Below are 144,179 nucleotides of genomic sequence, written 5' to 3'. Positions count from 1 at the left end.
TCTAGTGATGTGTTAGTCCGTTAGGCTCAGTCCAATTGAAAGGAATTATTTTTTTCCTCTATTTGTGGGGGTTGGGGGGCGATGGTGGAACACATCGCTATCTCCTCAAGCTGCAGGCTGAGCAGATCTTTGAGAAGTGCTGGTAAGAGCTCTCATGCTCTTTTTGTCTGTTCCTGTTTATCTTTTTGTCTTGTCAGTCTGTTTCTCATTCTTTCAATTTTAAAATTATTACAATAGGCAGGATGCTTGTATGCAAGCTCATAATTTTCTGCCTTTTCATTTGTGATTGCAAGCACTGTGCAAATAAATACATAAATACTGCCATTTTTATGCTATCTCTCAATGGAGAACAAAAAAAAGTGATAGAAGACTCTAAATGCCACTATCTGATGTACTGTGAAGAGAGGTATAGAAAGGGAGAAAAGAGCAAAGGAGGATAGAAGACTATTTTGGTATCTTTTGGCTGATCCTTGCAGTCTACGTAACAGCTTTTTAATGCAAGTCAATACCTTAGGTTCACTGTCTCTAAGTAGAAACTTAATATTCTATGATTTGTCCAGTTTATGTATGGCAGACGCAATATTAATTTAGTTCTGAAAGAACAAAAGTCTTCATCATTAATATGCTTCTATTCAGCTGAGGATATGGAAAATTGAAACTGTATCTGATCCATTGCACTGAAAGTTGCCAGATGTATTTTCATGTCTAGATTACAGTTCAAGCTCAAGTACAAATTTTCTATGTGCACAATACTGCAACAGGCAGTTTGATTTAGTGGTTAGAGGAATACAATAGACAATAGGAGAGATTTTATACTTTGTAAGGCTTAGGGAATATCCAGTTCCTAGATGCAGCTAAAAGGAAAAGATGTGAGGTCCTTTACATCAGGAGTCCAGCCTTACTCTGCCATTCCAGGTTTTCCTGGGGTTGCTCAGGTGGGTGATTTTGCTCCTGTATCTGCTGCAGCAGAAGCACAGTGCAATTATTTGTATATGGTAAAAGGGGCAATTTCAACCTCGTTCTGTAAATTACTGATCTTCTGACCTTTTGAGTGCCATCCAATGGAGTGGCATTCAAAACAAACCAGACTTTGTCATTTGTGCTAGGACCCTTGCTTGCTAGGGTGTATGTCAATGTCCCTGGAACAGCCTGAAGATGGATCACCAACTGTAGGTGCTTTCCAATTTTATTCTAATTCCCCCTCTCGCCCAAGGATGAGCTTTAGGTCCTAATGTCAGTGATCCAGAGCAAAGTATATTTTGCCTGCAGCTGCCCTCCTGTTGCATTCTGGCACCAGGACAAATTCCAATAGATGTGCCTATATGAGTGCACACAAGTGCACTGCACTTGACCAACACCAAAAATGCAAAGCCTACCTTCATAACTCTTAAAAAAGAAATTTATTAATTTATTTAGTTATCTATCTATTTATTTATTTGTTCATGGGATGTGGGTGTTGCCGGCTGACTACCATAAAATTGCTTGTGTTTTTTTCAAGTTGTTCACTAAGTGCAATCACATCAACCATTGTATTTGTTGGACATGACGTGATAATAAATGGCAGACTTCTCAAGACGAGCAACAAAAATTCTTGCCTCTTATCTGTGATGGTCCATTATAATTCCTGGTCCTTAGTGTTCCAGGGGAATAAAAATTGGCAAGGTTTCCTGTTCCAATGTTTATCCAGTGAGTTTGCAGGAAACATATCATGCATGCACAGAATTGACTTACCTTGCCAACTCACAGAGATCAAAAAGCCTGTGAGCACTCGACATCCATGCTCAAATATGAAGAACAATCAGTTAGGTAAATATACTAACAGTTTCTATTGCCTATGCAATCAAATGCAATATGAGTTAGTTAGGAGAGCAGGAGGGAAGAAAATTGGCAAAACTGAAGTTCTTTCTACATTCAAAGTTTTCTGGATTCAAAGCCAAAAAGGCCCTTCGAAAAGTTTGACGGGAAAAATGAATTAAACTTTAATGAAATGGGAAGCATTGCAATAGGTCACAATAGCCTAGCTCTGAATGCCAAGCTTTTCTTTTGAGACAAGTAGAACAAGTTAATCCTGAATGAATGTGGCTAATTTTAGTTGTCCCCAAAGGGCAGGAAAAGTTAATATCAATTTCATCGTCTTGATCTTGTGAAGGTACAATTGCAAGAATATTTGCATTTACCCCATCATGATGCCTGAAACACAGTAAAAGCACCATTTTACAGTTTAAGCATGAGTTTTTTCCTTAATTCCTTGTTTGAATGTGTTGTAATTTTTTCAAACTTCTGTGATGTTTTCATTACATAATAAGTTTACTTCCTATTAATAGGTTCTTCATCCCAAGTGCAGACAGTTCAAAACAAGGAAACTAGTGGGTAAGGACAAAGAATGAGTATTGGTAAGTGAGATTACATGATGTTTTTATGTTGCTTTAAATTTCAATGTTGTAAAAGCCTTGCATATGTGCTAGATATTGACACCAGCATATACTAATGCACTGACCTTACAATATCTTCGTGTGGTTTATCATAATATAAAAAAGTTTTAGTGCTGAATTTTCCCCCCGTTGGGGGGAAGTCGAAGGGTGGGTGCGTACAGGTGCACTTCTGATCAACACCCCCGACAATGTCACATGAGTTGGGACATGTCCATAATTTTTACAAAACCTTTATTAAAATTTTTTAAAGCCTACATGAAACCTCATCCCGCCCATGGATGAGGTTACATGTTTTTTTCTAGTTCCCGCCGGGGCTCCTGGCCTGTCTTCCAACCTTAAGGTTGGACGGGCAGGTGCTTTAATTACTTAATTGACCCTGTCAATGGCCTCAATTGGCCATTGACAGGTCGGCGAGCGTACAGCTGATTTTGCTGTGTTCGCGCCTTCCTGAAAATTTAAATGGGACGTGGTGACGTCGGGAGTTCCCCCTGATGTCACCGCACGTCATTTTACACTTCGGCGAGTGGGCCCCGCCCCCGCTCACCGACACGTAAAATCCTGCCCTTAGAATGTGAATACAGTCAGACAACGAGGAAACAGGTTGACCACTGTTCTTTCACAATCAAACTATGCTCAGATTGATGGGGTATCTTTGAGGGCTTTCAGGGACCTTGGTAAAATATAAAGTTGGTACTTAAAACAAGTTCCTAATTGGAATGAGTCTATCATAAATCTACTCATAACTCAGCTTGATTGGAGAGGCATTGAATGTGATAAATTTAAGTGAAACTAAGCCAAATATTTAACAACTCTAATGATGAGTCAGCTTGAATGAGTTAGCAGATCATCGAGGCAGCTGAAGAACAAATGGAAGGCTTTTCAAGTTCAGGAAAATACATTGTCATCTCCCAGCTCTTACAAAACCCATAGATATTGCTGTCAGTGATGTGTTTGCACCACCACCTGCAACCCATATGTACCATTGTAGCTAGAGGACCTGTTAAAAGTGACCCCAGCTCAGATATTAACCTCTGACAGACTCATTGAGCAGCATTCTCTTGGATGCAGGCAGATGATTAATCCAAAAGTAGGTGAAAACTGGTGATTTGTCAACATATGATGAAGTTACTGTATTTACAAAGGTGCCTACAATTTTTCCTCCAGTCCTTCCCCATGTCTTGTGCTAGATTGAATTGACCTACTCCTCAGCCTCTGCTAATCTGTAACAGGATGAAGAAGTTGACCTCTCCACTGAATCATACTCCATCCTGCCCTGAGAAGAAATGCTATTCCTTTGTTTGCAACAAAACCAAATGACCTGGTAGAGAGAAAAACACAGACTGTCTGTGGATTAATTGTAATAATCCTGTGCCCTATCATTCTGTGACACTCTACCTGGGGTCACAATGCTGAATTAAAGCTGAAATTAATTTCTCATTGTGATTATGTATTCCAGTCATTAGCAGTAATCAATTTGATTGTGACCTTATTCTGTCTTTTAATGTTTTGGCACCAATACAGCTTTGCTTTTGTGGTAATGAATGAAGAATTTAAACCAATTAAATGGATAGGTTAAGATGGATTACACAAGAGGCAGGAGTAGACCATATGGCCTATCAAACCTGTTCCACCATTTCATTATTCCAATCCCTGGCTGTCCTTCCATCTTCTACCCTCCATAAACTTGAACTCATGCAAGACTCTGTTGCCTGTATCCTAATCACATCCTATTCGTCCATCATCCCTGTGCTTGCAAACCTACTTTGCTTCTCAGTCTAGCAATGCTTCAAATTTAAAATCCTCATCCTTGTGTTCAAATTTGTCCATGGCTTCACCCCTGCTTATCTCTGTAATATCCTCCAGCACTGCATCCTCTGAAAATTCTGTGTTTCTTCAATTTTGACCTATTGTGCACCCCAATGTCCTTCGCCTCACCAATTATGGCTGTGTCTTCAGTTGCCTAAGCCCTAAACTCTGATATTACCTCCATTAGTCCGTCAGCTATCTGTTCTCTTTCCCCCCTTAAGCCTCCTTTAAGATGCTCCTTAAAATCTACTTGTTAGGCCAAACTGTTGGTCACCTGTCCTAATATATTTTTATTTTTTCATGAGATGGGAACATCATTCACAAGGCCAGCATTTATTGCCCATCCCTCATTTCCCTTGAGAAGGTGCTGGTGACCACCTTTTTGAACTGCTACAGTCTATCTGGTGTAGGTACACCCACAGTGCTGTTAGGAAGGGAGTTCCAGGATTTTGACCCAGCAACAGTGATGGAATGATATATTTCTAAGTCAGGATGGTGTTGGCTTGGAGGGGAACTTGCAGGTGGTGGTTTTCCCATGTATCTGCTGCCCTTTCCCTTCTAGGTGTTGGAAGTCACCGGTTTGAAAGGTGCTGTTGAAGGAGCCTTGGTAAATTGCTGTGTCCTGTAGATGGCACAGACTTCTGCCACTGCGCATCGCTGGTGAAGGAAGTGAATACCTAAGGTGGTGGATGGGATACAAATCAATAAAAACATTGAAACATAGAAACTAGGAGCAGGAGTAGGCCATTTGGCCCTTCGAGCCTGCTCCGCCATTCATTATGATCATGGCTGATCATCCAACTCAATAGCCTGCTCCCGCTTTCTCCCCATATCCTTTGATCCCTTTCGCCCAAAGAGCTATATCTAACTCCTTCTTGAAAACATACAATGTTTTGGTCTCAACTACTTTCTGTGGTAGCTAATTCCACAGGCTCACCACTCTCTGGGTGAACACATTTCTCCTCCTTTCAGTCCTAAATAGTCTACCCCTTATCCTCAGACTGTAACCCCTGGTTCTGGACTCCCCCACCATTGGGAACATCCTTCCTGCATCTATCCTGTCTAGTCCTGTTAGAATTTTATAGGTCTCTATGAGACCCCCCATCATTCTTTTAAACTCCAGCGAATATAATCCTAATCAACTCAATCTCTCCTCAGATGTCAGTCCCGCCATCCCAGGAATCAGTCGGGTAAACCTTTGCTGCAATTCCTCTATAGCAAGTACATCCTTCCTCAGATAAGGAGACCAAAACTGCACACAATATTCCAGGTGTGGTCTCACCAAGGCCCTGTACAATTGCAGCAAGACATCCCTGCTCCTGTACTCGAATCCTCTGGCTATGAAGGCCAACATACCATTTGCCTTCTTTACCGCCTGCTGCACCTGCATGCTTACCTTCAGCGACTGGTGTACAAGGACATCCAGGTCTCGTTGCATATTCCCCTCTCTCAATTTATAGCCATTCAGATAATAATCTGCTTTCCTGTCTTTGCTACCAAAATGGATAACCTCACATTTATCCACATTATCCTGCATCTACCATGCATTTTCCCACTCACTCAGCTTGTCCAAATCACAGTGAAGCATCTCTGCATCCTCCTCACAGCTAACCCTCCCACCCAGCTTTGTGTCATCTGCAAATTTGGAGATATTACATTTAATTCCCTCATCTAAATCATTAATATATATTGTGAATAACTGGGGTCCCAGCACCGATCCCTGCGGTACCCCACTAGTCACTGCCTGCCATTTGGAAAAAGACCCGTTTATTCCTACTCTTTGTTTTCTGTCTGCCAACTAGTTTTCTATCCATCTCAATACACTACCCCCAATCCCATGCACTTTAATTTTACACGCTAATCTTTTATGTGGGACTTTGTCGAAAGCCTTCTGAAAGTCCAAATAAACCACATCCACTGGCTCCCCCTCATCAACTCTACTCGTTACATCCTCGAAAAATTCCAGTAGATTTGTCAAACATGATTTCCCTTTCATAAATCCATCCTGACTCTGTCCGATTCTGTGACTGTTTTCCACGTGCTCAGCTATTAAACCTTTTATAATGGACTCTAGAATTTTCCCCACTACTGACATCAGGCTGACTGGTCTATAATTCCCTGTTTTCTCTCTGCCTCCCTTTTTAAATAGTGGGGTTACATTAGCTACCCTCCAATCTGCAAGCTGCTTTGTCCTGGATGGTGTCTAGCTGCTCAGGTGCTGGTAGAGCTGCACTCCTCCAGGCAAGTGGAGAGAATTCCATCACATTCTTAACTTGTGCCTTGTGGATAAATTCTGGGGAATCAGGAGGTGAGTTACTCTCCACAGAATCCCAAGCCTCTAACCTACTCTTGTAATAACAGGACTTACATAGCTGGTCCAGTTCAGTTTCTGGTCAATGGTAACCCCCAGGATGTTGATGGTGGGAATTAAATGATGATAATCTGTTGAATATCAAGGGGAACCTGTTAGACTTTCTCTTGTTGGTTATGGCCATTACCTGCTACTTGTGTGGCCTGAATATTCCATACCACTTATCCACCTAAACCTGAATGTTTTTCAGGCCTTGCATACAGACATGGACCGCTTGATTATCTGAGGAGTTGCAAATGGAACTGAATATTGTGCTACCATCAGCTAACATCACCACTTCTGACCTTATGTTGGAGAGAAGGTCATTGATGAAACAGGTGTAGACGTTTGGGCCTTGGATATTACCCTGACGAACCCCTGCAACAATCATGGTGTTGAGCTGTTTGGCCTCTTATTACCACGACCATCTTCCTTTATGCTAGGCATGACTCTCACCCTTGAAGAGTTTTCCCCTTGATTCCCATTGTTTTCAATTTTGCTAGAGTTCCTTGCTGCCATGTTCAGTCAAACTGCTCCCTTGGGACAGGGTTTTCCCGTCGGTGAGCGGGAGGCGGGGCCCGCTCGCCGATGTGTAAAATGATGCTTGATGACGTCAGGCAGAACTCCTGACATCACCGCGCCCCATTTAAATTTTCAGGTGGGGGGGACGCAGCAAAATCAGCTGCATGCATTCGTGCACATGCACGAAAGAGCGCACACTCGGTTTAGGGATTCCACTCCCCCGCCTGCATAGGGAGCGCATAGCGCTTCCGTGCGGACATCACGCTGGGTGGGCCTTAATTGGCTCACCCATGTTAAATGGCAGCGCACCCCTGATTGGGGGCGCCGATCGGAGGTGTGCCTCTTGTGCGCCCACACTTCAACATCCCCCCTAACGGGGGGAAAGTCCTGCCCTTGATGTCAAGGGCAGTCACTCTCACCTCACCCCTGGAATTCAGCTCTTTTGTCCTTTTTTGAACCAAGAATGCAAAAAGGTGAAAAATGCAAGAGGTCCTAATGAATCCCAAACTGAGCATCAGTGGGCAGGTTATTGCTCATTAAGTGCCACATGATAGCACTTTTGACAACACCTTCCATCAATTTGCTGGTGAATGTGAATAGACTAATGGGGCGGTAATTCGCTGAACAGTATTTTTCCTGCTTTTAGTGGGCAGCACATACCTGGACAAGTTTCCACATTGTCTGCTAGAATCTAGTCTTGCACTGAAATACATTGACTAGGCGTGCAGCTAGTTCTGGAGCATGAATCTTTAGCACTACAGTCAGCATGTTGCCAGGACCTATAGCCTTTGCAGTGTCCAACGTACTCAGCCATTTCTTGATACCTTGCTGTCTTGCAGACTAACATTGGTGATGCTGGGGACCTCTGGAGGAGGCCTAGGTGGATCATCCACTCAGCCCTTTTGACTGAAGATGGTTGAAAATGCTTCCATCTTTTCATTTGCATGAGCCATATCATCAGTGAGGATAGGAATGCTCATAAAGCTTTCTCCTGCTGTTATTTGTTTAACTGTCCACGACCATTCATGACTGGATGTACCAGCACTGCAGAGACGTGATCTCATCCATTGGTTGTAGCATTGCTAAGCTCTGCCTATAATGTGCTGCTTTCACAGTTTATTGTGTTGTCACTTCACCAGGTTGGCACTTCATTTTTAAGTATGCCTGGTGCTGCTCCTGGCATGCTCTCCTACACTCCTCATTGAACCAGTGTTGAGTCATGAGGTTACAGATTCTGGGGGAATACAATTCTGCTACTGTTAAACCCTAAAGCGTCTCATGGATGTCCAGTTTGGAGCTAATAGATTTATAGTAAATCTATCCCATTTAGCATTGTAGCAGTCCATACAGCACAATGGAGGTTGTCCTCAGTGAGAAGTTGGGACTTTGTCTCCAATAGGACTGTGTGCTGACAAGACAATACCGATGCTGATCAGCTAGTACAATCCTACCAATGCTGTTATGGACTGATGCATCTGCAACAGGTAAATGGGCGTATACAAAGTTAAGCAGGTTTTTTTCTCATGTTGTTTCTCTCATCACAGGCCCAATCTGGTAGATATGTTCTTCAGGACTTGGCCAGATCAGTCAGTAGTGGTGTTACGAAGCTACTCTTGGTGATGGACATTGATGGTCCCCACCCAGCGTACATTCTGTGCCCTTGCTAGCCTTAGTGCTTCTTCCAATCAGTGTTCAACATGGAGGATTCCTGATTCATCTGTTGAGGAAGTGCAGTAGTTGGTCATCAGTAGTTTTCCTTGCGCATATTCAACCTGATGCCATGAGACTTCATGGAGTCTGGCGTCAATGTTGAGGACTCCCTGGGCCACTCCCTCCTGACCAGTGTGTTGCTGTCTCTGGTGGGACAGGACTTACTTTAGGACGGTGGTGGAGGAGTCTGGGACATTGGCTGTAATGTTTGTGAGTATACCCATGTCAGGCTGTTGTTTGACTAGTCTATGGGGTAGCTCTGCCAACATTTCCATGTGTCTCCAGATGTTAGTGAGAACTTTGCAGTGTCAATCGGGCAGGGTATGTCTTTGTCATATCCATTGCCTAGATCGAAGGCTAGGTACTTTTATTTTGTCTGGTTATTTTTCTTATTTGACCTTCTAGTGGTCTGATACAATCAAATGGCTTGCTAGGCCATTTCAGAGGGTAAATAAGATTACAAAATCAATTCAAAAATCACATTGCTGTGGGCCTGTAGTCACATGAAGACCAAATCAGGTAAGGATGGTGGATTTCTTACCCTAAAGAACATTAGTAAGCCAGATAGGTTTTTACAACAATCTAGTTGTCATCATTATTTTGACTGGCTTTTTTTAAATTCCAGATTTATTTAATTGAATTTGAATTCCCCCAACTGCCATAATGGGATTCAAACTCATGTCTCCAGAGCACTTCTCTGGGCCTCTAGTCCAGTCACATTATACCTATGTTACCATACCCTTTGTGATTCACAACATAAACAGTTAACCTTCCTGATGTATTTCCATTGAGCTTAAGTACTGTGTGTGATTTTCACAATTAATGTAATTATCAGAGTACATTAACTTGCAGGTAAATGAGTTAAGATATTCTAAACTTACAATGAAATCAGTGAGGAGGTAGAAAAATACAATTATATTAACAATCCATGTATTCTTCTATTATGCACTTTTTTAAAATGATTAAGCACTATGATTCTGGTGTATTGTAGGGCCTGGAACATGTATGAATGACAGTTTTTTAAAGATGCATGCAAGTTGGATATACCAGATATTGTACTTTATGTGAAGAGACCATCGTGTAGTGGAACGAGTTACAGTTTTAGACTTAAGATGCTGCTGAAGTAATCTATTCAGAAATATTTTGAGTCCCTATGGCTTAGTGAGTAAAGAGAATAAATCACAAAGGACAGGAAGTCTTAGGTTCTATTTCTTATCTGTTGGATTCATATCAGGCGCTATAATTGGTCTCAGTGGTTCTGGACTCTTGAATCAGGGTTTCTATTCCTGATTATTATCTTTTTACCAATTTTGTGAAGCTACGAATGTCTGGTGTAAACAGAAGCAGACTTAGCAGGGAGGCTCTCAAATAGCCTGCCAAAACTTTATTTAGGCTAAGACATATCCATTCCAGTGCAGCTGTGCCCCAGCAGGAATACATATCTTTAGGTAACAGGTGGGAAAATTAAATATAGCACTTTAGAATGGAGGATCATTGCCTTCAATTCTCAATAAATTATGATCAGAATTGACAAAAGAACAAGAATTTAATGATATTGAACATACTGACCAAACCACAAATTCTAGTAATGTATAGAAAAATTGTATCAAACACAAAAATGTGATTGTAGAATGAGATACATAAAGGCATTCAATAAAATGCCACATAAAAGGTTACAGCGGAAGATAAGAGCTCATGGTGTTGAAGGTGATATATCAGCATGGATAGAGGACAGGATAACTAACAAGAAATTGAAATTCAGGATAAATGGGTCATTTTCAGCTTGGCTAATTGTAACTAGTGGACTGCCTCTTGGATCAGTGCTGAGGCCTCAACTATTTACAATCTACATTAATGACTTGGATTAAGGGATGAATGCAATATGAAGGGAAGGATCAAAGTATTGTAGCCAAATTTGCTGATGAGACAAATATAGCTATGAAAGCAATAAGAACAGAAAAAGCTGGAAAATTCTCAGCAGATCGGACAGGAAAGAAACAGAGTTAACATTTCAGGTCTATGACCTTTCTACTTCCATCCTGTTCTGTGCTTTTCCCCCTTTTTTTGTTTTGCTAGGTTGGTCTTTGCCTTGTTCCTTTCTTTATCCTTCATATTTGGCATTCAGATAGTTTTTATGTGGCAAGTCACACCTCATTTGGACACAACCTTTTTCCTTGATGATATCCATTACCACTCTCTTTGGCTATTGCATCATGAATTTTTTTGTTATTTAACCTCCCCTGGTCTCCACACTATCACAGACCTTCTTCTTTGTTCTTCCAGTCCCCTACCCCCTTCCACTGTCTTAAAAATTCTTACATTTCTATCTTTCTTCAGTTCTGATGAAATATTAACTGTTTCTCTCCACAGATGCTGCCTGACCTGCTGAGATTTTCCTGCTTTTTTGTTCTTATTTCAGATTTCCAGCACCCATAGTGTTTTGCTTTTATAGGTAGGAAAGCAAGTTATAAGGAGGATACAAGGAGTCTGCAAAGGGATGAAGATAGGTTCAGTGAGTGGGTAAACATTTGGCAGATGAAGTATAATCTGGGAAAATGTGAGCTTGTCCACTGTGGCAGGAAGAATAGAAAAACAGAATATGATTTAAATGGAGAGAGACTGCAGAATGCTGCAGTAGAGAGGGATCTGGGTGTCCTTGCACATAGATCACAAAAAGTCACCATGCAGATACAAGAAGCAATTAGGATGCAAAATGGAATGCTGACCTTTATTGTAAGGGGGGATTGAGTGTATAAGTAGGGAAGCCTTTCTGCAATTGTACAGCACATTGGTGATATTGCACCTGGACTACCCTGTACAGTTTTTGTCTCCCTATTTAAGAAGGGGCACACTTGCATTGGAGACAATTCAAAGAAGGTTGACTAGGCTGATTCCTGGGAGGAAGGGATTGCCTTATGAGGAAAGGTTGAGCTGGGTGGGCCTATAGTCATTGGAGTTTAGAAAAATGAAAGGTGATCTTATTGAAAAATATAAGATTCTAAGGGGGCTTGACAGGGTAGAGGCTGAGAGGATGTTTCCTCTCGTGGCAGAATCTAGAACTAGGGGGCATGGTTTAAAAACAAGGGGTATCCCTTTTTAAAAATTCTTTTATGGGATGTGGTCATTGCTGGTTAGGCAAGCACTTTTTATTTCCCATCCCTAATTGCTCTTGAGAAGATGGTGGTGAATTGGCTTCTGGAGCCACTGCAGTCCATGTAGTGTCAGTGTACCCACAGTGCTGCTTAGGAGGAAGTTCCAGGATTCCAAGACTGAGATGAGGAGAAATTTCTTCTCTCAGAGGGTCATTAATCTCTGGAATTCTCTTCCACAGAGAGCAACAGAGGTTGAGTCATTGAATATATTCAAAGCTGAGTTAAACAGATTTTTGATTGACAAGGAAGCTAAGGGTTTTGGGGGACAGAAAGGAAAATGGAGTTAAGGTCATAATCAGATCAGCTATGATCTCATTGAATGGTGGAACATGTTCACTGGGCAAAATCCCTACTCCTGTTCCTATTTCTTAGGATCTTACTTCTTATTCACTAGGTTAAAACCACTGCTGTGAACCCCTTTGGCATATTTTAATAATCACGCCATGAGCTACAATCAGTAGTACATGAGGTACAACATTTAGAGGAATATTTTCTTTCCATACACATAGATCAGAGATGTTCAAGTTCAGTTCTGATCTTCAGCCAAGCAATACAGAAAACTATACTAGAATACGAATATATGGACATTGGATGATACAGATTTGGAGCAGGGTAGGTTACGCAGCCCTTCGAGCCTGCTCTACCATTCAATAAGATCATGGCTGATCTGATTGTAACCTCAACCTCATATTCCTGCCTAATACTGATAACGTTTCACTCCCTTGTTAACCAGGAATCTATCTAGCTCTACCTTAAAAATATTCAAAGGCTCTGCTTCTACCGCCTTTTGAGGAAGAAAGATCCAAAGACTCACGACCCTCTAAGAGAAAAAAATTATCCTCATCTCTGCCTTAAATGAGTGATCCCTTATTGTTAACCAGTGACCCCTAGTCCTAGAAACTCCCACAAGAGGAAACATCCTCCCCACATCCACCCTGTCAAGACCCTTCAGGATCTTAAAGGTTTCAATCAAGTCACCTCTTATTCTTCTAAACTGCAGTGGATACAAGCCTAACCTATCCAACTTTTCCTTATAAGACAACCCGCCCATTCCTAGTATTAGTTTAGTAAACCTTCTCTGAATTGCTTCAAACAAATTTACATCTTTGCTTAAATAAGGAGATCATTACTGTACACAATACTCCAGATTTGGTCTCACCAGTGCCCTGTATAACTGAAGCATAAGCTCCCACTTTTGTAACCAATTCCCCTCATAATAAACATTAACATTCTGTTAGCTTTCCTGATTACTTGCAGTACCTGCATACTAGCCTTTTGTGATTCATGCATGAGGATACCCAGATGTCTCTGAATCTCAGAGCTCTGCAATCTCTCACCATCATGATACTAAGTTTCTGTTTTATTCTTCCTGCCAAAATGGACCATTTCACATTTTCCCATATTAATACTCCATTTATCTGATCTTTTCCTACTCACTTAACCTATCTATGTCCCGTTGTTGCCTACTTATGTCCTCTTTACGACTTACTTTCCTACCTATCTTTGTGTCATTGTTTGGAAATAGAGACAGTTTAAGTAAGTTATATTGGTATTTGTAAATGATAAGAATGAGTTTTAGCTTTAAAGTTTAAGTTTGATTTGTATTTCTGTATTATGTCTTAAGAAAGGTCAAATTGAGTTATATTTTCACTTTAAAAGGTGCTTGCATTTCTAATGAGAGTTTTACAACTGTAACTAAGTTAAACAAACAAGAATAGAAAAAAACAGTGCTGTTGCCTAGCAACAGGGGTCCAGAGAGGCGGGTCCCTCCCACAGGCACACACACACAAGAGAAATAGCAGTTTGTTTTTGGAAGCTACTAAGTTCAGTTGGTTTTGAAAGTAGCTGCCAGAAAGAGACTGGAGCAAAGCAGACAGGGAGCCAGTCCCAAGCCTAAAAGACCCCAAAATCCAGGGGAATGGAACAGGGGTAAGTCCCAAGCAGGCCTTCTAGTAAAAAGGACAGGAACCTGGAAAAGGTCCTGTTAATGAAGTTAAGAGTGAGGGGCAGAGGGATAAGCTCCAAGCTTCAGATTTAAAGAGACAAAAGCTTCAGAAAGCAGATTTGAAGTGAGAACAGCTTGCAAGATACAAGAAGGTCCTAAGAGACAATTGAAGGTCTGTAATTCTTTGCCAAAGGTATGTGAAGCAGTGGTACTATTGTCAGCTGAGTTGGTGAGAGAGACTGCGTGGAAGACAGCTTGAATGCATGTGGTGACCCAGGGAAGAGGATCATCAAAAGGAGAGTTCAAAACCCTGGAGGTGAACCCTTGTTGAAGGCGTCTGAGAGAAAGCGTCAGGCTGGGAGAAAATTCCAAGGCGAGGTCTTGGAGAGTGGATATTGGAAATCCTCATTTGAAAGATAGAATGCAGTGAGACCGGTTGGCTCACAGTGTGACAAGCATCTGGGGGGGGGAGCTGAGGAGAGATCCATAGCATCTGGTTGAGGTGGCATCTGGGTTCAGAGTGTGGTGTGTCTGACCACAGGATGCCTATTTGTACATGGACTGTGTACTTACTGTGGACATTAGAGCATAAGATAGCTTTTGTAATTTAAATTGTCCTTACAAATCTGTATATATCTGTAAAGGTATAGTTGTGGGTGAAGGAGTATTGTAATATAGTTCACCTTTTCCTGTTTAATAAATGTTTTATCTTTTGTTAAAAGTTCATGAGCTGACTCCAGTGACTTTGTTCATTAGCCCCTCTCCAAGTATCTAAACGAACAAATAACAGCTAGGACCTATCAAGCTAGGTTCCACTCTGGGACCAGGCTTGTCCAGGTGTAACCTTAGCTGGGGATCATAACATCATCAGCAAACTTTTTAACCATACCTTCGGTCCCTTCTTTCTAGTCACTTATATAAATTGTAAAAAGTTGAGGCCCCAGAACTGATCCCTTTGGCACACCACTTGTTATACCCTGCCAATCAGAAAAAGACCCATTTTTGCCAACTTTTTGTTTCCTGTTAGCGAGCCAATCTTCTATCCATGGCAATATGTTACCCCCTACACCATGAGCTTTTGCTTTAATTTTCTGCAATAACATTTGATGTGGCACCTTATCAAATGCCTTCTGGAAATCTAAGTACAGTACATCCGCCAGTTCCCCTTTATCCACAGCATATGTACTCCTTCAAAAATCTCCAGTAAATTGGTTAAAAATGATTTCCCTTTCAAAAAACCATGTTGACTCTGCCTGATTGCATTGAATTTTTCTAAGTGCCCTGCTATAACATCTTTAATAACAGCTTCTAACATTTTCTCAATGACAGATGTTAGGCTAACTGGCCTGTAGTTTACTGCTTTCTGTCTCTTTCCCTTTTTGATGAATGGATGGTTGCCACATTTGCTGTTGGCACAAAGATAGGTAGGAAAGTAAGTTGTGAAGAGGACATAATGAGGTTACAAAAAGATACAGATAGATTAAGTAAGTGGGCAAAGATCTGATAAATGGAGTATAATGTAGAAAGATGTGAAATTGCCCATTTTGGCAGGAAGAATAGAGAAGCATATTATTAAATAGTGAGAGATTGCTGAGCTCAGGGTGGGATCTGGGTGTCTTACTGCATGAATCACAAAAGGCTAGTATGCAGGTACAGCAAGTAATTAGGAAAGCTAATAGAATGTTATCATTTCTTTTGAGGCGAACTGAATACAGAAGTAAGGAGGTGATGGAAGGTAGGTCATTGATGAAACTGCTGAAGATGGTTAGGCCGTGGACATTACACTGAGAACATCACTGTAGGAGTTCCTCAGGTTATTGTCCCTCCACCACCGACACACAGTAGCAGCAGTGTGTGCCATCTACAAGACACACTGCAGGAATTCACCAAGGTCCCTTGACAGCACCTTCCAAACCCACAACCATTACCATCTAGAAGGACAAAGGCAGCAGAATATGGGAACACCACCACCTGGAAGTTCCCCTCCAACTCACTCACCATCCTGACTTGGAAATTTATCACCGTTCCTTCACTGTTGTTGGGTCAAAATCCTGGAACTCCCTTCCTAACAGCACTGTGGGTGTACCTATACCACATGGACTGCAGCGGTTCAAGAAAGCAGCTCACCACCACCTTCTCAAGGGCAACTATGGATGGCAATAAAAGCTGGACCAGCCAGCGAAGTCCACACCCCGTGAACGGATAAAAAAAAAGGTTATGCTTCAGTTATATAGAGCACTAGTGAGACCACATCTGGAGTTTAGAAGAGAAAGAGGTGACTTGATTGAAACATATAGGACAGAATTATCCCCCCATTGGGGGGGAAGTTGAAGAGCGGGGGCGTGGACGTGCACCTCTGATCGGCACCCCCAATTGGGGGCGCACCGCCATTTTACGTGGGTGGGCCAATTAAGGCCCGCCCAGCGTGACGTCTGCACGGAAGTGCTATGTACTCCCTATGCGGGCGGAGGGGGGAATCCCTAAACCGAGAGTGTGCTCTTTTGTGCATGCGCATGAAAGAACACACTCATCTCCCTGAGGCTAAGTGCTGCCTCAGGGAGATCGGCGCCAAAGTTAAAAATGTTAAAAACAGAAAAAAAAATTCCCTGACATGTCCCCTCATGTGACGCTGAAACATGAGTTGGGACATGTTCATCACTTTTAAATTCAGTTTAATTACATTTTTTAAAACCTACATGAAACCTCATCCCGCCCATGGATGAGGTTTCATGCTTTTTCTAATACCTGCCAGGGCTCTTGGCCTGCCCGTCAGCCTTAAGGTTGAACGGGCAGGTCCATTAATTACTTCAATGAATCTATCAATGGCCTCAATTGACTATTGACAGGTCAGCGGGTGCACAGCTGATTCTGCTGAGCCCCCGCCTACCTGAAAATTTAAATGGGGCACGGTGACGTCGGGAGTTCCGCCTGAAGTCATCAGGCATCATTTTACGCGTCGGTGAGCGGGCCCTGCCCCCCTGCTCACTGTCCTGGCCATAAGATACTGAGCTGTCTTGACAGGGTGGATGTGGAGAGGATGTTTCCTCTTGGGGGACAATCTAGAACGAGGGGTCACTGTTTAAAAATAAGGGGTTGCCCATTTGAAATGGAGATGAGGAGAATTTTTTTCTCTCTGAGGATCGTGAGTCTTTGGAGCTTGCTTCCTGAAAAGACGGTAGAAGCAGACACTTTGGGGATAATTTTCTGCTCGTCGGGCAGGCTGGTCAGGAACGGGCGCGGGCAGGCACAGAGCTGATCACCACCCGCGATCGGCTGCATGCTGCCATTTTACGTGGGCGGGCCAATTAAGGCCCGCCCAGCATGGTGTATGCCCGGTAGCGCTCAGCGCTCCCTGTGTGGTCGGGAAAGTCGAGGCCCGCGCTCTTCCAAAACAGCGCAGAAATCTCCCAGAGGCAAGGAGCTGCCTCAGGGAGATAAATTTCATAATAAAACATTGAAAAAAATAAAAAATAAAATTATTCCAACATGTCCCCTCATGTGACAGTGCCACATGAGCTGGGACATATTTATGAATTTTCATGGAAATTTTTACTGAATTAATAAAACCTTCATGAAACCTCATCCTGCCCGTGGATGAGGTTTCATGAAAAATGCAAAGGTAGCTTGGGCTCTTTGCCTGTCCGCCAACCTTAAGGTTGGACAGGCAGCTCTGACAATTACTTTAATTTGATAACGAGGGTAAGAGCCCATGGGATCCAAATTGGATCCAGAATTGGCTGAGTGGCAGGAAGCACAGGGTGATGGTCGAAGGGTTTTTGTGACTGGATTCCTGTGTCCAGTGGGGTTCCACAGGGATCGGTGTTGAGTCCCTTGCTGTTTGTGGTATATATGAACGATTTAGACTTGAATGTTGGAGGGTTGATCAGTAAGTTCGCGGATGACATGAAAATTGGTAGGATGGTAAATAGTGAGGAGGATAGCCTTAGATTACAGGAGGATATAGACAGGCTGGTCAGGCGGGCTGATCAGTGGCAAATGGAATTTAATCCGGATAAGTGTGAGGTGATGCACTGGGGCAGGACAAACAAGGCACGAGAGTACACGATGAATGGTAGGACCCTGGGAAGTACTGAGGATCAGGGGGACCTTGGTGTGCATGTCCACCGGTCCCTTAAGGTAGCGGGACAGGTAGATAAGGTGGTTAAGAAGGCATATGGGATACTTGCCTTTATTAGCTGAGCCATAGAATATAAGAGCAGGGAGGTTATGCTGGAACTGTATAAAACGCTGGTTAGGCCACAGCTAGAATATTGCGCGCAGTTCTGGAATCCGTATTATACGAAGGATGTGATTGCACTCGAGAGAGTGCAGAGGAGATTTACCAGGATGTTGCCTGGGCTGGAGAGTTTTAGTTATGAGGATAGATTGGATAGACTGGGGTTATTTTCCTTGAAACAGAGGAGACTGAAGGGGAACATGATTGAGGTGTATAAACTTATGAGGGGCATAGATAGGGTAGAAAGGAAGGAACTTTTCCCCTTGGTGGAGGGATTAATAACCGGGGGCATAGATTTAAGATAAGGGGCAGGAGGTTCAGAGGGGATGTGAAGAAGAATATTTTCATCCAAATGGTGGTGGGAATCTGGAACTCACTGCCTGAAAGGGTGGTAGAGGCAGAAACCCTCATAACATTTAAGAACTATTTGGATATGCACTTGCGATGCCATGGCATACAAGGCTATGGGCCTAGTGCTGGAAAATGGGATTAGAATAGTTAGGTACTTGTTTGACCGGCGCACACTCGCTGGGCCGAAGGGCCTTTTTCTGTGCTGTAAACCTCTATGACTCTATTAATGGCCTTAACTGGCCTTTGACAGTTTGGCGAGTGCACAGCTGACTCCGGAGCGTGCCACCAAACTAAAGATTGGAATGATGCGCAGTGACATCGGGACGCACGCCTGATGTCACCGCGCGTCATTTTATGCGTCAGCATGCAGGGCCCGCCCCTACATGCTGAACAGAAGATTCTGCCCTTTGAATATTTTTAAGGCAGAGATGGATAGATTCTTGGTAAGCAAGGGGGTGATAGGTTATCGGCTGTAGGTGAGGTGCAGATTCGAGGTTACTATCAAATCAGCCATGCTATTATTAAATGGCGGAGCAGGCTCGAGGGGCAGAATGGTCTACTCCTTGTTCGCATGTTCGTATGTTTGTAATGGTTTTTAGATCGTACTTAATTATTTCCATTTGCGCTATAAGCTTATCTGTTTTGTTTCGAATGCTATGTGTGTTTAGATACAGAGGGCGGAATTATCCATGCCCACTGGAATTGGGCATATTTGGTGGCGTGAGCGGACAATATGGTGAGAAGGCCAAAATAATGGCTTCATAATGTCGTGAAACCAGTTTGTGATCATTCGCTCAGCCCATCAATGGCGGGCCGCCTTTTCTGCCATCGGACGTCGGGAACCTCATTGTTATACATCTTCGTATCATTAGCAGACTAGCCCGCCGGAATCATCCCCCCCATTGGATTGTCCGGCCCCTCCGCCAACCTGTTTCACAACAGCATATAAAAGGCGTGCACTTGGCAGGGTGCAATTTGAGCAGAACTTGGAGGTGAGTGCAGAGTAACGTTATGAAGCACACGCAAGGGATGCCTATTGGAATTCAAGGTTGAAGCACATTGAAGGGGGGGCAAAGGCTGTCCTGCATTTGAGGTGGCTTACGGCAGGGGAGGGTCAAAGGCTACCCCACACAAGCAAGTGCGGATGGGGGGGTGGTGGGCGAGGGAAGAGGCCATGCATTAGTGATATGCTGTATAAAGTGACCATTTCTCCGCAGCTGAGATAGTTCAGGCATGTCCACATTGATATGATTGGAGTTGGGCCTCTAGCTTATCTGCTCACTCAAGCAATGCAGATGCATGAAAGTGCCACCAAGTGCTCCAGAACTTTTCACCCCTCAGCACAGACTACAAACCAATGAGCATTTTAGTAGACTGCAGAACATTTGGACAACTGGGCACATTGTACAATCTCCTTGCTAAAGCTGGCTATGAAGCAGTCACTGGCGGAGGCACTCACAGCCCCTTGCAATGTCATCATCCATAGACTGGTCTTCCCCATGGTTCAAAATAACAGAGCAGCCTTGCAGTGCGGGTTAGGAGAATGCCTGCACCTGAGCTGAAAGCACAGCATGCAGTCCAATGGGCAAAGCTGCCGCTAATCAGTCGGGTGGAGTGGTGCGGAGGTGGGTGGGTTTTTGGGCAGGCATGCAGCGCACTAATCTCTGGCCATCCAAGTGGAGGCCAACACTCTCCAGGATGCATTAAGGGGCCTTCAGACTTAGCCAACAGAGGTTCTTAGTACACCCATGCTAATCCACGAATCTCCCTCTTTCATCCTGCATGAGGAGTACATCAGGATCATGGAGTCTGGTGAACTAGCTGTATGCCTTGTGGCATACTGACAGCAAAGATGACAGAGATTAGAGCAACTGAGGCGCCTGGCTGCACAGAGGGAGGAGCAGCACGGTCTGGAAGAAGGGATGGCTGTGGATCCCACACACGCTGCTGAACAGCCACAGCAAGCCTAGCTAGACCTAAGCTTTCAGACGCCGCCTTTCATCCCTGCATAGGACCAAGAACTAGTGTTGCCGAAGACTGCACATGTCTAGGGAATTGGTTGATCACATCTGCGACCTGATGCAGGATTTGGCGTCACATGTACGTGGAGGGCATCCACTGCCAGTGGCCATGAAAGTGACCGCAGTGCTCAATTTCTACGCCAGCGGCTTCTTTCAGGGCTCCACAGGTGACCTCTCTGGGATATCACAATCGTCCCTCACAAATGCGTCCATGAGGTCACGGATGCCACCTTCACGAGGGCACATAACTTTGTGCATTTCGCCTGGGACCAGCTGAGCTAGGATGCAAGAGTGATTGGATTTGCCCGGATCTTGGGTTTCCCACAGGTGCAGGGTGACACCAATTTCACTCACATGGCGTTCAGATCCCTGTTACAGGATGCGGTCAACTACATCAACCGCAAGGGATTCCATTCACTGAATGTGCAGCTGGAGAGTGACCACCACAAACACATCCTGCAGGTCTGTGCACCGTTTCCAGGGAGTATGCATGACTCCTACATTCAAATTCAGTCACAGATCCCTGACGTCTTCCAGGGTCTAAGAAGCTGCAGGGATGGCTCTTCAGGGACAAGGGCTACCCACAGAGGCCGTGGCTGATGACACCCGTGCGGCGGCCTCAGACTGCAGCAGAGCAAAGGTATAGTGAGGTTCATGCTGCAACTCAAAATTTGGTGGAGCAGACCAACTGGATGCTGAAGATGAGGTTCCGGTGCCTGGAAGGGTCTGGTGGAGCCTTGCAATACAGTCCACAGAGGGTGTCACGCATCGCCATCGCCTGCTGTGCCTTTTACAATCTAGCATTGCAACAGGGAGACGAGCTGGCTGAGGAGGTACAGGAACTGGAGGTCTCCTTCGATGAGGAGGACGTCGAAAGTGATGAGGGTAAGGAGGTCTTCTGAAGTGACGATGATGGCGATCAGACCCTTGCACTGGCTAGAAGAGGCAGGCGCGCTCGGGAGGCCCTCATAGCTGATACATTTGTGGAGGATGATGACGACATGCAATGAGGACTCGCTGCATCTATCAACATTTGACTCGTCTGGCTTATGGCAGCGCACATAACCTCAGTGATAATGCTCCTGTCATGGAGACACAGTGGAGGCCCTAATAGTCCCTTGATTGCAGGAGGATGATGAAACTCCATAGATCTTCACAAAGCCTCTGAGAGTGTCTTGCCCCTGTCTGGTCAATGGCAGCTCATTTGCACTGTGTGATCAGGGACATACTATAGAGATGCAGCCATGAAACTTTAAATGCATCTGATCCTTTGTCCATCTTCAGCAACTGAACCCTTCAGGAGCACAGCGTCACTGGTCACAGATGCTGAGGAGATGGGGGCCAGTCCCACCTTAAAGGTGCTGAGAGTACACGGCGAGAATGAGAGAACTCTGTGGCACCTGCCCCCGACATTCTGGCAGCAATACCAAGCACCATCGAGGTGCAGACGTCAGTAATGTGTCCGGGGAGTGTGAGGCTGGAACATCACTTTGATCTGAAGGCTGCACAAAGCATAGAGAAGAAAGTTTCACATCTGAGTGACACAAACAATGCTCATCAGAACAAGGAGCCATAGGCAGGGAGTTTATTGACAATAGTGAACATTATGTTCAAGTGATTAACACCCATGCCCAGGCTGTGCAACTATATCTTCTTAACTGCCCTAACCCTGCCACTATATCTTGATGCTCCCTGGACATTCATAGCAGAGGTGGAGGCAGCCTGCTGACTGCGACGCCCTGTCTGTGATGACCTTGGCGGAGGCCTTTTGGAGGACTGAGACCTGGAGGGCCAGAGCGGGGGTAGAGGACATCACAGCGAGCCTCTATTGCGTCCACAAGGTGCTCGAGGGACACGTCTTTGAACCTGGGGGCTGCAGCCTTTTTGCCTTTCAGGGCCATGTCTTCTTTGTAGCAGTTGTGGGCTAGAAGCACTGAGAGATGTGTGTGCGGCTGACTTTAAATATGGCGACTGGTGTGCTGAAGCAGCGAAGTGTTGGTGTGGCGGGCGAATGACAATCTGCCTGCCATGGAAACGGTGTGTTTCCCAGGGATGCATAATTAATGTTGTGGGTTTGGGGCAATGTGGTGTGAAAAGGTGCCATTGTGGCTGGCAGGTAAAACATCATTTTACCCGCCCACTACCGTACTTAGTGCAAATGTTTGATGATTCTGCCCAGAGCCTTTAGTTTTATTCTTTGATTATTTTTGTAGCATCTCGCCTTATCTGTTGATTTACTCTTAGATTTGTACTCTCTGCCCCTTCCTGCCACAGTCTGTTTATCATTTCCCATATTAGTACCTTTCTCTCTTGCCTTGTCTCTACCCTTTGGTTTATCACACCTTCCCAAATCCCTTGCCTTCACTGTTTAATTTAAAACTGCCTCTCACTCCTTAGTTATGCAGCTCACTAAAACACAAGCCCCAGCATGTTTCAGGTGTTGATCATCACAATAGTACAGATCCGACTTTCCCCAGCACTGGTGCCAGCGCCCGATGAACTGGAACCCACTTCTCCCACACCAGTCTTTGAGCCGTGCATTCATATCTCAAATCTTATTTGCCCTATGCCAATTTGCATGTGGCTCAGGCAATAATCCAGAAATTGCTGAAAGAAGAGACATGCCTAAACTTGGCATCTTGCACTCATCAGGACACTTCACAAGATTACCAATATAAGGGGAAACAACAATTTATACTGTATGTGAAGAGAGTGCTGATTAGTTGGCGAGTGGACTCTGAGTAGTAGAGGTGTTGCCATGGAGAATGTACCAGTGACTGACAGTTAACTGGCAAGCATTGTTTGAAATTTAAGCCAGGCACCTTGACACTCATTGGTCAAGGCATTGCCCTGAAGAATGAGTAGTTGAATGGCTATCACTTATTCTGTTTAGCTGAAACAGGCACAATGTGTGTACAAGTTCTTTCTGTCTGCAAAGAACAGGGCCCTGTGTATTAACATATGTACCTTCCTGTACACGCAAATGCGCCACACTGCGAGTCCAACTGACAATCTTAAATTGGTTGTCGGCACATTGAAGGCTATTTAGCAATTGTTGTCCAATCGCGGAATCACATTTAATATTAGACACTGTGTTTTGAGTTTTGCAAGCATGGGCTGGTTGAGTACGGTCTGTACCCTACCCATTGCGAACAGTAGTTGGGTCATGCCAATGGGATATGACAATCCAAATAATGACTATCTTTGAGATTCTGCTTCTTAATTTGGTGCTTAGCTCCTCATGCTGAATATGCAGAATATCCTTCCTCATCCTGCCTATGTTGCTGGTATCTACTTGAACCATGACCACTGGACCCTCCCCTTCCCACTGTAAGTTCCTCTCCATCCCTGAGCAAATGTCCCAAGCCCTAGCACTGGGCAGGCAACATAGCCGCCTGGACTCACACTCTTTGTTACAGAGAACAGTGTCAATCCTCATTAATATACTGACCCTATTAACACTACATTCCCTTGTGCTCCCCTCACTTGAATGATTTCCTGTACCACGGTGCCATGGTCACTTAGTTCAACCACCCTGCAGCTCCCACTCTCATTCAAACAAGTTGAAAGAACCTCAAACCTGTTGGACAATGGCAGAGGCTGAGGCTCCTGCTCTCCTGCCCTCTGAGTCCCCTTACCTGCCTCACTCGCAGTCACACTCTCCTGTCCCTGACCACTGACTAAATCAGAAGATCCTATCCTAAGGGGTGTGACCGCCTCCTGGTACAAAGCACCCAGGTAACTCGCTATGTCCCACATGTGTCGCAATGTCTAAACTCAGCCTCCAGCTCAATAACTCTGAATCGAAGCTGCTCAAGCCGCAGACACTTATTGCAGACATGTTTGCCTCGGACCACAATGGCATCCAGCAGCTCCCACATGCTGCAACCATGACACATCGCCTGTCCTGCCATACCTATGTGCTTTAATTAATGACTTAATTATTTTATTCAGTTATTTATTTTCTTTTATATATTTATTAATCTTAGCGCAAATTCCTGTACTATTTTAAATCTTAGGGATAGAATAGGCCTTGACCACTTACCGGGTACTCGCCAATCTCCAAACAGCTTGCTTCTTCCCCTGTAGCAGAGCAAGAACCAGTTTCTACACGATGAAAAAGTTAGAAAAAGCAAAGGAGCACCTCCCTCCCCTCCTCATTGAACTCCCTCAGCTCACCTTTGTGGGCACTTTCTGCTAGGCAGGTGTGCCGAGCCAGGAAATTTCCTAAACCCTGCTACCCACCTCAAAGAAAAAAACACAGCCCTTTGTGTTTCTACATGAATTCAATCAGGTTGATCATTTGAGCTAATATTGCCTGGTGCAAATCCCTGATGTGTATTCTTTCTCAACTTCATCATTCATAGCCGAGTCTTCCTTTTGTCCAACTCTTAATAGGCACACAGAATAGAAAATATAGTAAACTGGTTCCTTTGCAATCAGCACTTCACAATTGTGTGTTCCTATTTATTGGGATGTGCTGCTCCAGCTTTAAATAAATTGATACATTGATAAACTGAAGATTCAGGCAGCCATGTCTGTAAAGCTGGAGCCTATTCAGTCATTAACAGAAAAGCAAAAAACTGTGGATGCTGGAAATCTGAAACAAAAACAAAAAATGCTGGAAAAACTGAGCAGGCTTAACGTTTCGAGTCCGTATGGCTCTTCTTAAGAGCTTAAGAGTTGTACACACCACAAACTGCACATTAAAGTGGGAAGGATATAGAGGAACAAATGCGCAAGGAAATTACAGAGAGGTGTAAACATCATAGAGTAGTTATAATGGGGGACTTTAATTACCCACATATAGGCTGGGATAGTGGTGTGTAAGGGGCAGTGAGGGGCAAGTGTTTCTAGATGGTGTCCAGGAGAGTTTCCTACAGCAGTATGTGTCCAGTCCAACAAGTAAGGAGGCACTGCTAGACCTGGTTCTTGAGAATGAGGTGGGCCAAGTAGATCAAATGACAGTGGGGGGAAATTTAGGGGACAGTGATCATTGTATCATAAGGTTTAGGGTGACGGTGGAAAATGACATTGATCAATCCAGACTAAGAATAATCAACTGACAGAGAGCAGACTTCAATTGGGCAAGGACGGAGCTGGGATGGATAGACTGGAACCAAAGGTTGGTGGGAAAAACAGTAGTTGAACAATGGGCTACCTTCAAAGAGGAGATGGTTTGGCCACAGTCAAGTTATGTTCCCTCAAAAGGGAAGGGTAGGACAAACAAATACAGAGCTCTCTGGATGACAAAGGAGATAGAAATTAAGTTAAAGGATAAAAAGTGTGCTCATAACAGGTGTTGGGCAGCAAATCAATTGACAACCAAGCTGAACACAGAAGGTTGAGAAGGGATGTGTAAAAGCAAAGAGGGATTATGAAAAAAGACTGGCAGCTAACATAAAAGGAAATCCCAAAATATTCTGTAAGCACATCAATCGTAAAAGGGTGGTAAAAAGAGCAGTAGGGCTGATTAGGGACCAAAAACGGAATTTACACATAGAGGCAAGAGGCATGGCTGAGGTGTCAAATGAATACTTTGCATCTGTCTTTACCTATGACGCAGATGCTGCCCAGGCCGTGGTGACAGGGGAGGAAACTCAGTCACTAGAATGGTTTAAAGTTGATAAGGAGGTGGTATTGGATAAGCTGTCGGTACTTAAAGTTGATAAGCCAACAGGACCACATGAGATGCATCCAAGAATATTGAAGGAAGTGAGAGTGAAAATTGCAGTGGCACTGGCAATAATCTTTCAATATTCCATGGACACGGGGGAGATGCCAGACATTACTCCCTTGTTCAAAAAAGGTTGCAAAGATCTGCCCTGCAATTACAGACCAGTAGTTTAGCTTCAGTGGTGGGGAAACTTCTAGAAACAATCATTTGGGATAGAATTAATAATCACATGGAAAAATATGGATTGATTTGGAAGAGTCAGCATGGATTTATTAAAGGAAAGTCGTGCCTATCTAACTTGCTGGAGTTTTTTGAAGAGGTAACAGAGATGGTTGTTGAGGGCAAGGCCATTGATGTGGCGTATATGGACTTCCAAAAGGCATTTGATACAGTGACATGCAACAGACTTGTGAGGAAAGTCATAGGTTATGGAATAAAAGGGACAGTAGCAACGTGGATACAAAATTAGCTGAGTGGTAGGAGCAAAGAAATAGTTAATGGGTATTTTTTAGGTTGGAAGAAGTTTTGTAGCAGAGTTCCCCAGGGGTTGGTATTGAGACTCTTGTTCTTCCTGAAATGATCTAGGTCTTGGTGTGCAGGGGACAAAAACTTCGGAGAATTGTGAACTGTGAGGAGGACAATGTAGAACTTCAGTAGGATATTGACACATTGGTGGAGCGGGCAGATAGGTGGCAGATGAAGTTCAATGCAGAGAAATGTAAGGTGATACACTTTGGTAAAGAACATGAAGAGACAGTATAAATTAAAGGATACTATTCTAAAGGTTGTGCAGGAGCAGAGAGACCTGTGTATATATGTACATAAGTCATTAAATGTGGCAGGACAAGTAGAGAGAGCTGTTGCTAAAACATACAATATTCTAGGCTTCATTAATAGGGGCCTAGAGCACAAGAGCAGGGAGGTTATGATGAACTTATATAAGACACTGGTTAGACCTCAGCTGTAGTATTGTGTACAATTCTGGGCGCCACACTATAGGAAGGATGTGGATGCATTGGAGAGAGTGCAGAAGAGGTTTACAAGAATGGTTCCAGAGATGAGACACTACAGTTATGAGGAAAGATTGGAGAGGTTGCAACTGTTTTCTTTGGAGACAAGAAAGCTGAGAGGAAACTTGATAGAAGTTTTCAAAATCGTGAGGGGTCTGGACAGAGTAGATATGAATAAACTTCCCAGTCGTAAATGGATCGCGAACTAGAGGGCACTGTTTTAAAGCGTTTTGCAAAAGAAGCAAATGTGAGGTGAGAAAAAAACTTTTTCACACAGTGAGTAGTCAGGGTTTGGAATGCAGTGCCTGGAAGTGTGGTGGAGGCTGATTCAATTGACGCATTCAAGAGGGCATTGGATGATTCTCTGAATAGAAACAATGTGCAAGGTTATGGGGAAAAAAGGGACTTGGGAGTCCTAGTCCAGGATTCTCTTAAGGTTAACTTGCAGGTTGAGTCGGTAGTTAGGAAGGCAAATGCAATGTTGGCATTTATTTCGAGAGGACTAGAGTATAAAAGCAGGGATGTGCTGCTGAGGCTTTATAAGGCTCTGGTCAGACCACATTTAGAATATTATAAGCAATTTTGGGCCCTGTATCTCAGGAAGGATGTGCTGGCACTGGAGAGGGTCCAGAGGAGGTTCACAAGATTGATCCCAGGAATGAAAGGAACGTTTGAAGACTCTGGGTCTATACTCGATGGAGTTTAGAAGGATGAGGGGGGATCTGATTGAAACTTACAGAATACTGTGAGGCCTGGATAGAGTGGACGTGGGGAAGATGTTTCGATTAGTAGGAGAGACTAGGACCCGAGGGCACAGCCTCAGAGTAAAGGGAAGACCTTTTAGAACAGAGATGAGGAGAAACTTCTTTAGCTAGAGAATGGTGAATCTATGGAATTCATTGCCACAGAAGGCTGTGGAGGCCAGGTCATTGAGTGTATTTAAGACCGAGATAGGTAGGTTCTTGATTGGTAAGGGGATCAAAGGTTACGGGGAGAAGGCGGGAGAATGGGGTTGAGAAACTTATCAGCCATGATTGAATGGCGGAGCAGACTTGATAGGCCGAATGGCCTAATTTCTGCTCCTATGTCTTATGGTCTTATGGTCTTATGGAAGAGGCAGGAAATTGGCACAAAGTTAAAGTGCTCAGGGAGCCGGTGCAGACATGATGGGCCGAATGGCCTCCTTCGACACTGTAACAATTCTGTGATTCTGTGAAATGGTAGGCACAACCAAGACAGGGCCCCTACATTTCCTCAGCAACCTTTCGAGATGTCAATGAGTCACAAAAAATCTTTAAAACTCTGTCTTTCTCCTGAGGGATTTCAACTCATCCCTTTTGAAGATCTGGCCTCTGATTTTCCTCAAAGACCGCTCAAACTCAGACTGCCCCAGTGACTGCTCGCCTCTTCCCCTGAGACTGCATCCTACTGCATTCATAAGGCTGCCCCCCAGCAGCTAGTTACCGGCACAATTCCAGCTCTCTAGCTACTCTGAGCAAAAGCCCACTGCTCACAGGGCTTCTCTTTGCCCCAACTCCCAGTTTCACGGAGTCAATGGCTGCTGTTCACTTCAGTTTCACTGGGCTGATAACTGCCCTGAGCTTCTCTTAACCCCAATCTCCCCTGCAAAAGGAAGCTAACAATTTTCTGCTGCCTTTTCCAGCTCTGGACTCATCTGAACAACCAATGCTCACCAAGGGCTGTTATTCACTCTACCCCTTAAACTGATCTGTGTGACCTGTTAATATCTACCAACTGGGTTCCACCCCTTCCCTGAGGAAAGATCAAATGTATCAACCCTTGGTACATGCTATACTTTAAATAGTTCAATCTCCAGTCAACCAAAGGCCACCCCTACAAGTGCTAAGATACAAAAACACACAGACAAAAATCCATAAATGTAGATTCCTTCACAAATGCAAGTGAAGAATATCTATCTCCCCATATTTTCTAATGGTGACAAATGTGGAACTGCACTACCAGTTAGTTTTGTTCTCCTCCTTTTTCAGAAAGAAGCACAAGTGATGATTTTGTTCAGCTACTTGTCTGAGGACATCAGAATGTTAAAGATGAAACTGAAGAGTCCTCACTAGTTACACAAGGGTAGAAAATACAATAAATAAATTGGCTCTTAAGCAGAAAATAAATTAAATTATTGAATGTTCTCATGAATTGGCTGTGTTGTTGCAGAGAGATACAGTTTCCTTCCTTTGAGAGAATACCAGCCACCATAATTAAAGAAGGATGACAGGCAATAAATATACAAATGCTATAAATATACAAATAAAGGCTGGTTTGAAGAGGCGGATGGGCACTTTGCGATTACAAAGACAGTTCATAGGTTTCCTGGCCAATGTTTATTCCTCAAACAGATTATCTGATCAATATCATATTGTTGTTTGTAGGAGCTCGCTTTATGCAAATTAGTTCTGTGTTTCCTACATTGCACCAATGATGAACACTTCAAAAGTACTCCTTTGACCGTAAAGTGCTTTGGAATGTCCTGAGATTGTGAAAAATGCTTTATAAATGTAAGGCTTTTCTTGCAATTTTTAAAAAGATTCACATTTATGTAAAAAGGAAGGTGCCACTTGCAATGCAATTTCACAAAACACCACAAATTAGGTTCTTTTTAGAAATGATGCGCACCTTATTGTTCCTGATTCATAAGGCACAGATTATGAGGACTTTAAACTTCAATGCACAAATGACAAATGACTGACAAATTGCAATTTGAGAGAAAATAGCTGTCTATTCTGGAACATTTTTAAGAGAACTTCAAAGTAATAAGGCTTAAAAATGGTCCATGCTGTTTTTTCGGCAAGGCGTTATGGTTCACAACATGCCTGTGCTCATTGCTGTGGAGGTATACAGCATGGAAATTTGATGCTGCCTCCTCATTGACTTCATTTTAGCGTTGGTCCCAGTGGGGCCCACCGTGCTGGCTGCCAGAGCACTCAGTTGAGGGTTGATAGCATGTGGTGCAGCAAGCCTGCTTTTCTTAAAGGCAGTCTTTCCCTCTTAAAGGGAAGCTGTGCAGAATCACAAGCTGGTGTTGTTGAATTCTATTACTTCAGTTCTGAAGAAGGAAAATGAACATCAGCACAGAGAGAGAGATCCCCGATTCATGAATGCACTACTGGAGGTCTTAGACACAGAGGTGGAAAGCAGGAGAGATGCCACAGTTCCATAATAGGGCAGGGGGTCCTCAAGAGCCACCCTCAGATGGGATTGGGAGCAGATGGCCAGGGAGGTCAATTCCCAGAGCCTGGCCCTGAGGACCTGGCAGCAGTGCCACAAAATACCTGACATTCATGGCCTAACATTCAGTGACGGTGGTGTAGTGGTAATGTCACTGGACTAGTAATCCAGAGACCCAGGTTAATGCTCTGGAGTTCAAATAAAATCTGGAATTGAAAGCTGGTCTCAGCAATGGTGACTCTGAAACCATCGTTGATTGTTGTAAAATCCCATCTGGTTCACTAACACCTTTCAGGGGAGGACATGAGATAGGACATGTTCATAATTTACAGATTAACTTTATTAAAATTTTTAACACCCTGCATGAAACCTCATCCCGCCGCTGGATGAGGTTTCATGTTTCCTCTATTTGCCGCCGGAGCTCCTGGCCTGCCCACCAACGTTAAGGTTGGACGGGCAGGTCCTTTAATTGTTTAAATGATCCTGTCAGTGGCCTCAATTGGCCATTGACAGGTCGGCGGGCCCGCAGCTGATTTTGCTGCTGGCCCGTCTTCCTGAAAATTTAAATGGGGCGGGATGACGTCGGGGGTTCTGCCCGATGTCCTCCCACGTCATTTTTCGCGCCGGCGAGCGGGCCCCATGCCCTGCTCGTCGACGGCAAAATTCTGCCCATTAATTCAACATTGCATATTAACCAGAACAACATTTAACTAAATTCCTAGGTTTTTTTTTCCTTTGATGTAATGGATTACTCACAGGTTAACAACAGAGAACACATTTTGTTATGCTGTGCATGTTCCAGAATTCAAGCCATCATCATAGTTCAAGGTGCTTCAGAGACTGCCATTTTAATTTGGTCTGGTAATTCAACTACCTCATGTTGTTTCGACAAGCCGATCTTTTACAATAGCACCAAATCTCTAAATGAGATTTATTTTTTAATACTCAGCCTGAGATGGCAATGGAACAAAATGTTTTAAAGTTCATTAAATATATTCCTTTGGTGTTCTAAAGAATAATAATGACAAGTTTCTTTCTTGAAACTTACATCTATCAATGTTATAAAAATCATTGAATGTAATTCTCTGGTATTTTAAAGGAATAATAATAAGGATATTTCTTTAAATTTTCATCTATCAATGTGTAAAGGTTTATAGGTAATGGGATGATTTGAAGAGGTTGCATTGTTTCACAAAGGAAAACAGTGCAATGTGAAAATGACTGTGCAACTTTAAGAGCTGAAATAGAAGGAACAATTACATTTTTGTAGCTTATTATTTGGAAATTGTGCCACAATACAATATACATGATGTTTAAAATTATGTAAACATACTTTGACCTCATGTAGACAAATGTAAACAATGACTTCAAGTGGTATTGCTGGAGTCCCTCACAACTTGTACAACAAAGAGTCCAACACAGGGGAAAATGAAATGGCTGTCAAAGGGGATCTGGGTGATGCCTAGTCCAATTTTGGCAATATGTTTGTTTGCCTGATTCAAGACAAAATCAGAGGCAAGACCATTATACTTGTCCCTGGCAAGATTTCTGACTCCTTCATAGAATACACTAAGCTTAGCACTAGTGGCATCCATCAAGTTATTCGCAACCTGCAGCCTCCTTCTAAGTTGTAAAGTACCACAAGTATGAACACTGTCAACATCCTCATGTATTCATGGAAAGTATGATGTATGGTGATGTTTTGTGCTTCAGAGGAATCCAGGACATAGGTCCAGTATTACCAGTATGACATAAATGATGCAAGCATCACAACAACTGTCCAAGAAGTTGAATTTACCAGTGGAGGTGAATAATACTAATGTTTAATCCATGACATGCAATTAATTCTGGGGTGTTGTTGTTAGACCAGAGCTAACAATCTAAAAATATTGTCCCACCACAATTCTCAGTTTTATTCCAGTAAATTTTCAATTTTAGTGCTACATTTGCAATTACAGTGTTGCAAGTTTGGTACTAATAATTAAGTATAAAAGAGATATATATTCACTTTAAAAGGAAATAAAGATAAAGTGCCTGAAGTAACAAAACCAAAGCAAAACAGAACCTTTTGTAATTAGAATAATCTGACAGCAGAGGAGAAATGGGTCAAACAGTTCCATTGACTTAATTTACATTACTCTCATATAGAAAATAATAGGATAAGACATAGGTGATTGTGAGAACACAACTGCAGGAAATTGGCCTAATAAATGCAAGCATTTAATTAAAATCATAATTAGAAGAAAGCTAGTTTATTGTGGAAGACAACTAAGTGGAAAAAAATAATTCAATAAAGTGCAGACTCTGTGAGTAATCTATGGGATTGTCATTCTTGGATGTTTATCCTGGTTGCATGTGAGATCTAGTCCTCAATGCAATAGGACTGCACGGTGGTTGAGAAGCTAGAATGGATCTTATTTGTCCTCAGTTATGCCTCACTGTTGCGCTTTTGTGTATAATGACTTCATAGGACCTGGGTTCCAACAAGTCCTTGTCACCTCGGCTGGTTGCCATGTACCTTCTATGGAATCCTGGGTGTGATCTTGTTGCCCCAACTGTAAACTTGGCAATTCTGTACCTGCATCTTTATCATGCATATTGGTCATCTTCTCTTGCAGTTCTCTAGTTTCTAAGTGAGTAGAATGGGTAAGAGTAGGTAAATTAGTACGCATTGGTCTGCTCAATATGAGCTCTGCCAGTGATAGAAGGGTTGCACTCTAAGGTGTCGCTCTCAAATGTAACATTGCAATGTGTAGATCAGGCTTGGTCTGTCTACATTTGAGAATTAGGGATTTCAACGTGTGAATCATTCATTCAGCTAGGCTGTTAGATCTAGGGTAATGAGGAGAAGCAGTGTTATCAAAATTCCATTTCTCACACATATCCTGAAATGGCTTACTAATAAATTGCAGACCATTATCCATAACAGTCTCTCTGGAAACACCAAATAAACTGAAAATAGCACTTAGATGTGTGCGACGGTTGTGCATGACATATTGTGCAATTGTCGAAGAATGGGGTACTTGGTAAAGATGATGATGATGATGATGATGATGATGATGATGATGAAGTCAGTACCATGGACATGAACAAGGTTAGATGTGATTTTGGACCAAGGATGGGTAAGAACTTCATGCAGAATCAATGGTGCTTTTTGCTAACATATCATATGCTCTTGACATGCCTCACACTTCTTGACAACAGCATCAATATCCTTGTTCATACCCATCCAATAAACTGTCTCCCTTGAAATAAGCTTTTAATCATTTTCAGTAAAATAAATATGTTTTTCAGAGTTTCATCAACACTTATTTTTGAGTATTGTTCAAGCATTCAGACTGGCAATCTTTGAAATCTGCACCACCCTGCTTCTACTTACCCACCAGCAATCTTCATCAGTCATGACTCATATCTCACATTCAAAGCTTCACTTCATCCTTACACACTTAACACTGCTGGAAACCTCACACCCACATTTCACACCTTGCACAAACTGCCAGCTATTTATCCACGACAGTCACATCACCCAAAAACATTGCACCGCACTGAATGCCACATTTTACTTTCTTGCAGGACAAGGTGGTGTATAACTGAAGGCTGCAGAACCTAACTAGCAGGGCCACACATGATTGCATATCCTCAACTTCATAGAAGATCTAGTGCGTGCCATAATTGGAGAGGCCATTACTGAGGCTGTGCCCAATGCTGGAGCTGAAACCATTAAATATCTCAGACTTAATCACACTTTTCACATCCTATTCCTCCTTATTCTGCAATCCTTTCTGATATACAAGCTGCATATGGTCTAAAAATGGACCAATCTATCTTTGTCCTTCTGTCTGTCACAAACCTTTTTACTGTTTACGGCATTTCTGAGTTTTGTGTCATTTGTAAACTTTGAAATTATGCCCCTATTACCTAAGTCCAGGTCATCAATATATATTAAAACAAAGTTCCTAATACTAACCCTGGGGACACATGTGCATATATCCTTCCAGGATGAAAAAAAAACATCCACTGGTACGCTTCCTTTCTGTTCCTCAGCTGATTTCACTCCATACTGCCAAGACTCTGTACAGCTGCAGTAAGACATCTATTTCACCAAACTGAGGTCTATGGGTAAACAACCATCATTTACCTGATAAACATGGCCAAGCCAGCGCTGACATCATTGGTTTAGCAATGAGTGTATGCTGATGGAATCAGAATGCTCCAGGATCTCTCAGCTGGTGACCTTGACCTGCCAAGAGATGCCGAAAATACATCTGAGACTTTTTTATTCTTCTGTGAAATGTGCATGTCGCTTGTAGGGATTTTGGAATATGGGGATTTTAACCACTTCTTGACCCATGAGGTACGGACACTGAATGCTTCAATTAGCAGCATGAATTTATGAAGCTCATTTAGCATCCACAAAACTGGTAATTAACAACGTCAGTAGTTGTAACAGTGAATTCCCATCCCTGCTGTCCAAAGTTGCTGGGGCATGTCTTCTGGGTTATAAGACGGTGGTCTCATCTTCTCTTGAGGTTTGCCAATGATGTCTCAAAGTGTCCTTCTTTCACCTGCCAAGAGACCCTTCTCATGCCATATAAGGCTGTAATTGTCTCTGGTCAGCGCGGTTGGGCCAAGGATTCCTCATTAGTTGCCAATAGTCATGGCCTGAGCCAACGCGTAAGCTCCCACAGATGTTTCCCCTTTTTCCCTTTTTAGCAGACAATCCAAAGCTCATGTTTGCTGGCATTAACCATTTTCTGCAATTTCACATTTTTGCAATTTCTATTAATACATATATTTTTAAATTTGTTCATGGAATGTGGGCTTCACTGGGCCAGCATTTATTGCCCATCCCTAATTGCCCGTGAGAAGGTGGTGGTGAGCTGCCTTCTTGAACCGCTGCAGTCCATGTAGTGTAGGCACACCCATAATTCTGTTAGGAAGGGAGATCCAGGATCTTCACCCAGCAACAGTGAAGGAACGGCAATATATTTCCAAGTCAGGATAGTGAGTGACTTGGAGGGGAACTTCCAGGTGGTGGTGTTCTCATCTATCTGCTGCCCTTGTTTTTCTAGGTCGTAGAGGTCACACATTTGGAAAATGCTGTTGAAGGTGGCTTGTGATTTGCTGCTGTGCATCTTGTATATGGTGCAAATGGCTGCCGCTGAATGTTTAAGAATTAAAAAAAATATATTCATAAGATGTGGATGTCGCTGGCAAGGCCAGCATTTATTGCCCATTCCTAATTGCCGGTGTTCAGAGGGCACTTAAGAGTCAACCACTTTGCTGTGGGTCTGGACTCACATGTAGGCCAGACCAAGGAAGGACAGCAGATTTCCTTCCCTAAAGGACATTAGTGAACCAGATGGGTTTCTACGACAATCGGCAATATTTTTGTGGTCAGACTTTTAATTCCAGATTTTTCTTAATTAAATCCTAATTTCACCATCCATTGTGGTGGGGTTCAAACCCCCAGAGCATGATGCTGGGTCTCTGGGATACTAGTCTAGTGACAATATCACTATGCCACCACCTCCCCTCTGCGGCTATCTGCTTGCACTGTCTTCTGAGTATGGCTGGAGATGTCTTGTGTATACAGGACAGCTCTTTTCCTTTCCACCTCCTCCAAGGCTTTTTGAATCATGTCTGAAAACCTTGAGCCCACTGTCTCCCATGATGTGCCATTATTCAATATTTCCCAGGTCAGATTCACTTCCTGCACTAATGCAGGCAACTGCATATTCTCCACCAAGCCTATACAGACAATACGCCTTCCCTTTAAGAGGTAAAAGTTACCTTTAAGTCATGCTTGCCATTTATGGTATTGCTCGAGCCGCCTCTCCAACATCCTGCTGATCAATAACATGATTAGTGGTAATGGATCACTGAAATCATTGAAATAAGCAGATAGTCTGGTGTTGGTGTGGTGTATGCGTGTGATGCAATCAATGGGTGTTGAATTAATCCCCATTGCAAACCCAATGCCCATTTTCAGGGTTATCCAATTTAGTCCCCTCTTATGTTTTCCACTGGTTCTTTATTCTTATGCTGCTTATTTGTTTCTTTGTATGCATAAACCTTCAGATGTACATTAATACTGAGACGCCTTCCTCATACTTGAGTAGAATAGATAATATCTTGCTGCCTTTATCAACTTGGCTAAAAGGTCAAGAAGCACATTAGGTAAAATTGAAGACAAATTGTGCTAAATTATTGCTAATTGGCCTCTGGCAAAGCCAACTGTTGCACATTTAACCTTCCATAATTAGAAGACAAGGAAGAGTGGATCAGTTAAAAGTCTAAAGTTGAGCTTTCAGCTCATCGCTGAAGTATTGTAATTAATACCATACTGTAGCTAAATGTATTTTACAGTGCTGGAGCATAGTTTTGCTTTGAATTTTCATGTAAAAGTTGCTAAACTGTATTCCTGTGGTAGATTAAAAGGTTGGGCTAAGTGTGCTGTTGTTAACGACCCTTCACATTACCTTTTGCATGCTGCTGGAACCTAGATTGCAATGGTTGCACATAGCAAACAATAAATCATCTAGAAAATTAATTTGCTAGATGTCAGAGAATTCTCTTGTAATGCTGAACAAATGTCAGGTTAAGTTTGCAGTGAGGTGTGAGCTCATAAGCAGCCACTTTCATTAAAATTCAGTGATATATTTTAATGTTTGATAGGTCGATTAGAAACTTTTAAATGAAAGGAAGTAGCTGTGCTATCAATGCTGAAATACTGATATTTCTAATGTTTATTTCCTCCCTTCACAGCTTAAAAAAGGTCTTATTGTATCACATCTGCACTGATTTCATATCAAAGCAGTCCAAAGGGGTGTTGAATCTTTACTTCTATCCTCAATAACACTGTGACCTGTAAGGATAGGATTGTTCTGGTAAAAATAGCTCAGATATAATATTTTTACACTATCTACTCACACTTTATAATACTTATTTAAGGGTCATGGGAGTTCTTGTGGTGCAGTAGTGGTGTCTCTCTGGGTCAGAAGCTTTGGGTTCAAGTCCCACTTCAGGGCTTGATGGACATAGAAGGTGTGTTCATAGTGTGGCCAAACAGCTTGTTTATCAGTCTAGAAACCCTTCCACTATGACTTTTGGCAGGCAGTAAGAGCAGGATAGTTTCCTGGTCAGCCATACTGCAGAAGGCAACAGCAAACCACTGCAGTACTTTGCCAAGCATAATCATGAACCAATCCAGTGAAAGTCCATGGTTGTCAATGCCCTCTTAGGGCTTGACATTTGAAGCAGGAGGAATATTTAAGGGTCAAATAATATTTGAAATTATTGAATTAATTTGGTTTTGTGATTCTTTCTGTTTAGTGAACAGCATATTTGAAAGGAAACTGTGGGAACTGATTTCTCCTCTTATGAACATACAAAATTGGCAGGCATGAATAGAGCAGCTGGCACACCAAAATGGTTGAAGCATCCTGGCTAAATCTTTTCTCCTTATCCATCACTGCCCACCCCCCTCTTTGTAATCCCCTGGGAGAGGCAAAAAGAAAGAGGGCCAATAAGGGAAAAGTACTCAGAAAAATGCCTCTTCAACACCCTCAGGCAATCAAAATCAATGCAGGAGATGACATGGGACAATTTTTATCTACAAACACATTTCAATATCATGTGATGTCTGTCTCAGTCAGGAACTGGTCCAACTCCCTCTTGAAGGCATACAGAGAGTGGAGCATCCATCAGACATAATTTAAATTCATCATTTTATTCTTCCCAATCTGTTAATTTACATTATCTATCAATAAAGATGCTATACAGCACTTTAATTATATTGTAGGCCTCTTTCAGGTGATCTCTAACTCTTTGCTGCTCTAAAGTAGATTGACCTTAAACCTGTCTGAGTAGCTGAGATTATTTTGTTGTGATATGGCAGGTGGTAATTGCCAGGCTGACCAAATTACAAAGGGAAACTTGGCCAAGCTGTCACAGCGATTTGCAATTTGTATTTTTATTACAAGAAGGTATGTGCATTGAAGTCGGAAGTAAAGATTCCAAGACCAGGTTTTAAAGGTTAAATTAAAACATTTATTAACACAAGAGAAGAAAACTTAAACACACAAGATTGCAGTTACACAGTTAAATTTAGTCTTACAATATTTCCTAAACAATTCTACTTAACTTGTCTCCCAAATAAGCACACTTTCCAAGGTAACAGTCCAAAAAGATTCATAATCTATAAAACATCCAGTCATATTACCGAGAGACACCCATTGTTGCTATAAGAGAGGTATTTCTCAGTTTTTCTCTTCTTCTCAATCGACAATTACAAAACCTTGCTTTCTGGAGCAAGCAAACACTTCTCTGGAGTGGCTAGAGGCTGTTTTTTCACAAGTCTGTTTTCATACAGTCCACTTTTCAAGATCTCACATGGACACTCACCATAAAGCTTTTAATCTGTCCTTAAATATATTTTCTCAATTTTGATCTTTACAACCATTGTTTTAAACTTTCTTTGGAGGTTATCTTTCCCAGAATATAGAAATCTTTCATTTTGGTCATTATGGATAGCACTTTTTGGAAAAGTAAACATAATAATTTTGCTGTATTTATTTATGATTTTGCCAGTTGTAAAACTTTGGTCATGTCTCTTTAAAATTCAAACCTCTTAACTTATCTACAAATGCTTGTCCATTTCCATTTCAAAATGCCTACTTTCACACCTTATCCCTTTGATGATTTAAACCTTTTAGTCTGACTGTCTTCAGTTTATTTAAATAAGTCACACACACACACACAGGCCCCACATGCTGAACATTGTGCAATCATCAGTGAACATCCCCACATCTGACTTTTTAAAAATTGTTCATGGGATGTGGGCCTTGCTGGCTAGGCCAGCATTATTAACCATCCCTAATTTCCCTTAATAAGGTGGTGGTGAGTTGCCTTCTTGAACCGCTGTGGTCCATTTATGCTAGGAGCACCCACAGTGCTATTAGGAAGGAGTTGCAGGATTTTGACCCAGTGACATTGAAGGTACAGTTATATAGTTCCAAGACATGAAAGTGTGTGATTTGGAGGGAACTTGCAGGTGGTGTCAAACTTTTTGAGTGTTGTTGGAGCTACACTCATCCAGGCAAATGAAGGGGAGGTCATTCCCAAAGTGAATGAAGATGGTTGGGCCCAGGACAGTACCCCGAGGAATTCCTGCAGTGATGTCCCAGGACTAAGGTGATTGACCTCCAACAACCACAACCATCTTCCTTTGTGGTAAATATGTAGATTTTTCACCCTTATTCCCATTGGCTACAGTTTTGCTAGGGTTCCTTGATGCCATACTCGGTCAAATGGCGCATTACTGTCAAGGGTGGTCACTCTCACCTCACCTCTTGAGTTCAGGTCTTTTGTTCATGTTTGGACCAAGCCCGTAATCAAGTCAGGAGCTGAGTGGCCCTGGCAGAACTGAGCATCAGTGAGCATGCTGTTGTTGATTAAGTGCCACTTGATATCACTGTCAATGGCATCTCCCATTCCTTCGCTGATGATCAAGAGCAGATTGATGGGCTGGTAATTGACTGGGTTGGATTTGCGCTGCTTTTTGTGGACAGGACATAGCTGGGAAATTTTCTACTTTGCTCGGTTCCTGCCAGTGTTGTAGCTCTATTGGAGCAGCTTGGTTCTGGGTGCAGCTAATTCTGAAGCACAAGTCATATTGTCAAATCAGATGTTGGCAAACAACCCCAGCTTCCTAGAAAAGGACCTGCTCCTTGAAGGACCTGGTTGGGTATGAAAGTGATCACCACTCTCAACAATTTTGCCCCCATATTGTCCCAGGGCACTACCGGGGCATATCCAGGATTTCCCAGTCGGCTCCACGTGAATTTGTAAGGCAGGCCACTGTTGATCTTCTGCAAAAAACATTAATTACGTCATTTTTGCTTTGTCAGAATGAGAAGGTGCTCAGGTTAGCATTTATAGCTAGCTTCCCACAGGTCCAGGGTGTCATCAGTTGCGCACATGTGGCAATCCATGCACACCCAGATCACCAGAAGTATTTGTAAATCACAAGCAATTACATTTGATTAGTGTGCACAACGATAAGAAAAGTTTCACATAGGTGTGTGCTAGATTCCCAGTCAGCAGCCACAATGCTTTCAGCTTGTGGCAGTCCAAGCTCCCCAACCTCCTTAGGCCTGCAAGCAGATTTAATGGGTGGCAGCCATATGACAAAGAATGTCTTTTAAAACTTTGCTAATGACATCTGTGAGGAACCCATTAATGAAGCTCAAGAATAGTACAACAACAGCAGTTGGATAAATCCAATGGAAAGATGGAGGAGGATTATCAGGGGGAGGTATAAAATTGCATTAGAATGAGGGTGAGCAGCAGCAGAGGATGGATAGATGGGGATGTGAGGAAGTGTATATGAAGAGATTGATGGGTGTGCTTGCAAGGTAAGTGGGTGTCAGGAATTATGAGATGGGATATGCTTGACATGGTATAGTAGGAGAGGGAGTGATGTGATTAATTGGATGTAGGTGAACATGAAATGAGTAGCTTTAAATCAGAGTGCAGTTCTTCACTGCCCTGAGTCCATGAGGAAAGTTCTTCCTCTTTGTTCAAGCCGCCAATTCCTCTAAATTCAATTTCTGAATTGACCCTTTAAATACTCCAGCTGAAACCAGGGGTCAGCATAGTGACCACTAACATGCAATCATTGCCCAATTCAGCAGTAATATTATAATTATCTGGCTGTGTTAAAATGCCACAGACAGACTTGCTGAAACTTTGTCTGGGTTTCCACTGGATGAGCACAGCCTCACCTTCAAGCCCTCCATCCCCCACAACTTCCCCTCCACTTCAAACATGCCTCAGAGATATTATCAGGGCCAATTTCTCAGTGCCCAGCAGCCAGTGACTACAGTGTAATTTAAAAGCCCAGCATTTAAAAGTCTTTTTACCCACCAAATTGTGTCTCTGAAAAAATATTTTAAAAACTCATAAATGCCAGCTTCAATGTAGGTTAGGAATCAAGACAAAATTATTCATCCATTGAAGTCTGAAAAGACTGGAGATTGTGAACACAAATGGTGAGCTGTTTAAAGAAAATTAATCAAATGCAGAGCAGAATCAAAAAAGCAAACACAAGCCTTGAATTAAGAACGTGTTTCTTATCAGATCTCCCAGAAATTACTCAATGTGCTTTGTGTTAGCACAATCGATCAATACAAGAAAAGAATGGATGGTTTTGGATAATAAGTGGAAGGGGTAATTTATATGAGGAAAGAAAATATTTGGAGAGGAACAAAGTGTCAGGGAGATCCAAATTAGTGGAAAGTAATAGGTTCAAGCCATCAACTGCAAAAGAGAATGTAGAAAGCCATAAATATGACTTTGGGAAGTCACATGAGACTAGTTTGTTCACAAATGCATAGTACTGTTCTGAGTTGCTACCATATTCTGTGATGGGGTCCTTCTGTCTTGGACTCCAGACATGGGACTTGGTTCTTAAACAGACTGTAGACATACTCTGGTATCTGCTTAACACTTGTTTATTCGTACTGCTTCTGAACAGGTTGGAAGGTAGGCACCTGGCTCTTAGGCATGATTCCAACCTCTCTCTTGAGAGTCTAACACATGACTGACTAATGTCAGTGGCACATCACCACCTGCATCATACATTGGCATATCCCATCTGTTAAACCTTTATACTACACATCCCCCAATGTGTGCTATCCTACTTTTTAACAACAACATGAAACTATGTCTTTAATTATTTAGATTGCATTTATGTAACTCCCTTTTTACAACTACTGATTCTAGTCAACTCCAACTCCCACTCCCTAAGTCACAGTCCTGGGGGATTCAATCGCTCTCAGTATTCTGGCCCTTAGGGAAGATGTCTTGGAGATATGAGAACATTCTTCTACATCTGCTAGGACATCATCATCTGCAGAATGGGACAACACTTCAGTATCATTGCTATCAGCATCTCTGGGAAGCTGAGTGTAGGTTTCTGAATGACTGAACTGCAAGGACAATGAAGACTTTTCAACGAAAGACTGGTTCAAAAGAGAAGAGTGAAGAAAGTTGAACTTTGGACCCTCCAGGACTAAAAAAGAAGAGCTCAGGACACTCTGAGGAACTTGTTGTTCCCTCAAAGAGCTCTGGGAAGAATCTTCAGAAGTGGAATGATCTTCAAACCTTGGGAAGACTATCACAGCTGCATCCTCCCCTGCTGTATTAAAGACTGAAAAGGCAAAGGAGATCTGAGATTTCACTGAACTTAGACAACAAAGGAAAAAATGACCAATTTGTCAGGAAAAGAAGAAGAGGTGATTTCCCAATGATATTTCAGGAGAACCATTTACTTTCTGTAGACAGTGGTAAGAGAGCACACTTCTCTCTGTACAAGGCTGCTCCACTATGGGCAATGGGAAGAATTGCTGAGAATATGGAGGCAAGACAGCCACAACTTCTGTAATGAGATGAATTTCTTGTAGACAATCAACTCTGGGACATGATAACGCTACAGGATTCTACAGCTTCAGAAATACTAAAGATTCTGCAACAGCTTCTGTGCTGATCTCTGGCTCTGAAGAGAAGACTTTCAGCTGGGACTGAAGTATGGGTGCCAATTGACTTTTACCCTGGGAAGGTACCAGCTCTTTAGCAGTATGATCCTCTATGTACTCTAACCTGGATTCAGAAAAAGCATTCTCTGTGGAAAACTCATCATGAACAACAGGAGGTAAAGTAGGCAATACATCAGTAGATTCAGTGGAACTAAGATCTGAATGCTACTTGGCCTCTGAAAGCACAGCTGATTCTTCAAAAAAGACATCAGAGACTACATAAGGTGCATCCATCAATGGGGAAGATGAATCATTCTCTAGGACCTCAATCTCCAAGAGGTCACTCAGTACTGCAAGGGACTCTTCCTTACCACTCTCTAGGAAGAGCCAATTCAGCTCCAGCAGATCTTCATGGGGATGGTTACCATCTGCAGCAGTGCCTTCTGTATCTGTCACCTTTGGCCTTCATGAAGAACTGAGAGATTCATAACTTCTGTGTCTGCCCTGGGCCTAGTGGATGGTGTCTCTGTGAAAGGAAGGAACTTACTGTTGAGTGTACAAACATCTCAGCTTCTGAAGGCTTAATTTCCACTGCTTCTAGATAAAAGGTTAAAGATTGTTGAAAGGGCAGCGAGTTGTTCAAACGATATGTGGTAAAGTGGAGTACCATGTACCTTTAAGAGAATGCAAGTGGACTAACCATGTGACAGTACTAACCAATCACTGTACAGCATGGGCTACTGGTTAACTGGAAGCCTAGAGTTGGAGGTGGTCGTGGGAGCATGCAAGAATTAGTGCCCTGCCTCCTGTTGTAATAAGCAGTTACAGTTTATTTTTATGTTGGTCTCTCTCCATTATTGAAAGTGAGCATCAACTATCAAGTGTGTATGAAGGCGTGCAATTCGAGTTTGCTTGACTAGTGAACTCATAGTCTCAAGACATAAAACTGGAGCAGAGGATGAACATAGCAAAATTGCAAGAGAATCCACAAGACGGGTGAGCAACATTAGAAAGAGAATCTGTACTAAAGTTGTCGAATAGGCAATAATCAGAGCAGAAAGCAGTGCTGCAGTTTTAAATTTGAAAAAAAAACTCTGCAGAATCGCCATTGCGATCCCAAAAACTGAAAAGAGTGCGAAACTCAGCATGGAAAAGCTGACAGCTGCAGAGACGAAGTTAAAAAAAAGGTGACTGCTCTTAAAGTCACAATACATTTAAAGAGGTACATGCAAGAAATATAGCTATGGACAGAAAATTATAAGAGACCCCGGAGAGAGGGCAACTCTGCAGAAGTCAAAACACAAATTGGTCGATGGCAGTCAAGAAAGTCACAATTAGCCAAACACCTGAATTCATCATTAACCGGGAAGCCATCGGAAACGCAGTCCCCTTGCAGTCATTCACGATGCCGCAGTTCAGACGTGTCGATCCATTCGACCCCACTTCAGATGACTGGTCTCAGTATGTCGAATACCTAGCATTCTTTTTTTACCGCTAACAACGTCGCATGGGAGGAAAAGAAGAGGGTGATTCTTTTGTCCATATGTGGGAGCAAAACATACGGGCTGATCCACAGCCTCACATCACCTAACATCCCTGACTCGGAGACTTTCGACGAGTTAATAAAAATTGTACTAAACCACCTGAGATCAAAGCCCTTAGTTACTATGCAGCGCTTCAAGTTCAATTCAAAGAATAGGTTTCCAGGGGAGACAATAGCTGTCTATGTTGCCATTTTAAAGGCATTAGCTGAACATTACAAATTCGGAACATCCATTAGGGGTATGCTGAGAGACCGACTGATATACGGGATTGGAGATGATACTATTTTAAAGGCTTTTGCTAGCCAAGGCTAATCTAGACTTCAATAAGGCATTAGAATTAGTCACAGCCCTGGAGAGTGCTGTTAGAAATTCGGAAGCTATAAGAGATGCACAAAATGGCGCTGTCCATCTGGTAGGGTAGGACAGACCGGCAACAAAAGGCGCAAAAACATCAGACCCCACAGAAAGGCGGGAAACACCCTCCATGTACAGATCAGGAAAAAGCAGCAGGACCACAGTGAAAACTCACAAAATGAATGAGAGAAATGCATCCAGGCACTTAGCGGGCAATCGACAATTCAAACAAGTCGAATGCTTTTTCTGCCACCGCTATGGTCACATAAAGCGGCACTGCAGAGATAGACTGAGACAGCATTTTAAAGACAAAGGCAAAAATTGTGAAATATTGCCTCATGGTAGAACCAGAAGAAATAGAATCAGACATCCATTCATCATGGAACCTGAAATTGGGTAGAACCGAGCCAATCCAAGTAGTCATTATACTCAATGGCCAACCCATTAAGATGGAAGTTGATACTGGAGCGTCGATGTCCGTCATTGGAGAACATGCATTCAGATATTTGAATAAAGGAACCCATCCTTTAAGACTGGAAGTTTCGGACACTAAGCTGAGAACACACACGGGTGAAGAAATAAGACTGAAAGGGCTATGCCAGCTCTCGGTAACGTATGGAAATCAATCTGAAAGGTTGCCCTTGATAGTGGTGGATGGAGAGGGTCCCAGCTTAATAGGCTACAACTGGCTCGAAAAGATTATATTGAAATAGGCCAAAATTTTTCAAATTACAATGAAAGGCTTACAGGAATTGTTGCAAAAGTATGCTTCCATTTTCAACAACAAGTTAGGAAGGACTCGAGGACTACTGGCCAGAATCCGTGTGGACCCAAATGCAACCCCCAGCTTTATAAGAGCCAGACCAGTCCCTTATGCTTTTTGGGACAAGGCTGAAACCAAACTGGACAGACTGGAAAAATCCGGCATCCTACAACCAGTGTAATTTTCCGAGTGGGAGGCACCCATTGTATTTGTGCTGAAACCGGTCCAAAGTGTGGGTTTATGCGGTGACTGCCAACAAAGTGGCAAAACTTGATAAGACACCTGACACCCAAGATTGAGGAATTGTATTTGAAGTTGGCAGGGGACACCACATATTTGAAATTAGACATGAACCATGCCTACCTGCAGGAAGAGTTGGAAAAGGACTCTAGGGAATTTGTTACCAAGGATTGTATCAATACACATGTCTACCCTTTGGGTCTCCTCGGCATGTGCTATTTTCCAAAGAATAATGGAAAGCTTTCTCCAAGTATTGCCCATGTTATTGTTTACTTGGATGACGTATTGGTCACGGTACTGACCAACGATGAACACTTAACAAATCAAACGCTTCGCACAAGCAGGGTTACGTTTAAAATGAGAGAAGTGCCTGTTCCAAGCTAAGGAGGTAGTCTACTTGGGCCACAAGGTTGATGCGCAGAGCCTGCATCCTGCAGAAGAAAAGGTCCAGGCCATTTGTAAGACACCTGCCCCGAGAATTACCACAGATCTTAAGGCCTTCTTAGGCATGGTAAACTACTATGGCCGAATCCTTCCAAAACTCTTGACTGTGTTGGCCCCATTGTACAGCCTGCTTAAGAAGAACCAGAAATGGCGTTGGCAAGCCCCGCACCAGGACGCCTTCCTGAAAGTAAAGTGATTGTTAAGATCATTGGCCTTGTTGGCCCACTTTGACCCCAAAATGGAATAGGGGCTGTCCTTTCAAATTGGATGGTGGGTGGCTCCGAACGACCCATTGGTCATACATCTCACACACAGTGTCTCGGAGCGACGATATTCCCAAATTGAAAAAGAGTGCTTACCTATTATGTTTGGCATCTGGAGGTTTAATTAATATCTCCACAGTCACCATTTCCATATTATAACCAACCACAAGCCCCTACTGGGATTATTTGGAAAAGGTAAAGCGATACCCCTATTGCATCAGCTAGCACCCAGAGATGGGCACTAATATTAGCTGCCTATGAATACACTTTTGTTCACCATTTAGTTCACCAAACTGCACATGCCGACGCACTAAGCAAACTTCCCCTGCCAGCTAATAACGGAGAGGCTCCGATTCCCCAGGAACTGGTCTAAGTGCTAAATTTTCTGGATTCCTCCCTTGTTCAGACCAGACAAATCCGAGAGGGAACAAGTCAGGACCCACTATTATTTAATATCCGGGAGGCCTTGAAAGGTTGGTCGGGTGAATCTAAATCCGAGGAGATGAAGCCCTATCCTGATTGCAAATATGAATTCTCCTGCCAGGACAGCATATTAGGAGCAAGGGTTATCGTCCCCCCGGGGGGGGGCGAAGGCTGTTATTAGCCGAGCTACATAGCGCTCACCCGGGCATTAGCAGAATGAAAATGCTCACACGCAGCTATTTGTGGTGGTCAGGCATGGACTTGGATATTGAAACCCTGGTCAAAAGCTGTCCTCAATGCCAGCAGGTGCAAAAGCTCCCCCCCGAGCTCCATTGCATCCATGGAAATAGCCGGGGCAGCCATGGGTGCGCCTCCTTGGTGATTACGTGGGACCCTTCTTGCGCACAATGTTCCTTTTACTGATTGACTCCCATTCCAAATGGATGGATGTCTATGCCCACATTGGCTGCCACTATAGACTGTTTGTGGCAGAGTTTTACAGTACCTAGGTTGCCGGAGGTCCCTGTGTCCAACAACGGGACCGCTTTTACCAGCAGAGAGTTCCACAGGTTCACAGCCCTTAACGGCATTACCCATACCAAAACCTCATCCTCCCACCCAACATCGAACGGTATGGCTGAGTGGGCAGTTCAAACCTTTAAATCCAGGATTTAAAAAATGGAAGGGGATTCCATCGGCACGAGATTGCCCCGGATCTCATTCGCGTCCTGGACCAGGCCACACACAATGACCAGCATTGCCCCTGCTGAACTACTAATGAAGAGACGTCTCTGGCCTAATTTAGAAGGGAGGGTGGAGAAAAGTCAAAAGGCGCAAAAGACCAGGCATGATCGTCATGGTCGCAAAAGAACTTTCACGGTGGGAGATGCGGTGCTTGCGAAGAACTTTGGAGATGGGCCCAATTGGCTGTTAGGCGAAGTGTATGCAGTAACTGGACCCCTCTCCGATAATGTGTCAGTAAATGGCTGAATAATTAGATGACAAATAGATCATCTCTGAAAAAGAACGCCAGTTCCACAAGAAGTGCAGTCTTCATCTATGCTTGAGTCTGTGCAGCATGTAGAAGACAGTTCACACGATTTGGAAGTATCAGTGGGACCTGAAGGAGGCGGGCCTGCCAATTTCCACTGAGGAACCTAGTGGACAACTGCCCCCTGAAAGGGAGGTCTCAGAAAAACCAGCCGAGGTTGTCGAACTGCGACACTCAACACGTCCTAAAAAGCCTCCTGAGTGGCTTGATTTGTAAATAGTTATTAGTGTAAATAGTTCATATGTTAAGTCTGTCAACTGTATTTTTTAAGTAATGGGGGAGGGATGTGGTAAAGTGGAGTACCATGTACCTTTAAGAGAATGCAAGGGGACCAACCATGTGCCAGCACTGACCAATCACTGTACAGCGCGGGTTACTGGTTAACTGTAAGTCTAGAGCTGGAGGTAGTTGTGGGAGCATGCAAAGATCTAGTGCTCTGCTTCCTGTTCCAATAAACAATCACAGTTGTTTTTATGTCAGTCTTTCTCCATTATTGATAGTGAACATCAACTAACAAGTGTATGTGAAGGCGTGCAAGTCGAGTTTACTTGACTAGTGAACTCATAGACTTAAGACATAAAAATAAACATCATCTAGTTTTTCCAGTGTTCCTAGAAGTGTGCCAACATCACCATTCAGTAAGGATGTACGTTGACTATGAAGAACATAGGGAGAATCAATGATCTATCATTCCTTCAAGCTAAGAGAAGCAATAATCCTGCCTTTGATTGGAAGGTTTATTTCGCCTAGACCTTGTAACTTGATGTCTGATAGATAAAGGGTTATCTGCTGAAGCCAGTCGAGGTCATATGTTATCAACCGCTCCAGTACCAATTTTAAAAGAAATATCGAAGCCTTGAACTCATACCATAACTGACCAGGCATCTGGATTAAGACTATCTACTTCCCCTAGGGACGCTGCGGGGGCATCATTTTCTGGACTTTCCATTTCTTGGGAGTAACGTGTTTCATAAGTATTCACTGGTCTGCAATTCCAGTTAGAATTGCTGGATTTGCAAACACCCTGGAAATGTCCAGTTTTGCCACACTGAAAGCATTCCACACTCTCTGTTGGGCAGGCCTTACATCTCTGCTTGTTTTTCACACCACCACGATTTTGTGCACATTTGCGCAGTTTGAAGGGCTTTCTTGTGGGTGGGGTCACTGCCCATGGGCCTACCCTGTCAACAAAGTCATGTGAATCCTCAGAGTTGCCATGAATTATAGCCCAATTAAATGCATTAATCTCAACCTGCCTCACATACTGCACTGCTTGATCCAATGTAACATCATCTTTGGTCTGCAGAAAGTCAGAAGGTTTCTCATCCTGACACACACAACTATGTGATCACAGATTAGCTCATTCTTCAGCACCCGTATCTGCAAGAGCTAGCTAGGTGATGTAGGTTGGTTAGGAATAATTCAGTTGATTACCAAGGTTGTTGCGATTGCTGGTTAAAACATGCTCATTCAATTACTAAATTTTGCTTTGGGCTAAGCTAGGTGTCAAAGGCTTTAATAATGGAATCAAAATCTGCAGTGGACTCCTACATATGCTGCCTTAAGTGAACATCACCTGCTATTGGACCTGTTGCATAAAGAAAGGAACTAACTTGGAGCTTTAGGTCATTTTCTTGAAGACCTGATGCTGCTTGGCACTGGAAAAAATGGTGTTTCCATAATTCACACTGCTGACCTCTTGATGGGCCCTTGAGGCAGTCAAATGGACAGGCTAGGAAAGGGACTGCTCACCAGGTACTGTCATTGTTCCCACTCTGCAGTGTGCCTTCTTCGATCACCAGAATTTCTAGAGCTGCTTTTAAAGGTTTCATCATGCTGTGCTTCCTTTGATAACACCCATGCCTTTTACATCGATGTCTCCACCACTGCCACCGTGTTCTGAGCTGCCACCATATTCTATGATTGGGTCCTTCTGTCTTGGACTCTAGGCATGGGCCTTGGTTCTCAGACAAACTGTAGACATACTCTGGTATCTGCTTAACATTTGTTTGTTAGTACTACTTCTAAACAGGTTACGGAGTAGCTCTTAAGCATGTTCCAACCTCTCTTGAGACTCTAACATCTGACTGACTAGTGTCAATGGTACATCATCATCTACATCATACATGTGCATATACCATCTATTAACCCTTTTTAGAACAGGTACCGAACCTTGTTACACAGTTTGTCCAAAAATAAATTTTTTACCGTCATGCTCAAGAGCCGTGTTCACGGGCGGAATTTTCCATCCCCATTGGCGTCAGGCATGTTCAGCAGCGTGAGCGGACAATATGGCGAGGAGGCCAAAACTTGGTTTCATGATGTCTTGAAACCAGTTTGCAATCATCCTATCTTCCCATCAATGGTGGACTGTGTTCCCCATCGTCAGACATTGGGAACCTCATCGGAATACATCTGCATATCATTATAAGCCCAACCTGCCGGAATCATTCCCCCCCGCCCCCCCGCTGCTGGATCGTCCGAGCACGTTGGCATGATTGCATGCCGATGTGTTTCACAGTAAGGCATGTGCTTGGCGGGCTGAACTTCAAGAGGAAGTCGGAGGTGAGTGCACAGTAACTTTGCGAGGGTTGCCTGTTGGGCTTCAAGGTTGAGGCAAGTCGGTGGCGTGGCGGCAATGGCTGCACTGCAGTTGATGGTGGTGCACAAGCACGTGTGGGACGGGGGGGAGAGAAGCGGCCACACATCAGGGAAACCTTGTAAAAGGTGACCATTCCTCCGCAGCTGAGACACTTCAGACGCAGCCACATTAATATGCTTCAAGTCGGGCCTCTGACTTATCTGCCCACTCAGCAATGCAGACGCATCAAAGTGCTACCAAGTGCTTCAAAGCTTTTCACCCCTTGGGCACAGACTGCAAACTAATGATGGAGTCCTGCAATATAGTCCACGGAGGGTGTCACACATCGTCATCGTCTGCTGTGCCCTTTACAATCTGGTGCTCTAACGAGGAGAGGAGCTGGCTGAGGAGGAGATGGAGAAGCTGCACGTCTCCACCAATGAAGAGGACGACGATGGGGATGTGGGTGAAGAGGCCCTCAAAGACGACGATGATGGTGATGAGGCCATTGCACTGGCCAGACAAGGCAGGCTCGTTCTGGTGGCCCTCATAGCTGCTAAATTTGTGGAGGATGACGACAAGCAGTGAGGAGATACCATAGAACCTCACATTGCATCTGTGAATGTTTGAGTCTAATCTGGCAGACGGCAGAGCACATACCTTCTGTGATAAGGTTCCTGTCATGGTGACGCAGCAGGGGCCCTAATAGTCGCTCGATTCCAGGAGGATGATGATGACATGTCGTGAGGACACTCCTGTCTGGCGGAGGGCAGCTCGCTTGCACTTTGTCAAATCATGGAGATGCAACCGTGAAACTTTAAATGCAGATGATCTTTTGTCAGCACCTGACCCCTTCAGGAGCACACTGTCAGCGGGCAGCAATGCTGATGAGATGGGGGCCAGCACCACCTTAAAGGTGCTGAGAGCGCACAGAGAGAATGAGAGAACTCTGTGCCACCTGCCCGTGACATTCCGACTGCAATGACCAGCACTATTGAGGTGCAGGCATCAGTAATGTGTCCAGGGAGTGTGAGGCCGGACCATCACTTTGGTCTGAAGGCTGCACAAAGCTCAGCGAAGAGCCCTGGACTGAGACACCTGCCTTTATCTTGTGCAGGAACCAAGGTTTCGCATGTGAGTGACACAAATGCTGCTCATCATAACAAGTAGCCATAGGCAAGGAGATATTCTTGGGAGTTTATTTACAATATTGAACATTATGTACAAGTGATTAACACACAGGCCCAGGCTGTGCAATTACATCTTCTTAACCTTCCTAACCCTGCCGCTATGTCTTGGTGCTCCCCAGAATCCACAGCGGAAGTGGAGGCAGCCTGCTGACTGTAACGCACTGTCTGTGATGACCTTGATGGGTGTCCACTGGAGGGCTGAGACCTGGAGGGTCCAGCCTGCTTTCAGGGTCCTTCTGTATCGCAGCGGCACCCTCCTCGGCCTGTGGAGCTGGAGCTGCTGAGGTCACAGGAAGAGGTAATTCAGGTGGGCAGAACACTCCTGGAGTCACCTGGGTGGATGACCCTGGGGTGTCGAGCTGCTGGTCCTCCTTCCTATGGGTTCCCGAGGACCCCAGGCTGACTTTTTGAGGAGAAGGGGAAGCTGGAGTGAGATTGAGCTGTCTAACACTTGTCTCGTATACACACTGTTGGAGGCCAGCTATGGCGTCAGCTGTGGAGTTCAGCCCGCGCAGCAGTGCAGGGCTGATATCCTGGACCAAGGTCTCCAAGGCGGCTGCCAACCTACCAGTGTTGACCTCAGTGCATTGACATGCCAGCACTATCACCTCAGCCTGAAGGCAGACAGACTCCTCCATTGTGCCTTGCAATCTGAGGAGTGCAGCGGACATCCCTTCCTGACGTTCCTGGACTTGCCTTTGCAGCTCCAGCAACTGAGGTATGACCGAGTCCAGAGGCTCCTCATCTGACTCGGACTCAGCAGATTTCTGGTCTCCAGCAGTCCTTCAAGTACTGGAGACCTGGGAAGTCCCTGCTGCCGCCACCTGCTGTGGATCAGACAGCGTGATGTGCTCACCAGGTTGTGATCCCAAGGCTACTTTAGAACTATGTCCCACCGAGGTATGTGTCTCCGAGGTATGGTGGAGAGTATGGGTGGGCGCTGTGATGGGACTTCGGTGAAGCTGCCTTCAGATTCCTCTTCAGAGATTTCTTCAGGGTTTGATTGGAGAGGGCAAATATGGAGTGTTGGCTGTCTCCCAGAAATGCCTGCGAAAGCAAGAAGAGATAATTAGTGCATGGCAGAGGACTGCCGAACAGGGGAGATGACTCACAGCATGGTTGTCTGATGGACGTTGCCCTGCTGGATCCTCACTTGGTAGAGCACCACCAACCTCACCATCAGCACAGGAAAGGCCCAGATCCTTGCCGGCAAGCTTGATGGCTGTGTTTTCAAAGCCCACGAGGACCTTGATTTCAGGCATTTCTCCACCAATCTGAGACCTCTCCCTCTTGTTGTGTGCCAGCTTGTCCTACATGAAGACAGATGGGGAGAGTGTAAGTGGGATGCCTGTCAGGCCAGATGATAAGTGTGCCTGGTATATGTGGGTGGTGAGTGCTCCCATGGACGGGATGAGGATAATGAAGGTGTGTGTGAGAAAGTGAATGGTGATGTCCCTTGAACTGGCAATGGCTGAGGTCCCTGTGGATGTGTGATGGGCTTGTGAGTGTATGAGTTGAAAGTGATGAGAAGAGTGACTCACCCTGGTGGAACAGAGGAGGTCATTCATCTTCTTGCAGCGCTGGGACGCTGCCCTCTTTTGCAGGGCATTGACACTGACCACTGCTGCCACCGCCTCCCAAGCTGGATTGCTGATGTTGCCGGCCCTCCTGTGGCCAGAGCAGGAGTTGAAGACATTATGGCAGGCCTTCATGGCATCCAAAAAGCACTCGAGGGATACATTACTCAAGCAGGGGGCAGCAGTCTTCTTGCCTTTCAGGGCCATGTCTTCTGTGCAGCAGTTGTGGGCCTGAAGCACTGAGAGGTGTGCACGCGGCTGCATTTTAAATATGGTACCCGGTGTGAGGAAGCGGTGAGGTGACAGCGTGGCCGGCGAATTAGAGCCCACCCACTATCAAAATGGCCTGTTTCCCAGGAATGCATAATAAAAGAGGCGGGTTTGGGATAATACAGCATGAAAAGCCGTAATTGCAGCTGGCGGGTAAACTGTGCTTTTTCCTGTCCACTTCCGCGCTTAGTGCAAATCTGGGATGATTTTACCCCTTCTTTATTTATTCTTTTACGGGGCGTGGGTGTCACTGGCAAGGCCAGAATTTTTATTGCCCATACCTAATTGCCCTTGGGAAGGTGGTGGTGAGCTGCTTTCTTGAACTGCTGCAGTCCATTTAGTGTGGGAACACCCACAGTGCTATTAGGAAGGGATTTTGACCCAGTTCTAAAACCATTGCAACCCAAGCAGTAAGACCACCTATGCATGCATCAGAAACATGTTCATGATTATAGGAGAGCATAATAATAGGTTGAAATTTTAATGTAAGAATATTGGCATGGATCTTGCCACATGGACAGCGTTAGCTAATTATTAAGCTCACACTTCCTCACAGATTTTCTGTGGACTTGCTCGCAGTTATTCTTGAGTCAGAGTAGTGCAGTGTCCTCTACAGGGGATCATGCACTTGTATGAACAGGACAAACAACATTGTGTCGCCCAAGCCAATCAGGTTGAAGAACTGTTAATGAGACACACAGACCCTGAACCAGGAAGTGTCAGTTAGAATAATTAATTCAATTTCAAATCAGATAGTTAAATGGAGAGAAAGAAAGATGGGATGAAGAGGGAGATAAGGGAGACAGAAAGACAAATATTAAAAAATACATTTTTTATTATTTTAAAATTTTTAACAACAATTAAAATCTGAAAGAATGACACCACACTTATAAAAGTAAATTTTCAGTGTCAGAGAAAATGTTTGGCAGTAATTAATACTTATCATATAGTTTACTTACATCGGAATGGGCCAGCCCTAATCTTTCTAGTGAGTTTAGTGGGTATATGTAATGTAAACTCCACAGCTTCATGCAGTTCCATGCATTTCAATGTTGCATCTCCCGACGCGATACCGATATAGCAAAGCTTCTGGAGGAGGACGACGGATAAGACAGCAGCTTTCTAACTTCTGTGTTTAACTATGCATGTGCAGTTGCTGGAAGTTGTTGTTTAATTTACTCATTGATAACAATGAGCATTGATAGCCACATCATTATTGGATTACAAATTCTGGGCCATGAATTGACTCTTTTCTATTATTATTTTTGACTGATTGGAGAATTTCCAATAGTGTAGGTGTTCATTTTATTAAATGTTAGTAGCCTTATCCAGCCTTAGGAGACAATGTTGTGAGCTGCTCCACCATATGTTGGATAGGTGATGCATGTTTTTTTGTTGACTATTGATCTTCCTGTTACAATTTTAGTAATATTGGTATAACAGAGGGTGGTAATGAATCTGTTGGTGGAGAAATGTTTATGTGGAATGTAAAGAATGAATAACTTCCCCAAAGATATCCACATTAGCAATTATTCACTTGCCAGTCATTTTTCAGTTCAACAAATCTAGAGTCTGAAAGAAGATGAGGAATAGCGGGCTGGATTTTATGAGGGGTGTTGGATCCCTAATGTCGAAGTGAAAAGCGGGCCCCAAGCTCACAATGCTGACAGTGGGACCCGGTTGGCAATTTTACCCCAGGCGGCCCCTGAATTGGCCGCCTTTGGGCACACCATCCAATTAAGGGTGGCGGGCATGCTTTTCAAGCTGTTAGACCAATGACAAAGCTGGCAGTGTTAAAGGCTTGCCAGTGCCACATTGAGAGGTGGTTGCTGCTGAGGTGTTCAGGAGACCTCTGGCCTATGGCAGGTAGCTGAAGAAAGCATTTAAAAAGTTTATGAAGCCTGAAATGCCCTGACTTTGGCACCGCATTAGGGTGCCAATCTGATGCGTCTCCCTGCGATTCTACCGACCCCCTCCCCATCTCTTCCATCCTGTCATCAAGGGCTGGGAATATCATGGCCGCATTTCAGTATGATGTTCAATCATATTTATCATTACAGGATTCATCATTCACACTGGCCATAGGCCATAAGACATAGGAGCAGAAATTAGGCCATTCGGCCCATCGAGTCTGCTCCGCCATTCAATCATGGCTGATAAGTTTCTCAACCCCATTCTCCCGCCTTCTCCCCATAACCTTTGATCCCCTTACCAATCAAGAACCTATCTATCTCGGTCTTAAATACACTCAATGACCTGGCCTCCACAGCCTTCTGTGGCAATGAATTCCATAGATTCACCACTCTCTGTTCTAAAAGCTCTTCCCTTTACTCTGAGGCTGTGCCCTTGGGTCCTAATCTCTCCTACTAATGGAAACATCTTCCCCACGTCCACTCTATCCAGGCCTTTCAGTATTCTGTAAGTTTCCGTCAGATCCCCCCTCATCCTTCTAAACTCCAACGAGTATAGACCCAGAGTCCTCAAACGTTCCTCATATGTTCAGCCTTTCATTCCTGGGATCATTCTCATGAACCTCCTCTGGACCCTCTCCAGGGCCAGCACATCCTTCCTGAGATATGGGGCCCAAAATTACTCATAATATTCTAAATGTGGTCTGACCAGAGCCTTATAAAGCCTCAGCAGCACATCCCTGCTTTTATATTCCCGTCCTCTCAAAATAAATGTCAACATTGCATTTGCCTTCTTAACCACTGACTCAACCTGCAAGTTAACCTTAAGAGAATCCAGGGCTAGGACTCCCAAGTCCCTTTGCACTCCAGATTTCTGAATTCTCTCCCCATTTAGAAAATAGTCTATGCCTCTATTCTTCCTATCAAAGTGCATGACCTCACACTTCCCCACGTTGTATTCCATCTGCCACTTCTTTGCCCATTCTCCTAACCTGTCCAAATCCTTCTGCAGCCTCCCTGCCTCCACAATACTACCTGTCCCTCCACCTATCTTTGTATCATATGCAAACTTAGCCAGGATGCCCTCAGTTCCTTCATCTAGATCATTAATGTATAAAGTGAAAAGTTGTGGTCCCAACGCTGACCCCTGCGAAACTCCACTAGTTACCGGCCACCATCCTGAGAAGGACCCCCTTATCCCCACTCTCTGCCTCCTGCCAGACAGCCAATCTTCTATCCATGCTAGTACCTTGCCTCTAACACCATGGGCTCTTATCTTACTGAGCAGCCTTCTGGAAGTCCAAGTAGATAACATCCATTGGCTCTCCTTTGTCTAACTTACTCGTTACCTCCTCAAAGAATTCCAACAGATTTGTCAGGCATGACCTCCCCTTGATGAAACCATGCTGACTTTGCCCGATTTTACCATGCACTTCCAAGTATTCTGAAATCTCATCCTTAATAATGGACTCTAAAATCTTACCAACGACCAAGGTCAGGCTAATCGGCCGGCAATTTCCCGTCTTTTGCCTCATTCCCTTCTTAAACAGGGGGTTACATTAGCGATTTTCCAGTCCTCTGGGACCCCCCCTGACTCCAGTAATTCCTGAAAGATCACCACTAATGCCTCCACTATCTCTTCAGCTATTTCCTTCAGAACTCTGGGGTGTAATCCATCTGGTCCAGGTGATTTATCCACCTTCAGACCTTTCAGTTTTCCTAGCACCTTCTCCTTGGTAATGGCCACCATACTCACCTCTGCCCTCCGACTCTCTTGAACTTTGGGGATGTCACTCGTGTCTTCCACTGTGAAGACTGACGCAAAGTACCTATTCAGTTCCTCCGCCATTTCTTTGTTCCCCACTACTACTTCTCCAGCGTCATTTTCCAGCGGCCCAATGTCCACTTTTTCCTCTCTCTTACCCTTTATATATCTAAAAAAACTCTTGCAATCTTCTTTTATATTACTGGCTAGTTTACCCTCATATTTAATCTTCTTCCTCCTTATTTCTTTTTTAATTGTCCTCTGTTGGTCTTTGTAGGCTTCCCAATCCCCCGGTTTCCCACTGCTCTTCGCCGCATTGTATGCTTTCTCTTTAGCTTTTATGCTGTCCTTGACTTCCCTTGTCAGCCATGGTTGCCTCGTCCTCCCTTTAGTATGCTTCTTCTTCCTAGGGATGAATTTTTGCTGTGTCTTCCAAATTACTCCCAGAAACTCCTGCCATTGCTGTTCCACTGTCTTTCCTGCTGGGCTCATCTCCCAGTCAATTCTGGCAAGCTCCTCCCTCATGCCTCTGTAGTTGCCTTTATTCAACTGTAATACCGTTACATCTGATTCCAGCTTTTTCCTCTCAAATTGCAGGGTAAATTCTATCATATTATGGTCACTTCCTCCTAAGGGTTCCTTCACCTTAAGCTCCCTTACTTATCTTGGCAGCTGCCTGTATTGGACAAATTATGTCATCAACATAAGCATAACTCACAAAAATATTAAGCGTGCTGGCCATTTTGGGCAATTTAACACTTACCAATGTTTTAAACGTTAAATTTTAATGGATATATCCAAACAACATCTCACCTTATAACTTAAACTAGCAGATATTAGGACAACAGAAACATAAGTAAAGCCACAGCATTGTAGCATAGATTGACCTGATCTCACAGTGAAAGCATTAGCTGATAAGTTCCCTGAAGTCTCCACTGCCTTATCTAGTTTGGTGAGATCAGCTGATAGAAACTTCAGGAAGATTCATTCAGCTGATATATTTAATGTGAGATTGGGTTAACCTCTGCAACAATGGCTTGGTTCGCCATATAGTGAGCAAACTGCATTAGCACTATTTTGCCTCCTATATGAGATAAGGACTTTTATTTTAAGTTAAGGAAGTGCAGGAGAAGTTTGATTCCTTGACTCATTTTCCATCATGTAGAGACTGTCCATTTTGGGTTTTCACGTATTGGATTTGAATGGATATCAGTGTTTATAAGAACGGCCCCTGTATCATGTGTGCAGGAAATGTCTCCAGCTGCAGCTATTCGAAATCCACGTTTTGGAACTGGAACTGCAGCTGGAGTCACTGTGAAGCACGCGGAAGGATGAGATCTTCATGGCTAGCACATGTAGTGAGGTGGTCACACTGCAGGTAAAGAGTGCACAGGCAGAAAGGGAATGGGTGACTGCCAGACAGAGTAAAAACATTAGGCAGGTAGTGTATGAGTCGCCTGGGTCTATCTCCTCTCTAACCGATTTTCCGTTTTGAATACTGTTGGGAGAGATGCATCCTCAGGAGAATGCAGCAAGAGCCAAATCCATGGCACCACGAGTGGCTCAGCTGCATGGGGAAGTCTGGGGAGAGCGTGGGGGGAGAAGAAAGATTGGGAGGGCAATAGTGATAGGGGATACTATTGTAAGGGGAATAGACAGACGTTTCTGTGGCCGCAGACGTGACACCAGGATGATATGTTGCCTCCCTGGTGTGACGGCCAAGGGTTTCGTGGAGCGGCTGCAGGACGTTCTGAAGGGGAAGGGTGCCAGAGGTTGTGGTCCATATCGGCACCAATGACATAGGTAAAAAGTGGGATGAGGTCCTGAAAGCAGAATATAGGGAGCTCGGAAATAAATTAAAAAGCAGGACCTCAATGGTCGTAATATCAAGATTACTCCCAGTGCCACATGCTAGCAAGATAAGGAATAGGAGAATAGACCAGATGAATGCATGGCTGGAGAGATCATGTAGGAGGGAAGGATTTAGATTCCTGAGGCATTGGGACCAATTCTGGGGAAGATGGGACCCGTACAAGCTGGACGGGTTGCACCCCAGCAGGACCAGGGCCAATATCCTCATGGGGTATTTGCCAGTACTGTGGAGAATGATTCAGACTAGACTGGCAGAGGAATGGGAACCCGAGTGAGGAGACACAAGAGAGGGAAACAAAGATAGGAATGAAAGACAAAAGTAGAAAGCATAAATGGAAGGCAGAGGAAACGAGGGCTAGCAGCAAATAGGGCCATAGTACAAAAAAAAGATGTGTAAAAATGTTAAAAAGACAAGTCTAAAGGCACTGTATCAGAATGCACGGAACATTTGCAATAAGGTAGTCGAATTAACAGCACAAATAGATGTAAACGGTTATATGTTTGCAATTACAGAGACATGACTGTAGGGTGACCAAGGCTGGGAACTGAATATCCAAGGGCACTTGATATTTAGGAAGGACAGGAAAAAAGGAAAAGGAGGTAGGGTGGCATTGTTAGTTAAGGGTGAAATCAATGCAACACTGTGAGAGGATATTGGCTCAAAAATCTAGGTGTAGAATCAGCCTGGGTGAAGCTAAGAAGCAACGGGCAGCTGGGTGGGGTGGAAACATTAGTGGAAGTTGGCTATATGCCTCCAAACAGTAGTGGTAAGGTAGGGGACGGCATTAAACAGGAAATTAGAGATGCATGTAACAAGAGTGCTACAATAATCATGGGTGACTTTAATCTACAAATAGGCTGGGCAAACCAAATTTACAGGAATACTGTGTTGAATGAATTCCTGGAGTGTGCACAAGATTTTTTTTTAGAGCAGTATGTCGAGGAACCAACTAGGGAACAGGCTATCATATATTTGGTTATTGTGCAATGAGAAGGGATTAATTAATAATCTTGCTGTGTGGGGCCCTTTAGGGAACAGTGACCATAACATGATAGAATTCTTCCTTAGGTTGGAAAGTGAAGTAGTCCGATCTGAAACTGGGGTCCTAAATTTAAAGAACGTAAACTACAAAGTTATGAAGCATGAGTTGGCTAAGATAGATTGGGGAACTTCATTAAAATGTGGTTAGGCAATGACTAATATTTAAGGAATGAATATATGCATTGCAACAGTTATACATTCCTTTCTGGCATAAAAACACAACAGGAAAAGTGGCCCAACCATGGCTAACAAAAAAAATTAAGGATTGTATTAGTTCCAAGGAGTAGTCATATAAAGTTGCTCGAAAAAGTAGCAAGCCAAAGGATTGGGAGAAATTTAGAATTCAGCAAAGGAGCACCAAGAGATTGATTAAGATGGGAAAAATAGAGTATGAGAGTAAACTTGCATGGAACATAAAAGCAGACTGTAAAAGCTTCTATAAGTATGTAAAACGAAAAAGATTAGTGAATACAAATGGAGGTCCCTTACAGTCTGAAATGAGAGAATTGATAATAGACAACAAGGAAATGGCAGAGCAATTAAACAATTACTTTAGTTCTGGCTTCACGGAGGAAGGTGCAAATAACTTCCTAGAAATGCCAGTGAACCAAAGGTCTAGTGAGAAAGAGGAATGGAAGGAAATTAGTATTACTAAAAAAATAGTGCTGGAGAAATTAATGGGACTAAAAGCTGATAAATCCCCAGGATCCGATAATCTATATCCCAGAGTACTAAAGGGGTTGGCCATGGAAATAGTGGATGAGTTGGCTGTCACCCCCCAAAATTCTGTAGATTCTGGAACAATCCTGGCAGATTGGAGGGTGGCAAATGTAACCCCACTATTTAAAAAAGGAGGGAGGGAGAAAATAGGGAATTACAAACTAGTTAGCCTAAAATTAGTAGTGGGGAAAATGCTAGGCCTATTATGAAGGATGTGATAACAGGACATTTAGAAAATGTCAACGGGATTAGGCAAAGTCAACATGGATTTATGAAAGGGAAATCATGTTTAACAAACCTACTGGAGATTTTGAGGGGGTATCTAGCAGAAAAGATAAAGGAGAACCAGTGGATGTGGTGTATTTAGATTTTCAGAAAGCTTTTGATAAAGTCCCTCATTAGAGGCTAATGTGCAAAGTTACAGCACATGGGATTTGAGGTAATATATTTTAAGGGCTGAGAATTGGTTAGCAGGCAGGAAACAGAGAGTAGGAATAAATGGGTGTTTTTCAGATTGGCAGGTGGTGACTAGTGGGTTACCTCAGCGATCAGTGCTTGGGCCCCAGCTATTCACAATGTATATCAATGATTTAGATGAGGGAACCAAATGTAATATTTCCAAGTTTGCTGACAACACGAGACTTGGTGGGAATGTAAGTGGTGAGAAGGATGTTAAGAGGCTTCGAGGCGATTTAAACAAGTTGAGTGAGTGGTCAAATACATGGCAGATGCAGTATAACGTTGGTAAGGGTGATGTTATCCACTTTGGTAGGAAAAACGGAACGGCAGAGTGTTATTTAAATAGTGATAGATTGGGAAATGTTGATGTACAAAGGGACCTGGGTGTCCTTGTACACCAATCACCAAAAGCAAGCATACAGGTGCGGCAAGCAGTTAAGAAGGCAAAAGGTATATTGGTCTTCATTTTGAGAGGCTCGAATACAGGGGTAGGGATATCTTACTGCAGCTATATAGGGCCTTGGTGAGACCACACCTGGAGTATTATGTGCAGCTTTGGTCTCTTTACCTAAGAAAGGATATATTTGACTTAGAGGGAGTGCAACGAAGGTTCACCAGAGAGATTTCTGGGATGGTAGGATTGTCGTATGAAGAGAGATAGGGCCGACTAAGTCTGAATTCACTGGAGTTTAGAAGAATGAGAGGAGATCTCATTGAAACGTATAAAATTCTGACACGGATGGACATACTGGATGCAGGGATGATATTTCCTCTGGCTGGGGCGTCCAGAACAAGGGGTCACAGTCTCAGGATACGGGGTAGGCTGTTTAGGACTGAGATAAGGAGAAACTCCTTCACTCAGAGAGTGGTGAACCTGTGAAATTCTCGACCACAGAAGCCTGTGGAGACTAAGTCACTGAATATAGTTAAGAAGGAAATTGATAGATTTCTAGACTCTAAAGGCATCAAGGGATATGGGGAGATCACAGGAGTATGGTGTTGGGATAGAGGATCAGCCATGATCACATTGAATGGCAGAGCAGACTCGAAGGACCAAATGACCTACTCCTGCTGTTATTTTCTATGTTTTTAGTGGCCAGGATTTTACGGCCCTACGACAGTGTGTCTCCCCTCTCCCCCAGCAGATGCTGCGAGCCATTTAAATCTCCATTCAGTTTGGTGGGATTGTAATATCCTGCTAGGCGGGAGGGACAGTGAACTCCTGGCCAGTAAATTAATCCAGATTATAATTTTCCCGGCTATTATTAGGGTCCATGTAAAAACTCCTCAGTAATGTATTCCCTACCCAAAGGGAATATGGAGCTGTGTTCTCGAGTTAGTGACACAGAAGACAATGTGAGACAATATAAATTGTAAAATATATAAAAGTTTATTAAAGAACCAAACATGCAATTCAAAATCTGGTGGAAACAGTCAGTCACATCGTTAAATAGGTCCTAGGAAAGGGAGAGATGGTGCAATCATATTTCTAATGGAGAATCCTGTTTTAAATTTCAATTATCATTACAGTAAAATAAGTAAAATAGCCATCAAATACTAAAGTTACATTTGGCTTAATCTCTGAGTGAGTGCGAGATGCTTAAGCAATTTAAGCAAATCTGACTCTCTCATGTCTGTTCTTAATACTTATGGTGTACCTAGGGCTGTATTATTAATTACTTAAGTATAGGGGTGGTCTTTAAATTGTAATTTGGTTCCAACCCTTTATGTTTCAAATTTGGTTTCTAATACTTTTAATTTCTATGTAAGGCAACCCTTTCTTATTCTAAGTAAATTTATATAACTGTCAATTTCTAGGAATTAATGGACCTCATTGATTCTAGGAAACCAATCTTGCAAGAAGTTATGCTGGTCAAAATGTTTACCCTTGTCAGGAGTCTGTGTTTTAAGATTATAACGTGGTTCTCAGTTGAAAAATATTCCCAGCTGAGTATAGTCTTCTTATCAGTTCCTATGTTGTGCTGTTTTCCTGATATTAGAAAAGCAGATGTGTTTGTGTTTTTTGGATGTGTGTCTTTTCTTATCAGTGGGTCCTCATTGCTGCTAGGAAGACCTACACTTTAACTTGTCAGGATATTTAGCTGGGCCTTTGTGAACTGTTTTTGACTTTATTAAAAAATTAACTTTTTTAAATTCTTTAAGCTTTAAAAACTCTTTTACCCTTTTAAACCTCCATTTTGACTTTACATGTGTTCCTTCACACAGTCAGCCCAGCTGGAAAGGGGATGTGCCAGTTGCCTCCTCTCTTCTTCCCCCTCCTGATCCTCCTCTTGGTCCTGAGGTGCTGGCTATGCTGTATTGGCTTCCTTAATTAATGCAAATCTCTCCAATTGCCTGTTGGTTTTTAAGTGATGATTTTTAAAAGTCAATTGCATTGCTGGTTGGTCATGGTATGCTGAAAGCACCTCTTGCTCACTGTCAGAATAAAATACAACCACTGGCAGCAGTCATTTACCTCCAGATCAAAAGCATGTAAGTTCCTTAAGAGATGGTTGTGCCTAACCCTTCAGGCAAATTTGTTGCCTTATTTACATGACAACACTGCCATGAAGGTCCGACTGCATTTCAAGGAAGCCTTGTAATAAGAATGGATTATAGCAGCTAGCACACAGTACACAGCCCTGACTACAGATTGGGGTCAGTGGCACAACAATAACACCAAATGTTTCAAGTGTATCAAACACTTGCACCCCATATAATTGGGCTCAGATGTCTGAGGCCTTTAATACACCCAGTGGGTTAATTGCAGCTCAGTACAGACAGCCAGTATGAAAGGTACTGGTAGCTGCACATACATTATGCACAAAGCTCATTATAGTTGTGCAAATGGGGACTTTGCCATAATGTGACAGGAGTGTCTGAGCAACATTCTTGCTGCAGAGTCAAGAATGAGGGAGAGGCCCCAGTAACAAAAGATGAAAAACAATTCTTGCCTGATCCTACTCCTCCCACATTTTGTCTCTTCACCCACGCCTTTTCCTCCCCCCTTCCCTTCTCTATGTCACTTTTCTCCCCCATAAAGCCAGCCAACAATCTTTCACTGGTCCCCACACTCCTCAGTGCTCCCTGTGATGAGTGATGTGCGAAGAACGACTGAAAAATATTCAAATATGCTACCCTCATGTTATCAGATGAGGTGAGCTCCTTTGTGTACAGGAAGGTAAAGCACTTGAGCATTGTTGACACTGAATGCACTGTGTGGAGATTTCATTTATCCAAATGAGTATTTCATCCAACTGGTAGTACACTCACACCAGATGTTGGTTGAACAACATCTGCTGAATCTTTACGCCCCAAACTCCATGCTCATTGGGCTAAATTGCTCAGTAGCAGAGATAGGTTGTTTTTTTGCATGTTTTTAATGTGTCAGACAGCTGTAATATTTATCCTAAAAAGTTAGCATTTGAATGTTGGCCTTAGCTCCAAAAAGGCAAAAAAAAAAGATGCACAGCCATTTTATATGCTTTTAAAGGAATTGCCCAAGATTAAAATCCCCTAGTCTTTTACATAGGTCCACAACTTTTTTAAAAATCAAATTATTTTCTGGAAAGCTAGTCTCCTGATTGGACTTGTCATTTCAAATCATTTCTGTTACTGAAACATGGCATTTTAGTGTTCCAACGCTGGGTTTTAACACCCAAACCTGAACAAACCAGTGATGGTGTGTTTCAGCACTGTAACTGCATTGATCAAATATGTGCAGCTGTTATTACGCATCAGATATTTGCACCAGCAATTTTAAGGGAATCCTCAAATTTGAAGAGAAACACCACTTCTGTGGTGGGTGAATTATCGGAACAAATTCTGAGGGGCAGTGATAATTTTCATTAAGAAAGGAACAGGTTAAGCAAAGGCAGTCAGCATGAAACTATTAAGGGAAGGTCAGGTCTGACTGACTTGTTGAACTTTTTGAGTTGGTAAAAAGGTCAGTGATGTTTTTGACAAGATCCCACACGGCAGAATGGTCAGAAAAGCCCATGCGATCGTAAGGAAACTGACAAGTTGGAGCCAAAATTGGCACAGTAAAAGGCAGAAAAGGTAATGGTTGACAGGTATTTTTCTGGCAAGAAGACCATTTTCAATGGCGTTCAATAGGGTGCAGTGCTCGCACCCTGGCTTTTTGTGGTATATATCAACCATTTAAACTTAGATGTAGGGGGCATGATTAAAAGTTTGCATGTGAAACGAAAATTGGTGGTGTGGTTGTTAGTGAGAAAGATGGCTGCATAGCGCAGGAAGATATCAATGGATTGGACAGGTGGGCAGAAAAATGGTCAATTAAATTCAATCCGGAGAAGTGTGACTACATTTAGACAGCAAGACAAGGGAATATATGATAAATATTAGGGTACTGAGAGGTATTGAGGAGCAGAGGGACCTTGGAGAACATGTCCACAGATCCCTGCTGGTAGTAGGACAGGTAGATAAAGTGGCTAAGAAGACATATGGGATATGTTATATTGTTACGTCATTCGTAAAAAAAGAATGTGCATACTGAGTGCCATATTTTACTGCTTCATCAGAGTCATGTGCTGAGCAACAGTGTAGCAGTCTGTTAGTCCACCAGCCATGTGGAGAGCAGTAAGAAATACATTTGATGAATTCCAGCATTTTGAGTCTAAAGTGTGATTATTTCTAACTTATCATGGCAATGGATTGTCTTCGAGTAAAAACCATAATATTTTATATAAATTTAATGCTGAATTAGATTGAAAAATCAATCCAAATTAGTGGCAGAGAGAGTGAGAGAAAGTGAGGGAGAAAAAAAAGTGAATTGTGTGTAAACCAAATGGTCACCACTGCAATAAAAACACAGCTCCAGCCCATGATGAATTGGGAGGCCGATAATCTCATGGAGACATTTGAGAAGTTTAAACAAAAATGCAAACTGACATTCCATAGCTTTCTAAAAGGCACTAGTGAAGTGGAAAGAGTCAGCTTTGGGGGCAGGAGAGAAAGGATTTTTTTCTATATAGCTGGAAGCTGAGTGAAGACGATATCGGAAACCCAGACAAAATATTTGAAAAATTCAGCACAAATCTCCTGCCAAAGTCAAATCATCAGATCTACAAATATGAACTTCAAGAGCTAAGGCAGAAATCAGGTGAGCCTGCTGACAATTTCCCACCAAAACTCAAAAATGCAGCCAGAAAATGTAAATGTAATGACACAGATGAATGGCTGCTAGATCAGCTCGTTTGGGGCTCTGCATACCCTGAAGTACAAAAAAAAAGATTAGAATGTATAAGCTTACAATATTTCAGGCTGTAGACATTGCCAGAGCACATGAAGCAATGAGTAGACAGATGAAGGCACTGATTACTCAAACAGCTAACTTTCAGTTAAAAGAAAGGCAGCAGGGTTGACGCAGTGAAACAGCAACAAAATAAAGATGCATCCAAACAGTCAAGAGAACACTCATGAAATGCTGGGAGACAAAGGAAGACTCTGCAAGCAAGATTGTCCCTCCAAGTGCCCAGGAGGAAATAAGACAACAACTCACTGATGCACAGGTCAACAATTTATCAAGCATAGTAAATCCCTGCCTGGGCTGTTGAAAGGACAAACTGTAACTCTTTCGAGTACATTCACAGTTCTTGACTTTTTTTTTGTTCAAAGTCCTGGAGTGGGACATGAACCCACAATCTCCTGACTCAAAGGTGAGGGTGCTATGAACTGAGCCACAGCTGACACCTCAAGGACAAACTGTACATGTACAGGAACCACCAGGAACCCAACAAATGTTATTGGTGGAGCTGAGACACCACGGTCATATATCATTGAAACTGAAAGTGGTAAGCAAATGAGAAGGATCAGAGTCCATATTCAACCCATGCCTGAGCTGGAAAAGAAGAAAAGATCATCAGCAATGCCAGCAACATCATTAACCAGTGAGACTACATCAACAACATCACCAACAAGCGGTGAAACATCAACGTCACCAGCAAATGACACAACATTGGCAACGTCCATCAAGACTTCTAAAACACCGGGAACAACACACACAACATCACCTGTGGAGAGTGCCAACTCACCACTGGTACTGATGAATGCCAAATCTACAAGATGGAGGCACAACATCCTACCACATAAGTGATACCGTGAATAATATTATTAGAAAAGAAAACAAACTATAAAAGACCCTTAAGGTGTTCAGATTACTTTTAAAAGTGACTGTTAACTTTCTTCAGTTAAGAAAAAAAGCTAATTATTGGAACAGTTAGATTGGTTTAGAGACATTGGGCTGAATATTTCATGCCCGCTGATGTCAGGCGTGTTCGGCACCATGAACATCAATACAGTGCAAAGGCCAAAATTCAGTTTCACAACATCGTGAAACCAGTTTGCAATCACCCGCTCTGCACGACAATGGCGGGCTGTGTTTTCCACTGTCAGACATCGAGAAACTCATTGTAATACAGCTGCATATCATTATAAGCCCAGCCTGCCGGAATCACCCCCCCACCCCAGATCATCTGCACACGTCCACGGGATAACACGCCGGTGCAAAACATATCTTGACAAGTATGACATGCAGCAGTCAGGACTTACTGTCAGGGCCTTGCTCATGTCATGGACATCCGGGGAGCAGAAGATGCTGGAGTACGACAGCAACGGGACCCTGGAGGAATGTCCATGGCATGCTGGGTGGATTCTCATGGACATAGTTCTGCTGTGAAGCAGCTCACGGAAGGTGGAAAGTCACCATTGAGGATCTGCTCACAACGGATGATGGTCGAGGGGGGTGGAGAGGAAGGTCCAGTTGCGTTTAAGAGAGCAATATGCACTAGGGGGGTTGGAGAGGAAGGTCTTGGATGGACTGGGAGACAAAGGTGTTTTGGGGTGTGGTGAGGTTGGGAGAGGGGAATGAAGGTGTCGGGCGGTGAGGTTGGTAGGGGGGGAACAAAGGCATCAGGAGGAGTGAGGTTGGGAAGGGGGGAACGAAGGTGTTGGACAGGGTGAGGTTTGGAGGGAGGGATCAAAGGTGCTGGGGAGTTGTGGTTGGAAGGGAAGGAACAAAGGTGTTGGGGGTGGGTGAGGTTGGGAAGGAGATCGAAGGTGTCGGGGGGTTGAGGTTGAGAGGGGGGACCAAAGGTGTTGAGGGATGAGGTTGGGAGAGGGGATGGGAGTATGGGAGAGGGTGGTAACGGGCTAAAAAATGGCTACTGGGGAAGTAGGTGTAAGGGTGGAGGAACATGTAAGGGAAGGGGTTCGGAGGGGGGAAGGAGTCCAGAGAGGGGAAGGAGTTCCAAGCGGGGAAGGAGTCCGGAAGAGGGGCGGATGTCCAGGTGAACATGCAAAGGAGGGCTTTGATGAGCCCATGACTGCCTCCAGCGGAGCAAACTGAGGGTGGGTGTGGTATGAGGGAATGATGAGAATCAGCAAGGGCAGAGTGAGGCGGTAGGGTGGGAGGGTGAGGGTGCAGTAGTATCAGTGGAAGGGATGTTAAGGGTGGTTGGTGGGGACTCAGAGGCAGCCACGGACCCTGGTGGTAGATAAGAGGATGTCAGGGAGGTTAATGTGGATGTGGTGAGATTTTTGGGAAGGAAGGGAATGTGCACATTCACCTGGACATCTCTGAAGGAAAAGGGCCGTGGCTGGTAGGTAATGAAGGGGAGGTGGAAGGTGATGCCAGGGGTCAACAATGATGGGGGAAAGGAAATGGGTGACTTGGGGAGGGGAAAGGATGGGGGAGTGCAAGAAAAAATGTAGCACTACCATGCTTGCTAAATCAAAAGTGAAACGATAGTGGTGGTGGGCTGCATGGGAGTGTGATCAGTGGGTGGGTGGAGATGCAGGTCAGCTCAGATGGACAACTGAAAGAGAACCCCAGCAGGCAGCATTGAAAATGCTCAGGACATTGAGATGTGTGTGATATGGGAAGGATCTGCATGCATGGGAGAGTTTGCTCGAGACTCCAAAAGGCGTTGCCACACACACACCTCTCCCTTCAGAATCACTCATGCACTCCATGTCCCCTTGGCGCCAAATCCTGCAGTAGTTAGCAGGTGTGACCGACCAGTTCCCTAGACATGTGCAGTCTTCGGCAACACTGGTTCTCGGACATCTGCAGGAATGAAAGCATATAAAGACCCGGGGTCTAGCGAGGCGCCAAACAGCGACAGCTCACTCTGGCTCTTCGGCGGCGTGTGCAGGAGCTGCAGCTGCCTCTTCTTCCAGAGAGTGCTGCTCCTCCCTCTGTGCAGCCAGACACATCAGTCGGTCTCTTCTCCATGTCTCCGCTCTCTGTACGCCACGAGGCATACCGCTACTTCACCTGGCTCCATGATGCTGATTTACTCCTCTTGCAGGATGAAAGAGGGAGACACATGGGTTAGCATGGGTGTACTAAGAACCTGTCTTGATTAAGTTTGAAGGCCTTTTAACACATCCCGGAGAGTGCTGGCTGCCCCTTGAACAGCCAGAGATTAGTGCGCTGCATGGCTGCCCGAAACCCCACCCACCTTCGCCCAATCCACCTGACCGATTAGCGGCAGCTTTGCCTATTGGACTGCATGCTGTGCTCTCAGCTCAGGCACAGGCATTCTCCTAACCCGCATTGCAAGGCTGCACTGTTACCTTTAACCACGTGAGACACTAGTCCAAACCGGGATGATGACATTGCAAGGGGCTGTGAGCACCTCCACCAGTGACTGCTCCAGGGCCAGCTTTAACAAGGGGATTGTGCAACATGCCCAGTCATCCAACTGTTCTGCAGTCCACTAATATGCTCATTAGTTTGCAGTCTGTGCTCAAGGGGAAAAGCTCTGAAGCGATGGGTGGCATTTTGATGCTTCTGCATTGTTTGAATGGGGATATAAGCTAGATAACCGGCTCCAATCGTATCAATGTGGCTGTGCCTGAACTGTCTCAGCTGCAGAGGAGTGGTCACTTTGTACAAGGTTTCCCTAATGCATGGCCATTTCCTTCGCCCAAACCCCCCTCCCCCATGTGCTTGTACGCTACCTTCAACTGTAGGGCAGCCATTGTGTCCCTCTCCCACCCCCACAAGTCACCTCAACTGCAGGGCAACCTTTACCCCCCCACCCAATGCACCTCAACCTTGAGATCCAACAGGCGTCCATCGCGAGTGTTCTGCAAGTTACTGTGCACCCACTTCCAAGTTACCCTCTAAGTGCAGCCCTCCAAGTGCATGCCTTTTATATGTTGTTGTGAAACATGTCAGCGCGCAATACACTGAGGGCGGGGGTGGGGTGCAGAATGACTCCAGCGGGCTGGTCTTATAATGAAATGCAGATGTATTACAATGAGGTTCCCGATGTCCGATGGTGAGAAACGGGGCCCACCATCAATGGGCTGAGCGGACGATTGCAAGCTTTTGGCCTTCTTGGCATATTGTCCGCTCACGTCATCAAACACGCCCGACGCCAGCGGGCACAGAAAATTCCGTTGATCGAAAATAACACTTAAGTTGGCTGAATTGAAGATAACATAAATATTACCTTATCTCCTTAATATTGGGAATGAGCTGCTCATGAATTACTCAAAACCCTTGTGAAGACAAAAAGTATATTCGATTTTAATTATAGGGCCTGGATTTTCGCCCCCAAGGCGGGTGCGCAGATCTGGGAAATTTCCTGGCTCGCTGCGTCAGCCTCAGGAAAAAGTGCCCCGAGTGTGGGATATTTGTTCTGGGGCGATGCATGTGGGAAGCAGTCAGGCCCACTGCCCTCAGATGCTGATCGAAGGTGGTCCTTCAAAGGCTGCTGAGTGCCAAGGTTGCATGTTTAAAAGGCCTGCCTTGGTTCTCAGGGACCCAAATGTTTTGCTAAGCATTAGGTCCTCTGGCCCTCTAACCCTCAACCCTCACACACACCCCCACTCACTCCCATTGCCTATACATGCCAGACCACACCGTCGACCCACCCTTATAGCTCCTATGCCAAGTTAGTGTCAACCTATGCCAGAGGTAGTGGCATTGTAACTGGACTAGTATTCCAGAGATACAGGGAAATGATCTGGGGACTTGGGTTCGAATCCCACCATGGCAGATGGTGAAATTTGAATTCAATAAAAAATCTGGAATTAAAAGTTTAATGATGACCTTGAAACCATTGCCAACTGTTGTAAAAACCCATCTGGTTCCTTGCCTGGTGTGGCCTACATGTGACCCAGACCCACAGAAATGTGGTTGACTCTTAAATGCCCTCTGAACAAGAGCAATAAATGCTGACCCTTTAAGAGCCTCCTTAAAACACACTTCCTTAACCCAGCTTTTGATCATCCTCCAAATATCTTCTTCCTTGGCTTGGTGTCCAATTTTGATCAATTACTCCTTTGTGAACCATGTTTTTCTGTGTTCAATGCTATATAAATGCAAATTGTTGTTGATGCAAGTAAGAGTTTCTTAAATATATATGATGCTACCACATAACCTGAAGACTAATTTCTCAATATTTTTTCACTGCCAGGATGATGCGTATCTATCTCAATGAATGTTATGACAATATGTGTGAGATTATGGGCTTGTGTGTTGATTGTTCAATATTTTGTTTCTGAATGATTTGACAACAAGGACAAAATCCAATCTGTTCACCCAACCAGATCAACTTTAGAACCAGCAGCAGTTTGCTCATTCCTCTTCAGTGGTGATTTTAATTAACATATGAAATAACTGGCAGTGTAAACAAGAAGGACGAAAACGTGCCAATTTATGTTTAACAATTTTTCCTCAAAAATAAGGTGATTGGTTTCAAAGAAATATGTTTTTTTAAATCAAAGATGGCCTCATACCTCAGATTTCTGCTTCCTACCCTATAGTTTGACAGTGAATTGTTAAAGACTATGTAGAAAATATTTATTTATTCCCTTCAATGTTTGACCTCTCTCTATGATCTCCAAACTACAGTCTCAAAACCACAGATTTACGCATTTTCCATAGTCAACTGTTGTAGCTGAAAATACACAGTGACCTGAAATTGGTGAACCTAGCTGTTGTATGGAGCTAACTGTTGGGTTTAGACATAGCAAACAGCTCAGCATTACAGAACAGCATATGTATTTCATCCAAAATGTGCCTTGTGGTGTCCCTTTTATATATTAATATACTGTTTTTTATTATAGTTATATATCGTTTACAGTTTTTCCAATTACAATCTGACAGAGAATTTAATTTAAAAGTGCATGTTTTTCATAATTCACTTATTTAAAAACTGAAAGGTACATTAATTTGATGAAGGAGTACATAAGCACTTTTTAATGTATAAAACAATTATACCTTGGAAAATTATAGCAAGGAATTTTAAAATTAATAAACTCTTACTTAGTGTATATGTGAAGTTAGCATAATTAATATTTTTATATACGCTTGATAAATTATACAAATTGGTCATTATTCTTCCAGGAAAAAGAACACGTTTGCTTTTACACCTTGGAAAAAAAGACATGTGATTCCAAGCAGAAGCAAGTATTATTTTTACAGAGACCACTTGTGATCTGAACTGGATATCATGGGGGGGATAATTCATTCATGTAGTGCTAATTCTAGCTAATCAGACTTACTTCAGTTTCTCAGGGACAGGCAGCACACATGCCATTACTTGCACAGTTCTCTCCATGGATGTCATTGAAGAATGACATGTAGGTTGTGGCCCATGATGCTGCCCCTTGGGAATTTGTCATAGTCCAAGCAGCACTGCTTGAAGTGACGCCAAGTAAATAAATTTCTCCTCAATGTCTTTTCTACATGCCCTCATGTGTACTTCTCCAATCTTACGAACAACAACAATTTGTATTTATATTGCACTTTTAACATAGAAAGCACAGGAGGTGTTATCAAACAAAATTTGACAGTGAATAGCACAAGGAAATATTAAGGTAGATGACCAAAAGCTTTGTCAAGGAGATAAGTTTTAACAACTATCTTGGAGGGGGAAAGACATTTAGTGAAAAAACTCCAGAGCTTCAGGCCTTGGCAACTTAAGGCATGGCCACCAATGGTGGAGCAATTAGAATTGGCAGTGCTCAAGAGGTCAGAATTAGAGGAGTGCAGATATCTCAGACGGTTGTGAGGCTGGAGGAAATTACTGAAATAGGGAGAGGTGAGGCCATGGATAGATTTGAAAACTTGGATGAGAAATTTAAAATTGAGGTCCAATGATCACAGGGCTGGGGGAGTGGGGGTGAATGGAACTTGGTGTGAGGTAGGATGTGAGCGGCAGTGTTTTTGATGACCTGGTGAAAAGGGACTGGATACAAATCATTAAAGCTGATTTATTTCATAGATGGCAAATATACATACAAAGTAGCTATCAAAGCAAATTCCATCCTTTAACTAAATCTCACTTCTTTTATTCAAAGCCTGACTGCCCCTGAACAAGGGGGTTCCTTTCTTTGTTTTCTTCCAATGGCCAGTATCTCTGACACTTTCCCTGTGAAGTTCTTGAGAATAAAGAGTAAGATTCAACAAGATTCAGTAAGAAGCAGAACTGCTATGTGTACTGTTAGAAAATGGGTTCCCTTATTCTCCTTCCTGACTCCTTTTGCTTGTACATGGGTATGTTAGCCTTAAGTGGACAAAATGCGCAGTGCAATGTTCAATACACTACGTCCCTCCCCTTCTTAGTAAATATCAGCCATGGCGGGTCTCAGTTGTTTGTTTCCAAAATCATAAACAGCGAACTTAAAACATGACTTGAACATTCAACTTCACCAGTAACACTATTACCTTTTCTAATGTTTCTATTAATTTAGCAATTCACTCAGTCAAAAGCAATGAGATGAAAAATGTGTTTGCTGGCTGAAAATAATTCACTTCGTAACATAATCATTTAAGAATGGTGGATGACTTCTCTCATGAGGAGGATATTGCCTGACATCAGGAGTGTTCTCATGTAACTCATGGTGTTCATCTAAGATGCCTGCTGGGTTAAACTTGCCTGGTTGATGCTCAACACGGAGTTCATACTCTTGTAGTTTGAGTTTCCAATGCTCTTTTCGAGTGGGTGGTTTGCTATGTAGATTGTTGAACAAGCTTACAAGTGGTCTAGGATCGGTTATTACTTCACACTCTGTTCCATACAAGTAGTGATAAAAGTGGAAGATACCTCATGTGATTGACATTGCTTCTCTTTTTATCTGTGAATAATATTGCTTGATGGGCATTGGCGATTTGCTTGCCATGGCAATGATTAATGAGTTGCCTGCTTTGTCCTGCTGCATGAGAACTGCACCTAAGCCAAATGGGCTTGGATCCATGACTAGCTAGGTAGTTTTCCCAGGGTCAACATAGGCATTTATGCAACTTGCTGACAAAGATTGTTTGATCTGGTGTACAGCTTATTTGCGTGATTTATTCAACCCCAATTGGTCATTTCTTTTGTCAGATTGTGTAGGCGGGTGGGGGGGGGCGGTGCAGACAAAGTAGCAAGGTCAGGAATGAAGCAACTCCAGTAATTGGCCCTAGCAGATCCTGGACTTGGGTGTTTGTAGGATCCGCAGTGTTTGCAAAGGCTTCAACTTTCCTGGACCAGGTGATATTCCTTCACCATTGAACACATGTCCAAAAAATTTGATTCAACATTCATTGAACAAGCACTTATCTTTGTTCAAGGTGAGGTTACATTCTCTAAGACATTATAGGTGTCTCAAGTTCACTTTCAATGTGACAATAGATAAGAATGTCATCACAGGTGTTCAGGGTGCCTTCAAGTCCTTGAAGCACAGACTTAATCATGCAGAAATACCTCAGCTACTGAGCTGACTTGGAAGTGGAGCCTCTTGTATCAAAAAAGTTTGATGTGAGTGGAGAATACTGTGAGATATCTTGATTCTTCTGCAAGCTTGATTTGTTGGTAGCCTGCATTGCAGTCAAGTTTAACGAAGTGTTCAGTGCCATTCACTTCCTCTGTATCATCTATTATCAGTGTCAACTGTCCTCCTTGTTGGATTGCTTGGTTTGGCGACTGCCGCATATCAATGTGGAATCTAATCTGGTTCTCACTCTTGGGCCTCTTGATGAATTGTATGGGTGAGATCCAAGGGGTAGGCTCATCCCCAACTTTTTTAATAGTGTCAAGGTCAAGTAGATGCTGAAGTTCCTTCTCCCTTTGCTTTCTGACATGAAATGGTTTTCATCACCGATGACGTGTGACTGGGGCTGCATTAGAGTCTACATCCAGCTTGCATGTGCTAACTTTCAGTTTGCCGATACCAGTGAAGTTGTCAACATGCAATTCAAGAATGTTGATCCCATGCACTAGAACTGCATATGTGACTGCAAATAATGTGCAGATCAGTTGCTATATGGCAACAGATAATTATGTCAATTCTCCAGAAATGACATAGAATAGAGTATTAATTCTAAGGTCTTTGAATGAGATTGGCAATTCAAAAGTCCCAAGAACTTTCAGTGGTTTGTTACTGTTGTAAGGTAAAATTTTCATATTCCCTGAGTTACAGAGAATGATTTCTTGTGGATGCTTTTGATTCTCTGAGAGCATCTACACCTGAGCAGCAATGGTCACTGTCACATGTGGCTGGTTGCTGTCTCTGAGAGAGAGCACAAAAGTATATTCAGGCCTATCCACCTCTACGTTGGCTACATTCTCTCGCCGTTTTGCTGTGATCTCCATATGTGGTACCTTTCTGGTGGTATTCATCTTAGTAGTCAATTTTGCTGATGAGCAACAAACACGGGCAAAGTGGTTAAGTTTTCAAAGGCCAGAATTTTTCGCTCAGCGTGCGGGTGTGAGCCGGGCGTAAAATGATGCGCAGTGACATTGCACAAGTGTCCCAACAGTCGACAGGTGCGAACGGGAGTCAGCAGTGTGCCTGCCGACAATTAACAGGCCTATTAAGGCCATTAAAGTCATAATTAAATGCAATTTTTTGCTGCCCTTCCAACTTTACGGTTGGCAGGCAGGTGAATCATCCAGGCAGCCGTTGGATTTTTTAATGAAACCTCATCTGCAGGCAGGAAGATGTTTCCAACAGGAAATAAAAATAAAAACAAAATGTTGAAATCTCATTTATAATGTGTCCCTGCTCATGTGACAGAGTCATATGGGGGGTCAAGTTTTTAACATTTTGGGCAGAATTTTCTGCCTGTCAGGCGGGCGGGCCTGACCCAATCTCTGGCGGGTGGGGAGCCGATCCCCGCCGGAGACGTGGACCCCGCTGCCATTTTAAGTGGGCGGGCCAATTAAGGTCCGCCCAGCGTGACACCCGGCGGGAAGCGCTATGCGCTTCCTGTGCGGGCGGGGGTGATTCTTCAATTGCGAGAGCATGCTCTTTCACGCATGCGCACGAAAGAGCGCACACCTCCCTGAGGCAAAGTGCTACCTCAGGGAGATCGCTGACAGCTGTGAAAACATTAAAAATGTTTAAAAATGTGACAATGTTACATGAGATGGGACATGTTCATAAATTTCACTAAGACTTTATTAAATTTTTAAGATCCCTACATGAAACCTCATCCCGCCGGTGGATGAGGTTTCATGTTTTTTCTATTTGCCGCCGGGGCTCCTGGCCTGCCCACTAACCTTAAGGTTGGACGGGCAGGTCCTTTAATTGTTTTAATGATCCTGTCAATTGCCTCAATTGGCCATTGACAGGTTGGCGAGCCCGCAGCTGATTTTGCCGCGGGCCCACCTTCCTGAAGATTTAAATGGGGCGGGGTGACGTTGTGGGTTCCCGGCCGACGCCATCCCACGTCATTTTACGCGTCGGCGAGCGGGCCCCGCCCCTGCTCGCCAACGGCAAAATTCGGCTCTTTAAAATTCTTTATTTATGGTTTTAAAAATCAACAGCTGCCTGAGCCAGCTCTGTACCTTCAGGGAGCTTTCAGTGTTTCCTAGTATGGAGCTAGCGGAAGAAATCTATGTGACCCTTGTAATGAAAACAAGCAGTTAGCTTGAAGAAAGCAGTGAAGCCTAAGCTTGAACTGAGAAGCCCATTGTCATGAGGTTCTGAAGAAAAGTTGGAAGGTTACTTAGCCAAAAGCTAATGGAAGGGTCCCCATTAAATTTTATACCTTGGAGAATAGCTGGAACACCAAGGAGAAATTATAGTGAATTCCGAGAGCTGTAGCATACTTGGGGAATTCCAGAAGGAGAAGTGGGTGCACTCGAAGTCTTAGCAAGCTATAGTGTTAAGTTAATAGTGCTTGATTTGATTTTTTTAAATATATACAGTAAGTTTGTTTTTGTTTTAAAATGTGAAACCTTAAGATGTAACTTCTTTCAGTTAATCACTGGGTGTTTGAATTTCTCTTTAAACGTTAACAGTCTCTACAGGTATCGTAACAAATGCACTGGTACTTAGCAGCCTACTTAAAATATATTATCTGACTAAATTATACCAATGATGGTATTTTACTCAAGAAACAATATGCAGCCCAAACGCTGAATTACTGTGAGGTTTACATCAAAAAATTCATATATAGACTTATTGTCAAGTTTAAAAAATAGAAACAGGACAATCGTGGCACCAAAAAAGTAAACAAACAAGTTCAGCAGGTAACAGGGAAGTAGTGTACGAGATATTAAAAGAAGAATTATTGAATTAAAATTACAAACCAATAAACCAATTCCACACTACAAGCATTGAAGAGCATATAGGGCAGGATTTTCCCGTTGACGAGCAGGGAGGGGGGCGAGGCCCGCTCGCCGACTCGCAAAATGACACACGGTGATGTCGGGTGGAACTCCTGATGTCACCGTGCCCCATTTAAATTTTCAGGAAGGCGGGGGTGCAGCAAAATCAGCTGTGTGCCCGCTGACCTCTCAATGGCCAATTGGGGCCATTGACAGAGTCATTAAATTAATTAATAGACCTGCCCTTAAGGTTGGTGGGCAGGCCAGGAGCCCTGGCGGGAATTAGAAAAAGCTTGAAACCTCATCCACGGGCGGAATGAGGTTTCATGTAGGTTTTAAAACATTTTACTAAAGTTTTTTTAAAAATTATGGACATGTCCCAACTCATGTGGCAGTGTCACATGAGGGGACATGTCAGGGAATTTTTCTTTTTCCATTTTTAATATTTTTGACAGTAGAGGTGATCTGCTGGAGGCAGCACTTAGCCTCAGGGAGATGAGTGCGCTCTTTCGTGCGCATGGGCAAAAAAGTGCACTCTCAGGTTTAGGGATTCCCCCCCGCCCGCACAAGGAGTACATAGCGCCTCCATGCGGATGCCACGCTGGGTGGGCCTTAATTGCCCGCCCACGTAAAATGGCGTGACGTCCCCGATCGGGGGCGCCGATTGGAGGCGCGCCTGTGCGCACTCGCACTTCAACTTCGCCCCCAACGGGGGGAAAACCCTGCCCAAACATTTCATCACAAAAACAAAAAATGCTGGAAAGACTCAGTAGGTCAGGCACCATCTGTGGAGGGAAACCAAGTTAATTTTTCAGGCCGAGTAACCTTTTATTAGAACTCAGTTCAATTCAGTTCTGATGAAAGGTTACTCCATTTGAACTGTTAGTAGGGGAGGTAAAAGAGGACAATCTCGAAATTCGAGCTGAGCAGCTGCACCACTAAAAGGGGATAAGTCATTTGCAAAAAAGTGGTGAGCACTTATTGTGCCATCTGGGCATCTGCATTGTCTGAGCACTGGGATTTTTAAGCTCCATAATGCCACTTCATCCTGGCTGATTCCACCTATCTCCAAAATAATCTTATCCAAAGAGCTGCTCAATAGCTAAGAAGTTTGAAGTTAAAATCCATAAAATAAAAGTTAATTCATCTTTAGGGGAGCTTGATTGCCACTGCTGCATCGTGTGATGTGATCAATAGATCCTATAGTTCACTTTGATGCAAAAGACTCATCGGTGCAACTTTCATTGATCTTCTAGGCCTAGGAGGTTTAAAGGGCTGAAGCTTCCTTTCTTTTCAGGCTTTGGGTGGAGGAAGGGGAGTATATGGGAAGCATAGGAAAAGGAGTAGGCCATTTAGCCCCTCAAACCTGATCTTCCATTCAGTGAGCTCATGGCTGAACTGCAACCTTACTCTGCTTGTGGTAGCCATCACTAAGACTGCAAGGGAGAGGGCACATCAATAGCAGGGTGCCCCTGAAGACAGGTGAGTTAGGTTGGGGGAGGCTGGGGCTTACCCAGTGATTTGTGGGGGTTTGTTGTGGAACACTGGTGGCACTTTTTCCATGAGGGCAGCCATTGCAGCCAGGGTGAACTTCTGCATTTACATGGAAGTCTCCCCACATGAAGGCGAGCTCTCATGAAGTGGAGAAATTGCCTGCAAAAGTGGGAAGAGGCCCTTAATTGGCCACTTAAGTGGCTTAATTCAATGCACAAGGAGTGGCTGAGCTGTTAGGTTTCCTGCCACTGGCAATATGACACGGGGGCAGGAAGACATGGATTTCCCATTATTTTGCTTGCTCTCCTGTCTCCCAACCCATCGCCAGTGGGCTGGGAAAAGTCAGCCTCAGCATTCCATTAACCTTTTTGATTATTTTCTGTACCTGATTTTGGCATTTTAATGATTTATTGCCTGGACCGCCAAGCGTCCTTGAACCTGCACTGCTTCTAGATTTTCACCATTTAAGGAATGACCTGTTCTATTCCATTTAGGTCCAAAATGAATGACTTCACATTTGCCTACATTGAAGTCTATTAACTACACTTTTTACTATTCACTGAATCTGTCAATGGGCAAAATAACATGGGGGCTAGATGGTACACCGCCACCCCCTCCAAAACCACATTGGCATGGAGTCGACTCGCCCTGCAGCAATAAAGTGCTGCTAGGCTCGTTAGTGGGACTTCCGTCCCCAGCCAATCCGATTAGCTGGCAGCTCCCTCAATCCCAGCAGCGCCAGGAAGACGTCAGTGGCAGCTGCCAGGCCTGCAAGTGAAGAGTGGGACCCAAGGCCTAGAATCCCCAGAGCAGGTAAGTCTGGGATCTTGGCCCAGGAGGCTTAGACGAGGTTAGGGACAGGGGCACTGGGGGGCCGGGGGTGGGTTTAAGTAAGGGAGGGTTTGGGTAGGAAGGAAGGGGGTTTTCAGTCTAAGGGATGGCCGCACCGCGATTGGCAAAGAGCAGCCCCCAAAGAGCGACCTCACCCCTCCCTTTCCACCTTTCTACCATTTCAGGTTAAAAATCGGGCTTCCCGCTCCTGCCCTGCTACCCATGCCAAACATTCTACGGCACGGGCAGCATATTAGCAGGGTCAATAGGCTTGATAGCAAGTCTAACGGACCATTAATTGTTGATTTAAATATGGTGAGGGGGCTGCCGATTTCGGCGCCAGTCTGCCCCCTGCATTAGTGGGGTGAGTTGGGGGGGTGGGGAGGCGGTGGAATATGCGCCCACCCCATTATACATGCCCAACCCTATGGGAAACACGCCCGCTGGGGCACATCAAACTCAACCCAATATCTCTCTCTGATTTTATGTTTCCATCTACACTACTTACAATTCTGTTTATCTTTGTGTCATCAGCAAATTTGGATATGTGACTTTCTATCCCACTATCGAAGTTGTTAGTAAATACATTGAATAGTTGAGGCCACAACACAAACCCTTGGAGACACCACTAATCACACCCTGACAATTGCAGCGGTTAAGGGTCTGGTCAGGGAAGTGAGGCATGCAGCAGTGCCTGATGAATTAACTTGGGAAGCAGGAATGTCCAACCTTTGGAACTGGAGACAGATACCTGCATCAAAACCGATGAAAAGGCTGTAAACAGTTATGCAAGAAATCCAGCTATAAAGGGAGAAGCAGGTGATACTGGGGAGTGGGCTGCATAGAGGAACTGAAACAGATGGGACGTTTTTGTAGGACCAGTAGGAGCACTTTTGCACTTATAAAAACAACAAAATCAGTTTAAAAAAAACCTCATGGTGAGGATTTTCCCCTCGTCAGGTGGGCGCGGCGAGCGGGCCTGGGAGCGGCCGCAAAACCGTCCGTCGCCCACGATTTGGCCCCGACTGTGATTTCACACTGGATGGCCAGCGTGAATCACGTGCTACAACACTCAGCACTGCCCGGGTGGGGGTGGGAGGAGCGCTGAAGTTTGTGCATGCGTGGGGGTGCGCTCACTAAAAGCTCCCTGAAGGCACAGAGCTACCTCAGGAAGCTGAATATTTTTAAAATGAAAAATAAAGACTCAAAAAATAAGGAAAACACGTCCCCACATGTGACCCTGTCACATGAACAGGTACATGTGAAAAAGGAGTTGAAAATTTTTCTATTCTTTTTTCAGTCATTGTTGGAAACCTCATCCCGCTCACAGATGAGGTTTCACAAAAAACGCAAAGGCCGCCTGGCCTACTCGCTCGCCTGCCAACCTTAAGGTTGGAGGGGCAGCGAAAAGTTCAATTTAATTAATTGATTAATGGGCTTAATAGACCTTTTAATTGTTGGTGGGCGTGCTGCCGACTCTCGTGCCCGCCCGCCAGCTGAAATATCGCGCGAGTATGCAATGATGTCGGGATGCTCGCCTGGTGTCATCGCACGCTATTTCACCTTGTGCGTGTTGGGCGTGCGCCCGTATGCCATGCTGAAAATCCTGCCCCATGTTTTTCAAGTGACCTCCAGCCAATATTTACACATTTTTTGGTTTGGATGCTCTCCATTTAGTTCCATTAGTTGGGAGGGGAAGCCCCAAATTGCATCTGGGTCCTAAATACAGCACTGAATTCTAATTTGAAAAGTATGCACATAGTTCCTGTTAATTGTATCAATTTGAGGTTAAGTACATACAGGTGGAGGACATTGTTTGAATAGCTACTTGACCAAATTTAAAGAGACACTGCCCCGTTGAGCACCCCCAAAACAACCTTTTGGTTTGGTTTATTAAGTTTCCTTTACGGCTTTTGCTTTTTGTCATCATGTCCCTTTAAAGGACTGCTCCCATGAATTGTTATATTTGATTTGTTAATTTGTCCCCTTTTTATTAATTGGTTATACGCAAAAGAGTATAAAGAGACACTTGCAAATGCAGGAGCAGAGTGGAGTCAGGAGATATATACCTGTAATGTTTCACTCTGTGAATAAAGCTATTCAAAATAAAGACTGCCTTTGTTGCTTTCCTTCATCAATTGGCTATCAAGAGTATAATAGTATGCATGAGTGCCAGTAGTGGGAGTTAAAGTTGCCTAAATTGTGGTCTACTTGGGTGGAAATTTGATGGGTTTTTTTAAAATCCAATTTTTGTGTTGCTACCATAGCTTTTTCACTGAAAAATGGGACAAAGTTGAGACTAAAATTGTTCCCAACATTAATTATTTTTGAGAGTTACATCAATGATTATTTTAATTATGTTGCGAAGGTTGTCAGCCTCAGTCCAAGAAATGGAAAGGTTATCAGTGTTTTTGGAGAATTCTTCCATTCACAGAAACCACTGTCAATCCCTCTATCCCCAATTGTCTTATTGATGTCACAATTATATATTTGTCAAATTTATATGCTGCCTTCTTAAGTATTTCATTTCCTTTTTCAAAAAACGACAACCTTGAAACTGGAACTATTTGCTGATGTCATTGTAATTTAAATATGTCATTCACATGTAGTGCTATGCAACAAGATTTGGATAACATTCAGGTTTAGGCTGGTAAGTGGCAAGTAACATTCGCACCATACAAGTGCCAGGCATTGCCCACCTCCGGTAATAGAGTCTAATCATTTCACCATTGATGTTCAATGGCATTGCCATCACTGAAACCCCACCATCAACATCCTGGGAGTTATCATTGACCAGAAACTTAACTGGACCAGCCACTTTGGCTACAAGAGCAGGTTAGAGGTTGCAAATTCTGCTCCTGACTCCCCAAAGCCTGTCCACCATTACAAGGCACAAGTCAGGAGTGTGATGGAATACTCTCCACTTGCCTGGATGAGTGCAGCTCCCACAACACTCAAGAAGCCTGACACTATTCAGGACAAAGCAAACCTCACCTGTGCAATGGGATCAGTGTGTACCTTTTTTTATTCATTCACGGAATGTGGGCATCACTGGTTAGGCCAGAATTTATTGCCTATCCCTAATTGTCCTTGAGAAGGTGGTGGTGAGCTGCCTTCTTGAACCACAGCAGTCCATGTGGTGTAGGTAAACCCGCAGTGCTGTTTGGGAGTATGTTCCAGGATTTTGACCCGGCGACAGTGAAGAAACAGCAACAGCAGAAGGACTAGACAGGGTAGATGCAGGAAGGATATTCCCAATGGTGGGGGAGTCCAGAACCAGGGGTCACAGTCTGAGGATACGGGGCAGACCATTTAGGACTGAGATAAAGAGAAATTTATTCACCCAGAAAGTGGTGAGCCTGTGGAATTCGCTACCACAGAAAGTAGTTGAGGCCAAAACATTGTGTGTTTTCAGGAAGGAGTTAGATATAGCTCTTGGGGCGAAAGGGATCAAAGGGTATGGGGAGAAAGCGGGAGCAGGCTATTGAGTTGGATGATCAGCCATGATCATAATGAATAGCGGAGCAGGCTCGAAGGGCCGAGTGGCCTACTCCTGCTCCTAGTTTCTATGTTTCTATGTAATATAGTTCCAAGTCAGGATAGTGAGTGGCTTGGAGGGGAACAGGTGGTGATATTTCCATGTGTCTGCTGCCCTTGTCCTTCTCGATGGCAATGGTCTTGGGTTTGGAAGGTGCTGCATAAGGAGCCCTGGTGAGTTTCTGCAGCACATCTTGCAGGTGATAGACATTGCTACCACTGTGTGTCAGTGGAGGGGGAAGTGAATATTTTGTGGATGGGGTGCCAATCAAGCAGGTTGCTTTGTCCTAGATGGTATCAAGCTTCTTGAGTATTGCTGGAGTTGCACTAATCCAGGCAAGTGGAGAGTATTCCATTACACTCCTCATTTGTTCCTTGTAGATGGTAGACAGGCTTTGGGGAGTCAGGAGGTGAGTTACTTGCTGCAGGATTCCCAGCCTCTGGCCTGCTCTTGTAGTCACAGTATTTATATGGCTGTTCCAGTTCAGTTCCTGGTCAATAGTAACCCCTAGGATGTTGATAGTGGGGGGATTCAGCAGTGGTAATGCCATTGAATGTCAAGGTGCAATTTTCTCTCTTGTTAGAAATGGTCATTGCCTGGCTTTTGTGTGTCATGAATGCTACTTGCCACTTGTCAGCCCAAGACTGGATATTGACCAGGTCTTGCTGCATTTGGACATGGACTGCTTCAGTATCTGAGGAGTCGTGAATAGCACTGAACGTTGTGCAATCATCAGCGAACATCCCCACACCTGACCTTATGATGGATGGAAAGTCATTGGTGAAGCAATTGAAGTTGGTTGGGCCTAGGACACGACCCTGAGGAACTCCTAGTGATGTCTGGAACTCAGATGATTGATCTCCAACAACCATCTTCCTTTGTGCTAGGTATGACTCATCTAGTCGAGATTTTCCCCCTGATTCCCATTGATTCCAGTTTTGCTAGGGTTCCTTGATGCCACACTCGGTCAAATGCTACAACAAAAACAGAAAATGCGGGAAAAGCTCAGCAGGTCTAATAGCATCTGTGGAGAGAAACAGGGTTAATGTTTCAAGTCAGTATGAAGCCGTATTAGCTAATTATATTGAATGGTGGAGTAGGCTCAAGGGACCAAATGGTTCACTTTTGCTCCTATTTCTTATGTCTTTATGCTTTTATGTAAGTGTTTGCAAAGGATGGTTGACTCTAATTTGCATTTCTAGAGGGAAGGGGGTTGCGGGGGAGTCATAGTATTATTCCAGTATTATTCCATGTGGACTGGAAATATGTCCACCAGCAGTTTTAGCTCATAGATACAATCATTTGTCCTCATCATGTCCTACCAAATCTTGTAAAGCAATGGCCTGAGAATATAAGATATTGCAGCTGACCGAGGAACCCTTTTATTTCACCATATTGATGACCATCATTTGCTGAGAGACAATTTCACCTTAACACAGTTTGATGGGTGCAGTCTGTTCTTTTGAAGAATTGCAGCCAGGAAGCAAATAAAGGTACTTTTCCAGTCTGCTCATGCCTGAAATTAAAGCTGTATGACTTTTTTTCACATTTTCCGCATGCATTAAGGGTTAAGTATCTGTAAAATGTAGATGGTGGTCACAGTGATACTATTGTGTTGAGTAATTACTGCCTTGGAAATTTCTGTTACTGATCTAAGTTACTATTTGTTTGGCCATTTTGTTTGTCAGAAATAAACCTGCCGTAATTTTTAGGGCCCTCGTACCATTCTATACCATTGTAATGGAACTAGTGTAAAACCACGGTGGCTGTATTTATCAGAAATGTTAAATGCAATCTGCATTGTAAATAGAATGAGGCACCCTAATTAACCAAACTGATATCTACTGCACTATGTGAACTGCCATATTTTAATTTGTGCATGTTCACAAATTTTACAAGTAAGGTCTATTTGTGGGGAAAAAAAACTGCTCATAATGCCACAAAATCTTCTTGAATAAAAGTCATTAAAGGTCTAAAACATAGGGCAGAATTTCCCGGTCGGCATGCGGGGGCAGGACCCGCACGCCAACGCGTAAAATGACGCGTGCATGCTTCCCGACGTCTACCCCACGTCACTTAGGGCAGAATTTTGCCCTTGGTGGGCATGCGGACAGCTGACCCCCGCCGCTGAAACGGGGCCCACTGCCATTTTGAGTGGGTGGGCCAATTAAGGCCCGCCCAGCAGCTTTCCCGACAGGAAGCGCTATGTGCAGGGGGGGGCGGAGGGAATCCCCAGCTGTCAAAGTGCGCTCTTTTGGATGATTTTTCATGTTTTTTCTAGTTCCCGCTGGGGCTCCTGGCCTGCCTGCCAGCCTTAAGGTTGGACGGGCAGGTCTTTAATGATCTTAATTAGCCTGTCAACGGCCTTAATTGGCTGATTTTGCTGTCCGCCCGCCTTCCTAAAAATTTAAAGGGACCTGAATGACGTTGGGGGTTCCTCCTGATGTCATTCCGCGTCATCTTCCTGTCGGCGAGCGGACCCCGCCCCCAAATTGCCGACGGGAAAATTCTGGCCTTAGATTTTCAGTTCAGTCCGCCAAACTATCAAAGGCCTATTAAGGCCTGTTAATTATTTAATTAAGGTCGTTGTCAGGGCTGCCCGTCCAACCAATTTTTAAATAAAAATAATGGACATGTCCCAGCTCATGTGATGCTGTCACATGAGGGGACATGTCAGGAAAACTTTTTCATACCTTAAATAAATTTTTAAAAGTTCATCCGATCTCCTTGAGGCAGCATTTTGCCTCAGGGAGATCTGAGTGCTCTTCTGTGCACGTGCGTGAAAGAGCGCACAGACCTGCTCAGGAATCTCCCCCCCTTCCCCCCCGCCCCCGCACAGGGAGCGCACAGCACTTCCGGGTGGATGTCACACTGGGCGGGCCTTAATTGGCCTGCCCATGTAAAATGGCGGCGCGCCCCCAATCAGGGGCACTGATCGGGAACCCGCCCACTCCCGCTCAACCCTCCTGACGGGAGGAAAATGCTGCCTATAGGTCATTAATATGTCATTTCAGCTGCCAGTGACTGTGGACTATGTTTATCTCATGGCAGGGTAAGTTTTTATTTTCAGGTTTAGGTACTTTAAATTGGGACAAGCCACTTGGCTGAAGCAGAAGCGACTGCCAACAATTTTTAATTGGGTGCCTGGATCAGGTGAGACTAGTGGAAATGGAGAGTTTTCAAGACTGAAAATTGCTGTTGGGTTTGCCAGTGGCCTCCCGGGTGTCCTCATTATCAGGCATTCAGTGATAATGTGAGTTATTACTTTAACTGCATTAATCTCAGATGCAGAGCAGGTTGTATGGCAGAGAAAGCCATTTAAATGTCTTTATTTGTGTGGTCTAATTATAACCACATGCTTTTCTATTTAGAAAACCACTTCTATTACGTTCTTATTGGTTATCTATTGTAATCACTGCTCAGTCCATAAACTTTGTAATTGCTAAATAAATTTCCTGGCGATATCTCTTCATCAAGATCAGACAAATCTATATTTAAAGGAGCGCTATATCGGTATTCAGAGCTGCCTTGGATCCCAATGGTGATTAACCATACAAAGTCATCAATCTCAGCAAGACTGTTGATGGATGGTGCGGTAACCCATGCTGCTTTTACACAACTCTCTTGATAGAGAGATATAATATATAAGCTAAAAGCAAAATACTGCAGATGCTGGAAATCTGAAACAAAACAAAAATATCTGGAAAAACTCGGCAGGTCTGATAGCATCTGCAGAGAGGAATACAGCTCCGCAGATGGTGTCAGACCTGCTGAGTTTTCCAGCCATTTTTGTTTTTGTATAATATATAAGCGTTGTGTTCTGTACATCAATTAAATAAATCATAGTATCAGAGTTTTCTGATGACATCACTGAGAAGTGCCCTGGATGATTTTTTGTTGTCAAGTGATATGAGTGAAGTGAATTAATATACAGTTAAAGCTAAAAGGCTTTAACTCAATAATAATATCTCAGTGGAATTTCAAAACTCTTTTCCCTTCTTCAAGTGTGAACAATAGGAGCTTTAATTTGACTTTTCCTTTGTCTCTTGAAGCTTATTTTGTATAACTATTGACACTGCTGGTAAAGTTTAACATTGATAACTTATAGCCAAGCCCTTAGCAGTTGGATGATGGTATAAATTTGTTTATCAGGGCCTCAGGTGCATTGTCTTTTCTTATATATATATATAGTTATGACCAGGTGAGGAGGAGTGAATGGCTTCAGCCTACTCAGCTGGTCACAACAAAAGTTTTTAAAGCTCTTTTCCCCGTGGATGTAGTTTCCAAATCCAAATGTATTTTTACTATTTATGCAGTGAACAATAAGGAGCCAGTCATGAGGTTTCCTTGAGTCAAAGAAAGAGCAAGTTTATTAACTACCAAACCCAGGGAAAAAAATAATTAAAGATGTGACATTACACACATGCAGGTGTCAGAGAGAAGGAAAGTTAGAGTCCATATTAAAAAGTTCAAATAATATACAATTATGTTCTCTGCTTGTCCTTGAGACTTAGATTGTTGAATGTTGCAGCCGTTTTAAGTTAGACGGTTCTTTGGATGTGGTCAGGTGTAGAAGTTGTTGCAATTCTTATGAGATCTCAGTTTATTGGTAGATTTTGGTATGCTGATTTCTTGAACTGGGTGATGCTCTTATTCCAGAAGAGAGAAACAGAGAGAGAGAGAGAGAGAGAGAGACAGAGAGACAGAAAGAGAGAGAAGGGCTCTTTACTGCTCCAATAGCAGCTTCTCCAGACCTCTCTGCTTCTACTTGACAAACCCAGTTCTTAAAGCCATGCTGTAGATGTATATTCCAAAGGAATTTGATTGCCGTGTCTACTGTAGTCATTGTTTTTTTTTATTCATTCATGGGATATGGGCTTCACTGGCTAGGCCAGCATTTATTGCCCATCCCAATATGCCGTTGTTCAGAGTGCATTTAAGAGTCAACCACATTGCTGTGGATCGGGCCAGACCAGGTAAGGACAGCAGATTGACACTGTCAATCTTGAGTCAAGTCAATGTGAATGTAAATGACACCCAACGTTATTTTGCACAATTTTATGTGCATTCAGGTCAGGCATGTGCCCACCCGATCAACGTAAAATTCTGGCCTTCATTCCAGATTTTTATTGAAATCAAATTCCACCATCTGCCATGGTGGGATTCAAACCCGGGTCCCCAGAGCATTACCCTGGGTCTCTGGATTACCAGATGTGGTTAAGTGTGGGGGCACGAGGATTTAGTGCTCTGCCTTCTGTTGCAATAAACAATCACAGTTTGTTCTTATGTCGGTCTCTCTCCATTATTGATAGCGAGCATCAACTAACAAGTGTATATGAAGGCATGCAAGTCAAGTTTACTTGTCTAGTGAAATCATGGACCAAAGACATAAAACTAGTGACGAGGATGAACATAACAAAATTGTAAGACCCCTGAGTGAGAATCCACAAGATGGGTGAGCAAAACATTAGAAAGAGAATCTGTACTTAAATTATAAAATAGACCGCAATCAGAGCAGAAAGCAGTGCTGCAGCTTTAAATTTTAAAACAAAAGAGAAAAGAAAAAAAATCCCTGCACAATCGTGATCGTGGGAATCCCACCAAAACTCAAAAATGGTGTGAAACTCATTACAGAAAAGCTGACAGCTGCAGAGACAGAGTTGAAAAAAAAGGTGACTACTCTTAAAGCGGCAATACATTTAAAGAGGTACATGCAAGAAAAATGGCTATGGACAAAAAACTATACGAGACTGGGGAGAGAGGGAAACTTTGCGGAAGGAAAAACACGAATTGATCGATGGCAGTCAAGAAAGCCACAATAAGCCAAACGCCTGAATTCATCATTAACCGGGAAGCCATCGGAAACGCAGTCCTCTTGCTGTCATTCATGATGCCGCAGTTCGGGCGTGTCAATCCATTCAACACCATTTCAGATGACTGGTCTCAGTATGTCGAATGCTTAGCATTCTTTTTTTTACCGCTAATGACATCGCAGGGGAGAAAAAGAAGAGGGCGATTCTTTTGTCCACATGTGGGAGCAAAATGTACAGGCTGATCCACAGCCTCACATCACCTAACACTCCTGACTGGAAGATTTTCAACAAGTTAATAATAATTATACAGAGCCACCTGAGACCAAAGCTCTCAGTTACTATGCAGCATTTCAAGTTCAATTCAAGGAACAGGCTTCCAGAGGAGACAATAGCTGACTATGTGGCCATTTTAAAGGCATTAACTGGACATTGCAAATTCAGAACATCCATTAGGGATATGTTGAGAGACCGACTGATATACGGGGTTGGAGGTGATACTATTCAAAGGCATTTGCTAGCCGACACTAATCTAGAATAATCAAGAAGGCATTAGAATTAGCCACAGCCCTGGAGAGTGCTGTTAGAAATTTGGAAGCTATAAGAGATACACAAAATGGCGCTGTCCATCTGGTAGGTTATGACCGACCGGCAACAAAAGATGCGAAAACATCGGACCCCACAGAAAGGAGGGAAATGTCACCTATGTACAGATCAGTAAAAAACAACAGTACTACAGTGAAAACCCACAAAATGAAAGAGAGAAATGCATCCAGGCTTTTCTGCCACTGCTATGGTCATTTAAGGCGGCACTGCAGATATAGGCTGAAACAACATTTTAGAGACAAAGGGAGAAATCATGAAATATATCTTATGGAAAAACCAGAAGAAATAGAATCAGACATCCATTCATTGAAAGTGGGTAGGACCCAGCCAATCCAAATAGTCATTATAGTCAATGGACAACTTATTGAGATGGAAGTTGATACTGGAGCGTTGATATCTGTCACTGGAGAACATGCATTCAGATATTTGAATAAAGGAATCCATCCTTTAAGATTGGAAGTTTTGGTAACTAAACTGAAAACATATGCACGTGAAGAAATAAGACCGAAACGGATATGTCAAGCCAAGATGCAGTATAAGGAACAGTCCGCAAATTACCCCTATTTGTAATGTCAGGCAGGGGACTGAGTCTCCTCAGAAGGAACTGGCTGGGAGATATAAACCTTGAGGGCCCATTAAGTTCCCAATTGGAAACCAGAAGCGTTACTGCAGAAAAAAATGAGTGTGTGAAGACCCAATAGGAGAAACCCGTAACAAAAATAAAAATACCTGGAAAAACTCAGCAGGTCTGACAGCATCTGCGGAGAGGAACACAGTTAACGTTTCGAGTCCGTATGATTCTTCAACAGAACTAAGTAAAAATAGAAAAGAGGTGAAATATAAACTGGTTTAAGGGGGGGTGGGACAGGTAGAGCTGGATAGAGGGCCAGTGATAGGTGGAGATAGCCAAAAGATGTCACAGACAAAAGGTCAAAGAGGTGTTGAAGGTGGTGATATTATCTAAGGAATGTGCTAATTAAGGGTAGAAAGCAGGACAAGCAAGGTACAGATAGCCCTAGTAGGGGTGGGGTGGGGTGAAGGGAAGGGATCGAAATAGGCTAAAAGGTAGAGATAAAACAATGGATGGAAATGCATTTAAAAATAATGGAAATAGGTGGGAAATGAAAAATCTATATAAATATTTGGAAAAAAAGGAGAATCGGAAAGGGGGTGGGGATGAAGGAGAGAGTTCATGATCTAAAATTGTTGAACTCAATATTCAGTCTGGAAGACTGTAACGTGCCTAGTCGGAAAATTAGGTGCTATTCCTTTTGCGTTGAGCTTCACTGGGACAATGCAGCAGGCCAAGGACGGACATGTGGGCATGAGAGCAGGGTGGAGTGTTGAAATGGCAAGCGACAGGGAGGTCTGGGTCATGCTTGCGGACAGACCGAAGGAGCAATGAATGCAGTAGACTAAATTGAGGGAAGTGCAAGTGAAATGCTGCTTCACTTGAAAGGAGTGTTTGGGCCCTTGGACGGTGAGGAGAGGGGAAGTAAAGGGGCAGATGTTGCACCTTCTGTGGTTGCATGGGATGGTGCCGTGGGAGGGAGTTGAGGAGTAGGGGGTGATGGAGAAGTGGACCAGGGTGTCCTGGAGGGAACGATCCCTGCGGAATGCCGCCGGGGGGTGAAAGGAAGATGTGTTTGGTGGTGGCATCATGCTGGAGTTGGCGGAAATGGCGGAGGATGATCCTTTGAATGCGGAGGCTGGTGAGGTGATAAGTGAGGACAAGGGGGACCCTATCATGGTTCTGGGAGGGAGAGGAAGATGTGAGGGCGGATGCGCGGGAGATGGGCCGGCTCAGTCACGGACACGAGAAGCCGAGGCAGAGTTCAAGCTGAAGTCAGCATCCTTCGAAAAGAAAAGGAAAACCTATTAAAGGACTTTTGTTCACTACAAAATTCAATCAGCTCCCAATTCATGCCACTGAAAAGATATGAAGAAGAAAAGGAAGAGTTAAACCTGTCTCAAGCCAAGTTAACAAACACATTAGCTGAGAAGGGGCAACAATATGAGATCCTCCAGGAAACTATTGATGAGAATAGGAAAGAATTGAAAGAGCAGCAGTTGCATAAAAGCCCTGAAGTTTAGAACTAAAGGCCCTGATTTCTCAGAAGAGGTGTCGGAAAACTCAACTATAGAGCTCACATGTTCAGCTCTCACCTGAATCTAGTCCAGCCAATAGTGAAATTAAAGAGAAGACCGGGATATGAATCAGTCCTACCAAGAAAAAGGCACACAGGAAGAAAAAGAGGAATTATTGACAATCCCAAAAAAGAGAAGTTTTTTTTCTTTTCCCTTTCCTCTTTCTCCTCCCTTCACACCTCATGCAACTCACCGCTGTGTTGCTTTGTGCTTGTTGTTCTTTATCTGTTGCAGCTTGGAGGGGAGGGGCAGCAGGAGTGAATGTGACTGCACCCAGAAGATGGTGAAATCATCCACTGAGGAACCTAGTGGGCAACTGTCCCCTGAAAAGGAGGTCTCGGAAAAACCAGCTGAGGTTGTTGAACTGTGATGCTCAATACGTCTGAGAAAGCCTCCCAAGAGACTTGATTTGTAAATAGTTATTAGTGTAAATAGTACATATGTTAAGTTTGTCAACTGTATTTTTTAAGTAATGGGGGAGGGATGTGGTAAAGTGGAGTACCATGTACCTTTAAGAGAATGAAAGGGGACTAACCATGTGACAGTACTGACCAATCACTGTACAGCGTGGGCTATTGGTTAACTGTAAGTCTAGAGCTGGAGGTGGTTGTGGGAGCATGCAAGGATTTAGTGCTTTGCTTCCTGTTGCAATAAACAATCACCCAGTTCATTCTTATGTCGGTCTCTCTCCATTACTGATAGCGAACATGAACTAACAAGTGTATATGAAGGCATACAATTTGAGTTTACTTGACTAGTGAACTCATAGACTCAAGACATAAAACCAGTCTAAGACAATACCACTGTGTCATTTCAGAAACTTTTGATGCAGTTCAAGAGAGTCAGAACCAATAGGAAATGTGGTTCTTTGATCCTCCCCAGGGGTCTGAGTGTCTGTTGGTTGTATATTCTGGCTAGCTAGCAGTTTCCCATGTTTTAATGGGATTACAGTTGATTAAAGTCCAGCACTTTGTATTTTTAATATCTTCCTTTATGTTGGGTTTCGATGTTTGTAGATTACCCAAAATCTCTCTCTCTCTCTTTACACTTCCTTGCGGAGGCTTTGTTTGCTTTTCTCATCTTCACCCTGGAAAGTGGCTTCACATTTTAAAGCAGCTTGTTCTGTCTCATTTCAAATTCAAGAATTTCAGTTGATTATGTAAACCTCTCTGGCTATTGGGGACTTGGGTAAATTGACAGTCAAGGACAGAAAGGGCCTGATATTAACTGTGTGTAAGTGGGTGAATTTTGAATGAGTTAAAATCTTACCCATACACTTCCTATGACCAAATACTGATATGCATACTTCTTCCCTCACCTTCGACTAAGCTTTGGGTACATATTCTCTTTGACAAATGAATGGCTTGGATAACTATATTTCCACTTCCTGGCTAAAGATTGGATGCATTACATCCAGTCTGAATCATAAGAAGCTTACGATTCATAAGAGAGACTTACCTAGCAAACTTCTGTGCAAAATGTCACATACTTATAGAGCCATCATGCAAAATGGATGCACAGTATTGTGAAAGTGTTGCTTGAAAGTCTTCATAAATAAATACACCCATTTGTAGAATCGTTTTCAGCTTTCAACAGTTATTGTGATTGAACAAAAAAACTTGTTGGAAGGACAAAAATAATGCTGCACAAAGGTGTTTAAATATGAGTCCAAAGTGGAGCAAACTGGTATAAGCCTTAGTTTATTTTCTTGGGTTAGTACTTAGGGAAGGTTTCAGCTTTTCATTTGAAAATAACCACCAACATTTCACTGTGGATTCACATTTTCTGAATCCTTTTCAGTAGAATTCATCTAATCTAATTTTCAGTATCCTACCGCTGAATTACAAAGGCATCAGCTTAGGAACAATGGCCAGAGTTTTGCATTCATCAGGCAGGCTCGGCGGGAGGAGGGGCTGGGCAGTCAGGGAGCCGCCTGCTGCCCGTGATTGGCTCCGCACCGCAATTTCACACGGGTGGGCCAATTAAGGCCCGCCCTGCATGGATCGCAAGCAGTAACGCTACCTGTGCAGGAGAGGGTAGGAGGGAGAGTCGGGTCTAGTGTGCAGTTCTCAGGGAGATTGAAGCGCTTTTTAAAAAAATAAATGAAGAATTAAAAATTTAATAAAACGCCCCCTCATGTGACTGTGTCACATGAGGTGGGACATATTTTTATTTTCAAAATAAAGCTTTTATTTCATTAGTATTAGCTTTAGGAAACCTCATCCCGCTTGTGGATGAGGTTTCCTAAAAAACATAAAGGCCGCTTGGCCTTTTCGCCTGCCCGCCAACTGTAAGGTTGGATGGGCAGCGTAAAATTCAACTTAATTACCTTGTTAATGGCCTTTCAATTATCGGCGGGCACATTGCCGACTCTGGCGCGTGCCCGCTGAATGAAATATCACGCAAATTCGCAATGACGTCGGGACGCAGGCCCAACGTCATCGCGCATCATTTTACGTTCCGGCGTGTCGGGCGCGCGCACACACGCCGAATGTAAAATTCGGGCCAATGTTAGTCTGATGCTGTGATGGCAAATTCAACAGTTAATAAAAATATTATTGGCCAGTGTCTGTCCAAACCTTTTATTTCATCGGGTATAAATCATTTTCAGGAACCATAAAGCAGACACTAGGGAATTTAATGCTTTATATAATTAACCTTGTTTGGTGCAGCACATAACGTGGAACATTTTTAAAAAATATACATAGAATGGATGAAAAATATATCTGGCCCTGAAGAACACAACACATAATTATCAGCAGACTATTCTGGCAGAATGGCAGGTTTTATTAGCGCTGTGTATTCTTAACAAGAATCCATTGAGGTAAGTAATAATTGGTACACTGTCTATCCAGGGATGCAGCCCAGTAACCTTGGCATCTGTAAGCTTCCCAGATAATAAAGCATAATTGGCTCAGAAAAGGTTAGAGAGGTAGATTTGCCATTAAAGCATATGGTGCATCATACGATTTTTGAAGAAACTAGTAGGACGTTTTATAAGAATTTTGTTAATAGCCATTGACATATCACCACTTAAGGTGCCTCTGGTATCTGGGATGAGAATTCTTGCAGTACTTTGAGGTGAGCTTCCAAAACCTGATAGCACTGCCAGGGGCTCCCATAAACATTAGTGAGGGAGAATATAGAAACACTGGAACAGGCCTGGGATCTGGAATCACTGCAATGTTAGGATATTTAGGAGTAAGTTCTCAAGGTCTGGGAGTATATGGGTTATTTCTGGGATTAAGGACTATTAGTTAAACACTGTAGCACTCTGTGGGCATTGGAAAGTGTTTGCATGAACTTGGAGTTGGGGGAGGGGAAGTTCTTGCTGTTCGGTAAGATTCAGAAGGAGCATTGGACATTGTTAGGATCTGACAGAATTGAGGGAGCAATCATTAACATCTTATGTGAGAAAGGACCTAGGAAATGACACCACAACAGCCTTGCAACCAGGAGTAGGCCATTCAGCCCCATGAACACAATTGGCCTTTCTATTAGATTATTGCTTACCTATTCCTCAAACCCACAATGGATTCCTCATATATATTGCTGGTATGTATCAGAAGTGCACTGTTTGTTTGTTAATTGATGAATTTTTAAATTTAAAAAACATCCAGAGAAAAGTAAATATAACTCTGTTAAATGCTGTAAGTTCATTGCTTATGCAGTTGCCAAGTTTTCATCAACAAATTTGTTAAGCCACAGAATTCATTCAGAAGACTTTTTTTTTACTTAACACTTGAAACGAATGCTCAACTTCAAAACTACATTCTCCATAAGCTTGGTAATATTGTTTTTGTTCTGTGATTTATAAATGTGCTGTTTAAAATGTACTAAGTACTAAACCAGAATTTCAGGTAGTTTAAGCAGCTAGTTGCACAGTCTTTCTTTACAGTTCCAGTTCTTCCCTATTTTCCATCACAAATTCAGGTTTTGTTTTGCAATTGGGTTTAGCTTGGCCTCTGACTGTAATTGGAACAGCTTTCACACACTACAGCAGTCCAATTCCCTCTAGTCATCCCAGGGACCTCCGGGATATCTGCAAACCCTTCTTGTCAGCTTGTTGACTCCTTGTTGTTAAGAAATGATTTATTGTTGTTCTGCGTCCCCATATTCACTGACTCCAAGATCTTGGCTGTAATGTCTCATACATTATGAGCTTAAGGAAGTGAACAATGACAGAATAAGCACTCACTGAACTGACCACCTTCAGTGTCTGTCTTCTTAGTTAATGCCACTCAATATGTAACAAAATCTGGTGACAAAGATAGAATCAAAGTCCACAAATACCAGCAAAAAATGGGAGGCAGGACTGTGGTAAACAGGATCAGTCAGCTCCCAGTGACCTGCCCTCTCAGATGGCAGAGATTGCAGGTGGATTGTGCAGACCCTCACCATTCCTGCCATCACACATCCATTCCCGCAAGGCAGCTCCAAGCAGATTAGACCCTGTCACTAATCCCTGGGGAACTGGGATCCAATACAAAGGGCAGAGTTTTCTGCCTGTTGGGCGGGCGGAATGGGAATGGGGACGGGCGTGGGCGGACGCGGACCTGATCGCCGCCCACGATCGGGTCCATGCCGCCATTTTACGCGGGCAGGCCATTTAAGGCCTGCCCAGCATGAATCGCGGCTCCCAAGGGCAGCAGGAGTGGGCGGGCAGTGGCGGGACTACAATGACTGCTGGGTCCAATGACGACCCAGTGGCCTGTTAAAAAAGCTGCTGCAGCCTTTCAGAGGATGTCAAACATGGCTACTGGAAGAGCCAGAGCGCTGCTGGTGAGCAGGCCAGGCAGGAGGGTAGGGCAGGGGGGCACTGTGCCCCTCGTTTTTCGGACAATTGCTTTGCTGCCCTCCTCAGGGAGGTGGCAGCACAGTGGGAGGTCCTCGTACCCCAGGACAGTGCCTGGGAGGAGGAGGTGAGCTCCCACGATGTGGTGCGATGTACGTGGATCCAGTGCCACAAGCGCTTCAACGGCCTCTTGCGCTCGGGAAGGGTGAGTACCATATTGACATTGGTCACTTAGCCCAGCAGGTAGGCTTTCCACCCCCCCCACCCCAAGTCTGAGTGTAGTGACTGCATTGAATCATTGACGGCATGTGTCCTTCGCTGGGTGGGCCAGCAGATATTGCCTAGGCCGAGATCACCCTGAGAGGGTGGTGAAGAGATGGGTTCTGCCAGTGCAGCATGTGGTACACTGAGACCCACATGACTGTTTTGGGGGCAACCTGGAGGATCTGCACCGAGGCGCAGTGCTGGAACTCCAGGACATGTCAAAGTCAGGGTGATATCATGCTGGGTTTATAAATGTGCTGTTTAAAATGTACTAAGTACTAAACCAGAATTTCAGGTAGTTTAAGCAGCTAGTTGCAAAGTCTTTCTTTACACTTCCAGTTCTTCCCTATTTCCCATCACAAATTCAGGTTTTGTTTTGCAATTGGGTTTAACTTGCAATTGGCCTCTGACTGTAATTGGAACAGCTTTCACACACTACAGTAGTCCCACTCCCTCTAGTCATCCGGGATATCTGCAAGGTGGCGTGGCACCGATCGACCTGCTGCCCTCTGCACTCGACGTGCTTGTGACTCCTTGCTATGGAAGGTTAGACCGTGTGGTGCCACATGTAATGTAGGCAGCATTTAGCCAAGTGCCTGGCATCTTTGTGTGAGTGTTTGGCAGCAGCGGGGTGAGGAGGCACTGGAGCCCTGCAATGTCCCACTCTGGATGGGGTGGGCCGGCCGCGAAGAGAGTCCAGGAACAATTAGCACTAATCAATGCTCTATCTCCTTTTCAGGAGAAGGATGCACATAATGCTGCTGAGCGGATGAGGACTGGGGGAGGGCCGGCCCAGGTGGTGATGCTTACCCGGTTCGAGCAGGAGGCCCTAAATCTGGAGAGGCACCATGCACCTAGGTCCACAGGTGTCGGTGAGGCTGGGGTGCCACAGGCAGGTATGTTTGCCCAGCACTGAGATCACCATTGTTCTCCAAACAGCCATAGCACATTGACATTGGCCCCACATTAACTGATCCAATGTCCTTGTTCTTCCTTTCAGCATCAGCAGTGCAGGGCCAGGAGGAGGAGCAGCAGGGACCCCCTCTCACGTCTGTGGGCCCTGAAGTCTCAGACTCACCAGCGTCACACCATCTCTGCCAGGCAGGCACCAGCGCAGATACTAACACCTCGGTGGGAATTGGATCATTGGCAAGAGTCCCGGGGCACAGCGGTGAGGGCACTTTACAGTCGCTGGATGAGCTGGCAGAGACAGAGGGTGCCCATGGTGCCAGCAGTCGGAGGACTGCAGCAGATCAGGCACATGCTAAGTCGGTGGCTGATGATGTGCCTCTGGAGTCATCTGCGATGCAGTAAACGCAGGAAATGTGGCTGGGTGTGCGGGAGCATCTGGGGGAGACACATGAGGCTATGCTTGGCTTGGTCTCCGTGATGGAGGAGTCTACGCGGACCATCGCCGATGCATTGGGCCCTGTGTCCGAGCATGATGCGTCTTCCATGGAGAGAGTGGTGACTCTCATGGAGAGGCTCCTCCAAGAGACCCATCAGGTCTTTCTGGGGATGCGCTTGGACCAGCAAGCCCTCACACCAGCATTGACCTCAGCTGGTCAGTGGCAGTGTGGGAGATGGTCTGGGTACCAAGTTTCCTAGCTCGGTGCCCATCCATCCGCGGTGAGCAGGAAAGTCCAAGCCGACCTCACGTCAGCACAGCAGCTACCTGTCGTCTCTGCAGGCTCCTCTCAGGGCGCTCCGGATGAGGGGGCAGCTCCTCTGCTCCTCTGCCAATGACCAAACCGTCCCATCCAAAGAGGCTGCGACGACAGGGGAGATGCCAGCTGTGGAACAGGCAGCTCCCTCCCAGGTGGGACCAGCACAGGCTCCACAGGCCATAGGACGCCCGCCAATGTCATCGAGGCCATCAGGACAGCAGAGTGAGCAGGCTGTCTCAGATGCCACTCCCAGTGAGGGGGCAGCACCAAGACATAGCACCCAAAAACATAAACATAAGGCACCTTAGGCACACCATGGGTTTATCACTGGTGCTTTTATGTTGGCCCGAGATGAGGTCTTTATGAGTTGGTGTGATGTTTAACACCTTTGTCATTTTGTTTTCTTAAGTTCCTTTTGTTATACCATTAAATTCAGACATGTCACCATAGCTGAGTGTGCCTCTTCTGCAGGTGGAAGGTTACTAATAATGTTATCAGTGAATTGTGTAATATTCAGCTTTATTGACAAGGCCCTTAGTTAATGTTCCTATCCGGGCAGATTTAACACTCAGGTATCGAGGATGGAGCCTGCAGCCCAGGCTTATGCTGGAGGTCCATATGTGGTGTTCTAGCTGAAGGTTCATTGGATTAGAGCCTCCTGGGTGTCCCTGCCTCCCTAGAGTATGCCCAGGTCAGCGCCTACCCCCTCAGCATTTCCCTGTGTGTGCCCACTCTCGGACTCACTGCTGGACTCATCGTGTGCAGCCACAGCCACTGCGTCTACATCTTCTTCCTCCACAGCGTCTCCCCCTTTGCAGCGCAAGATTGTGGAGAGTGCAGCATGCAACCACTATCAGCATCACACAATCTGGGGGGTACTGGAGTGCGCCCCCGAATGGTCCAGGCATCGGAAGCGTATTTTAAGAAGACCGATGGCTCTCTCCACCACAGCCCTTGTGGAGACGTGGTTCCTATTGTACCGCTGCTCAGCTTCTGTTCTTGGATGGCAGAGAGGCGTCATGAGCCACCTTCTGAGGGGATAGCCCTTGTCACCCAGCAGCCATCCATCCAGCCGAGCCGGAGCACTGAAGAGTCCCGGCACCTGGGAGTGTCTGAGGATGTAGGCATCATGGGAGCTGCCTGGGTACCTTGTACAGACTTGTAGAATCAGCATCCTGTGATCACACACTATCTGCACGTTCATGGAGTGGAAGCCCTTCCTGTTGACGAAGGCACCGGGCTCACCTGCTGGCGCCTTGATGGCCACATGTGTACAGTCTATTGCACCCTGGACGCGGGGGAAGCCAGCAATCGCCGCGAAGCCTCTGGCTCACTGTGTCTGGCTTGCCTGGTCCCAACGTTAGAGGATGAAGGTCAATTTATGCCTGAACAGAGCGTCTGTAACCTGCTTGACACAGTGTGGACAGCTGATTGGGAGACACCGCAAAGATCACCTACCGATCCCTGGAAGGGGCCAGAGGCATAGAAGTTGAGGGCAGCTGTGACCTTCAGAGCCACTGGCATGGGGTGTCCACCCACACAGTTAGCGGAGATCTCAGGCCCAATCATCTGACAGATATAGCTGACTGTCTCCCTTAAGAGACGGAGCCTCCTTTAGCACTGCACTTCAGATATATTGAGGTAGCTGCTTTGCCGCCTGTATACCCTGGCAGCAGGATAGTGGCATCTTCTGCAGCCCCTTCCGCCTTGGACTACTTTTTGGCCCTGCACCCCTTGTGCCTGCGCCTCTCCTCCCAAAGGTGGCTCCCCTGGAGGCTGAATGTGCATTCCTGGCCTCCTCCCCCTTCTATCCCTCCCTTCCTCCTCAGAGGAGGTGCCTCCAGTGAACCGTTCAACTCCCATTCCCAGGCTAAGGGAAGGCTTCCTGAAACCTGCAGGTCCCAAAATGATTCCTCACTGCAAAGTGCTGACCTGAAGGTTGTCAGTCCTGTCCAAGCAGCTGGTATGCGTTTTGAAGTATTTCAGTTCACACAGGCAAGTATCAATTACTTTCCAAATTAAATGTCTGACAAATAACACTCGCGACCCCACTGAGCCCTCTTATCCCACCCGTGGATGGGGTTTAAAGAAATGTCTCCTACCCGTCTGCCCGTTGAGCCCGTGCGACGACCCGAAGATCGCACGGGCCCCGAAAAATCGCTGTCAATTGGCGCCTCAAGGGCCTTAAGTGGCCCATTAAGTAATGGCAGGTGAGCATCGGAGATCATCGCGCATCCGCCCACCGAAATATCATGATGACGCACGGCGACGTCGGGACGCTCGCCTAACGTCACCGCGCGCCATTTTATGTGTCGGCATGCGCAACCCGCCCCTGCCGCCAGTGGGAAAATTCCACCCAAAGACGACAACTCAGGAAAGAAATGGGAAAAATAGTATTTTCTATTAACTTTATGCATTGTTACTGTATCAAAGTCTGGAACTCTCTCCTCATTCAAATGGGCTATCACAGGGTCCTAATGTGCATCTGATTAAAATCTCTCATCCAGCTAAAAGGACATTTTCAACCCCTGGCTGAACTGGTTTGCAATGAGTTTGTTCTGTTTGGACTGACTTGTTAAGATGTTTCATTGCAAACACTCGTGTTGAATCTTTTCTGCCTCGCTTGCACCTACAGTATGCGTGCATGAGCCCCTGTATCACTGTTAGGACAGACACAGTTCAATGTTTACTGTGTTACTGTTAAATTTTAATTCGACAATGTGGCTGTGCCCACAGGGTATATCAGAGGGCTTGGAACATATGAGAGGTCTAGAGAACCGTTCAGTTTGTAAATTGAAAGAATTGACAAATCTTTCAGGGCTAACAGCATTTTGGAACTTGATGGTGAAAGTGAAGAGGTCAAGATTCAGAGAGCAATTTTGCTAATGGAAATCGGCCTGGAAGTGTATGGCACATGAACAAGCCTCTTTACTCACAGCAAGGCAAAAAATGTGCCATTCAAAATAATCAGACCAGGTTTGGAGGATCATTTCAAACCTCAGCCACCAGAGATAATGGAAAGTTACATGTTTGGAACTAGAGACCAGGAAGGTAGTTAAACACTAGCAATATGTTATAGTGCTGAAGAATTTATCACTATATTTCAACTTTGGTACATTCTTAGACTGTGCATTATGAGCCAGATTTGTTTGTGAATTGGTGCACGAAAGAATCCAAACTTACACAAAATCTTACATTTGAGCTAATCTGTAAGATCTGTTGGCTGTTTTCATGAAGAAGGCTTCAAAGAATACCCAGGATTTTTTTTCCTATGCAAGTGCATAGGAAAATGTACATTCTATATCTCAGACCTATGCAGTTTCTATGTGTGTGAGAACTTTAGGGGCTGAATTTTGCCCTTGACGGGCGGGCGGGCCCGACCGACTCAGCGGCGGGTGGGCAGCCGATCGCCGCCGCCGAAACGGGCCCCACCGCCATTTTAAGTGGGCGGGCCAATTAAGGGCCACCCAGCATGACGCCCGACGGGAAGCGCTATGTGCTTCCTGTGCGAGGTGGGGGGGATTCCCCAAATGCGAGAATGCGCTCTTTTGCGCATGGGCGTGAAAGAGCGCACATCTCCCTGTGGCTAAGTGGTGCCTCTGGGAGATCGCTGAAAGGTTTTCAAAGTTTATAAATAGAAAAATAAAAAAATCATTAACATGTCCCCCTCATGTGATAATGTCACACGAGATAGAACATGTTAATAAATATCACAAAAGCTTTATTAAACTTTTTTAAAACTGACATGAAACCTCATCCAGCCGATGGATGAGGTTTCGTGTTTTTTCAGAAGCCCGCCGGGGCTCCTGGCCTGCTCACTAACCTTAAGTTTAGAAGGGCAGGTCCTTTAATTGTTTTAATTACCCTGTCAATGGCCTCAATTGGCCATTGACAGGTCGGCGGGCGGACAGCTGATTTCGCTGTGCCCCCAACTTCCTGAAGATTTAAATGGGGTGGGATGATGTCGGGAGTTCCCCCCAACGTCATCCCGTGTCATTTTCGCATTGGAGAGCAGGCCTCATCCCCTTCTCACTGATGGAAAAATTCAGCCCTAGGTTTTTCTGTGATGCCTGTTTTTTTCTCTGAGTCAACATCCAGTTTAACCAATCAAGCAAAGTGAGCATAGATCAGCTAGCAGACTCACATAATCAAACAAAGAACAATTAAACACTACACAGATTCTGTCCACAATCAAAAGGCTTCTGCCAAGCCTAAAGAGGGGAGGCTTAGTCAGAAGATTGCTGGTGATAGCTGTTTGTAACTAATTATCACTGTAACGACACAGCATAGCCATATCCATACAGAAATGCCAAATGCTTTACTTCCAAAAGAAAGATGATATTGTAACTGCTTGTCGAGTGAAGACCAAAGCAAGGAAGAGAACTCGCTCCAGTGGCAATGAAAATTGGTGAATCAGAGTTCACAATCTTGAAATGCATTTAGAGTGCCTAAGCGAAGAGGAGCTAGGGCTGTATGGCAGTTATGCCACCAGCAAACACTCAAATAACAGAGACGTTTGTCAAAGGTGTTGATAAATCATCTGTACATTAACATGTGCATCAATATGGTTGCAGATTTCTCCATTATGAGTAGAGACACATACAAGAGCAAATTATGTGATGTACCTCTAACTGAGAGCATAGTTCACTTGAAAACCTGCTCTGGTTAGGTGTTAGAAACATGTGGACAAATGGAATGCAATTTCCAATGTAAGTGCCAGCCCCTCGAGTTACCCATTGTCCTAGCAATATATACCAATAAACCAACCGTATGGACAAAGGCTGGATTCTCAAGCTGAAGTTCAACTTAAAAGCATGTTTCCAAGTTAGACAATCAAGGAGCTTGATCAGCTATTGCATTGGTCCAGCAACATTTTTGAGGACACCTATGAAGGCATACTTGGTATGGAAGCACATCTGAATCAGACCTGATGCAAAACTAGTATATTACAGGGATAGGCTGGTTCCTTGTTCTCTCAAAAGAGCAGCTAAAGAAGATAGAGAGAAATGATGCGCTCGCGAAAACTGATCAAAATGATTCAGCAACTTCAATGGCAGTGGTGCCCAAGTCAGACAAAACTATAAGGCTATGAGGTGACTACAAATTCATAATTAACTAGGCAGAGTATGATGAGCAGTATCCATTATCTACTTCCAAGATTTGTAACCAGAGTTAGTGGAATCCGAGATATTCACAAAGTTAGGTTTGTCTCGTGCTAATGCACAGCTCAATTTGGATCGAGAGAGGTAAGAGCATCTCCTGATAAACATGCAAATGGGGGTTATGCTTGCACATGAAGCTGCCCTATGGTATGAAGTCTTCCCTGAAAATCTCCTAATCTACAATAGATAAGATTTTGCAAGGAATTCCTGATTGCTTGTGCAATCAGGATGATGTGTTGATCATGATGGCAACAGAGGAAGAGAATCTTCAAATAGACATGTGGTAGCACAGAACTTGAGTATTTCTGAAAAGAGAGACATGTCGAAGCTTTTCATCTTCCCGTGTTCTAATGAGTGCAAGACAAAAAGCTTCAACATGTCTCTTTTTTCAATACTCAAGAATCTTCAAATTTGGAAGGAGTGTTGAAAAGGCTCAATGATCACAATGTGAATTTGAAAAGTTGCAAGTAAGCCTTCATGCAATTTGAAGTAGTGTTCTTTGGTCTGAAAATCAATGAAAAGGGGCTATAGCCAATGGAAGAAAAGATAGAGGGTATACTTAATGCACCAAAGCTAAAAGATTGCCTGAGATAAGATTTTTTTCTTTGCATGGTCTAATGCTACTAACAATTTCTGGCTGACCCTACAATGGTGTTAATTCCACCACCTGAGTTTTTGAAGAAAAAATGTGAAAGGAGAATGGTCCAAAGCACAACAAAATGTTTATGATGCATATAAGAGAAACTTGACCAGTGATGCACTTCTTGTGCATTATGACGCAGATCACAACCAGAAGCTAGCATGAGATGCTTTTAACTATGGAGCTGGAGCAATGATCAGTCATGTCACGGATGATGGACAATAGAAGTTCATAGCATTTGCATTGTGTACACTGATCAAGAGTGAACAAAACTACACACAGATAGAAAAGGGAATGCTTGGAATTATCTTTGGAATCACAGTTCCACCAATTTATGTTGGGTAGAAACTTGGGGCTAGTAACAGATCATAACCCATGTAAGTATTCTAGGGCCAAAGTCTACAACACTGATGATGGCAGAATCTAGGATGTAGCAGTGGGTTGTACTTCTTTCATAATATGACTATAACATGGAACATTGCAGTTTGAAAGAGAATGCTATCGCTGACACACTCTCGTGTTTGCCGCATGAGGACTCAGAAGTAAACTGGGAAGATGCATTCTTCACTAATAGGGGCAGTAGGTGTTGACTTTCCAATCATGCAACTGAAATTACAGCTGAAAGACCCACTTTTGCAAAGAGTCTATGAACAAACATTTGATGGATGGACAGAATTTGACCAATGTAGAGACAAGGAACTGAAACCGTTCCACAATTGTTTCAAAGTGTTGTCAAGTGAACAGAGCTGCATCAAGTGGGGTCATGGAGTTAGTGTAAAAGCAAAATGCTGCAGATGCTGGAATCTGAAACAAAAACAGAAAATGCTTAAAAAACTCAGCAGGTCCAACAGCATCTGTGGAGAGAAAAACAGAGTTAACTTTATGAGTCCATATGACTCGTCTTCAGAGCTAAAAAGAGATGTTTTTTAGCTCTGAAAAAGAGTCATATGGACTTGAAACGTTAACTCTGTTTTTCTCTCCACAGATGCTGTTGGACCTGCTGAGTTTTTCCAGCATTTTCTGTTCATGGGGTTCGTACTTAGTTTTTTAAGGGATAGGATTCTAGCAGAATGCCATGCTGAACTCACAAGAATAGTCAGTATGAAATCCATAGCAAGAGATTTTGTTTGTTAGTCTGATTTACATAGTGACTTAGAAATTGTAGGTAAGCAAATATACCATCTGCTAAAATTGTAGTGTGAGAATGGATTTTTTTTATATTTTGGGTAATATTGTGGTATTCTATAAAGGAGGGTGTGTGTGTGTGATTTTATTAAGCTGGGCAAGAGTTTGATAGCAGTTAGGCTGTCTGGCTATCTGGAAACATGAAAAGGTTAAAGATGTTATGTTTTAGGTACAAGTAAATAGGTTACATCTAACATTTGCATTTTTAGATAAATTGAGATGTTGTTTGAATTTCAAAGAGGAATCAGAGGTGCAAGGAAAGTGTTTGCATCTTGCAGGAGTCCATGGGTAAATAGTAGTGGGGATATTATATTTTTATTGACCCAGAAGCAAAGAAAAGATGGAAACATGAAAGATCTTATATTTGGAAGGGTTTGAGTTTCAATGGGATGTGAGAACAATGGGACTGAGATGAAAGGGGAAAAAGGTATATTAAAGTTACTGTGGATAACTGTTGAGGTACAGAGAGCTAGAGGTAGCTATTGAGCTGGATAGCTGTCAATCCGTTAAGATGGCTGGAGCTGCTTAAGCTGTTGAGAAGTCTTGGCTACAGCAAGCAGTTTGATTCCAAAGTGAATTCCATAGCAGAGTGGAAGAGGGTACAGGTCATGTGGTACACCATTATTGAAGCTACAGCAGTCTTCCTTGCGTGATATTATTGGATTTCATATTTAAATATCTATAAGGGAGTATTGCCTGGAAAGTGTTTATTTGTGGGTTTGACCAAGTAGAGAGTTTTGGGGGAATGTTTTGTAAGGATAACCTTAATTGAGTAACTATAATCTTGTGTGCTTACGGTTTTTTTTTGTTGTTAATAAAACTTTTAGTTTTAATTTTTAAAAACCCAGAAGTGTTACTAGACTCTTACTGCTGAGATTGGTACGTTTTCTTCTCATTATTAGAATACAAAAAAAAAGGTTGTGGCCTGAAAGCTAAATTTCCCTCTGAAATTTAGCTTGTGCAGCAATTAACACTGGCTGTGATCATAACAGTAGAAACAAGCCATCAAAAACCCCTTGGCAGTCATGGTCATTGCTAACTCGACTGTTTCAAAGAGTTCATGACTTTTTTTCTTGGTAGGCATTGATAATTATTTGAAGTGGATCAAAGTAAATCACATGGCTCAGAAGAACAATACTGAAAGAACAATAAATGTGTTCATGTATATTTTTACTTGTCATGGATTATTACAAGAGCTTGTCTCAGATAACGGCCCTCAATGTCATTCTGCTCCATTCTAAAATGTTATGAAGACAATTGTATCAAACATACTCTCACTCCTCCTTACCATCCGACATCAAATGGAGCAGCTGAAAGATCCATGAGGATAGTTAAAGGAGCACTCAAAACAACTATGTGGGTGTTCAAAATCCAGTATGAAACATCAGCTGTTATAATTTCCTCTGTAATATAGAACAACTCCATACACCACTGCAGAGTATACGCTGCTGAGCTTTTGATGAAGAGACAGTTAAGTTCACGTTTGAGTCTAGTCCCATCAACTTGACTCTTAAACTTGAACATAAGTTCAGTCAAAAACATCAGTTTGACATAAAAACACGACAACATGCATTGCATAGAGTGGAATTCTCCCATGCCTCCGGCAGTTTTAATGAAGGGCAGAGGTGAAAATGTGGTGGAGGGTCCTAAAATCGGTTTCACGCTGGCCTAAAATGACAGTGGGATCTTCTGCTTCTGCCCACCATGGTGGGTTGCGACTCCCACCAGAGGCTGGCGTGAAACCGATTTCCATCACACTAATGGGATGCAGGAGAAGGTCCAACTGATATCACCCCGCCACTCCCCACCACCACCCCCCAGCCAACTCCACCCCGCCCCCCCACAGTCCCCACCGCCCAAGTCCAATCATCCGAGCCACCAGCAGGAATTCACGCCAATCCAGAACACATGGTCTGCACATGTCGGGACTTACCTGAAGAAGGCTTGGGACTGCCTCCAGAGTTTGGGATGGAAGCCTCCAGTGACTGTGGATCTTGGAGCATGCAGCAGTGGGTGGGGGGTTAGGGTGTTGGGTGGGGGGGGGGAGGGGGCACCTGTCAGATGGATCTTCCAGCTTCAGTGTCTTTGAGGAGATCCATCTTCCAGCTTCAGAGTGTTCCTAAAGGTCCATCTTCTTTCTCCAGGAGGTGCATATCTTCAAGAGTGGAATGAAAGTATAATAATCTTCATAATATTTTTCTGGTTTATTATAAAGTAGGTTTATGGGTGGTTATGTTTTTCTGTCTGTGTGTGTGATTTAATTACATGTTATAGCCAAGCAGACTGCAAGTTGAAGTTATCAAAAGAAGTAAGGTGTAGAAGTGTCTTTAATATGCTAATGAGTAAACATGGTTGGGGTCTTAGCGTGTAAGGTGTAAAGGGAATTTGCATTTTTAGATAGGTGAAGGGGGATTTGAATTTCTATGAGGTTAATGAGAATAGTAGCAACATGAAAAGATTTATATTATAAGAAAGGTAAAAGCTCCAAAGGCATATGGAAACAATGGAATTTACATATTAAAAAGGGTGAAACATATATAAAGGAGAATGAGGCTATGTGTCAGGGGAAGGCATTGTAAGATCTAACAGAAGTGTGTGAAGTCGCCTCCAAGAAGCCCCTAGGTATTTATACATTAAGCCTGCTGTCTACAGAAACTAAAGCTGCAGAGATCCACTTTGAATTTCACTGTCCATGGTATTGTGTTAATTTGCTGGATCTATTTAAAATCTAAAATCTATTTTTAGACCTTTGCCTTAAAGGGGGTGTAACTGGGAGTCAGGTTAATTAGGGATTTTAGGAATTATTATAGTAGTAATTTGTAGACCTATTTATGTGCTTGAAATATTTTCTTTTGTTAGTAAATATTTTACTTTTAGTTGAAAAAAAATCTCTAAAGTCTTGGTGGACTTATTACTTTTGAATTCAGGGCATGCATCTTGAAATAAATACAAATTGCAAAACTGTTGTCATAGTGGGATCAATTTTCCCTCATGGATTTGATCTGCCTGGCACACATCATCTACCAGGTCATAACAAGGGGCTTCCTCTTCTTTCTTCAACAGCGGATCAGTAATGTCCAGACATTTTTTTTAAATGGCACCATGATGGCGGGGTGCAAGCCATCCAGCCCGCCCTGCTGCACAAAATGTCTGTAAACGCCTCCCCCCATTACATAATTAATGAGGCTGGGGTCACACGATATGGTGCAAATTTTTGTAAAACACTCCCCGCCCCACCCTCACCACAGGACTTAGTCCCAGAATTCCACCTATACAGTTGGCAAAACACATTGGTCAGAATCTTTGGGCTGGTGAACGGGGGCGGGGCCCGCTTGCTGACGCATAAAATGATGCGCGGTGACGTCAGGCATGTGTCCTGACGTCACCACACGTCATTCAGATCTTCAGTTCAGCGGGCGCACACCGAACTGCCAAAGGCCTATTAAGGCCATTTAAATAGTAATTGAAATACTTAACGGAGCTGCCCATTCAACCTTAAGGTTGGAGGGCAGGCAAAGAGCCCAGGCAGCCTTTGCATTTATCATGAAACCTTATCTGGAGGCGGGATGAGGTTTCATGAAGCGATTATAAATTAAAAGTTTTAATTAAAGTTCATTGACATGTCCCAACTCATGTGGCACTGTCACATAAAGGGACATGTCTTAATTTTTGTTTCTTTACAGCTCTATGCCTGAGGGAGATTTCAGCGCTCTTTCGCACCCATGCACAAAAGAGCTCAGGCCCCAACTCAGCCTACTCCCCCGCCCACACAGGGAGCGCTCAGCACTTCGGGCGCGCATCACACTGGGCGGGCCTTATTTGGCCAACCCACATAAAATGGCGGTGCACAGCCGATTGCTGTCCACATCTGTTCCTGTCCAGCCTCCCTGACCGGGAGAAAATTCTCCCCATTGACACCAACACACCCTCTAGAAGCCATGGGATCTAGAGTCTGGAGTTCTTATGGTTTCTGCCCAGATATCAGTGCAATCTTGGTGAAATAATCTGAAATTGCACAAAAGATTATGGAAGTTAAAACGTAAGAGAGTTATGCCCATAACCACTCATACTCATGTTTCATGATATCTTATGCAGATTTAAAGATCAATTGACCCAAAGCAGTTCCCACTCACAAACCTGGCCACACCCCCAGGCTGGCATCACCAGATTCCACCAATTGATTCTGTCCAGGGATGTTCATCTCATTGTGTCCGGGACACTCAAGCACCAAGAGTCACAGTAATCCATTGTTAATTCATTCATAGAATATGTGTATCACTGGATGGGCCAGTTTTATTGCCCATTCCTAATTGCCCCTGAGAAGGTATTGATGAGCCAGCCTTCTTGAACTGCTGCAGTCCATGTGGCGTAGGGAGGGAGTTCCAGGATGTCGATCCAGCGACAATAAAGAAATGGCAATGTATGTCCAAATCGGGGTGGTATGTTTCTTGGCGAGGAACTTGCAGGTGGGGGTATTCCCATGCATCTGCTCCCTTGTCCTGTGGTGGTTGAGGTCGTGGGTTTGGAAAGTACCATTGAATGAGCCTTGGTGAGTTATTACAGTGCACCTTATTGATGTTGCCACTGTGCACCGTTCATGGAGGGAATGAATGTTTAAGGTGTTGGCCAGAGTTCGATCAAGTGGGCTACTTTATCCTGGATGGTGTTAAGTGACTTGAGTATTATTGGAGCTGCACTTATCCAGGCAAAAGGAGATCATTCTATCACACTCCTAACTTGCACATTGTAGATGATGAACAGACTTTGGGAAGTCAGAAGGTGAGTTACTGGCTGCGGAATTCAAAGCCTCTGACCTGCTCTGTAGCAACAGCATTTAATATGGCTGGTCCAGTTCAGTTTCTGGTCAATGGCATTCCCCAGGATGCTGATGGTGGGGGATTAAAGTTGAGTGAAAACTTAAGCATGATTTCACCTTGGCAACATCAGTATTGTGTCCGGCACATTCCGGGTGCATTCTTCCAATTGTACCCTGCGCAGAAACACCAAGCCAGTTTGTTTAGAAACTTAAATTTTAAATTGTACCCTCTGCCTCCATTGGTTTTGTATTTCTTTGCTTTTTCCTCTCTCATTTCTCTCCTGTTTCCTTCACATTGCATTCCACCAGCAGCGATCCTGTCATTCACATCTCCTCTTGACACATCTTGTGATCCTTTACTTGCCCTATTACCATTCTCTTTGGCCATGAAACATTTTGCCATTCAAACTCTCCTGCCCTCCACCCAATCTCAGACCTCCCTTTTGGTCTACTTCCCACCCAACTCCCTTTCACTTGCTCAAAACCTATTAAGTTTTAACTTTTCCCAGGCCTAATGAAAGGTCATTGACCTGAAACCTTAACTGTTCCTCTCTCCACAGATGCTGCCAGACTTATTGACTATTTCTGTTTTCATTTTATAAACTCATCACTTGTCTGATATGAAAACCTTTAATATTCAGTCTCCAATTTGTTTTAATCTTTTAGAAAAGAAATAAACAAAACAAACTTTAAATACTCACAGGGATGAATAGAGACAACCTTTTACCTTTTAACTATACATTGCATACTGGAGAATTCTCTACATATTCAGAATACCTGGAAGTGATAGAAAGGTCTCTCATTCGAAGCAGGGTAAAAAAACCCGGTCAATATACATCATCAAGTAACCAGTTTAGTTCAGCCATTTGGCAACATAAAAGGCATTGCAAATAATAAATTGGTCATTTTCTTGATTTTTATTTTAAGCCTTAATATTGGAAATTATTGTAGTTAGTGAGACAAAAATGATGAATAAAAAACATTTGATGAAGATTGACTAATCTGATCCATAATGCCATCCTGTGGGCATAGCATGAAACTGCATCGCACGCTGTCATGTAAATAGGAAATAAAAATCCTTTTACAAATGTGATAGGGCTGGGATAAAAAAATTATGCACCTGACAAATATGTAAAAAACTCAAAATATTGTTGCCACAGAGCTTTTTAATGAAAAGTTGAAAGGACAGGCAATTAAAAAACTTTAGGGATAAGTATTTAGAAAGCACAAATCTAACTGATAGTGGATAGTTAACAAAGAATCAACAAATGTTGTCTATTTTGTGTGAATAAATAAGTAGAAGTTGAGAGTTAACAATTTCTAATTCATTTGACTTTCATTTATAAAGCAGTATAGGGCTGGATTTTATGGTTTTCGGAGGGGTGAAGGTGGCAGAACAGAAAGTGAGTGGTTGCTCGCTTGCACCCCCACCATCTCATCATAGAAAATCAAGCAAAGGACGTCCAATCAGCGGCGTCATAGTGGGAAGACAGCCAATTAGCTGGTGCAAAGAGGAACTCTAAGCCCAATCGGGCCCCAATGCTGGGACGTCAGGCAGAAGAGGGGTTATGCTGTGAACAGGAAGTTGGTCACAGCCATCAACCTAAAGGCTCCCTGCCCTCTCAATCTCTCCTTATTTCTTATGACAGGCCCAAAACAGTGAATAAATAAAGTCAAAAAACTTACAAGCGCCACCGCCTTCACCTGCTACATGCAGCCATAGCCCTTTGTGCCAAGAAAAGACAGGCTTTTTGTTCCATCCTTGTGCCATCTCCTCATACCTGGTGTAAAGAACTTCCAAAAGTTTTTCTGTCTGACACCTAAACAAAGGAGCGGGCAATGAAAAGTTGTAATTGGGTCATTAACAAACTCAATAGCTTATTAATTGGTTATTTAAAAAACGGCAGACTTCCGTTTTCCAGATCTGCTCACCTTCTGAATGATTGGAAGCTGACAGGATGACATTGAATTGCAGACCTGATGTCATCACGCCATATTTTACATACATGCAAGGGAGTCTGATTTGCAGCTGTAAGGTACAACCATTAAAGATATATAATCAAATTGATTTTTCTTTTCTTAATCAGTAGCTATTATAATTTAAGTGTTTTGCAGTATTTTTGAATATTGAAGGTCTGCACTGGAGTGCTGCTTTGGGCTGCAGTAGAGTGCTTAAGTTGAAGTTTGGTGACTGAGGGAATTTAAGGGTTAATTTCTATCTAAAGTCTAGTCTTTCTTTAATTTAGTAAACTAAAAGTTGCTGGGGTGGAAGAAGGTGAGTTTTAGGCCAGCTTTAAAACAGGGTTTATACGGGCTATGCTTGTAGCTACATCTAATTAATTAGGTAACTGGCTTAAACAGGTTTTCAGAGGCTAGATTCAGAGAGTATAAAAACAGGCCATCTTACAGTGCTGACTTTGTCTGCACTAGAGTGCGGCTTTGGGTTGCAGTAGAGTGCTTAAGTTGGAGTTTGGTGACTGAGGGAGGAGGTGAGGAAGTGAGGAGGGAACGAGGTGCTCCTTTGAGTACCGTGAGTACGGTCGGGTAAATGTTTACTACTTCTATCACTTATAGTTTTTAAGGTCTTATTTTGTGGTTCATCGTTTGTAAGGGCTATATTCTGTAACAACGAGGAACAGGGAAGAAGGGTCCAAGAGCAATTGATATTATTTGATATTAAGTATCTTCCAAAAGGTGTGATTTAATTTAAAGGGGTAGGTCATGGCAGGAGAGCTCAAAGCTGCGTTTGCTCCTTCTACTCTATGTGGGAATCCGGGAACATTACCAGTTCCCGGGGCCAGCATGTGTGCGGGAAGTGTCTCCACCTGCAGCTTCTGGAAGCCCAGGTTTTGGAGCTGGAGCAGCGGCTGGGGACAGTGTGGAGCATCTGCGAGGCAGAGAGTATAGTGGATAGCACGTATAGAGAGGTGGTCACACCGCAGGCTAAGAGTCCACAGGCAGGAGGGGAATGGGTGACCACCAGGCAGGCAATGCAGGAATCTCCTGTGGCTATTCCCCTGCAAAACAGATAAACCGCTTTGGATACTGTTGGGGGGAATGGCCTCTCAGGTGAAAGCAACAACAGCTAAATTCATTGCACCATGGTTGGCTCTGTTGCACAGGGGAGGAGTAAAAAGTGTGGGAAAGCAATAGTTATAGGGGGTTCAATTGTAACGGGAATAGATAGGCGTTTCTGTGGCCACAAACAAGACTCCAGGATGGTATGTTGCCTCCCTGGTGCTAGGGTCAAGGATGTGGCTACAGGACATTCTGAAGGGGGAGGGTGAACAGCCAGTGGTCGTAGTACACATTGGTACAAACGACATAGATTAAAAAGGGGATGAGGTCCTAAAAGCAGAATATAGGGAGTTAGGAAATACGTTGAAAAATAGGACCTCAAAGGTAGTGATCTCAGAATTACCACCAATGCCACGTTCTAGTCAGAGTAGAAATAGCAGGATATATCGGATGAATACATGGCTGAAGAGATGGTGTGAGGGGGAGGGTTTCAGATTCCTGGGACATTGGGACCAGTTCTAGGGGAGGTGGGACCAGTACAAACTGGACGCGTTACACCTGGGCAGGACCGGGACTGATGTCCTTGGAGGAATATTTGCTAGAGTGGTTGGGGAGGGTGTAAACTAAAATGGCAGGGGGGTGGGAACCTATGCAAGGAGTCAGAGGAGGGGGATTCAAGGACAAGAACAAAAGACAGAAAGGGGAATAAGAAAAGTGATAGGCAAAGAAATCAAAGGCAAGAATCAAACAGGACCTCAGTGAAGAATAGTGGGAATGGGACCAGTAATGTTAACTTGAGGCTTTGTGCCTTAACATGAGGAACATTCGCAATAAAGTGGATGAATTAACCGCGCAAATAGATGTAAACAGGTATGATATAGTCGGGATTACGGAGACATGGCTGCAGGGTGACCAGGGACGGGAACTGAACATCTAGGGGTATTTAGGAAGGACAGACAAAAAGGAAAATGCGGTGGAGTTGCATTGCTGGTTAAAGAGGAAATTAACGCAATAGTGAGGAAAGGCATTAGCTCCGACGATGTGGAATCCGTATGGGTAGAGCTGAGAAACGCTAAGAGGCAAAAAATGTTAGTGGGGGCTGTGTGAGGCCCCTTGGGGATGAGCGGCCACAATATGATAGAATTCTTCATCAAGATGGAGAGTGACATAGTTGATTCTGAGACTAGGATCCTGAATCTTAATAAAGGAAACTACGAAAGTATGAGGCACGAGTTGGCTATGATGGATTGGGAAATGTTACTTAAAGGGATGACGGTGGATAGGCAATGGCAAACATTCAAAGAGCACATGGGTGAACTGCAACAATTGTTTATCTCTGTCTGGTGCAAAGGTAAAACAGGAAAGGTGGCCAAACCATGGCTTACAAGGGAAATTAGAGATAGTATTAGATCCAAGGAAGAGGCATATAAATTGGCTAGAAAAAACAACAGACCTCAGGATTGGGAGCACTTTAGAATTCAGCAAAGGAGGACCAAGGGATTGATTAAGAAGGAGAAAATAGAATACAAGAGTAAGCTTGCAGGGAACATAAAAACTAACTGTAAAACTTTCTATTAGGTATGTGAAGAGAAAAAGATCGGTGAAGACAAATGTAGGTCCCTGACAGTCAGAAACAGGGGAATTTATAATGGGGAACAAAGAAATGGCTGACCAACTAAATACATACTCTGGTTCTGAGTTCACAAAGGAGGACACAAATAACATACCAGAAATGTTGGGGAACACAGGGTTTAGTGAGAGGGAGGAACTGAAAGAAATCAGTATTAATAGGGAAATGATGTTGGGGAAATTGATGGGATTGAAGGCCAATAAATCCCCAGGGCCTGATAATCTACATCCCAGAGTACTTAAGGAAGTGCCCTAGAAATAGTGGATGCATTGCTGGTCATCTTCCAAGATTCTAAAGACTCTGGAACAGTTCCTACAGATTGGAGGGTAATATAACCCCACTATTTAAAAAGGGAGGTAGAGAGAAAATAGGGAATTATAGACCAGTCAGCCTGACGTCGGTAGTGGGGAAAATTCTAGAGTCCATTATAAAAGATTTAATAGCAGATCACTTGGTAAACAGTGGCAGAGATAGACAGAGTCAGCATGGATTTACAGAAGGGAAATCATGCTTAACAATTTTACTGGAATTTTTCGAGGATGTAACTAGTGGAGTTGATGAGGGGGAGCCAGTGGCTGTGGTTTATTTGGACTTTCAGAAGGCTTTCGACAAAGTCCCACATAAGAGATTAGCGTGTAAAATTAAAGTGCATGGGATTGGGGGCAGTGTATTGAGATGGATAGAAAACTGGTTGGCATACAGGAAACAAAGAGTAGGAATAAACGGGTCTTTTTCCAAATGGCAGGTAGTGACTAGTGGGGTACCACAGGGGTTAGTGCTGGGACCCCAGCTATTCACAATATATACTAATAATTTAGATGAGGCAACTAAATGTAATATCGCCAGATTTGCAGATGACACAAAGCTGGGTGGGAGGGTGAGCTGTGAGGTGAATGCAGAGATGCTTCAGTGTGATTTGGACAAGCTGAGTGAGTGGGCAAATGCATGGCAGATGCAGTATAATGTGGATGAATGTGAGGTTATCCACTTTGGTAGCAAAAACAGGAAGGCAGATTATTATCTGAATGGCCATAAATTGAGAGAGGGGAATGTGCAACAAGACCTGGGTGTCCTTGTACACCAGTCACTGAAGGTGAGCATGCAGGTGCAGCAGGCGGTAAAGAAGGAAAATGGTATATTGGCCTTCATAGCCAGAGGATTTGCGTACAGGAGCAGGGATGTCTTGCTGCAATTATACAGAGCCTTGGTAAGACCACAGCTGGTGCTGAATTTCCCCCCCTATTAGGGGGGAAGTTGATGGGCGTGCGCGTGCGCGTGCCAGCGTGCTTCCAATTGGCACGCCCGATTGGAAGCGTGGCGCCATTTTACATGGGTGGGCCAGTTAAGGCCCGCCCAGCGTGACTTCCGCAGGGAAGCGCTATGCGGTCCCTGTGTGGGCGGGGGGGGGGATTCCCTAAAATCGTGAGTGCACTCTTTCGCGCATGTGCACAAAAGAGCGCATTCATCTCCCTGAGGCTAAGTGCTGCCTCAGGGAGACCGGCTCTACTTTCAACAATATTAAAAATAGAGAGAAAAACAAATTCCCTTACATGTCCCCCCATGTGACAATGTCACATGAGTTGGGAAATGTTCATAATTTCCATAACAACTTTATTAAAATTTTTAAAACCCTACATGAAACCTCATCCCGCCGGTGGATGAGGTTTCATGTTTTTTCTAGTTGCCGCTGGGGCTCCTGGCCTGCCCACCAACCTTAAGGTTGGACGGGCAAGTCCTTTAATTACTTAATTGATCCTGTCAATGGCCTCAATTGGCCATTGACAGGTCGGCGGGTGCACAGTTGATTTTGCTGCGTCCCGCCTTCCTGAAAATTTAAATTTAAATGACGTCGGGAGTTCCACCTGATGTCATTTTATGCGTCGGCAAGTGGGCCCCGCCCCCGCTCACCGATAGTAAAATCCTGCCCCTGGAATATTGTGTGCAGTTTTCGTCTCCTTATCTGGGAAAGGATGTTCTTGCTATAGAGGGAGTGCAGTGAAGGTTTACCCGACTGATTCCTGGGATGGCGGGACTGACATATGAGGAGAGATTGAGTCGATTAGGATTATACTCTCTGGTGTTCAGAAGAATGAGGGGGGATCTCATAGAAACCTATAAAATTCTAACAGGACTAGACAGGGTAGATGCAGGAAGGATGTTCCCAATGGTGGGGGAGTCCAGAACCAGGGGTCACAGTCTGAGGATACGGGGTAGACCATTTAGGACTGAGATGAGGAGAAATTTCTTCACCCAGAGAGTGGTGAGCCTGTGGAATTCGTTACCACATACAGTAATTGAGGCCAAAACATTGTATGTTTTCAAGAAGGAGTTAGATATAGCTCTTGGGGTGAAAGGGATCAAAGGATTATGGGGAGAAAGCGGGAGCAGGCTATTGAGTTGGATGATCAGCCATGATCATAATGAATGGCGGAGCAGGCTCGAAGGGCCGAATGGCCTACTCCTGCACCTGGTTTCTATGTTTCTATTTTTCTATATCATCATATGGTCTTTGTTGCTTAAGATTATGTGCAAGCGTTTTGTTTTAATTTTCTGTCGCGGGGCATCTGACATTTTTGAAACTTGCCCCTGCCCTTGCATCCCTCAGCTCAAAACATTGTTGCTCACAAAGTTGTTGCAAATGTGAGCTGACAACAGTGCACTGGGAGAAACAGGGCTTCCAGGAATTGAGTGAACAGGGCAACCAACAGGGAATCTCCTTAAAAAAATGACATTTAAGGATTGCAAAATAAACAGTGGGAGGATTGAGAAGGAGGGTGAATTAAAGAGGACAAGTTCAATGTCAAATCAAGTACAGAAAGAGAAATAAATGGCTGAAGTTTACGAGCCCTCTGGAGATGGGCTGGGAGGTGGCAGGGTTTGTAAAATGGTGGCAGAAAAAAAGGAAGGGGAGTCTGACATCTTCCCGGCTATAAGAGCTATTCTCAAGAGCGGGAATGACAGTCACACAGCGCACGCAGACTGGAGATGGACGGCTAATTAAACCAATTAGTTGGCCAATTAATGGCCAATTCCTGCCCCTGTTGGCATTTTACCAGCTTCGAGAGAGGCTGCCACCATGTGGGGTGACTACCAGGTAAATAATGGCAGCCCCTTAGCAAATTCCTGTAGTGGGGGAGGGGTCTTCTTTTATAACTGCTTCATGACCATGACAGTATCTCCTGGTGGCAATGGATGCTGGAGGTCTTATATGCCTCCGATTGCTAGGGCCTGCCTGCCTAGCCCCAGCAGAGTAAAAAGAATGCTTACCTTGCCTTTGAGGGCACTTCAACATGGAGGTACCCTCTTCTTCATCCTGCAGCCTCAGTTGTGGCTACCACTATCAGTGGTGCTGCCAAGGCTGCTGAACTGCCTGCCCTCTGATAGGGCCAGCAGCTCTGAGAGTTGGGCCACCATCTTCTATTGGGTGGCGGGTCCCAGCAATGGCCAAATTCAACCCAGGGTACCACTGTCTGTCCGTGAGGTCTCAGGACCTGCTTTCGGCTCAGGCGATGGAACAACATGGGCTGTCGTAAAATCCAACCCAAAGAGTGAAAAAGATTGGATTAAGAGGGCAAGAGAAGAACAGAAAAAACATATTTAAAATTTGACATTTTTAAAATCTCTCTGGAAAATTGCAAGCCTGAAGGAATGACATTTCCATTCATGATAATTAATTTTCAGTACCATTGAAGCTGATTGACAGTAATTAACAATTAGCACTATGTCCAGAGAGTACTTATGCTCCTAATTGCTAGCTCTAAATATCTGCCACAGTTTTAGCTTGTAGCTACCATCCAAGTACAGCAACTTCGTGATGTTGAATGGATGCCAATGTTGAGCAGTCGCAAAATGTTATTTTTGCGATGCTAGGATGAAATGGCGCAACATGGACAATAAATTTTGCATACCCACATTGAACAGTATATCTGCCCCTCGCCTGAAATTACTACACTATTGATGCATAAATAACAGGGGGCATAATAGTCTTACCTTTATTTTGACAGCAAATTCTGGCTCATCGTGCCACAGTCATTTGAGCACAGAGTGAATCATCTGTTTCTTTACATGCAGCTCAAGTGAATGACACTGTGGAAATCTCTGTTCAACTGAAGCTTTACAGACAGAATAAAGTGAATAAAAAATATTGATTTGTTAAAATTGAACTGTATGGACTGTTGATCTTTTAGTGTCAAGAATGCTTCTGTGTCCTGGTTTATGACCAATTTCCTGATGCATTGAGAACTTTGAGGCAGGAGAGGATTAATCCCATAAATTGTGTGCCTCCTCTCCAGGATGCAACAGAACTCATATCTGCCAGACGATTGGTTAAAAATTGAAAAGATAAAAAATGCTATTGAATTTTTTAAAAAATGTTTAAAATGTGCTTAGCAAAGTGATAGATTTTCAGTGGTTGTTGATGGAAAATTGTCACTATCAAACATTCTTTGGTTAATTATTGTACAGACTGGATGCAATATATTGCAATCTCCATTCCACGACATTGCGATAGTGACTACACTTCAAAAATATTTTATTGGCTGTAAAACACCTGGGGAACCTGAAAACATGAAAAGTGATACATAGGCCAGGACTTTCCAGTCATTGGGCGGGCTTGGCAGGAGTGGGCAGGGGCGGCCGCAGAGCCGACTGCCACCCGCGATCGACTCCGTGCATCGATTTCACATGGGCGGGCCAATTAAGGCCCGCCGTGGGTGGATATTGAGCGGTAGCACTGAGCCACCGGTGCGGGCAGGGGAAGGAGGGAGAGTCAGGTCCAGCGCACAGTTTGCGCATGCACGCGGAACAGTGCTTCAATCTCCCTGAGGCACGGAGCTGCCTCTGGGAGATTGAAGCACTTCTTAAAAAAGTAACTAAAGACAATAAAAATTTAATGAAACATGTCCCTTCATGTGACTGTGTCACATGTGAAGGCACATGTTTTTATTTTCAAAAGGAAGTTTTTATTTAATTAGTGTTGGCTTTAGGGAACCTCATCCCATCCCGCTCGTGGATGAGGCTTCCTAAAAAGCCTAAAGGCCGCTTGGCCTTTTCGCCTGCGCACCAACCCCAAGGTTGGACGGGCAGCGTAAAATTCAACTCAATTACCTTGTTAATGGCCTTAATAGGCCTTTCAATTATCAGCGGGCACGCAGCTGACTCCGGCACATCATTTTACGTTCCAGCATGTCGGGCGTGTGCCTGCACACCGAATGTAAAATTCTGCCCATAAATTCAAGTCTTTCTTTTCTTTTAATTGCAATAATTTTAAGGCATATTACAAGCATCATGCTAGTACGGATTATTTTTATTTCCCACATCCCTCACTCAATTAGGCTGTTGATATCAGTGTAGAAATTACTAGTCATGTTATGTGGAGTTAACTGTGAGTCAGACTGAAAGGGTGTTGTAGGTAGGCATTGGGAAGTCAAGACAAATGCTATCATTCTGAGCCCTGGCCAGAAACTCTACTCTTTTGGTATTGTCTTTCTTAATTTCATCCTCAGCCTGAACTATGTTGTGTGCAACCTCAGTGTCCTGTATAACTCAAAGCGGATGCTCAAATCTAAAATCCTATCTATAATCCTTTAATCCACAAGATCTCTTATCTCTAAAAAGCTTTCTCAAAAACCTTCTTTACGATCTTGCTTTTGGTCTTCCATCCTAAATCTCCTGAACAGGGTTCATGTCCTTTTCTTTTTTGCGGTGATTTTTTCTATAATAAAACACTCTTTATAAATATTGGCAGTTTTTGAGGCCAAGAGCTGCTTTGCAAGGCCTCAAGGCGAGGATGCACACAATTTATGGGATGAATTCACTCGCACCTCAAAGTGTTCAATGCACCACAAATAGGCAACACAAATAGGCGAAGGTGGTGGAAGTCAGGAACATAAATCAATCATCACTGTTCCAAATGTTGTTGACTTAAACAACAGGCTTGTGAAATGGAATGTCAATGAAGATTTGGAGTCACCAGATTCCTAGCAGGCTGTTGATGAAGCCTTGTCACCAGCCAGCACCCATACTCCTTCCATAAGGGACCACTTATCTGGTGAGTTAGGTTAGGTATCACACATCTGAAACAAAATACAAGCACCAAAAAGAATCCCATGTCACTCAAACTGCCAGCATTTACACACACTGCAATTAAGAAAATAAATGTGCTTCGCACAATTAGTTTAAAGGTTATGCTGAAAAGTTTGATATAAAATGATAATAGATAGTATAATGTAATGTATTTGGATGTGTAGCACAAGCTGGATTGGGCACCTGGCAAATTTGATTTGCCTCTTTAAGGAATGGTAAAGCTGTGGCATCACTTAGAAATCACCTGAAAGTGCTTATTGGCACCTCAGCCCTCCTAGCTTCAATTCTGATATCATCGCTAATTCTCCTCTAGCATTTTCTGTCATGGCTTTGCCCTCCAAGTGATCATTATACATGATGAGGCCTCTTTATAGGGCAAAGTAATGAAGCATGCAGAAGATAAAAAAATATTCTGGAATGTCTGCATGAAGTGGGCTGGTGCTGGTCCCCCCGTTGGTCTAGATACATCAATTGCTGCCTCAAGGTAATAATGTTATGTTTGATACTTCTGGTTCCAGAATGAACTTTGTTACATCTGCATTGTTGAAGCATTTCATCTTGCACTCATCAGGACAGATTATAAATTATAAATTGTTGTTCGCTTTAGAATTGTGAATCTACCTCTTTTTTTTAGTAATACTCAAGTTCTGTACTATCCAATCAACTATCTGCATTGTGTTTCTATTTGTGGTTGGCACATAAGTCAGGGCTGGATAGGATACCCTTATCCTCTGCAAAACTCCCTTTTATTCTTCATTCCCCTTCAAATAAATATAGTATAGCTGGTTGCCTTAAAATGAAGGCACTGTGAGAGTTTCCAGTCAAGCAGGTATTATCTGTATGATTCTATGCCATGACATGTTAACACTGAGAATAAAAATAGTTCCTTTCAAAATACATAGTTCACAACATTGTGCACATGGAACTGAATGATGACTTTGGGTAGCTGCATACAATTGTGTTGCCTTCTTGCACTGCTGCTGTTGGTCAGTGGCAAAAATTGTGAAGACATTGGCCTTCCTGAATAATGCATCTGTAACCTCATCGATACATCTGCGAACAAAAAAACTAGCTGAATAATGTAGATGCAATTAGGTTAAATAGCTTCAGCTGTAGTTGCCAGGCCAGAGGTGATGAGTACAAAATTAACAGACAAGCAGCTAGACAAAAGATGATAGCAAAATTAGTGTTGCATTTTTGTTTATTTGCTTTGTGCAATAGACTCATATGAAAGTTAGATAAATCACTACCAATTAGCTTAAAATGGCTGTGGAAATAATTGAAGATTATCAGCATAAGTGTTGTGCATACACAGAAGAATGCCTTATCTTCAAGGGTCACCTTGGCTTAAGTTTGGGAATATAATCTCTGGAGTGCCAAGAGCATGGGTTGAATACTGTATGTTATAATGCTAAGTTGATGTTCTGAGGTTTTCATTTAATTGCTGGTTTACAGTGGCCAATAGTTATAGAAACAAGTGATTTATCTTTCTTGGAGGTTTTTACCTGTGACGATTTATCTCCTTGAGAAGGTCAAATAAGTTAAGGAGAGTCTATGGCAATATAAATTATGCGTGGTGTAAAGAGTAAGCCTGATAAATCAAGTAGCCTTTGGTCATTTCCTGCTTTATTATGTTATTCTCACATTTTTATGTGAGGAGTCAACTCATGCTAATGAGACAGATATTCAAATTGAGGAGGAAGTGGGTTGAAGACCCATTACGTTAGACCTCCACTTCCACAACACTGCCCAGGAATTTCCTAGGATTCTTTCGGTGCATGGCACAGGGTTTGCACTTGCACCCACCGTAGGTACAGGCCCAACATTCGCAGGTTATTGAGGTAGGAGAGGGCATTCCTGGCTATTTCACCTTTTGTTTTCCAGTTAGTAAACTGTCGAGTGCCTAAAGAGAGGGGCTGTTCAGTAAGCTGGGGGTCTGACACGCACTGGGCCACACCGCAGACCGGAGATCCTGGGAGCACACTGCAGATCCAAGATGATAGCAAGTTTAGGCCTGTAGCTGTACTCTCTCCCTATCACATTTCCATTTTTTGTGATAAGTGATGTTCATTTGCTGTGGTGCTGCATGCTGACTGTTCTTTTGTGATAACAAGTTGGTATTATTAGGATCACTGTCACCATAGTAGGATGGCAGTACTATGTAACTTTACAATAGGAAATTACATGCAGAATGAAATAGGAATGTCTTACAGGGCTATAATATGACAACTAAGTTACAAAAGCATTAAAAAGTTTTGAGACAACCTTCACATATATTTGCAAAAACAGTAAAACTGAAATTTCATAGGGTTTTATCAGTCTCTTGCCTCAAGTAGAAGTCCGCTGGAAACATTGTAATTTCAGTTGTAATGGGGTGAACTTAATGAAAGCACCAGGGGTCTCACATCTTTTAGGGAATTAAGAGACGCTCAACAGGCCAATAGCAGGCCTTGCCCCTGGGATCAATTGCCCCAGGAGCAGAAGTCCCCCCACCAAGAGCTGCCAGCCAATCAGAAACAAGCAGCTCTTCTTTATTCAGCAGCGCCACCGTGGAGACGGTGGCTGCTGGGACCCAAGCACAGACGAGTGGTGGTGAAAGAGGGGTCACGGTGTGAGAGTCACAGGGAGGGGCAGCATAGTTTGGGGGATAGCTACCAGCCATCCCCACCCCCAGTGAAATCAATGCTAAAGATGTTTAACTCTCCTAGCTTAAGTTCTCACCGCCCCTCCCCCCGACGAGTGACAGAGTACCACTCTGCCAAATGCCAGTTCCAGAGATTTAGCATGGGATCAACAACAGGTCACAGCAGCAGATGAGTTTCCTGAACAAAAATAAAAATACCTGGAAAAACTCAGCAGGTCTGGCAGCATCTGCAGAGAGGAACACAGTTAACGTTTCGAGTCTGTATGACTCTCCAACAGAACTAAGTAAAAATAGAAAAGAGGTGAAATATAAGCTGGTTTAAGGTGGGGGGGAGGGTAGAGCTGGATAGAGAGCCAGTGATAGGTGGAGATAACCAAAAGATGTCATAGACAAAAGGACAAAGAGGTGTTGAAGGTGGTGATATTATCTAAGGAATGTGCTAATTAAGGGTAGAAAGCAAGCCAAGCAAGGTACAGATAGCTCTAGTGGGGGTGGGGTGGTGTGAAGGAATCGAAATAGGCTAAAAGGTAGAGATAAAACAATGGATGGGAATACATTTAAGAATAATGGAAATGGGTAGGAAAAGAAAAATCTATATAAATTATTGAGAAAAAAAGGGGGGGAATCGGAAAGGGGGTGGGGATGGAGGAGAGAGTTCATGATCTAAAATTGTTGAACTCAATATTCAGTCCGGAAGGCTGTAAAGTGCCTAGTCGGAAGATGAGGTGCTGTTCCTCCAGTTTGTGTTGAGCTTCACTGGAACAATGCAGCAGGCCAAGGACAGACATGTGGGCATGAGAGCAGGGTGGAGTGTTGAAATTGCAAGCGACAGGGAGGTCTGGATCATGCTTGCGGACAGACTGAAGGTGTTCTGAAAAGCGGTCAGCCAGTCTGCGTTTGGTCTCTCCAATGTAGAGGAAACCGCATTGGGAGCGGCGAATGCGGTAGACTAAATTGAGGGAAGTGCAAGTGAAATGCTGCTTCACTTGAAAGGTGTGTTTGGGCCCTTGGACGGTGAGGAGAGGGGAAGTAAAGGGGCAGGTGTTGCACCTTCTGCGGTTGCATGGGAAGGTGCCGTGGGAGGGGGTTGAGGTGTAGGGGGTGATGGAGCAGTGGACCAGGGTGTCCCGGAGGGAATGATCCCTGCAGAATGCCGCCGGGGGGGTGAAGGGAAGATGTGTTTGGTGGTGGCATCATGCTGGAGTTGGCGGAAATGGCGGAGGATGATCCTTTGAATGAGGAGGCTGGTGGGGTGATAAGTGAGGACAAGGGGGACCCTATCATGTTTCTGGGAGGGAGAGGAAGGTGTGAGGGCGGATGCGCGGGAGATGGGCCTGACACGGTTGAGGGCCTCGTCAACCACCGTGGGTGGAAAACCTCGGTTAAGGAAGAAGAAAGACATGTCAGAGGAACTGTTTTTGAAAGTGGTATCATTAGAACAGATGCAACGGAGGTGAAGGAACTGAGAGAATGGGATGGAGTCCTTACAGGATGATGGGTGTGAGGAGCTGTTGTCAAGGTAGCTGTGGGAGTCAGTAGGCTTGTAATGGATATTGGTGGACAGTCTATCACCAGAAATTGAGACAGAGAGGTCAAGGAAGGGAAGGGAAGTGTCAGAGATGGACCATGTGAAAATGATGGAGGGGTGGAAATTAGAAGCAAAATTAATACATTTTTCCAGGTCCAGACAAGAGTATGAAGCAGCACCGAAGCAATCATCAATGTACCGGAGAAAGAGTTGTGGGAGGGGGCCGGAGTAGGACTGGAACAAGGAATGTTCCACATAGATGAGTGTCCTGCCCAACCACACTAACACCAGTTGAAGTGGATCCATGGGATTTCTCGCCTGTGGCTTTAATGCTGGGTTTACAGTACACTCTGTGGAGAATGGAGCTGCAAGCCCCATTGTGATGAACTGAATGTTTTTTAAAAGGTATTTACATTTCTTTGTTATTAATGATGGGAATGCTAATGATTGCAATTTGAGCCAAGAGCAATTATAGTTAAAAGAAATCATTTAACAATTGTGAATTAACTCCTTGGGTCTTATTAACATTCACAGCCCTGTTGTTTGTGATTAGCAGTTTATCTCTAAGCACCTGCTGAGTAATCAAGTGCTGCATCATCCATTTAGTTGAGGAGATTACAGAAAGAAGTAAACAACATTAAGAATTGTCATTTTGAAAAGTGAGATAGAACATTATTACCATTAAGGAAAGGAGAGACTGCCAGCATTGTTTTTTAGTAACAATAGAAAGAAGCACCAATGCAAAATTGGGTGACCTTTACGTTTTGCATTTTTTTTCAAGAAAAGCTAGCAAATGGTGACATTTGAAGCATGAAATACTTTTCCATCAAATATTTTTTGAGAGGCTGTATTTATATGCTTCTTTATATGAGGAGACTAATGTATTTAATTAATCCTTTGGGTAAAGAAAGTTTAAAAAGCATTGCAGTGATTTCTTCGCATTGCTTTTGTGTTACATCAATAATCTTCCATTTAATGTGACCGTGCTGTATGTAAACTATATCTGGTTCTGGGTTCCAAAAAAGTTGTAGATTGTTTTACAAGGTTTTGAACAATTTCAAAAGCAAAAGCTTTTGAAGTTAACATTTTTTGAAACCAGCTGGAACCTGTATTATTGTAAAAACTATAATGGCTTCCTACATCAGTCACCAACTTTGACAGCACCAAACTGACTGCTCTGTAAATCACAGATTCTTGTTTTGAAGCTAGTAAAGTATTAATGCTAGCGAAATACCCCTCCAATTGTAGGATTTTGTTTGCACCTTTTACCATGCTTGATATAAAAATTATTTTCAATGGTGAATGATCTGAATAATGCTCTTGAAGGAGTTGTGTCCCTCAGTTTACACAAAAAGGTTATTTTCATAGGTACAGATTAGGATTTTAGAGAACTCTTTTTCACAGTTCTCCATGTTCTGACTCCGAGAAAGAGAGAGGCAAAAGAGAAAAATAAAGGTCTGGGCATATAAATATTTGTTCTGCACTCTGCAACTTGAATGCAGTTATGCTGGTAATAAGGACACACTTATGAGTCACCATGCTTCCTCCTCTGCACTAGTGCTCACTGTGATAGCAGGAGTGCTTACTGCAGTGTGTAGTGATTGGACTCCACATAGTCTAGCATCACCTTAGAGAGCAGAAGATAAACAGTAGACATCTACAGACAAATTCCCATAACCAGTTTGGCATACCATCAAGAACATTTTTTTGATCTTTCATGGCATGTGGACATTGCTAACAAGGCCAATATTTATTGCTCATCCCTAATTTCCCTTGAGAAGATAATGATGAGCTGCCTTCTTCAACCATTGCAGTAGGTATAGTGAAGGTACACTCACAGTTCTGTTAGGTAGGAAGTGCTAGGATTTTGACCCAGCAATGAAGGAATTGCTATGTACTTCGAAGTCAGGATGGTGAGTGACTTGGAGGGAAATGTGGAAATGGTGGCATTCCCATGCACCTGCTGCCCTAGCTCTTCTGTGGTAAGTGGCCACAGGTTCGGGAGGTACAAGTCTTGGTGAGTTGCTGCAATGTACCTTCTAGCTGGTACACACAAGATGAGTAACTCACCTCCTGACTCCCCAAAGTCTGTCCACCATCTACAAGGCAAAAGTCAGGGGTGTGATGGGATACTCACCACTTGCCTGTGTGAATGCAGCTCCCACAACACTCGAGAAGCTTTACACCATCCAGGACAAAGCAGCCCGCTTGACTGCCACCCCTTCCACAAACATTCATTCCCTCTACCACCGATGCACAGTAGCAGCAGTGTGTACCATCTACAAGATACACTGCAGGAATTCACCAAGGTTCCTTAGACAGCACCTTCCAAACCAACAACCACTACCATCTAGAAGGACAAGGGCAGCAGATAGATGGGAACATCACCATCTGGAAGTTCCCCTCCAAGTCACTCACCATCCTGACTTGGAAATATATCGTCATTCCTTCACTGTCGCTGGGTCAAAATCCTGGAACTCCCTTCCTAACAGCACTATGGGTGTAACTATACCACATGGACTGCAGCAGTTCAAGAAGGCAGCTCACCACCACCTTCTCAAGGGCAAATAGGAATGGGCAATAAATGCCAGCCAGCGAAGCCTACATCCCGTGAATGAATTTTTTAAAAACACAGAATGACTTGAGAGACCAATAGAAATATTAGTCTGTGAACTCAGATGCCAAGACATTGACATAGTAGCCCTTAGTGAAATTTGTAGAGCAGATGAGGGATAAATCAAAGAACATGGTAGTGGCTATACTTTTTTCTAGAAAGGGAAATCATAAGAAGATGACTTTGCCATCAAAAATAGACTCAAGAATAGACTCCAAGAACACCAGTTGGGATCAATGAGTGTCTTTTGACACTCAATCTTAAATTCAAAGTCAATAAATCCACCCTCATCAGTGTTTAGGCATCTACCTTGGACTTTGAGGATGAAGTGAAAGAAGCCTTCTATTCCAACCTGGATCCAGATCTGCCAGCAATAACATCATGGTTAAATATCACACTTTTTGGTGATTTCAATGCTAGGGTGGGGTAACTACATATCCTTTGGCTGAACACCATTTAAATGGATGGATTTGTAAAGTCCAATCCCAGTGGCGTATGCTTCCTTACCCTGTGCATTGAACATGATCTTGTGATCGCTAACACACTATTCCACCAAAAAAAAACAAGGCTTGTTGATAACACCCAAGATCAAAACAGTGGTACCTAATAGATTTTTTGATAGGACTAGGGACCAAAAAGATGCTCATGTTACACATGTTATGGTTATGGCCAATGATAGACCAACGACTCATTCTGCTCTATACTGGTGCTTGAGATGGCCCCCAAAATGAACCAGTTATGATATTGCTTTGTAGTGCATGTAGTTTAACATACTGATTAAAATACTGCTGAATATTTAAATTGTTTGGTATACATCATCACAGGAAGCGATGCAAGCCAACATGTGATATAATAGTTGGAGTAGTATTGATCAGCAGGTAACACTGTATGAAGAGCTCCCCTGGGATCCTGTTGTTCTTCAATAAAGATCCTTTCATTTAGATTTCCCAATCATTGTCATAGTGTTTGGTACATCTGTGTTAAGAGCCAATAACACAACAGAACTGATGGCTGTGACTGGTATGGAGAAAGTTTGACATTTCTGACTTGTCAAACAAAACCAAACTCAAGGGATTTCAATAACAAATAAATCAGAAACTGCAAGAACAGATGGCCTCACAATCAAGCAACATCCAAGATAACTGGCAATCATTGAAACCCATCATTACTCATACATGCCAAGAAATCCTCAAACATACCACTAAAAGACAGCAAGACTGGTTTGATAAGAGTGATACAGAAATATGTAAACTCATTGATTGTAAATGGATAGTTTTCCAAACCTAGCAACAGGGTCCAAACTCCATAGAAAAGAAGCTCATCCACCAGACAACCAAAGCTGCAGTTCAAAGAAGAGCCTGTGATTTGTAGAAAAAATGGTGGGACTCCACGGTAGACATGCACCCGCTGTAGAATGGGAATATCCCATACAATCAGAGTGAACTAGACAATGACCCAACACTTGGCAAAGTGAAAACTGCTATCAACCAGATGGAAAACAACAAGGCTCCAGGCCCTGACAATATCTCTGCAGAAGTACTGAAACATGCAAGAGACATACTGATCTCTTGGATACATGCCCTATTGTGAAGCTGCAACAGAATGAAGAAATTCCAACTGACCTTCGAGATGCCCTGGTGATCACAATCTTCTAGAAAGGAGTCATGCTGAACTATAGCATCTACATGGAATAGTATTATTCTCAACTGTTGAAAAGTCCTAGCTAGGTTACTTCTTAATCGCTTCTCATCAACTGCAGAGAAGATCCTTCCAGAGTGCCTATATGACATCTAACCTGTCAGAGGATCTTTTCAGCACAGCAACTTCAGGAGAAGTGCAGAGAGCAGAAGATCACTTTGTCATGGCTTCCTTCAATCTTACAAAAGCCTTTTGATTCGATGAATCAAACTGCCCTTTGGAAGGTGTTACAGTGATAAGGATGCCATGCTAAGTTCGCAAACATTATCTGTCTCCTACATAACAGTTAATAAATAACAGCATTATGCAATGGCTCCACCACAGACCCCTTGTCTGTCAAAACAGGTGTCAAACAGGGGTGTGTAATTTTACCAACACTATTCTCAATCTTCCCTGCAGCAACATTGCAATTCACTACTGACAGGCTCCCCCCTCCGTATGTGGTAATAACTTATCACACTCATGGTAAACTGTTCAATCTCAACCTGTTAAAGGCCAAAGCCAAGGCAACAATAACTTCTGTAATAGACCTGGAGTATGCTGCTAATGTAGAAGACCTACAACAGATAGTTAACGTATTCACGAAAGCCTACGACAGCATGGGACTTGTACTGAACACTAGGAAGACCAAAGTCCTCTACAAACCCACACCAAATGTATCAAGTTTAATGGCATCAATTGAAATTCATGGTGAAGCGTTGGAAAATGTCCCTCACTTCCCATATCTTCAAAACTATCTATCCCAAAAAACTGACATTGATGAAGAGGTACACCACCAAATACCAGACACTAAACTCAAAGTTGAGATGTGCAGGATATGTCGTAAAAATTCCTGACTCAAGCCTGCATAACAGATGCTCGACTCAAAGCTAAGTCAGGGAGCCCGTTCATACAGGGGCCAAAGGAAACATTTTAGAAAAAACCTCAGACTCCGGAAGGGTCTACTCTATTAACATCAACACATGGGGGAAGCAAATGCCCAGTCATGACCAAAATGTGATCCATCATTAAAAGTGGTGTCAACAAAAACAGCTACTCAAAAAGAACAGTGAGAGAGATGGAAAGAGAGGACAAGTGCTCAAGCCAACAATCCACAACCATCTCTACCAGCCAACAACCAACGTATTCATTGTGGGAGAGCCTGCAAGGCTAAGAAGATACAGCTCAGAAGCCATCTGCGAACCCACGGCCAACAGTGACATCTACTTTCAACCAGCCATCCGCAGTGAAGAATCATCCTGAACTTGAGAGATTGCTGATGACGATGATGTTACCATCTCCATAGAGATTGCTAACTTTTAGAAAAATATTCAAATTTCCAGTTACTGACAACAACAACACTTCAAGTTATTGTAATAAACTAAAAGCAACATTATCTAAACAGTATTCAGTAGGCAGCTTATACTGTGAGCTACAGAAAAGAACCCCATTTAACTTTTAAAATGACAAGAAACCCTTCTGCATGGTTATACTTTACTCTATTTTTAAGTGGACTTTCATTCTCCAGGAACCAGTCCAAAGCTATTCTCAGCTCCCAATGGCTTGCTTCCTTTTTCCTTTTCCAGCTGGATAACTTTTAATCCCCAGTCTGGCTTTCAAGGTGAGGTTTACCCTGGAAATCTTTCCCTGTAGCCGAAGCTAGGCAAATCTTCCAGCCTTGTTTAAATCCTCACGAGCTTGGTCTCTTCAATCTGAGCATGAGCTCCCACCCGCATTCTGCATGGTGAACAACAGGGCCAGCATTTACTCTGCTTAAGGTGAAGGACCAGCTGCTGCTGTGAATATCTATACCTTCTTCCCAGTAAGACAAATTGCAGCACTCCCCCACCCCCACTTTTAACAGTTAACAATCAAGCCATCCAAACTTGCTGTCAGGCAGAATTCAGAACAGTTCACATGACCCCTTCATTCCTCCATTTTATCCTAAATTAAAGAGACAGCCCAAAATCGTAACACTCTTACAAATTTCATATTTATAACAATGATTATGTTCCGCTGCTACTTGCACTGGTGGTGATGGGAACCATTGGTTAATGAAGGGATGGGATGTCATCAGTTGGGCTGCTTTGTCCTGGATGGTGTCACGTTTTTAATCCAGGCTCGTGAACAGTATTCTATCACACAGCAAAGGTAGGTGGCAATCAGCAGGTGTTTCCTTTTCCATGTTTGACCTGAAAGAGAGAAAGGAAGATTTGCATTTGTACAGCACTTTTCATGACCACCAGATGTCTCAAAGTGCTTTACAACCAGTAGAGTATTTTTGCAGTGTAGTCACTATTGTAATGAAGGAAAAGCAGCAACGAATTTGCACTCAGCAAATGCCGACAAACAGCAATACTATAATGACCAGATCATTTTTTTTGTGATGTTGATTGAGGGATAAATATTGGTGATGACACTGGGGATAACTCCCCCAATCTTCTTCAAAATAGTGCCATGGGATCTTTTACATCCTTGCAAGCAGGCGGACAGAACCTCGGTTCAATGTCTCATCCAAAAGACATTACAATGCTCCTTCAGTACTGCACTGACATGTCAGCCTTGATTTTTCTGTTCAAGCCCTGGAGTGACAAATGTGTAACAAACTGAGCTGTGGCTGACGCATAGCAGATGTGATGCCATGAGACTTCATGTGGTCTAAAGTCATTATTGAGGGCTCTCAGGGCCACTGCTTCCTGACTGCATATCACTGTGCCACTATCTCTAGTGGGTGTGTCCTTTTTCACTGGCAGGGGCACTGATGGAGGAGTCTGGAACATTGATTGAAAGATATGATGCTGTGAGTATAAGCATGTCAGGCTGCTACTTGACTATTCTGTGGGACAGCTCTCCCAATTTTGGCACAAGTCTCCAGGGGCTGAATTTTCACCCTGGCGTGCGAGCACGCGCCTGACACACACAAGCGTGAAATAGCACGCGATATTTCAGTCGACGGGCACACACTGGCGTCGGCAGCTCGCCCGCCGACAATTAAGAGGGCTATTAAGCCCATTAATAAATTAATTGAACTGAACTATTCGCTGCTCATCCAACCTTGCGATTGTCGGGCAGGCAAATAGGTCAAGTGGCCTTTGGAATTTTGAGGAAACCTCATCCATGGGCGGGATGAAGTTTCTGATGTTAATTAAAAACAAAATAGAAATTTTTAAATCTCATTTCTAACATGTCCCTATTCATGTGCCAGGCAGCACTGAACATATCCACGCGTGATTCATGCAGGCTGGCCATTAATTGGTCGGGGCCCGATCACGGGCGGTGGACCATTGCGCGGGTGCTCCCAGGCCCACCCCACCGTGCCCGCCCAATGAGGAGAAAACCCTCCCCCAGGAGAGCTTTGCAGGTTGACTGGGCTGGGTGAGAATTGTCAGGTTCAGTGCTTAGGTCAATACAAAATGATCTATTCAGTTTTGTTTTTAGAGTTTTTCATAGCAGTTTGATACAACTGAGTGTCTTGTTGGACCACTTCAGAGGGCAGTTAAGAATCAACCACATTGTTGTGGGTCTGGAGTCACATATAGCCCAAGCCAGGTCAGGATGGCAGATTTCCTTCCCTTAATGGCATTAGTGAACAGGATGGGTTTTTACAACAATTCAGTAGTTTCACGGTCACCATTAATACTGCTAGCTTTTATTTCAGATTGATTTAGTTAACAAAACTTAAGTTCCCCAGCTCCCATTGTGAACTCAAGTCTCTGGATTACTAGAGCAGCAACATAGTCACCATGCTACCATACAACTATTGAGAAAATGATAAATGTGGTTGCTGACATGTTATTAGAGTGGATTATCTAAGAGTCTCGGTATGATTTCTGGAAAACAATGGGCAGAATTTTCTGCCTGTCGGGCGGGCGGGCCCGACCCAATCTCCGGCGGGCGGGGAGCTGATCCAATTAAGGCCCGCCCAGCGTGACGTCCGGCGGGAAGCGCTATGCGTTTCCTGTGTGGGCTGGGGGGATTCCCCAAAAGCGAGAGTGCGCTCTTTCACACATGCGCACGAAACAGCGCACATCTCCCTGAGGCTAAGTGCTGCCTCAGGGAGATCGCTGACACTTTGAAAAATATTAAAAATAGAAAAAAATTAAATTCCCTAACATGTCCCCCTCATGTGGCAATATCACATGAGATGGGACATGTTCATAATTTACATAATAACTTAACTAAAATGATTAAAACCCTACATGAAACTTCATCTCGCCGTTGGATGAGGTTTCATGTTTTTTCTATTTGCCGCTGAGGCTCCTGGCTGACCTGCCAACCTTAAGGTTGGACGGGCAGGTCCTTTAATTGTTTAATTGATCCTGTCAATAGCCTCAATTGGGCATTGACAGGACGGCGGGTGCACAGCTGATTTTCCTGCGCCCCCGCCTTCCTGAAAATTTAAATGGGGTGGGATGATGTTGGGGGTTCCGCCTGACGTCATCCCGCGTCATTTTATGCATCAGCAAGAGGGCCCCGCCCCCTGCTCGCCAACGGTAAGATTCTGCCCAATGTCTCAGAAAATTGGTTAAAGTTTTTGAGGAAGTTAATAAGTTGGTGAAAGTTAATGAGCAAATGCTACACAATAAGCTCCTAAGGTTGAGTCGTATGGTGATTTTGGATTAAATGAGGATTTGGTTGCATTTTTAATGATGGAAGGTAGTTATTAATGGTAATAATTCTGTGAAGGGCATGTTACCAGTGAAACCCTGCAGGAATTTGTTTTAGGGCCAACGTTCGTTACCATCTTTATCACTGTCCTGAATCAAGGCTAATGCCAGAGAAACTAATCAAAACCTGTAAAGGATATAAAACTATGTGCAGGTGCAAAGATTTTTTTATTCATTCAAGGGATGTGGACTACGCTGGCTGGGCCAGCATTTATTGCCCATCCCTAGTTGCCCTTGAGAAGGTGGAGGTGAGCTGCCTTAGTGATCTTAATTGAGAAAATACAGTTTGTTGGCAGGTCTAGCTGCAGTGAGGGAACAGGCCTTTATCTGGCAGAGATATTTTACTATATATTAAGGTAGTGTTAGATACTTGGGTCAAAGCAACAAAAAGCACATATATGTGATTTAGACTGTTGAATTGGAGAATGGGCATTATGCAGCATGAGGTATTGAAGGTCCATGACCAGTACGATGGGCTACTTGAAAGCAAATAGAGGGTCACCAGGTGGGGGTGGGGGTGTAGTGGTAATGTCACTGGACTAATAATCCAGTAGGCCGAGGCTAATGTTATGGGGAACCTGGGTTCAAACCCCACCATGGCAGCTGGTGAAATTTAAATTCAATTAATAAATATGGATTTAAAAGCTGCTTCCAGTAATGGTGACCATAAAACAATTGTCGTAAAAACCCATCTGGTCCATGAATGTCCCTTTTTAGGGAAGAAAATCTGCCATCCCTACCTTGTCTGGCCTACATGTAACTCCAGTTCCACAGCAATGTGGTTGACTCTGAACTGCTCACTGAAATGGCCTAGCAAGCCACTCAGTTGTATCAAGCTGCCACAAAGCCTAAAAGCAATGAACCAGACAGACCATGCAGCATCAGCCCAGGCTCTGGAAATGACAATGGTAGACCCAGCCCTGTCAACTCTGCTAAGCCCTCCTTACTAACATCTGGGGCTTGTGCCAAAATTGGGAGACCATCCCACAGATTAGTCACATAACAGCTTAACATAGTCATACTCATGGAATCATACCTTTCAGACAATGTTCCAGACACCACCATCCCGTCACCAGAGGTGGCAGCACAATATATATGGTCAGGAGGTAGTTGCCCTGGGCATCCCCAATATTGAATCCGGACCCCATGAGGGCTCATGGCATCAGGTCAAACATGGGCTAGGAAATCTCCTGCTGATGACCACTCACTGTCCCGCCTCAGCTGATGAATCAGTGCTCCTGCATGTTGAACAACATGTGAGGGAGGAAATAAGGGTGGCAAGGGTGCAGAATGTACTCTGGGTTGGGGACTTCAATGTCCATTACCAAGCGTGGCTCAGTAGCACCACTGCTGACCGAGTTGGCCGAATCCTAAAGGACGTAGCTGCTAGACCGGGTATACGGCAGGTGGTGAGGGAAGCAACAAAAGGAAAAAACATACTTGACCTTGTCCTCACCAATCTACCGCAGATGCATCTCTTCATCGTGCTGTGTGGCACTACCACCGTGTTAAATAGAATAGATTTCGACCAGATCTAGCAACTCAAAACTGGGCATTCATGAGGCGCTGTGATTAGCAGCAGATTCAACCACAATCTGTAACCTCATAATCCAGCATATCCCCCACATTACCATTACCACCAAGCCAGGGGATCAATCCTGGTTCAATGAAGAGTGCAGGAGGGCATGCCAGGAGTAGTACCAAGCATACCTAAAAATGAGGTGTCAACCTGGAGAAGCTATAACACAGGACTACTTGTGTGCCAAACAGCTGAAGCAGCATTTGATGGACAGAGCTAAGTGATCCCACAATCAACTGATCAGATCTAAGCTCTGCAGTCCTGCCACATCCAGGGAATGGTGTTGGACAGTTAAACAACTCACTGGAGGAGGAGGCTCCACAAATATACCAACTTCAATGATGGGGGAGCCCAGCAATTCAATGCAAAAGACAAGGCTGAAGCATTTGCAACCATCCTTAGCCAGAAGTGCCAAGTGGATCCACCTTGGCCTCCTCCTGAGGTCCCCAGCATCACAGATGCCAGTCTTCGGCCAATTCAATTCACTCCGCATGATATCAAGAAACAGTTGAAGGCACTGGATACTGCAAAGGCTGTGCACGCTGATAACATTCCAGCAATGGTACTGAAGACTTGTGCTGCAGAATTGGTGCTCCCCTAGCCAAGCTGTTTCAGTACAGCTACAACACTGACACCTACCTGGCAATGTGGAAAATTGTCCAAGTATGTCTGTCCACAAAAAGCAGGAGAAATCCAACCCGGCCAATTACCGCCCCATCAATCTACTCTCGATCATCAGCAAGGTGATGAAAAATGTTGTCGACATTGTCAAGCCCCGAAGGCACCTCGGAAGAAGAATCTGATGACACCCTCATTGAAGACCCGTCACAGCGCTCACCCACACCCTCCACCAGCACAGAGACACCCACCTCAGTGGATCCTTGTTCTAGGGTAGCCTCGGGGTCACAATCTGATGAGCACATTGCACTGTCTGATCTACAGCAAGTGGAGGCAGCGACTTCCCAGGTCTGCAGCACTCGAAGGACAGCTGGAGGCCAGAAATCTGCTGAGCCCCAGTCAGATGAGGAGCCTCTGGACTCGGTCATACCTCAGTTGCTGGAGCTGCAAAGGCAAGCTTGGGAACATCAGGAAGGGATGTCCGCTGCACTCCTCAGATTGCAAGGCACGATGCAGGAGTCCATCCACCTTCAGGCTGAGGTGATAGCGCCAGCATGCCAATGCACTGAGGTCAGTACCGGGGCTGCTATGAAGACCTTGGTCCAGGACGTCGCTCCTGAACTGCTGCGTGGGCTCAACTCCATCACTGATGCCATAGTTGGTCTCCAACAGTGTGTATGTGAGAGGGGTGCCGGGCAGCTTGATCTCGCTCCAGCTACCCCTGCTCCTCAAGGAGTCAGCAAGGGGCCCTCGGGCACCCATAGGGAGGAGGATCAGCAGGTACATACCTCGGGGTCATCCACCCAGATGACTTCAGGAGTGTCCGGCCCATCCGAATCCCCTCTTCCTCTGACCCCAGCAGCTCCAGCTCCACAGGCCGGGGAGGGTCACACAGCAGGACCCCGAAAGCAGGCCGGGGGCTCCAGGTCTCGTCCCTCCATAGGACGCCCACCAAAATCATCACAGACAGGGTGTCACAGTCAGCAGGGTGCCTCCACCTCTGCTGTGGATGTCTGGGGAGCACCAAGACATAGTGGCAGGATTAGGAAAGTTAAGAAGATGTAATTGCGCAGCCTGGGCACGGGTGTTAATCATTTGTACTTAAAGTTCACTATTGTAAACAAACTCCCAAGAATGTCTCCTTGCCTATGGCTCCTTGTTCTGATGAGCAGTGTTCCTGTCACTCAGATGTGAAACCTCGGTTCCTGCACAAGATAAAGACAGGTGTCTAGTCCAGGGCCTCTTCCCTGTGCAATGTGTAACCTTCAGACCAAAGTGATGGTCCGGCTTCACATTCACTGGACACATCAGTGAATCCTTCACCTTGATGGTGCTTGTCATTGCTGCCAGAATGTCGTGGGCAGGTGTCACAGAGTTCTGTCACTCTCTCTGTGTGCTCTCACCACCTTTTGAGGTGGGCTGGCCCCCATCTCTTCAGTATCTCTGCCTGGTGATAGTGTGCTTCTGAGGGGGTCAGATGCTGAAGGCTGAAAAAGGATATGGGGTTTTTGAAGTTTCATGGCTGTGTTTCCATGATATGACCCTGATCACAGAGCACAAGTGAACTGTCCTCAGCCAGACAGGAGTCAAACATTCACAGAGGCTATGTGAAGATCTTTGGAGTGTCCTCACCATATGTCATCATCATCCTCCTGGAATCTAGTGTTAGGGTCTCCACTGCATCTCCATGACATGAACCTGAGCACTGAGGGTATGTGCGCTGCCATCAGCCACACAGGAGTCAAACATTCACAGATCCAAGGTGGGGATGTCAGGGCTGTCCTGACTGCATCTCATCATCATCTTTCACAAATATTGTGGCTATGAGGGCCTCCCGAGCACGCATGCCTCATCTGGGCAGTGTGACATAATCGCTGGCATCCTCACCTTCAAGGACCTTATTATCGTCATCATCAGGATCCTCTTTGATGTCCTCCTCATTGGAGGAGATATGAAGCTTTTCCATCTCTTCCTTAGCCAAGTCCTCCCCCCGCCAACCCCCAGTTGAAGCACCAGGTTGTGTAGCGCGCAGCAAGGGACGATGATGCACACTGGTGACTGTACTGCAGTGCTCCACTGGACCACTCGAGGCACCGGAACCTCATTTTCAAAATGCCTATCATTTGCTCCACCAAAGTCCAGGTGGCAACATAAGCCTCATTGTACCGTCGCTCTGTTGCAGTCTGAGGCTACCGCACGGGCGTCATCAGCCACGTCCTCTGTGGGTAGCGCTTGTCCTCGAGGAGCTGACCCTGCAGCTTCTCTGGACACTGGAATATGTCAGGGATCTGAGACCTGTTAAAGATGTAAGAGTCATGGACACTCCCTGGGAGTAATGCACAAACCTGTAGTATGCATTCGTGGTGGTCGCACACCAGCTGAACATTCAGCGAGTGGAAGCCCTTGTGGTTGACGTAGTTGATTGCTTGTTGCCATGCAGATCTAAGCACCACACGAGTGCAGTCGATGGCACCCTGTGTCTGTGGAAAACCAGAGATCTGCGCAAATCCCAGTGCTCTTGCTTCCTGGCTTTCCTGATCCCAGGCAAAATGCACAAAGTTCTGTGCCTTCACAAAGATGGCATCCATGACCTCCTGGATACACTTGAGCATGGAGGCTTGCAAGGTCCTGCATAGGTCACCTGTGGAGCGCTGGAAGGAGCCACCAGTAAAAAATTTGAGCACCACGGTCACTTTCTTGGCCACTGGCAGTGGATGCCCTCCATGTCCCCGTGGCAAATCCTGTAGCAAGTGGCATATGTGATCAAACAGTTCCCTTGACACGTGCAGTCTTTGGCTGGTTTTCAATCATCTGCAGGAATGATAGGCACCATCTATAGACCCTGGGTCTAGTGAGGCACCAATAATCGATGGCTCTCTATGGATCTTCAGCTGCATGCGTAGCAGGCCCTGCCACCCCTTCACCTTGAAGGAAGTGCTTCTCCCTTTGCCGAGTCCGGTGCCTCTGCCACTCTCTTCTTCTTCCCTGCTCCCTGTACGCCATGATGCACACTGCTAAATCACCAGGCTCCATGGTCCCAATGCTCTCCTCCGTCAGGATCAAAGAGAGAGACACGTGGGTTAGCGTTGGTGTACTAAGAACCTTTCTTGGTTACGTCTGAAGGCCCTTTCATGCATGCCGGAGAGTGCTGGGCACCAATTGGATGGCCAGTGTGTAGTGCGCTCATTGGCTGTCCGAAACCCCACCCACCTCCACCCCACTCCACTTGACTGATTGGCACTGGACTGCATGCTGTGCTGTCAGCTCAAGCGCAGGCATTCTCCTAACCCACACTGCAAGGCTGTGCTGTTAACTTGAACCATAGTGGATACTGGTCCCAACCTTAGTGAAGACATTGCAAGGGGCTGTGAGCACCTCCACCAGTGACTGCTCCAGGGCCAGCTTTAACAAGAGGATTCTATAACTCGCCCAGTCGGCCAATTGTTCTGCAGCCCCCTAAAACTGACATTAATTTGCTGTCTGAACCCAAGGGATAAAAAATTCTGGAGCATTTGGTGGCACTTTCATGCTTTTGCATTGATTGATTGAGCGGGCAGAAAAGCTTCAGAGGCCCAACTCCAAGCACATCAATGGAGCTGCAGCTGAACGGTCTCAGCTGTGGAAGAATGCTCACTTTTGATAAGCTTTTCCAAGTGCGTTGCTGCTTCCCTCACCCCCCTCCCCCCACACCCCCTGGCATATGCTTGAGTATTTCCTTCAGTGTCTGTGCTACCTTACCCCCCACCCCCCATTGGCCTGAACCGCACTGGAGCCCTTGCACCAGCACCGCAATGAATGCCAGCCAGGGAAAAGCAACTGCCCGTAACCCCGCGAACGCGCAGTGCCTCTTTCTTGATGCCCTAGGGCGATGCTCACAACCACTGCACAAGGTTGTGTGCACTCACCTCCAAATTCCCCTCGAAGTTCAGGTCGCCAGGGGCACAGCTTTTAAAGAAGTACACGGTTCTGAAGTCATGCCAATCTGGGCAGTAAATTTGGCATGGGGGGATGATTCCAGCCAGCAGGGCTGATAATTAGATGCAAATATACTAAAGTGATGTTCCCGACGTGCGGTGGCGGGAAACGCAGCCCGCCATTGAGGGACGAAGCGGACGATCACAAACTGGTTTCACGATGGCGTAAAAGCAACTTTTGCCTTTCCCGCCATCTTGTCCCCCATCGCCCGCCATGATGCTGATGCCAACGGGGCCAGAAAATTCCAGCTTATGTGTGCAGCCTGGGCTGCTAACTGCCCATGGTGTTTTTCTTTGACACACTAGAACTTCCACCCATTAGCCAGCTTCTCTGCCGGACATTAATTGGCTGCAGATAAGAAGATCATCAGGGATGTCCAGCCACCTGCCCATGCGGCCATACAACCTGAATTGGACCTCAGTTTTGGTATTTCCTCTCAGTTGGGAAAATCTGCACCTTATGATTCTGGATTCCTTCTGTTGCTTTGCCATTTTAAATGCAATGTTACGTTTGAGTTTTTATATATTTTCAAATGAGCATACAACAGCCGATAGAAATAAAGAGCTAACAGACATGTTAACCTAACCTTCCCTCAGAACACTTTGAAGAAGTCATATTGGACTTGAAACATCGGCCAGGATTTTCCCCTCGGTGATTTGGGGGCGGGGCCCAGTCCCCGAGGGGAAAATGACGCGGGATGACATCGGGAGGAATCCTCAATGTCATCCCAGTCCATTTAAATTTTTAGGAAGGCGGGTGGACAGCGAAATCAGCTGTCCACCCGCCGACCTGTCAATGGCCATTTGAGGCCATTGACAGGCTAGTTAAAGTAATTAAAGACCTGCCTGTCCAACCTTAAGGCTGGCAGGCAGGCCAGGAGCCCCAGAGGGCTCCAGATTATTGATGAAACTTCATCCACTGGCAGGATGAAGTTTCATGTCCATATTTTTAAAAATTAATAAAGTTTGTGTGGTCTTTATTAACATGTCCCATCTCGTGTGATATTGTCACATGAGGGGGACATGTTAATAATTTTTTAGTGTTTTTGACACTGTCAGTATTCTCCCTGAGACAGGACTTTGCCTCAGGTAGAAGTGTGCTCTTTCGCTGGGGATTCCCCCCACCCCCTCCCAAAACCCCGCACAGGAAGCGCATAGCGCTTCCCATTGGGGACGCCGCTGGGCGGGCCTTAATTAGCCTGCCCACTTAATATGGCGGCGGGCCCCGTTTCAGTGGCAGGGGTCGGCTGCCTGCCCGCCGCCAAGCCGGTGGGGCCCTCCTGCCATCCAAGGGCAAGATTCTGCCCATTAACTCAATTTCTCTCTCCACAGATGCTGCCAGATCTGCTGAGTTTTTCCAGCACTTTCTCTTATTTCAAGAGAATTAGAAATGTTTCTAGAGGGTGTTATAAGATTGTGAGCTTATTGGGACAAACAGCCTTTCTTCCCTTAATATTTTCTGCTTCCTACAATAAAATATGCCAGACTATCAAAAAATGAATTTTATGACAATAACCAGTGATCATAGGATTTAAGGAAGGGGGAATTGATAAACTGATCTGTCACATCTTAATTCATTGATCATGGATCTCCTCTTAATTTTGGAGCATATAATATGCACTCTCTGAATGAAATGCCTGTCACTATAGTAAATAAAATTTATTGGCCTAGAGAGAGTTATAAAGATTTACCACCCTCAAGGGATTCAGTTGATGCCATAAAGCTTGAATGGTTTATAAAATCTATGTTATAGACTTGTTGTACACAGTTTACGATACTGATTGCCTTTCAATAATGTACAAAACTTTTGTACTGACACTACTAGCATGTGATCTAAGGAATGCTGTTAACTTTATGATACAGCTGTCATCACCAGGATCAGAATAATAGGCCTGTTACTTTCCAAATAAAAAAAAAATTGCAGAAGCTTTTCAACTTGCCACTTTGGAACAATACTGATGCTGTAGATCAGCCGCCTGTCACACAAACCATTATAGAGCTATGTCCAGTGATTTGACAGTTTCTGTAATGACGGCGGCCAAACCACAATGTCAGTTTTATACCTGGGCACCAAGCATCCATCTACCCCGTTCAATATGTTAGTAATGGGTCTAAAATTTAACGTCAACAGATGTGCTAAACAGGCAATAGTGGATCAGCTCCCCATTCTACGCCCGGGCAGAAAATTGGTGTTGCATGTAAGAGACCACTGATCCATTCATTTTGCATTTACGCCAAAGTCAAACTTCATTTCTAATATTTTGCACAGGACTGCTGAATCACTTGTATATGTTGCAGCCGAGAGATTCTAGCACCACAAAAAATGTGTCCCTGACTTTTGGCCTCAGGTCATATGCAACAACACCAAGTTATATTTATATAGCACCTTTATCATAATAAAAAATGCCCCACGGAACCTCAGGAGAGCATTATAAAACAAAATATGACACTGAGCCACATAAGGCGATGTTAAATCAGATGACCTAAAGTTTGGTCAAAGAGGTAGTTTTTTAAGGATTGTTTTAAAAGAGGAAAACAAGGGGGAGAGGAGTTGGGAGGAAATTCCAGAGCTTAGGGCTTAGGCAACTGAAGGCACAGCCATTAATGGTGGAATGATTAAAATCAGCAATTCTGAAGAGGTTTGAGTGCAGATATCTTAAAGAATTGTAGGGTTGGAGGAGATTATAAAGATAGGGAGGGGTGAGACCATGGAAGGATTTGAAAACAAGGATAAGAATCTTAAAATCAGGAATTTGCTTGACCGGATGCCAGTGTAGGTCAGTGAGCAGAAGGGTGGTAGGCGAACAGGACTTATTGTGAGTTAGGGCACAAGCGGCAGAATTTTGGATGACTTCAAGTTTAGGAAAGGCAGAATATGGGAGAGCAGCCAGCATTGTGTTGGAATAGTCAAGTCCAGAGGTATAGTAAGAATAAGGATTTCAGCAGCACATGAGCTGAAGTAGGGGTGAAGTTGGACAATGTTACAGAAGTGGAAATAGCTGTTCTTAGTGATAGTACAAATATGCATTCTGAACCTCATCTCGGGGTCAATACTTGAGGTTGTGCACAGTCTGGTTTAGCTCAGACATTTGACAGGGAGAGGGATAGAATCAGCAGCTAGGAAACAGAGTTGGAATGAAAATCAACAACAATAGCTTCAGTCTTCCTAATATTTGCTTGGAGGAAATTTCT

This window comes from Cetorhinus maximus, chromosome 7, assembly GCF_964194155.1.
Source record: "Cetorhinus maximus chromosome 7, sCetMax3.hap1.1, whole genome shotgun sequence".
NCBI classification, from domain to species: Eukaryota; Metazoa; Chordata; class Chondrichthyes; order Lamniformes; family Cetorhinidae; genus Cetorhinus; species Cetorhinus maximus.
This window is presented reverse-complemented; position numbering follows the sequence as displayed.